This window comes from Cyprinus carpio, chromosome B14 (genome assembly GCF_018340385.1).
Source record: "Cyprinus carpio isolate SPL01 chromosome B14, ASM1834038v1, whole genome shotgun sequence".
NCBI classification, from domain to species: domain Eukaryota; kingdom Metazoa; phylum Chordata; class Actinopteri; order Cypriniformes; family Cyprinidae; genus Cyprinus; species Cyprinus carpio.
Window position 1 is genome coordinate 17681877 of NC_056610.1, and position 123724 is coordinate 17805600.

Below are 123724 nucleotides of genomic sequence, written 5' to 3' on the forward strand. Positions count from 1 at the left end.
ATACACTATTATACTTTTTATATTAGTACTTACTTATTTCAGTTATTTTGCAGTGCAACATTTCACATTTTTAAGACTATAAAGTTTTTTTTTTAATCAGATATTTATATTGTATTATATTTCAACTTATTTCAGTTGACAAAATGTTAAACAGTTATAGATGAGAGGTGTGTATTTGCAACTTTCATTATTATATATATTCACATTATGAAATACTGTTTCATTTTATTTAATATTTTTTTTTTTTTTGTTTTTTGTTTTTTCTGAACTTTGCCGCGCTAAATTTGGTTCTGTTGCACAAAATGATAATGTTTGACATTTGATTATATCACTCCTCCAAAAAAACAACCTCACACACATTTTAAAACATATTGTTCACAAACAAAAATAAATGCACCCCCTTTCCGTTGTGCTTCTGTTTTAGGTTTTTGAAGATCAGTGTCTGTGTGCACTGGATGCAGAAGGAACGTTTTAAACAATGGCAGTCAAGGCGAATGGTGAGTCACGCGTCATTTGAATCATTTACATTCACTGAATCATTTCCGTGGACTCATTTATGCCTGTATACTTGGGAAAAGCTTGTATGAGAGAATCTTTGATGATTAAACTGTTTATAGAGCCTTTGATGATCTGCCTTTGTATTGTGTGTAAATATACACGCTTTTCAGCTGAATTGTGGGTAACAGGTGAACTCTGGCTGGCCAGAACAGATTGTGAAAGGTTATAGGGTTTGGAATGAGTCTGGGGATCTGATGTGTGTGTGTGTGTGTGTGTGTGTCAGAGACAGACAGCGAGCTTGTCTTTGTGTGGTAGTGTCTTGTGTCCTTGTAAACACACAGCTTGCTTGGGCACCAGAGTTTGCTTATTGAGCGGTCTGTGACAGGGATTGGGTGTCACTGTCTTCATACCTTTTGAGAAGAGTTGGCTAATCCATCAAATCTGCCACTTGGGGCATAAGCGACACAAAAACGGCTATTGGAGACAACACTATACAGAAATGAGTGACCTTCATAAACCAAAGGATTCAGTTTAACTGGGTGTGAATAAGCGGTAAAATGAGTCAACCCAATAGGAAATGTGTTGCAGGGACTTGATTGTGCATAAATTTTGCGTTTGAGGGCAGTGTTAATCAGGAGCCGGGGCAGAACAGTATGGTGCATCGTGGATTAAACCAGAAAACAGAGACCATGGCTAATACGGGTGATCCAGGGAAGGTTTTTCCTCACTGCATTTGCATATCATTAGCATGCATTGCACTGAAACAACACAGTGGTGTTGGTGGCATCATCAGACCTTGCCTGGCTCGCTCATGCTTAGTAAATATGATGGCAAGTTCATTGTGTCTTTTAAATATATATATATATATATATATATATATATATATATATATATATATATTAGTGGATTCCATCATACGGGCCTTCATCCCAGCTTCAGTTAATTGGTTTGAGTATGGTGTTTTTGCTACGTGTCTCTCTAACTTTCCAGCAGAATATATTTTGCAGTCTTGGGATCCGCAGAAAGCTCGAGCTCCAAAGAGGGCTTTATGTAACGCCTCACTTTAAAAGTACAGCTGTGTTATGTAATCTCATGTTCTACTTTACTCTCTTGCTATAGAATTGATAAAGTTCCAGTTGCACGTATATGTATGGTTATTCACAATCATGTATTGGGTTCAGATGTCAATAATATGTAAAAATTTGTTAACTTAGCATTAAGGCATAGCTGCTGAATTCGTCTCTATTTCTCCTATATCTTTATGGAATAAAGGTTTATTACTACCTGAATGTATTCTAAAAAAGTAAGTCACTACTGCGTACAAAACAATTAGGCAACAACACAAAGCAAAATCTCACTTTAGTCCTCTGAGCTATTTTTTCCTACAATTAATAACTGAAGCACAAAATTCCACGAAAAGGGTGGATTGCTTTATGGCAGCAGCAGTCGTGTACAGCTAGTGCTATATTTACGGCAGTGAATTCTAATCGTCTGTAGGGGGCTCCAAACTCACAAAACAAACAAAACTACACACAGTTGCTTTAAATGTGTTCAGTTTACGTTGGAGCACTGTAATTTTGGTTTTTAGAAAATGTATTTAGAAATAATTCTATTGCTTTGTCTTGAATGATGCGTTATAAATTATGCATTATGTACCATCTAATGTACACATTTTAGAAGGTTTTACTAAGTAAAGTAACTTTCAACAGGTCTCGTTGAAATTTTCATTGTGAACAAACTACTCAGTATTTATACAAAATGGCACAGAATAGTGCTTAAGTACACAAATTGAGACACACCTAATGTTTTTGACATTGCACTTGGCAGTACCCAGTTAAAAATGTTGGAAGAGCTTAATTACGGAGCAGTAACTCTAGAATCTTTGTGATGTGGCAAGTAAATGTATGTAGAAAGAAATGAAGGTTATAGCACTAGATTTCTCTCTAGATAAGCAGAGCTGGTCTCTTTACAGGTACAAAGGTCAAAGATAATTCTGCTTGCTTTTTCAAAGCTGACTTTTTAGGAAAAGTAACATTTTATTGTCATTATTATGCTTAATAACTGTATATTTTTTAACAGAATATTGTTAACAAAACGACGTCTTACACATTCCCATAAACCTCATACACACATTTACAACCTAAATGAGGAAAGCCTCAATACAGCGTCTGTTGCTGTCTGAATATCCAGACACTTCCAATTTGCCTGATCATCAACATTATTAGTCTGAGAGCTTGAATAAATCATGAATGTGCAGCTGACCAAGTATTATGTTATCTGCAAGAAGACACTGTAATATCAGTTGTGATTATCGCTCAGTAGATGCATTGTGTCTGTTCATCCAAACAGAAAATCGGAATAAGAAAACATTTGTTTTATGGTCTTAGAATTGCCAGCAGTTAAATGCTGCAGTTACCACATCATGTATTGATATAGTTTTGTGATGCACTTGTGTGTTCATAAACCAATTTTAAATGGCTAGAAGGTTGTTGTAGAAATCACATGATAGATAGTGGGTTTACAAGTTGCAGTGACTTAAGCAAATTTTCAGGCTCTGTGATCCTGACTTTCTGCCTTTGATCACTCATTAATCAGATTTTACACAGAGAGCAATTATTAATTAAGTTAATATTTAGGGATTACCATTAATCGACCCACTATTGCAGAAGCAGATGAAAGTGAGTTTTACTCATGACTCAAGCAGTTTTGTCTTTGATTAAAATGAATTCACATAACCTCTCACATCTAACTTCAGACTTCCCCAGTGCAATTCTTAGTTCATCAATATAGAAAAAACAGTTTAGTGCTAGTGGACAAAACGGTTTTTCTAAAGTTATTGTTTTGCCAAGACCATGAAACTACTAGCGTGTATCATGCGCTTAATTTAATCTGTGCTCAAAGAAATAAAAGCTGTAAAAAGTAATTTTATCATTTATTTTCTTTTAAGTACAAACAATTTTCATAAATATTTCCCTTGGGACCTGTTACCAAATGATCAAATAATTGCTTTTAATTTTAAAAATATGCAGGTAAACACCATTTACATAAATACAGACATTTACATATTTTCTGTGCTGTGCTGCCATTTTATTCATTATTTGTACAGTTTTTTCAGTTAATGTATGATAGCTGCAAATCAAAGTGTCAAATGTCATTTATAAAACACAATCACCTAAAATCATTGCACATGACATGATTGCCAACAAAAGCATTTTTTTCTATTATGATATTCATGAAATGTACAGGAAAAAGAGGCAAATCTCAATAAATATAAAAATATTACAGTGTATAGCTGGCTACAATAACCCACCTGACATCACATGTGGTATTTTTGCAGTGGTACAGTGATATGCATATGTAAACATTTTCTTTTTCCAAAAGGTATGCCGTTTTTCTCTTTAGGGACTTATTTGAATAGTGCTTGTAAAAATGAATCATTAATAAATAGTTAAATAAAGATATCAACAGCTGTATGAATCTGGCCTGTCTCTGATGCTAAGTTCATAATTTCATTGTGCTCCACAACTGTAACCTTGTTAAGGCCTTAAATAGGTCTTGAGAATACACAATGTTTCACAACGCACAGCGTTGTTTTAATGCTCTTTTTCCCCCCTAGGTAGTACTCTTCTTATTAGACTAGGAGTAGTGTTTTTTTTTAAAAAACTCTGAGAATGTAATAAATGTGTTCGCTTAACTTATTCTTCCATTACAAATTGCTCAGAGTGGCTAATCATGGTCTGTTCACTACCTTTTGCCACTCATTTTGTCTGAGGAACTGAAGGTTGTAGACGCTGTCGGCTAGCTCAGGATATTGCTCCACCGACAGCACATAGTATCCATCGTAGCCTTGCACTCTTCCAGTGCTGAGAAGCTGCCTCTTCTCTCCCTCAGTCCATAGGCGGGATCCTTCCTCTCCATTTCGCACCCGCTGTTGCTCCTGTGCCCACAAGATAGCAAGAGCCCTCTGTCGGGCCAGCTCTAAAACACGCACTCGTTCCTCATCCAGAGACGCCCCGTAGCGCACATGCAGGGTGAGAGCCCCCCTCTGAAACTCCACATCTGCGAAGCGCCGGGTGCGGCCACCTAGCACAGCTGTGGACTGCGACACCGTCACGTTCACCGCGTTCTCAAGTTCTTTCCGTCCGCTAGTAAGCCGCAACGCTGCCAGGTCCGCTTCAGGAGAATTCATTTTAACAAAGAAGTGCGTGTCTCTGCCATCTATGATAAAGTGCAAGTCTTTCAAGTAAAGTGCGCCATTGAGGATGTTGGCAACCTTGACGCAATCCTCATTAGCTAGGCTTAGTGCGCGGGTTATCGCGATGCCCTTGTAAAGGGCTAGCATGATCCCGCGACCTATCAATGAATCGCTTGAGGCAAACCACAGCCAGGGTTTATCAACCCTTTGGCTATGGCCGAACTCAACCTGTGGCAGATCCCCAAATGTTAGAAATGCTTCAGCTTGTCGAATGACATGCTGCTGGACTGCAAAGCTAGCCTACAAAAGAAGAAAATAAACATTTTAGTGAAACGTTTGGACTCTAGTTCCATTCTAGTCTCATATGGTGAAAAAAAATCTTCAAAGGGATACTACAAGAAAAGAAAAGAGAGAGAGAGAAAAAAAAAGCAACAAAAAGGATTACAAAAAAATAATTATTTTTTACTTTACATTTGTTTTTGGACACAACACATTATTTTATAATAAATTATTATTATTATTATTATTTTTAATAAAAATCCTCATACCTGATATTAACTGAAGATGTTTAATTGAAGATGTAATGATAAGATTAATTGAAGATATAATGATACAAAAAATTACTGTCAGGTTATTAATAATATAATAGAATATAATAATTCAAAACAATTTTCTAATTCTGTTCAAGTATTCACACTCTACAAGTTTTTAGTAATATTTTGATACTAAGGTTTTTATGGTTTAATATTTTTTAACTTAATTTGACTTAGTTTTAGTATTTCTTTGTCATAGTTTTAGTCTATTTATTTATTGTTTCTATAGCTTGTATTATTATTATTTTTTTGTATTATTATTATTTTTGTAGTTATTTTTGTACATCAAGTTAAACTAAACAAATATTAAAAAAGTTGCCTTGGCATCTAGATGAAATAATTTTAACAGAGTGTCTATTCACACTAAGTGCAAATAGCCTATCTACACTAACTCCGCCCACCAACATGTGATTGGGATAGTCAACACTACAAAAGACAGCTGTCAAACATCAGCTCCAGTGGCATAAATGGTAAAGTGTGTACCACAGTTTTTTGATGTGATCTATCCGGGTTCAAAACCCCCCATTTTACCAAACGTTTTTCTCCTCCCTTTTCAAATCTCATATTACATTGGCAAAGGCATTTATTTTCTTTAAAAATAAAGGAAATAATCAAAAAGTTGAAAACAAATATTGGGTAGTATATATTATTTAGGGTAGGTGTAGGGAGGGCTTTATTGTCCCAATAAAGTGGCATCCATTTAATAATTTGAATTAAAATTATAATTTACACTCAATACGTTATATTGCATACTGTTTTATAATGTACTACAATACCGAGGTGCAGATAATTAATTTATTTGAGTTATTTTTGTATAAATAGCAGCATCTATCACTATTTGCTATATTCATTTAGTGTAAATATATACTAAATTAATTTAAATAAAATAAAGAAAATATAATATTTACACTTAGTGTAAGCATCTATTGCTATCTTTTGAGTTATTTTTAAGTTATTTTTAATTTTAGTTTTATTCAACCATAATAACACATTAAGCCAGAAAAAGTTATTTTTAATTTTAGTTTTGGTCAACTATAATAACCCTTTATGCTAGCATGTGAAGATATTCATCCAAAAATTAACTTACTGTCAGGTCATCCCACACTAGACTTTTGGCCAGTTCGTAGGAGGCTTGTGTCATCTCAGAAATAGGGACAGGGAAACCAGGGATACTATTATGGAGATGGAATCCAAATGTGACAAGCCAGCTGTTCACATCTGTAGCAAATATCAGTGAATAAATTTAAAATCATAATTTGCATGGGAGAAAATATGCAATTAATGATTACTTGCAGAACTTGTTTCAATATGCGGATACAGTAGATGCAGTGAATCCATGCCATACCTGTTAAGTAGTCTCTAACTTTCTGTACTTTACTTATAGGGTTGTTGTTTCGGAACATATAGAGATTAAAAGGGCCTGGATTCTTGCTGATTTTCTCCCACTGCATAAAGTCAGGTGCAGTCCAGCGACCCGACATGATGTCGTAATCCCGCACTCCAAAATGAAGCAGTTTTGTTAGAGGGTCATAAAGTCCTCCATGAAACCCAATCACCAACTGGATATCAGGATTGGAGTCTGAGTAGACTTCGCCATAAGCTGTATAATGAACCTGCTTGAGGAGGACACCATCACTGCCAAAGACAGCCAGTGGTGTTCCTATGTTATCACAGGCAATGTAGAACTCCGCTCCACTGCTGATCTCCATTGCAAACAAGTGCCCCTGCAGGTCATAATATAGAGAGGTAATCTGTGAGCTGGAATGGTTGTAGACATGCGTTATCCTGCTTGGGTAGCTCAGATCAGCATAAAAGAACTGCAGATGTTGTCCCATGCTGGACTTTGTGGAGACTCTTCTTCCCAAACCATCATAACGGTACTGGACTGACCAGCCACTGGATTTACTGTAGACACGTTCTAGATGGCCATTGGAGTTGTACTGGAAGATCTCAGAGCCTCTCTGGCGAAGAAACCCATCTTCGTCCAACTCATACTGCAGGTCTCCTAGACGTGTTATACGGTCTCGTAGGTCATAACGTAAGGGCATGATTCGTGCACTGTTTGCTGGACTCAGAAGGTGTATGTTCCCATTTAAGTCATAGCTGTATCGCCATGTCATTTTCTCATTGAGGTAGACGGTCTGCAACTGTCCGTCCACGTCATATTCATAGCTATACTTGGTGGCATTGGCGAACGGGCCAATCTTCATCTCCCGCTTGGTGACTCGGCCCATATCGTCATACTGGACCGTGATCCAGAAGAGCAGAGAACGGAAGAGCTCATACTGAATCTCTCGAACCCGACCATGGCCGTCAAGGTGTTTGGTGTAAGTCATGACAGAGGTAGAGATGATCTGGTTGATGTCATAATAGATGACGCCGAATTTGCCGAACTGCTCCACCTTCCCTGAGATGTCATCATACTGATAAAGGTCAATAGGCAGTGGGGTTTCATTGATGACCCCCTGAATACTCGTCACACGCAGATTACTGTCGTAAGCATAGTCGAAGCGAGCGTTTACCATCCCATCCTCGCTGAACCGGTAGATCTGCCGGTCTACCAGTGGGCCGAGCTGCCTGTATCTAATGGTGCATATAAAACCCTCACTCTGCAGATTGACCGTCTTCAGCACACCTGCCGTCTCGTCGTAAGTGAAGCTGACACGAGTGCTGTCGTACAGAACCTCAGAGAGTTTGTTGTGCCAGCGGTACCGGTAGAGGACTCTCCGTCCCGTGCCCAGCTGTGCCACTCTCAGGAGCCTCCCATCCTCACTGTAGTCTACAGTGACGGAAGCGTTGCTCTCAGGCATATGGTAAAGGTTGCGGTAGTAAGACACCGAGCGTATGGTCTCCATAGTGTATCGGGCCACACTAGGCATAGTGACTGCAGAAAGACCTCCCTGAGGGTCATATTCAAAGACATACTGCCGCTGACTCGCCAGTATCAGGACAGTGGACTAGAACGAGAAGAAAACAACTTGCATAAACCAGGGGGAATTAGAATCAACTAATTTTATGTAAATTATCACACTAGTTGGTTAATCTCGTTAGGATAAAAGAGTTTTTGCTAAATAAAAGGCATAATTCACCAAAAAATTGCAATTCTTCTTCATTTACTGGCCCTCATTTCACCTGTTGACAACCATCTTTTTTTCTTTCCTTTTATCCACCTTATTCCTAAACGCGGAAGTAAGAAACAGCTTGGGTGTAGATGCAAAATGTTTTCTTTTTTGTTCCATGGAAGAAAAAAACATCATGTGTAGGGTGTGTATTTTAAAGGATTCATTGAGCGAAAGTGATTGAGTTAAGTCAAAAAAAGCTTTACATTGGTGGTAAACTGTTTATATGTGGCAGAGTCTACTGACAAAACTCTTGATGGCTACTGCATATCGCATACATCACTAAAAGCAATTTCCACTGGCCTGTACCTTCTCCAGATAAGTGTAGCTCCAGGTCTTCCCATCAGGAAACGTTCTGGAAAGCAGACGGCCTTGTCCATCATACTCGGCCCTCTCTGAGACAGAGCCCCAGTGTATGGCACTCAACTGCCCATTGCTATTGCGGGTGAGGTTGACAGGCAGCAGCTTGCTACTTGGCATCCAGAGAGTAGGCTGACCTGCTGTGTCATAACCAATCTTCAGAAGGAATTTACGGTGATCATCATAGATCTTTTCAATCCTCAGCGCTCGGTCATAATCAACAGACAAAATGTTCCGTCCATTTACTTGAAGTGCAGGCGAAGGAGAGACACAAAATTGGTATGGCAACAGTAAAATGGCAGAAAATCGACTAGCAAATTGACATATTTTTTCATGTCAGAGTTGCCTTGGTTTCCGTCAGAAAGTTTGACTTGAATCTTTCTGTGAAAATGAGTCTCATGATTAATACCTTAACTTTATAAAACTAAATGGCTCAGTGGCACGTTCAGGTTATTAAATCATCTTCCAGTGTAAGCAACATCAATTTTAGAATAAATTTGTTTAACCACTGTAAAACTGATTAATTAAAAATTAATCACTTAATTTATTTAATTTGTAAGAATTTCTATCTAAATAAAAATATAGCAAGAAAGCTTGCATGATTTTTAAACTGCATATTATGCCAAGTGCCATTTTCATGCCAAATTTAATTAGCAAGAATTCACATCTACACAAAAGTATAGCAAGAAATCTTGTGTGATTTTTTTTTAATTGCCTGAGGTCATTTGAACCTCAAGCCAGATGTCAAGTTCTTTGTGTTACAATAAACCTAATAGATTTAAGAACAAAATTGTCCTGTGGTTTCTTTCAATAGGAAATATTTTTAAACCATTTCTTTGTCCTCTATAATTGGGCTTTATTACGTACTCGTAACTTGCGTCCAAACACTGTGACCTTCGTCCTCGTCTGCTCTTTGCGAAAGCGCCATTCCACCAAGTTTTGCCCGCTGTCATCGGGCAGGGTCATGTTTCTTCGTGCCAGCGTAGGGGAAGATGCGCCAGCCAGAATGTGTGGCTCAGTCTGGTAGTGAGTGTTCATCCCATTGGCATACAGAATCCACAAGGAATGGTCATAACCAATCACATAGTTGTTCTTCAGCTGATCTGCAAAATAAAAAAAAGACAACATAAATGACAAGCAGAAAGGCTAGAAAAAAAATAAATAAATAAATAACATGAGAACACGAGGCTTACCTTGGTGTAACGTGAGGACATTTTGAATTGCTGACTGGTTTGTAGTTATGGTTGCAGCTTCATCTCGTTCAAAACTTTCTCTGTCTACTGTAGAGACAGTATCCATGTCATAGGCCAGACTGGTCACCACTCCAGTAGGAAAAGTTACATTGGTCAGTCGTCCCTCTGTGTCATAGCTGAAAGAGATGTTAAAAAGCCTGCATTTAATACAAACCACATGAATATGCATTTTTCTACTGGTCTATCTGTCTTAAAGTCTAGATTACTTCTGTGTTGGTATGTTGTTCCCTAGAAATGGTTCAGATCCTCTTCCAAAAGGATTTTTGCCAATTTATTATCCACCAGCTGTCTGAGTACTTAGAAAAGTAACGGTACACCTATCCATAATAACCAGCATGATTTTAGATATAATTCATGTCTGTAGCCAGAGCTGGGCAGTAACTGATAACATGTAATCTGGATTACGTAATCAGATTCCAAAAATGAAGTACTATTAATTAGATAAAATTACATTTTAAAATACTCTTAATCAGACTACAGTTAAAGTTTTATTGATTACATGATTACATATTATTCACACAATAACAATAAATTCATAATTTATTGATTCTCCCTAATTCCTCTTTTTCATCTTTTAAATGTTTTGTGAACAGTCACAGAGAGGCCAGTCATTAATCAGGTGGCTACATAGCATTTGACCACTGGATTTATAAAAATAATTTCAGATTTAAGAAGTATTTCAACACTGGATCAACTACTGATGAACATATGTTTATGTAACCCTGTTTTATTATGTGTTCGGAAGGCTTTTGTCTTTCAAACATTAAAATGCACAAATACACATTATTTCTTATTTACATGTAATGCAGTAATTCCCAGACACTTTTGTCATCTAAAAATTTCTCCAAATATATTTACATGGAGTACCACTGAGATTTAATCATTTTAATGTTACACTTTTATGATTTAATTAATTAATAGCTTGTAATTAATGATGTAATTTAATGTTTAATGCACTTCATGTTGTTAATTATAGCGAATGGAATATATTTTCTTACTATTTGTGCTTTTACATTGATATGGTAGCAGATTATCCTACTTAAATCAATGTGATAAACGAGTTAGTTTAAAAGTAATCAAAACAGTAGTCAGATTATATTACTTAAATTGTGTAATGTAATGGATTACGTTACTAATCACAATTTTTGTCATGTAATTTGGAATCAGTAACAATTTGTAATTAATCTACCCAGCTCTGTCTGTAGCCCAAATGGTGCTGGATGAATTCGAGCCGATTTAATTCTTGTTCAGATCGCTGACCCTAAATTTGAGCAATAATAGCGATGTTTGCACTGGCAAGCAAAGAGTAGCAAGCACGCTCAAACACTCTTACTCATAGAATGTTGTCCATCCATTGGCAGTGCTCTTGGTTGCCAGGAGACCACTGTTGCCATGGTAAGTTAGCAGCACCTGTTCATGCCCCTGTGTGCCAAGGGTCCAGCCCACCACTCGAGCCTACAGTTAGCCAAATAACCTGGTTGTCAGGTGCAACGATGCGGACAGGAAGGCGGCTGGCGTCCCGGCGAATCCGTAGCGTGTTCCCATGACTGTCGGCCACCGAGGTCAGATCTCCCTCATTGCTATAGCTGAAGTTATATTTGAAGTCTCCAGTGATCAGGTTGGCCGTGTGCTGGTGCGTGCCATTACTGTCAAACATGTACACTTCCTGCTCCGCGGACGATGCCACTTCATACAAACCCATGCTGTTAAGTGCAGGCTTGTTTTTTCCAATCACTCGAATGCGAATGTTTCCCAGGTCGGCTACATACAGGGTTCCATCCGGAGCTGCCACGAGAGAGGACGGTCCGTTCAGCCGGGCATCTTTAGCGAAGCCATCTCCTGTTAGGTAACAATCACAGTTGACGTCGGTCTTGCAGTCGCAGTCTGAAGGCGCACCCGCCAGGTGAGTGATCTCACCATCTGCTGCCACGCTGCGTATGCGGCTCATCTTCCTCTCGTCTGTCTCCGCGATGTGCAGCTCTCCATTGAAGGAGATGGTGATGGCACTTGGGGATTCCAGATGGGTATGCGTGGCTTGCTGTGTTTCTGTCACCAGGATGTCTGTAGAAGGCATGGGGCAGTGAAGGGGTCTGCCCGCTGCCACGCTGACCTGCCCCTCCTCAGTGATCCGCAAAACCACACTGCCATCCAGCACAAACAATGAGTTATCCATCGGACTAACAGCCAGATCTGTTGGCCATTCTAAAGACACCTACAGGCAGATGAATAAGAGAAAAGTTTTGTTGCTGTCATAGTTTATATAACTCCACATCCATTTTGTGATAGACAGATATTAGTAAATGTTAGTTTTTAATCTTACCTGCATACATAATAGTTTTTTTTAATCCAATCTGGATTCAAGCTGTATAAATTATCAATAGATATTTTAACACTTTCCAGCAAGGTTTTATATGTTAATATTAATGCAAAAGCTTTAATGTTAACATTGAGAAACAACAATTAAGAATGTATTTACAGCATTTGAATTTAGATTAATAGTATCTTCTACATAATATTATTTTAATATATTAAAGATTTTTTTAAATAAATTAACATTAGTTAACTTGTCTTGAACAAAGATCACTGAACTATGTTAAATTCACCTGGAATAATAAATTATTTTTTGTTATTTAAAAGGGTCATATGACGTGGCTAAAAAGAACATTATTTTTGTATATTTGGTGTAATGAAGTGTGTTTATGTGGTTTAAGGTTAAAAAGCTAGAAGTGCCAAACTGTCCTTGCAAAGTTGGAATTGCCCCACTTTATAGAAACAGACACCGGTATTGTAGGCTACTGGTTCAAGAAACAGTCCTCGTCCTCCGTTAAATGGGCTGTAAATTTGGGTTGAACTGTTCTGGAACAGTGTAGTAAATACAATTTAACCACTGATTTCTAGTCGTGTCCTCTTTTGGAAGGCCGAACAAAGTAGTTTTGCTTTCACAACGAAAAACACAGCTCTTATTTTGTTAAAATTATTCACATTTTCACAGATTCTGCAAGGGGTTCCCAAACTTTTACATGCCACCGTGTGTGTGTGTGTGTGTGTGTGAGTGTGTGTGTATATATATATATATATATATATATATATATATATATATATATATATATATATATATATGAATATATATATGAATATATATATATGAGACCCTCTGTGAAATCCAGGCTAAAGTCTGAAAATCTAACTATGAAATAACAAGCATCAAAGTTTGATTATCAACCATTAATTTCACTTTAATTTCAATCTTTGACATGGCCTTACTCGGTTTCACTCAACCTTTAATTTTTTTTTCTTTTTTTTTTCCATTTTTACTCATTTCTAATTTTTAATTCCTGTTCATTGTTAGTTTATGATACTGATGCATTTGTGGTTTTGTGTTTACAAAGTTATCTTATTATAAACTGTTATCAGTACAGTATGTATTTTTGTAAATTTTGAGTAAAATATCTGATAAAATAATATATTGTGTATATTAGCATTATATCAACCATTGGCTTTCCCATTCTAGATTTGGACATTAGTATTGTATACTAAAACACACACAACAGCTAATCAGTGTGGCACTGCACTGTATAATTAAATTATAATTAAAAAAGAAATTAAATTTGAAATATGTACTACGACCAAAACTCATGTAGGTCTCTGAATGGGTCATGTTAATTGACTTGAGTGTGTTGATTTGAGCAATTTTCATTTTTCACCTGATGGACATCCATAACTGAGTCGCAGCTCAGGGGTCGAGCAGAGGCAAGGTCATTGGACCCCAGCAGGGTGGAGATGATGCCGTTCTGATCCACCTTCCGGATCACGGTCCCATCCACAAAGTAGATCAGTCCCATCTTGTCAACAGCGATCCCTGGAGAGAAGAGTGGAAGGAACGAAATGTGCGGGTCACACAGCTGTGCTCTTTGCTTGCCTGATCCAGGCAGCGGGTACATGTGTCGTGTTTGGCTTCCCATTATTCAGGTCACTGCAGAAAGCATCGCCCTCAATTATTCACATCTTTCCTCCCACTGCTGAATTATTTCTTAAGGAGAAAGTGGAATAGGATGTATTAGAACATCCCTCCCTCCCTCTAGCATTTCAGCCTGTGTTCGCTCTCTATCACTCCGTCTCAGTCGGTCCTTAAGTCTGCTCAGGGTATTTGACAAAAGCATGGAGTGGGAAAGCATCAAACCCACTTTTAAACCCAAATTATGAAAGTGTGGGTTGCTATAGTAACTGCCGCAAAAAAAATGCGTACCTAACTGATAGCACAGAGAGTAGAGTTTGTGTGCTTGACGAAAACACTGAAGTGGACTGACGTTATAGCAGAAATTTCAGTCCCAACCGAGGAAAATGCATGTATGCATCAATGCCTCTGACTTTTTTATAGTTGCGACAGCCAGAATGTAGATCTCTGTGCACATCCCATCAATTCAACACTTTACGTACCCATCTACACAGGAAATATGATACCTAATGTATCCATCATTCAGTGTGTGAATTCGTGTGTGAATGACATTTCATTGAAAAACAATGAAAACATCTCTTTTTCTGCATGACGAGATTATATCCTGAAATAGGTTGTCTATATTCACCAGACAAGTGTGACGTTTTATAATTTATGTCGGTGAAGTCACAAATCGTTCAAAGCAGCTTCATCAATCCGTTGTGTCTGGCTCAGTCAAATAATTTAGTACCTATCCCGGGGCTGTCAGTTCCCATTTCCCTTGTTGAAGCGCCAATCAAAAACCTCACTACATAATACAGTGTTAAAAGCTCACAGAGCTTTGGGATGAACTTTCATGTCAATCAAAGTGTGTCGTACGCCTCAGAAGATTCATAGCAGCCATTCCAGAAGTTTGAAGAACCCATGTTTCTCAACTCTTTCCTTGAGAAGAATGCATAACCCTTTTGATTGTCAGTTTTAATGATCCTTTAATAATACCTTTGGGTCCTGTGAGGAGAGCCTCAGTGGCTGGTCCTCCGTCTCCACACTGAGTTTCGTCAAAAGGCAGACAGTGATCTCCTGTTCCCACCACCACCTCCACGTTCTGCTGGGACTCCGAGCCGGTCAGGAGCGCCTGTGGGCTGTAGATGCGTCTGGAGTTGGTATCGGACACGTAGAGCCGCCCCGTGACGGGATCCGTGGTCAGGTAGTAGCGGTGAGCGGGATTGTTTTGGGGAAAGACATATAAACAGTGGGAGTTATGTGCGAAGACATTAGTCTGCTGTCAAGCCGAGCCAGTGCGACTCATAAATTATTGTTCTGACATTGCAATTGGAGATGGCAGATGAAATGAGAGACTGATTAGAATATTAATATCATTAAAGACGTTGAGAGAATCGCAGCATGTTTTTTCGCATCTATCAAAAGGGTGTGAGCTCCTGACAGATGGGAAAAAGAAAAAAAGAATGTGTGAAAGGGAAGTAAATGTGATGTGACTGGAACGTATTTGCGGAGGCTGTGATGACGACTTCAAGACTGCCAGATCATTTCAATCATTCCCGTTCCCTTGCGGGGAAAGGTTCTCTGCGATGCAGTGATGATATGCATATCTTAATGACTGTCAACAACTGATGGCTTTTCAGAATGCTACGCTTATTTGCATTCATTAATTCTGTCTCCCAATCAGCCTGCTCCTTTCTGAATGAGTTAGTGTGGCCCCTCCAGACGTGCCATTAGTGGTTAAATGACCAGTCGAGTCGAGACTTTGTGCATGATGGTGTGGAGATCTGTGACCTTCTCCACAGGGATCAGGCAAATCTTTTCACGTTTTATCAAAAGCGGTTTTAGGGCAATTCTTGCACGCTGAGCGTACTCTATTCGATCGATATCCTGCATTCACACCCAGAGGCGCGCTGGCCTGTGTAAAGTGAAAATGTGAAACCGTGGTACTTCTTTCAGCTAAAGGCCCAGAGTGTCTCCCACTGCATCATAATCCAAAGTCATCTTACATAGCTTCAGTAAGTCTTTTAGACAGTCAAAAAAAAAAAAGGTGCTGTGCAAAAATCTCTCATAAAATGTGCCTTGACATCTGGGATTAGTTTTCTATAGACACCCTGTCACAACGAGTGATGTTTGTTAAAAGTTACCTACCTAAAATTTTGTACACAATACATGCATGTCTTTTAAAACACCAGCAGTGTGTGAAATTTATTAAATGTAACTTACCTGTGCCTGAAATCCTTATTTCTTTGGGTAGTTTGAAAAAGGAGGGAAACATATAGTAAGAACATACAGTATGACAAGTTTAGGTAAAATAGTATACACTTATTCTATTTACTTCACACAACCACTTGTCCACCATGTTCTGGTGACTACTGTATGTATTCTCCACAATCCTATAGAGTTTACAATACCTCTAAAATTAGTCCTTAACAGTGTTTTCATTTAATTTATATAGTATTTTAGTATTTATTAATATTTGTAATTGTTTTTAATTAACTATTAGATTAATTATTCATATTTTAATATTTTGAGCTTTGATTATGAGTTTTTATTTAAATTTGATTTTAAGTTTTAGTAATCTTTTATATATATGCATATATTTTTTTTCTATTTACCTTTTTATTTTAGTTTTCATTTGGGATATTTTAGAACTTCAGTTTAAACAAATATTTCAGTTAACTGCCGAAGTGTTTCTTCTGATATATCTTTTTTATTTTATTTCACCTATACTTCAATTAATGAAATGTTTTTACTAAGTGCAACAACATTGATTCTTAACACTGTATCAACTGTAACAACATGCTGAAATAAAATTTGGTAACACTTTATTTTAAGGTGTCCTTGTTACACATTGCATGTACTTACTATTATAATAACAATTAATTATGCATAATTATATGCAAGTAACCCTAAGCCAAACCCTAATCCTAACCCTAACCATATAGTCCACGTAGTTAAGTAATATTACTCTGTACTTAAATGCATAATAACACTGTAACAATGACACATTAAAATAAAGTGTAACCTAAAATATCCTGTGTATTTCAAAGAGAGTAGATTTTAAAAAAAATAACGTCTTTGACAAGAGTTTACCTTTCTAACACTCATCGCCTTTCAACCACTGCTGCTACAGCTATCAAAGCTCTGTTTACAGATTCACAGCATTCAACAATAACTTTCAAGACAATTACTGTCGGACTTCAAAAATCGCATGCTGTGAGAATTGGTGTCGCTATTATGCAGAATTTCATGGCCTTCTTTTTATGAGGACTATAAAGTTTTGTGGATTAAAAATAGTTATGCTTTTAAATGTTTTGTAGAAAGACAATGTCTAGACGCTGCCTCTCAGCATGCTCTGATTTGTCCCAAAATCTTTCCTCAGGTATTCTGCCAGATTTCTGTGCAGCTGAATCACCCATCCAGTTGTGCTCACTCACCTGAGCTCCATGACACTGGTGACATTGCCTGATGGATAGATGCGTCTGATGTAATTGAAGTCGCCAACAAACAGGCTCCCGTCGATACCCCATGCGAGAGCAACAGGAGCCAGCAGTTTGTTTCCCTCCGCCTGCCCATTACAGCTCGGACAGGAGATGCTTCTGCGTCTGCCATTCCCCATTATGGTGCTGATGATGGGAGGAAGCTGGGAGAGGAAGACGTTCTCACCATTTCCCTTATACAGGATCCCTGAGACACCAGAGAGAGTGGGAGAAAAAAAAATATTCTCAAAAATGATTTTCACAAAAACCAAAGTCACATAGACCCAAGAAGAGAAAATTAGTACTACTCCTACTACTCTCTGAAATAATACAACTAATAAAAATAAGGCTAAAATGAAAAATGCTATTGCAATTAAAAAAAAAAAAAAAACATTATACATGAACTTGATTCATTTGTTTTACAGACAAGCAGAGAAATGCTATTCTTATATGACTTCACAACCTCAAATGCTCTTGTAATCTATAAGAGGGATGGAAAAAAATAATAGAGGTTTTTTTTTTTTTTTTCTCTGGCTGTAATGGAAAGGCCTGAGCATATAACTCAACTAAAGATGAAAGTTCCTACCCTGGACATCACTATGAAAAGGGGGCACTTAGCGCTGTGATCTTCCCGAACTTCCGTTAGAAACTCCATTAATGTGGACATTGAAGTAGCACTTTGATGAGGAAGCACCAAAAAGAATTAAGCTGCTAAAGGCATCTGAGCGACCATAATGAACATTTTCATTAATATGGATGATTAGACTTCAACTTTTGAAATAAATTGAGCACTTCTTGAGCAGTAAGTCTAGTTTTAAGCAGAATTTTATCTTTTTTATTTTTATTTTATGTTGTTCTTTATTATTTTGGTTTAACATTGTTTTCATTTCAGTGCAATTTGAAATGGAAATGAGCAGAAGGATAAATATATTTAATCTGGAAAATACAAGGTATATGCTATAGTTTGTGTCAATTCAATAAAAAATTTATTTTCTACATTTAAAATAATCTACTTATTAGTTATATTTTCTTAATTATTTTAGCACATAAATGTATTTGTCTCATTATTGCTCACATCGTTTTCCAGCAACTATTTTATAACATGTTCAGAGAAAAGCTCAATAGCAGTTCTGCTGGCAAAAGTATGACTGAATTTTTTAAGGATTACGTGTTGTTTGTGCTGTTGAATCAGAGAAAATCTGTCTCAAATGTACAATATCCAAAAAAATAAAATAAAAAAGAATACGGTCCTCAGGCATTAAATGTACCAACTGGAGACATTTCGATCACCTGAGAGGTGATTGTATACTCAGCTGTGTGCTATACTTTCCAGTCCCTATAGATCTCAGCTTCTAAAACCTTTGATCGTTTCAATCATTTTAACACCACTTTCAGTCCAAGACTGAGCGAAGAGCTTGGGTCATTACAGATAAATATTTCAGTCCTGTGAAAATTTAACTTGTTTCTTTTTGGGGTTGGCTTCAAAGAGGAACTTCAAAGGGAAGTGCCATGCCCAGGGCCATAAATTATTCATACTGAGCAACATGTTAGACTTCCAACACTTGCTTTGGCCTATTAATCACATCAATAACACTACACTGAACTATACTCCCATTGGCTGGCCACTACAACTCAAGTTCAGTAACTAGCTACCTCAGTGGCTACACACCATTGCCTCTGCTTTGTAATTGGTTCAGAGGCCGAGATTCATTAAGACTATAGGAGTCTGAAAATGTTCCGTTTCAAATGTTTTGTCAAGGCTAAAGCTCTTCGGCCCAGTTTCTTTGAGATTTCTTTAATTTGTTTTGTTTTTTCTTTCTTGTGCAAGACAAACCAAAGTGTCAGAAGCAGAGCAGAGAGACCTTTTTGACTGTCTTCTAATGGAGGGTGGTCTACTCCACGCCGATCATGGAAATACAGAAAAGTTTTCTTTTTGTTTGTTTTTTCTAGGTAGTTGTGACATTTTTAGCAGAGGAGCTTTAATTATCAAACATTCAGCATAGTGTGCTTTAGCTGTTGGTCAGATTTATTTGTATAGCACTTCATACATTCATACTTTTATGTACTGTATATAATTCCTTAACATAGAGTGGTTTTAGGGCTGGGCGATATATAACAAAGGTATAAATTATCTCAGCATTTAGATCTAGCCATAGTGTATTTATTTTGTGAAGCAGATATATCAGGCAACTGAATGCAATTAAAGTCACAAAACTGAAATAGCATCCATTATTTCCACTGAAAGATCGAGGTGTGGCATTTTAATTAAACAATATGAGACTGAATAAAAAATAAGAATAAAAAAGTTGCATCTTCAGCTACATCCCCTGTTAAAGCACCAGCCATTAAAAAACAGTCATACACATTCAGACAGAAATCTTCTGCTGTTGCATTGCATCTTGCGCTGTTTTGAGCGCCCTGCCACGAGCACTGTGTTTATAAAATGGTGTCATGCTAAAAAAAGTCTTTGAAAAACATGTCAAAAGCATATAATTCAGCTGCACTCTGTATAGCAGGTTTTGAACAAAAGAAAGCTGAAGAAATGTGAACCTGAAAACAGCCTAATAATACAAGCCAACTAGCTGATTTTCAAAATATGTAGATTTGTGCCTATCCTGAATGCACTGTCAACGAGGAGACAAATCAAGTGCATCCAGTGCCAAGTCTCATCGGGCATTCCTCTTTAGTGTGATGACTGTCACTTCAGCAGCAAGCGTGGTAAACTGTCATTGGCTGATATCAGCTGTTAATTCACAGAGTGCTTAAATGACCCAAAACCCTCTGCAATTCTGAACTGCATGCGAATCATGGCTAATGTCTTCCCATGTGCAGCTAAGCAGGGTGCATAGCAATTTGTTCCTGCTTGATTAGGCCCTGCCATTGATTAATTGATTGAGAGGAGGACTGGAATGAAGACACAGTCAGAGGGGATCTCGAGAACACCCGGCCCAATAGAAGCTGCTGTTCTTATTCAGAGGTCTCCAATGTACCATTAAGTAAGATGAATTGGTCTGGGTGGCTGCTTTTAAGTGTGACTCAACAAAGTCACTGACCTTGACAGCAAGACAAACCAATGACACTTCTCACTTACTCAAACTGTGCGATTGCTGCATTGCATTGCCCTAATCTTATTATGCACTGCTCACACAACTTATGAACCACTGTTCAAATTCTAGGAAGAAAATAATGAACTACTATATCTACAAAGATCTGACTGTAAGTCCTGTGCAAACTCTGTGCTACAAGAACAACATTAACAATATACTGATTGTAATAATCGACATCGCTGCCACGAAGGCATTGTGGGTGGTTGCCAGGACACAGTGTTCTGTATGGTTTCTTACTAACAATGTTCAATATCTTTATGATACTTTATTTCAAGGTTGTGGTTCAATAGATGTGGTTCAGCTCAGCTCCCTCAGCACAGGTCTATGCTATTTTTATTTTATTTTTTATTTTTTTGCTTTTCCATCATCCTCAAGGAACAATAAAACCAGCTGCTGTCCTCAACAAGCCACACAATTTAAGATATCCATAGCACAAATTGTGTCCAAGCATTGCAAGAACTTCTAATTACATTCTAAAAATATGCTTGGTTAAATATGGACAAACCCAGCGATTGGGTTGTTTTCAACCAACAGTTGGGTTTAATGTTTAACCCAATCTTCTGGGCAGTAACCCAACCGCTGGGTTTGTCCATATTTAACCCAGCATTTTTTAGAGTATACATGCAGCATCACAAAATAATTACATTTAAAGTGCATGTTTTTCATTAGTGTTTGTCATTAGCATGCAGCATGGAGACTGTAAATTGTGTCCTGCTTAACTTGTGACTTTATGGCTAGACCTTCAGGTGAAAAGCAGTCGATTTGTTTTGGCCACTCTCAGCTACATGTTAATGTCTATGAAGTACAACAAACTCTATAAATGAAAATTTCATTCAATGTCATCTACAGTAATGCAATGCTTATGCTTATTGATTATTCACTGAGCAAATATGCTGATCAAATAGCAATGGGATAAATAAAACTATGCTGTAAATGTCAAGCAAACAAGATGAATATCAAATATTCTAGGTGTTCTGCAGCATTCATAAAGAGGCGTCAGACTAAGCAGTCTGCCATATCGGAAAAATTCACCAAAAAGGTTAAGGATTGACACCTATAGTGGGGTCCAAAAGTCTGAGACAACAATTTAACACGAAAACGAAAAAAAAAAAAAACGAAAAAAAAAAAAAAAAGTATATATATAATATATATATATATACAGTCAGGTCCATAATATTGGGACATCGACACAATTCTAATCTTTTTGCCGCTATACACCACCACAATGGATTTAAAATGAAACGAACAAGATGTGCTTTAACTGCAGACTTTCAGCTTTAATTTGAGGGGTATTTACATCCAAATCAGGTGAACGGTGTAGGAATTACAACAGTTTGTACATGTGCCTCCCACTTTTTAAGGGACCAAAAGTAATGGGACAATTGGCTCCTCAGCTGTTCCAATGCCAGGTGTGTGTTATTCCCCTCATTATCCCATTTACAAGGAGCAGGTAAAAGGTCCAGAGTTCATTTCAAATGTGCTATTTGCATTTGGAATCTGTTGCTGTCAACTCTCAATATGAGATCCAAAGAGCTGTTACTATCAGTGAAGCAAGCCATCATTAGGCTGAAAAAACAAAAAATAAACCCATCAGAGAGATAGCAAAAACATTAGGTGTGGCCAAATCAACTGTTTGGAAACATTCTTAAAAAGAAAGAACGCACCGGTGAGCTCAGCAACACCAAAAGATCCGGAAGACCACGGAAAACAACTGTGGTGGATGACCGAAGAATTCTTTCCCTGGTGAAGAAAACACCCTTCACAAACAGTTGGCCAGATCAAGAACACTCTCCAGGAGGTAGGTGTATGTGTGGTCAAAGTCAACAATCAGGAGAAGACTTCACAAGAGTGAATACAGAGGGTTCACCACAAGATGTAAAACAAAAAAACAGGAAGGCCAGATTAGAGTTTGCCAAACAACATCTAAAAAAGCCTTCAGAGTTCTGGAACAACATATATGGACAGATGAGACAAAGATCATTGTACCAGAGTGATGGAAAGAGAAGAGTATATATATCCAAAGCATACCATATATATGGTGGTGGTAGTGTCATATATATATATCTATGTATTTATATATATTATATGCTTCAGAACTCATTGGACGGCGCTTCACATGCATATATTCCCGAATATAAAGCAACCAAAGAGTTTTTTAAGGGATAAGAAGTGGATATATATCACCTGACCTATATATATATATATATATCACCAGGGATGATCTGGTGATATGATATATATATATTTGCAACCAAGTATTAAAAAGTGATATATACTATATCCCTTAAAAAGTGGGAGGCACATATTGTAATTCCTATTCACCACCTGATTTGGATGTAAATATATATATTGTTATTTCATATTGTGGTGGTGTATATAGAATTGTGTCAATATATATACGTATATATATATATATATATATAGCCTATATATATATATATTTCTAAGGAACAAATACAATGACAAAATTTTAAACGTTTTTTATTTTTCTTCTTCACTAAACATATTACTATCTAAAACTAGTTAAATCATTAGAAATGTTAAAATATTTATAATGAAGTTGAGACAAAAAGAAGAATCAATTGCATAAGCAACTTAGTAACACTGATCATGTGAACTCATTTGTACTGATGGTTAGTTATTCTTGCTTTGTTAAAAAGTACAATATGCTCTTTGGCTCATTCTCAAATCATGCTGCATGATCAGGTTTTACACAAACTAACAAAATATTTATTTCTCAATTTCAACAAAATGTTTCAGTTCAACATTTTCATTTAAACTGTTTTACTTTTGTAATATGTTTTGTTTGGATTCAAAATAGCTTTTTGAACGATGTGATACATTTTGAAGATAAAGATTGTGATTAAATATTTAAAATTAACAAGAGTATGCTTGTGTTATAAGGAAAAGCTCAGCAATGGGATGTAACTCTTGCTCAAACACATACACATATGCCCAGGCACCCAGTTTGCACAGCCGCTGACTGCTGATCAGACCTGTAAGCCATAGATATGAGAGGCTCTGCATTATCAATCAGTGAGACAAATGGGACTGTCAAAGAGAAGATCTCCCTTTGGCAAATTGATTACATTTGTGACATGTACTTCAGGACAAAATGTTTTCCCATTTCCATCACTTCTGATGTACAGAAACTCACTAATCGAAAAGATTGTAAAGGTGACATGCCCAAATGTTCAAAGCTTTCATCTAATTTACAAAACTCAGATTAAACAGGGTGAGTCAGATTTATGTGTTAAGCTCTTTTAAGCACTATTCTTCTCAGAGTTAACTTATAAGTCGATGCCTAAGAAGATTATGAGTGTGTAGATAAATAATGAGTAACCCCGTGTAAAACTCATCTAACCACAAACCTGCTAACCGAGTTATGAAGAACAGGTGATCATGTTATGGATTTATATATAACAGAGCTGAGAGCTCTAGGACAGATGCTCTATGCCTCAGCGCTTTCCATCAGAATATGCAGTTCCCAGGCTTTTTGTTCCATTGCTTTCAACTGTGTCTGTGAGGTTTTTGACAGATTTAGTTCACAAAAACAGCAAAAACAATGCAGTTAATCTTCAATTCAAAGTCTATGAACTTCAGCAGCTAGCAAAAAATAAAAAATAAATCTAAGCGGTATAAAAATCTCCTAATATTTCCCATAACAGATAAAAATATGCCATGATATCATCTGCATGCATTGAGAATAATTATAAAAAGGCAAATCAATTAAATGCACTATTAACTAATCAGTGTTAACTATGAAATGATAAAATTCGAACACCAAAGCATTTCTATAATAATGGTCTAATCTAAATAAGATAATGATATAAGCTATCTCCGAAAATCTGCAATTGCTTTAATCCACTCTGGCGCTTGAGGTGTAAAATGAGAATTTAAGACTTATTGGCAGAAAGACTGCTTAAACTAGATAAACTGTGTAGAGGTGCAAAAATAAGGCTTGAGCGGACGGCCATGACCATTTGTTCGGCAGGTCGTCGGATTAAAGGATGTGGAAATCCCAAGGCCAACTGGGCATTTAGCCAGCAATCAAAAAGTGGCTTAAAATCTTTGGTTCAAGCGAGGAACAATCAGATGTTGTCACATTAACTAACTCTAGAGAAACAACCTGAGACAACCGCACCTGAAAAGTGTCAGTCTAATCTTGTTTTCATTTAGGGCATCGGGATGTGCTGCACAGCTGACTTCTTCCAAAATGCGCCATTAAATACGACTGCTGGATCTGGTTCAAACTGTGCACACATCGTCATTTACAAAGAACAAAAAGATGCCATTATGTGTGTGAATATGGAGATTTAAGCTGACAGAATGAGCTTCCCTGTCACCCTGTTTCATTATGAAGACAAAGGAACAGGGAATGTCTGGTGGAATAATGCCACATTTCCATATTCACGCTTGTGTTTTAATGGCACTTTTATTGAATTAAGCTATAAGTATGCATTCTGCGCCTGAAAACTGGATAAAGTTCATTCAGCCAAATCATGTCCCCCATAATGTTGGAGAGCACTGTTCTGACTTGGCACGCTGTGTTAATGATTCCGATTTAATCTGTCATCACTGTGAGCGATTAGCCCTTTCAAACTCTGCTTTATTATGTGCAAATGAGGCAATGAACCATATTTCATGTTAAGATGAATATTTATGACAATGAGTCCAGGTAGAGGCACTGACCCCTGAATTGGTGAGGGGACATATCCCGTGAGGTGGTTCCGGTGACGTTTAATAAGCGATTCCTACCGTTTGGCACATCCAAGATGTGATGCTTATCCAGGGTCCATCCGCCCATGCTGGAGGCTTCCAGCTCATATCCTTGCAGCGTGGCTGTCCGCTTTTCCCATAGGATCACATTCAGGCATGATTCATACTCAAAGCCCACGGATACTAAAGTATAGAGGAGGAAACAGGGCAAAAGAAATCTATTAATCCTTACATTTTTTTCTACCTAATTTAATATAGGTTAGATTAATCAATTGAAGCTAATATTTTGCATGCAAATATTTTAGGTATATATAATTTTAAGCATTTTTTGTTCTGTAGGTGACTCACTTGTGTATTGAATGTAATACCAGCAAAATATGTGGTATTGACAATTTACTTTTTATGCACTTGGAAAACTGGTACAGTAACTACAGGTGCATCTCTATATAAATCAGAATCTCGTGGAAAAGTTCGTTTATTTCAGTAATTCAACTCAAATTTTGAAACTCGTGTATTAAATAAATTCAGTGCACACAGACTGAAGTAGTTTAAGTCTTTGGTTATTTTAATTGTGATGATTTTGGCTCACATTTAACAAAAACCCACCAATTCACTATCTCAACAAGTTAGAATATGGTGACATGCCAATCAGCTAATCAACTCAAAACACCTGCAAAGGTTTCCTAAGCCTTCAAAATGGTCTCTCAGTTTGGATCACTAGGCTACACAATCATGGGGAAGACTGCTGATCTGACAGTTGTCCAGAAGACAATCATTGACACCCTTCACAAGGAGGGTAAGCCACAAACATTCATTGCCAAAGAAGCTGGCTGTTCACAGAGTGCTGTATCCAAGCATGTTAACAGAAAGTTGAGTGAAAGGAAAAAGCATGGAAGAAAAAGATGCACAACCAACCAAGAAAACCGCAGTCTTATGAGGATTGTCAAGCAAAAAACGATTCAAGAATTTGAGTGAACTTTACAAAGAATGGACTGAGCCTGGGGTCAAGGCATCAAGAGCCACCACACACACGTGTCAAGGAATATGGCTACAGTTGTCATATTCCTTTTGCTAAGCCACTCCTGAGGCGTCTTATCTGGGCTAAGGAGAAGAAGAACTGGGCTGTTGCCCAGTGGTCCAAAGTCCTAGAGTCTGGAGGAAGGGTGGAGAAGCTCATAGCCCAAGTTATTTGAAGTCCAGTGTTAAGTTTCCACAGTCTGTGATGATTTGGGGTGCAAGGTCATCTGCTGGTGTTGGTCCATTGTGTTTTTTGAAAACCAAAGTCACTGCCCCCGTTTACAAAGAAATTTTGAAGCACTTCATGCTTCCTTCTGCTGACGAGCTTTTTGAAGATGCTGATTTCATTTTCCAGCAGGATTTGGCACTTGCCCACACTGCCAAAAGCACCAAAAGTTGGTTAAATGACCATGGTGTTGGTGTGCTTGGCTGGCCAGCAAACTCACCAGACCTGAACTCCATAGAGAATCTATGGGGTATTGGCAAGAGGAAAATGAGAAACAAGAGACCAAAAAAATGCAGATGAGCTGAAGGCCACTGTCAAAGAAACCTGAGCTTCCATACCACCTCAGCAGTGCCACAAACTGATCACCTCCATGCAGCGCCGAATTGAGGCAGTAATTAAAGTGAAAGCCCCTACCAAGTATTGAGAACATGTACAGTAAAAGAACATACTTTCCAGAAGGCCAACAATTCACTAAAAATGTTTTTTATTGGTCTTATGAAGTATTCTAATTTGTTGAGTTTTTGTTAAATGTGAGCCAAAATCATCACAATTAAAAGAACCAAAGACTTAAACTACTTCAGTCTGTGTGTAATGAATTTATTTAAAACACAAGTTTCACAATTTGAGTTGAATTACTGAAATAAATGAGCTTTTCCATGACATTCTAATTTATTGAGATGCACCTGTATTTCAGAGCAGCTACAACCTTGTTAAGGAAAAAATACTTCAGCAAATAGCATGATTACAACGAGTCCAGTCATAGCAACATTTTCCAAATGGGCCTGTGACCTTCTGAAAGCTGGTGTTTCTCAGTCCGCTTCATTTGCAGACTAATTATACATGCAAAGAGAAAGTCAGCAATATATAGATGGGCTAGAAAAATGCAGCTGCTTATACCTTTTATTTATTGCTAGAACACAACCCAGTGTCAGTTTAGCAAAAGATGGTTAGGATAACGATTAAGCATGTGCTGCAAATTCAACAAAATGAGATTGGCTTTTGAACTGTGTATTTTCAGCAAGGTTTAAATCATACATTTTGTGCCGGCATTAGAATGAAACCATATTATTGTCCTGTATTCTCTGTCCTAAATCACTTTAACAACCATTCGTTTAGGTTTCAGAGAATATTAAGTTCAACCTTCTGGTCTGTTTAATAATCAGTTTGACTTGTACTATCAGTTTAGGGAGATTCATCTCACCACTGAAATATCTGGGTGAAAAAAGATTAATTTGCTCTTGGTTTAAATCAGTTCAAGTTAATAATATATTCATACACAGAGGGCTTTATATAGATCTGTTTCCTCCCATTGTTCCACTACCTACCTACAGCTTCTGCGAGTCCATAGACTCTTTGGCTGTACGCATCTGTCTTGTCCCAGATAAAGCTGTAAGAGAGCCGGGGTGAAGCTGGAAACTGCTTCTGAAACATTCTGCCCTCCACAGCCACCATGAGGTGGACCCGAGCCAAGCCGAAGGGCACGCTGGACTGGGTCAAGATGACCTTCAGAACAGGTTTGTAGGCTGAAGCACGTGAACTCAAGTAAATCAAGCCTAAATCACTCCCGGGAATGGCCGTGTGCTCGTGAAGAACCTGTGATTAAAAATGTGCATGAGAGAGGAAGTTAATTGCCTGGAGTGTAAATTTCCTTGTGGCCTGTTATCATTTATATTAAAATTGTCAGATATTTCAAACAAAATACACTGCTTCATAAATTCACACTATGAATTCATTCCTCGTGAACATGGGAGTGTTTGGTGTCAGTAAGATTTTTTTGGAAAATATATTTTTTAGATCAAATAAAGGCAGCCTTGGTGAGCATAAGAGACTTATTTTAAAAATATAAAAAAAATCTTACTGACCCAAAAACTTTGAACGGTAGTGTATGACAACCCTGATGTCAAGATAAAAAAAATAAAAATGAAGACGCTTTATACACGTTCAGATTGAAGCTTTTTGAAGGGTTAAAAAGAAAACCTAAGCAATTTTTAAGCTGTATCATATGAACATCTTCAGAATGACAGTCATATAAAATAATGCATTCCCACAAAAAATATCTATTTCAATTATGTCTGATCCCTGCTGACTTCCACTTATAGGCTTAAAATTGATTTATGTTACAAGCATAAAATGTGAAAAATTTCTGTCACAGGAACAAGATATAGTACACCACTGTCATTATTAATTCAGTAGCAATATCTGCGTGCCGATCTTAAGAATATCTGGTTTTCCTGACCGTACAGTATGTTCTGTAAGTAAAAATCACCTGGTTCTCTCATATTTTGTAGTGTCATTAAATCATACAGCTCAGATGAGCTTGAGGCACATAGACAAATGTATTTAGATTTTAAGGAAAAATGAACTGAGACTCATTTTACTCCCAGATGTGATGCGGTATGACTCACCTGTGTCTCAGGAATGATGGGGCTGGCCTCGGGGCTGGAGCGGTAGAAGGTGGAGAGTGGTGACGCCGTGATTCGGGGCGAGGGTCTGTCAAGGCCACTAAATTCACACGTTGGCGTGTCTCTTTCCTCTTTTCTCATCACCAGTGTGTCCATCACATGGAAAACTCTCCATGACAACCACACCGTGCGATACACAGCGGAGAATGGAGCACGCACAAATCGCAACGTCAATGCTGTGCCTCCGTTCACCAATAAATCAAACCTGCAGGTGGATAAACAACACAGTCTTCAGAACAGTGATCATGCATGCTTGACAAATTTGACTCTCCTGAGAAAGTACTATGGTGGTACCATGGTACACTGATATTAAGACAGTAAAAAATAATAATATTAATAATATGGTATTGCTACAGTACATGTACGAAAACATGGTATTCCCATGGTTCATGTCATTATCATTATTAACCATGGCAATACAAGACTGTACTTTTTTGTGAAACTGAAGACCGGAGTAATGGCTGCTAAAATTCAGCTTTGTCATCACAGAAATAAATTACATTTTAAATTACATTAACATTTAAATTGTAATAATATTTCACAATATTACTATTTTACAGTTTTGTTTGATCAAGTACAGAATGTAGCCCTGGTGAGCATAAGAGACTCATTTCAGAAACATCTCCAAACTGTTGAACAGTAGTGTATATTTATATAATATTTCACTATACAGTTTGTGCCAGAATCTCGCATTGTTTTTGTGGGGGCAGAGGGCATATGAAGGCTAAGTGTGATTCATAATTTCCTGTTATCAAACTCATAAGTACATGGGTCCTCTCCAAATTACATGGTTTGTTAGCCTCATCAAAGCGCTTAGTTATTGATGTCTTCCACGTTTCATATCCTCGTCTAAAAATGAATCTGATTCATAAATCCAATGAAAACAGCTAAATAACATGGCAGACTTCACTGTCTTTTATCAGTAGTTCACTGGCACGCTTAAAATGTTCTATTAGTTGATGAGAGTAGGGGTAGAGATGTGATGTAACTTTTTTTCATTTTTTTGGGGATTTGGATGAGAGATCTGGAGGTAGCAGTTAGAGCAGGACCTATTTTAATTAGCGTGCTATAGCGAGGAGGTAGGCGCAGATTTGGAAATGAAGGGGCGTCTCTTTGAAGTCGTGCTCTATATGAGCTGCTGACTCCCCTGCCCGGAAGGGGAGAGATGAACGGTGCGGTGACTTTACACAAAAACATACACATCCTTGCAGTGTCACTGCCCTGAAATTCCCCCTAACTGCTCCTGTCCCTTTTTTCAGTCCTGGCATGGCTGGGCCACTGTTCCAGACCATCGGCCTTTAAAGCTCTTTCTTTGCCTCTGTTTCCCTTTGGACACGCTTGCTAACCAAGAGCAGACACCAGCACTGAACAAGCATGATTATCTAATGCCCGTTCCCCTGTGTGCAGGTTTTTAGGAGGGATCTGGATATATCGGATAATCCCCAACATCAGCCTTCCTTTTTTAGAGACGACGATCCATCCCTTGAGTATTTTTTCTTTCATTAAACTCTATTGAAGAGAAATAAAGTTTTTAATGCATTGCGGTCATGCCTCAGTTAAAGGCATGCGGTCGCCACAAATACACATGCAAACTCCCACGCATATGACCCTTGAGTAGATGACTCACATTAACTGCTGTTCTGAGTGATTCTTGATAATGATGGATAATGACTAAAGGGATTATTATAAAGGTACAAGAAGGTCAGATAGCCCCAGAATCAGCTCAGAACTGAAAGTTAAACTCTGCAGACTGCTTTAATCTCGTATAACTACAGTTAAAATAGGGCTTGACGCAATGTTTCAAATATTTCTTATTTAAATCATGAAGGCAAGCCAATGGATATCACTCAAGCAATGTGCAAACTTTGCGCAAGATTTATGCCGGTGAACGTCTTAATCTCAATCAATTCACTATGCAGAAAGTGAAAGTAAAAACAGAATGATGGAGTAATGATGGAGCGTTCGGCATCTGACACCGCATATCTCTCAGAGATGATGAGAGACGAACCTACTTTAGCATAATTATGTGGATAACGGTATATAGCTAACACTCAAAATCTATTCACATTGTTGATATTGCAAGACTATCTACTTTCAACACAACACAACCGTAAAGGACAACACACCCTGAGGCCTAAACAAAGTTATTGCCCTGCATTCCACACTGCTACGCCACTGTAACGCAGTATGCTACGCAAATATGCATTACGTTGCCTGTTACGTTGTTTGGGCTGTATATATATATATATATATATATATATATATATATATATATATATATATATATACCCACACAGTTTATGTATATATAGGTTATATATATATATATATAAAAATTAGTGTTAAAAATAGCTTTTCTTGTAAATTTAGTGTGTTAATGCAGGCAATTAATTTTTTCAGTTTAACGCGTTAAAAATATTTAACGCAGTTAGCGTAGGGGTAGGGCTACAGTTGGCCACCCCACTCAAAACTGCTGTTTCTATCTCATTTTTCTTCACATGAACCATTGTTTATTTAAATGCAGAACGTCTTTATGACCACACCTGTGCTCCAACCTTACCTCAAACAAGTCAAACGAGTGCAAAAAACGGTACTGAGCTCAGAGCACGTGCTCTTCAATTGCCAGCGCACATTTCAGCCAGTATCATTTTATATCAAATCAGGAAAGAAACTGCGAGCATGCAATGGCGTATTGGTATGTCATCAGTTAAGCCATGAAGTCACCAAAAAGGCAAATAAAGCTGCCTTAAACTGTGCGTGTATGTATTTGTTATATGAGTCACATTTAAGAACATGTCTCTGAAATGCAGTGGTTTTTTTGAAACTGTCCTGGAACAGCTCAGCACTGTCTCTCTCATCTAACACACCCAATTAAACTCATTATTAGAGACTTTAAGATCTGATGTGGGTCAGAATAGGCAAAGAGATGCATTGTGTCATGTTCTGCAGCGGCAGCTCTTAAAGGGATAGCAGCCAAAAAAAAAAAAAAAAAAAAGTAATAACCAGTTGCTGTATTGTCTATTAATCAAAGATCAAAAGTAGCTTTAAGGATTAATCTATATTTAATTTAGAATTTAGAGTTTGATAACTTCAAAATTAAATTTTTGTATGTTTCCTACTTGCTGAAGGTCACATAAATATGTCATTTATTTTAATGGGTTTATGTGAAAATTGTTTTAAGTTTGCTTAAATTCTAAGTTAATTTAAGTACTCTAATAAATGTTAAAATTGATAGCTCTTGTAATGTTGAATGGCTAGTCAATGGTTAAATATTAGGGGGGAAATGTCCTAGAGACATCAGTGGTATCAGTGATACTCTTTAAGTTGTTTCTACATTAATTTGAAGATGGAATGTGAAATTATTGCAACGTAAAAGTATTTTAAAATACTTTAATGTTAGGTGGGATTAATTGCGATTAATTTCAGAAAAAAAAGTGTGATTAATTAGTGATTTTTATGCTATATATGCTATATATATATAAAATATTATAATTTTAATAATTTGTTTAATTATACAACTCTAATTTGTGGAGATTTTGTGTTATGCAAAAAACAATATATGCAAATGTGATCTGTAAATTGAACTTTCTGGTTCATAAAAGGATCATAGAAGGACATTCATGGGTCAAATTGTAATGTGTGGCCTTTGAATGACAGTATCACTGACATAGGGTTGGGAATGTGCCTGTTTGTGTTGATTTGACTTGACTTGTGTGGGAAGCAGCGAGATGTAAATATGAATTTGCATAAAAATATGCAAAATGGTTTTTCACCGACTATCTTAAGGATAGGTATTAGCATAATTATGTGTTTATGAATATGCTTGTCTGTATCTGAGTAAAACATATTTGTACGTACATGCCGTCCTGTCTGGTGATGGTATAACCCTGCTGGGGGTAATGCAGAAGGGACACATTCACCCCAATCAGTGGAGTGCCATCACTGGTCACCACCTGTCCTCTCACGACGGACACCGGGCTATTAAATAAACACACGTGATATGGCTCTGAGTGAAAACAAAGGTAAATTAACCAGCTGTTCACAGCGTCGAAATTCAAGGTCAGCAGGCTGTTAAAAAACAAGCAGCATTAAAAAGCAGCATTCAATTTGGTATTGTATATATATACAATTCATAGATTTTATTAATAAAATGTCCATATCTACTATAAAATGTCTCAATCCATTGCACCTGACCTTCCTCTGCCATTCTGTTTTGATAATCTTAGCAGACGTAATTACTGCACAAATTATTTTACCAAGCACCATTTAGTGGCTGACCTGCAATCTCGCATCTTCACACTAATTGTGTGATAATTTCTCACTGCGCGAACAAAAGAAACCTCAGGGCAGATGGGCGGGATGAGAACTTTCCTCATCAAGGCATAATCAAAAGCTTGATCAGCCAAATATCAAGTTTTTCTTGACTGCTCCTATTTTAAGGCAGTGAAGACAAGCAGCAATGTTCATATTGTTAACTTTGTCCAAAAACACCAAAGGGCAAATAACATATTCGCTCAAGTTTCTAAATTGAAGAGGTGCAAAGGTGAGGCACTCAATTTTTTCACTGGAAAAAGTAATCATTTCCTAATGTACATGGTACGTTAGCTTATGGTACAAATCATACCAACGGTGGATAGCTTTTCTATCTGCAATATGAAAGCAGCAGAAATTAGATATGACAACATGGAGGCTCAAAAAAGGGAAACTGAAGTTATGAATTCCTATCAAAAAGGAAAACCCTTTTGTTTATTCTGTATGAGTGTGGCTTGCTCTATTTTCCCATGCTGTTAGATCTACAACCGCAAAACATTACAAACACTTTAAGATTGTGGGAAATTTTGTGCAACACATCAAACGGCATCACAATTACTTGAATAGCCAGAAGGACTTTCTATGCATATACATTTTAATATGTTATGCCACTGATAAATAAAACATAAAATAGAGGTGTTATTGGAATAATAAGCCATGTGTCAGTGAGAATCTTAGAATAATATATATATATGTTATAACATTATTAAAAAAGTCATAAAATACAGCTTTCTAAGCTAGATTGTAAGTATTTAAGGGATAATCCAATCACAAATGGAAATTCTGAGATCATTTACTCAAACCTCTTTTGAAACATAAAAGAAGATATTTTGAAGATACATGATTTTTCCTATAATAAAAGTCCAACAAGAAAAAAAAAAAATTATTTTGTGGTAATATCCATTTTTGGGTGAAGTATCCCTTCAAGCAACATAGTTCACTGTAGAATAGGCCCCAATACTCTTACTAAATCCAAACCTAGTTGGCTGTTCTTCAGCAGTTCAAGATCTCCTAACCTGCTGTTGAATGTGTTTTCCCCTGGTAGGGTATGTGTGCCCCCCGGAGCTACCAGAAAGCTGACGCGCTGATAGAAGCCCTGAGCGTCTGGAGAAGGTGAGCTGAGGTGTTGCATTGTGCTGGGATCTGGAGCCCCGCGGCAATACATCTGACCCTGACAGGTGCTATGAATGCAACAGTCTGGGTCCATACAGTCCACCAAACCATCTAAAATAACAGCAAAGGACTACATATTAGACTACATATTCAGTGCTTTTAAAGTTATGTAGACATTTTTAGTACAGAAGTGGGAGCACCAATTGTTTAGCCCCCAACTTCTCATCCTTTTCTCACCTCCCTCGTTGTCCTTGCTGTCAGAGCAAAGGGTTTCCATGGCGACATCGCACCCCACCCCTCTCCATCCCGACTGGCAGAGGCAGTGCCATCCGTTCTGGTCCAAAATGCACCTGCCGTTGTTGTTACACAGCCCTGGACAACTATCTACCGGGACAAATTCATCAGTTATACATACCAACCAATCAGCAGCCTACGATGTGTCAAAGGGGTGAAGAACTCACCATAAAGAACTGCATAAACATACAGGGGAAAACACGGTGAATGTGTTTTAGTCAGTCAAACGTTTGGAACTTGACATTTTCAAGACATCGGACAGTACTCAGGGACAGCTGTAATTTCACATGAAACAGCTGGACAAAATATGTGCTGCTTTAGTACTGTAGAAAATCAAAAAGGATTTTTATTACTTATTATTTTCTGTTCTCCATGTCTAGGAGACTAGATTAATAAATTCAGCTAAATACCAGCTAGGCAAAATGATTTGCCAAAAAAAAAAAAAAAGGAAAAAATACATAACATATTTTTTATGAGAAATCTGAGCAGCTTATAAAGTTAAAATTACACATCTAGCAGTGTCCATGTGAATTAACAGCATGCTGAGCTGAACAGCACAAGTGCAGAGATACTTTATCAGACAGTATACTGAAGTGCTCCATCATATCCTTTGTCACAGAAAAGTGTGAAGTCAAAGGAAATTACAGAGGAAATGCTAAATTAAGGAGCTTAGCAGCTGCTAAATATTACATTAAGAGACAGTGAGATGTACAACAATGGGGATTTGGGTAATGCAAATGTGTATATGTGCATGGACTGACTGATGATTGTGTGTGTGTCTTTGTATGCCTACAGTTACACTGTATAAAACAGGGAACCTGAAACCGAACACATGTGGGGACACATTAATACACGGTACATAGACATAATGAAAGTCATGCTTGAGAGACAGAGGGGTCAGAGCCACATGCTCTCTTCAGGGCAGCATGACCTTTACCTCTATATCCTATCCAGTCTGCTATCATGAAGAGACATTCAGGGAAAAGAATTAAACATGGGGTGTTATACTGCGGTATGCAGTGATTTAGTGTCATTTCTACAGACAGCCCAGGCAGCTTCCGCTGGTTACACACACCTAATATGCTGCGGCTTACCCTCTCCTCAGTAAATATGACATTTCATGATATTTGCATTGTACTGTTGAAGAGCTCGATTAGAGGAAGACTTGAATGCTTTTGAAATTTGCTTTTTTTCCTTTTTCTTTTTTTTATGAAGCAAGGTCTACATCTGTGAATCTGCTTTTCGATTTCATAAACGTTTGCATTCAAAGAAAATATGAGGAATTAAAGAAAACAATAATTTAAAAAGAGATACATATTTATTCCGGACTTCACACAGAAAGCAGAACGTGGTTGATGAAAGAAAGCACTGTACCTTTTATTTTGCTGTCCAAAAAGTGAGCTGCAGTGATAAAATGAATAAAAGGGAAAGAGTGAAAAAAGTAATTCAGATGCAAAATATACATTTTTGTGCAATGCAAACTATGCTATAAATGTACCTATTCAGCCAACTGGCAAACTGTAATCTCTCATAAGTAGAATTTGAATATGCTACAGTATACTGATGTGCTGACAATGTTTTTGATTTTTACTCTCAAGAACTGCATGAATAATTTGTAATTTTTCAATACGCTGGGCTACTGCACTCCAAACAATACATTTCCATGACCTTATCAGTCACTTTTGATTCCTGAATAAGGATGCTTTCAAAATCAAATGAATTTTTCAGATTTATGAACCAGTTGTTAAAAAATATCTGACTAAAAATATGTTTTTGTTCACAAAATGAACTTGTGAGCTTTTGTTCTACACAATTTGTAACCAAGAGCAACATTTAGCTTTTGAAATATTTTAGTGCAAAAAAAAAAAATCATACTACCATCCAAAAGTTTGAGATGGGTAAGATTTCTTAATGTTCTTGAAAAAAGCCTCACAAAGACTGCATTTATTGGATCAAAAATATAGTAAAAAAAAAAGTACTGTGAGTACTTGTGAATATTAATAGAATTTAAAATAGATGTTATTTTACAATTTAATTTATTCCTATGATTGCAAAGCTGTATTTTCAGTCTTCAATGTTCCATGATCCTTCAGAAACCATTCTAATATGTTGATTTGCTAATCAAGAAACATTTCACGTTATCAATGATGAAAATATTTTTGTGGAAACCGTAATACATTTAGATCCTGAATGAAAAGATTTAATGCATTCTTGCTGAATAATAATAATAAAAAAATCATTTAAAAGAGAAAAAATTCTTACTGGCCCCAGATTTTTGAACACTACTGTATATTCAGTATAGAAATCTGGACTTTTCCATTTTACTTATTTCCATTACTTTTTACTGACCTGTAAAACACAATTTTATTTGTGATATTTCTAAGTTTTTACTGTGGGAACACTGAATAGGATACTTTTTCAAGCTAATATAACAAAATATAAGGTTCACTACATGGTGAACTCACCGATATTGCAGTTTTCTCCTGTCCAACCTTGGTGACACTCACAATTCCCCTTTCGACACACGCCGTGCTCCCCACAGTGTGCCTGACACTCCTCCTGTTCACACCCTGCCCCCGACCAGCCGTCCGCACACCGACACACACCTCCAACACACACTCCGTGAGGAGTGCAAGCCGTTGCACACATTTCTGAAACAAACAGCATTGTGTTTGAGTCATGAAATACAAGCAATACAAGAATACAAAGTCATAAAAATGCAGTTTCTAAAAACAACTATAAAAATTAAGCATATTTTTGTATAAAGTCACATAGCTTGCATTAATGTAATAATGTATGCCATTAAAATAACCATTATGCATATACAGTGTCAGATACTTGTACATTTTAATTTTACTGTGGGACCGACAATGAATCATTTATTTGAATTTTAGCTTCTTAAAAGGATAGTTCATCCAAAAATAAAAATTCTGTCATCAGTTACTCACCCTTAACCTGTATAAGTTTCTTTCTTCTGTTGAACAAGTAAGAACATATTTTGAAGGGCATTGGTAACCCAACAATTGCCGGTAGCCATTGTATTTTCCCCATACTATGGAAGTCAATGGTCATCAGCGACTGTTTGGATCTCAAAAATCTTTAAAATATATTATTTTATGTTCAACAGAAGAAAGAAATACATACATGTTTGGAAAAACGTAAGGGTAAGTAATGACAGAATATTCTGGGTGAACTATCCCTTTAACTTGAGCTTTAGTTGAATTTAACTTAAATTTTGTTTAACATATTTATTTATTTATTTTCAACCAAAATTATTTTGAGATCAATAATTTGGGGGATCCCCTGTTGAAGAACCCTGATCTACAGGTTGTCTCATCTGCTTTGGCAAAACAAATAAGAAATTTCATCTCCTTTACAACAGCACCATGCTGAATTATAACTGCTATGACTGAATGCATCTTTGGCACTCTTAATTCTCACTGCTGGATTGTATTTGAATGTTGGGGAACAAAATTGGAAGTAATCCTTTGATAGTTTTGTGCTAAAGCCAATGCACAATGGCTCTGAACTTGTCATCCTGCAAGCTGTGACTGCTAACATTTCTGGAGCTCTCCAGAGCATCCATCAACAAATACATTCACACACGCATACATTCACACAAGACTGTCTTATGCACATTTTCAAGGACAAATGTCTCTTTTAAAGAACAACACTGTTGTGTTTCTGTGTTTATTGTAACATTTTAGTGCCTTTGAAAACAAAATCCACCATTACATTACTGTATATATAATAGAATTATGTCTATTTTATCTAGAAGAAAATGTAGCCAAAAAAAGTGATTTGGTTTAAAGGTTAAAGTTCAAGGCAACATGGGATTTTTTTTATTTTTTTTATATAATTTGAATTTAAAAATATGGCTACATGCCAAAGCCACTTTTTGGGGGGTATATTTAATAGATAATTACTTCCATAAGGCATAACCATATTCTGCAAGTGTCAGCAAACATTGCGCACTGTTATTCTAGGGAGACATCTCAAATTAGTAAGACTTGGGTCCAATGATGGTGCTATAGCAACTTCATTACTCAGTTTATATTATACATTCAATTTACCGTCACCTTAAAATTTCCCAGTGGGCTGTAAACTATTAATCTAAATGAATTAATATGCACACTGCAGAATTACATCTGCATGTCTGTTTCCAGCCCAACACTAATGTGCATGTATTAAAACAACCTACAAGATCGTAAGATTACATCCGTATGCGTCAGACAGCACAAGGCATTTAAATTTTCAGTATGTATTTTCTATCCAAAAATTTTCTGCATATAAATCAGGCATTGTCAGCATTAAGCTAGAGTTTCAGATATAAAAGTATTCAGGCCAGAGACTCGGTTTTCAGATGTGCTGCAACCAGACAGCAATGTGTAAGACAATATAAATGTGTCTGATGATAGATAATGAGAGAAGCTTAGACTTGGATTGCCCCCATCCACCTTCATTTCAACTAATCATTATGTTCTAATGTCGATACAGTAAAGTGAAGTAAAATACGGGCAATAGCTTGAAATCTCAAGTTTTTCTTCACCTCCATTTCAAATGCATTAACATTTTTAGTACGCATGTTAACTCAATTCAGATGTTGTCTGTCTTGAGTTAGAGATCCAGCTATTGAAAGAGAATTCAAGGCTGAAACCAGGCAGCACTGTGCATCTAAACACCCCGATGCTAAATAACAAGGTCAACTTAGACCTGGCTTGGCCCCATCCACCTTCATTTCAACTAATCATTATGTCCTTAGAATTATCACCTCAACGACTCCAAAAAACCCACCGAATAATACCGCCATGGGCAATTTTGATTTTATAAGGCCATGCTAGAGCCAATTTATCATTGCAGAGAAATTACACCGGTGACTTTTTCAAAGTTCTCCAACGCTGCCCAAGGCAACCACTCAGGCAAGTGCAGAATTGGTCTTCCATTAAGCCATTACTTTGTCAAGCAACTTTTAGAGTGGGAAGAAAGTCCACCTGACAAATAAATAACACATAAAACCTAAAATTGAGTGTAACGTAAGTAAAGTCTCTCTGATGTTTGTACAGGGAAGCCCTTTTGCTGTCCCTCTCAAGAGTTTTTTCTTCAAGCGGAAGACCTTGGAGGGTCTGATTAGGTCGTGCTGGCTCTCTGGAATATTAAATTGCTCTAAAAAGGTGAAGGGTTGGTTGATTCATTCAATCTTTTTTTTTAGCCTTCTTTTCCACACCAGTCGATGTAATCAATTTTTCATTAGCGGCAAGGTGTTTATCTGTTTTTAGCACTTCCAGGTTCCTGCGGGAGGCGGGTCGATCCACGCCACACACCCGTTAATTAAAGTTTATTTAATTGAGGTGGAACAGTGGAGGTAATGAAGAGACAAAACCCCAACTGTGCAAGCAAGTGGACTCCCATTGCTCCCATGGTCAGAGCTGCAGCTAGAAGTGGCCTGACGTTAAGCTTATAAACACTCATATGAAAGTAATGGTTTAGTGGATTTACTACATCTACAAATTTCTAAAATCCTACAATTTGTACAGGAATATATAATCTAAAGTATAGAATAAAAGTACACAAATATACACTAGCATTTAAAAGTTTGGGTCAGTATTTTAACCTTATTTCATTTATTTAGAAATAAATTAATATTTTTATTCAGCAGCAACATATTACTGTATATTGGTCAAAATTGACAGTAAAGACACTGATAATGTCACAAAAGATTTCTACTTCAAATAAGTACTGTTCTTTTGAACTATTATTCAAAGAATCCTGAAAAAAAAAATGATCACAGTTTCCACAAAAGTAATAAATAACTATTTTCAACATTGAGAATAATGCGAAATGTTTTTTAAGCACCAAATCAGCATATTAGAATGATTTATGAATGACCGTATGGTACTGAAGGAGTAATGAAAATTCAGCTTTGACGTCACAGGAATAAATTATGTTTTAAAATATATTAAAATAAAAAAGCTATTTAAAACTGTAACAATATGTCACTGTCACATCATTATTGATTTGATTTAAAAAAAAAAATACTCTTGGTAAGCATAAAACATTCAAAAATCCCCAAATATTTGAAAAGTAGTCTAAGTGTTAATCTAACTTTAGTTCACATATGAACAGAATATTTTTTCATTCATATTGTAACAGAGCACATAAAAATGAATCTGGGGTGATCTCAGTTTTACTATAACACTTTTTGATAACTGCAGCAGCACATTTATTGTTTTTTTTTATCACATTTACATTTCAAAAATTCCCTTATTACAAAAACACAGGCACTTATGATGGCATAATTCCCACAACATTCTCTAAAGAAACAGCCTGACAGCTAGATTTCTCTTTCCTTTCACCAATTATTTACAGGCATCACAAGGGGAAAGTAAGGTATAGCTACATACGCAGTATGTGCGTCATGGCCACAGGAAATACTGACGTGATCAAAAGGTTACTCACAACAGGCTAATCAAACTAGAAACATAAACATTAGTGTACCTAACAGCACCCAGTGTGGGCAGCATGTCAGAGCACAGACCATTTCCTAAAGTAATGATTCAGTTACCTACAGTGGGGTGCAAAAGTCAGAGACCACACTGATAATTTCAAAATTGAATATAAACCTGGAAAGAAAATTTTTTTGGGGGTTTTCATATAAGCCTCCCAATGCCAAATCAAGCCATATACTGCATCACATAATCAGTGAATAAGTAGTACCTGTAGAGCAGTCCGGACCGGTCCAGTTTTCGTCACAAATGCAGGAGCTGGTCTCACTCTGGAATGTACCGTGGCCAGAGCAGTGTTCTGGACACAGAGAGACCTGTGTCTCACAGTTTGATCCGGTCCAGCCTGAGGTACAGCGGCACTGACCATGGAGACAGGTGCCATGGCTTGAACAGGATGGGTCCACACAGTCCACTGTGGAAAACAGACAATTGTTTCCAGACAATTTTCATAGAATTACATTAAAATTTTTTCAATGTGGCTGTATAAATTCAATTACCCAGTTCCCCTCAAAGGCTGGTAAGATTTTTTACAAATATTTTGTTCACCAAGGCTTCTTTAATCAAAAACGGTGATATTGTGAAATGCTATTACAGTTTAAAATTTGAAAAGTTTTCAATTTGAAAATATTTTAAAATGTAATTTATTCCTGTGATGGCGAAGCTGAAATTTCATCAGCCAGTACTCCAGTCTTCAATGTCACATGATCCTTAAGAAATCATTATATATGCTGATTTGTCGCTTATTATTATCAATGTTGAAAGCAATTGTGCTGCTTAGTATTTTTGTGCAAACCGTGATAAATTTTTTTGTATCAATCACAATGGATTTTATTACTTTAATGCATCCTTGCTGAATAAAATTATTAATTTCTTCAAAAAAAAAAAACTGACCACAATCTTTGGATTGATATTTTACTTATTATATATATATATATATATATATATATATATATATATATATATATATATATTATACAGTTTTATATATAATACAGGCCACTGTGTCATCAATTCATATGCCTTCTTTACAGTTTTTTTTCCCCTCAAACAATCCTTCTGATAATGATATCACACCTTAACATTTTTTAAAAGAAAAGTCTATTTCTTTGACAATTACAAGACTGCACTCCAGAACATCCTACTGTATAAAGATTCAATGATGCTTAGATATGCTATTTTAGTTTCCTGCGGCTATTCAAAAAATCACTCTTGAATTTGAGGTATTACCATCATGGAATATAAAAACATCATGAGGGAACAATGTCTGCACCATGGAATATGTCTGATCTAGTAAAATGGCTTTTATATTCATGCCATGCAGTTCTATTATCATGCAACACAATCTCTGAACCAAATGATGCACATGAGAAGGAAGCACATACCATGACAAATCCATCATCATGTTTTACAGCAACAGACAATGTGGGTTTAAGGTATAATTTGGCTTTCCCAAAACGTAAACCCATGCAGGTATCAGAAAAAGGTTTAACAAGTTGACTTCTCTGATCCCATGAGTTTTTTTGTTTTTTTCTCAAGGCTCTGTGCACTGACCATAAATTACTGCAGAAGGAAGCATGATGTACAGTTCTTGTTGAGACTGGGACAGAGGTACTAATTTAATTCTGCGCTACTTCTTGAGGTTGCAGTTTTGGGGAATTTGACAGCTATCTAGTCTGTGTGTCACAGAAGGTGTCAAATTGGAAACGCTGATGCTAAAGTCTGAAAATTTGGTCATCATTTACTCAATGTCATTTCAAATCTTTTTGATTGCAAAACAAGATATTTCAAAGATTTTTTTTTTAACTATCTCTTTAATCTCTGACAAAAGTCATCAGTTCATATAAAAGTTTCAAGCTGTTTTGAAAAACACATATCAAAAGGGTAACAAAGGGCAAATCTCAGATCTCTTTGTAGGTTTTAATTGGCAATCAACTTAATGTGACCACTGCCGCTATTATTAATTGTAATTTGGTTCGTTCCAGAGTCAAGCATTTTATCAAAAGGTGTTTATTGTTTTGTGCAACTTCATAAAAAACTGTAGCATAAAACAAATGTGTTTGCATTTGATTTTTAAACAATCTATTGCTAGCAAGTCTCTCTTTTTAGGCTTCTCACTAGATCCCTCTCTTCTTGACCTCAAGGTGAGTTACTCATTCAATTCATTGACAATTATAACATTGTTCAAGTGACCCGAACATAGACATCTAAAGAGTTCATTCCCAAGCCTATTGAATGTGGATCAATAGACTCAATTGGTTTTACCCAGAGAGAACAGGAGGAAAAAAAAAATCAAAAGACAGGAAATATTTTGTGTGCAAGTAAGGGGTATTTTCTTGGCTCTCTGCCTTATCTCAATCCCATATGTGGAATCCATTTCAGTCAGTGGATGCTGCTAAATGGTGTGGCTAATTTATCACAACAAAAACCAGTCTTTAAGTCAGTACACTCATCCATGTAATTAGCTACTCGGTGGTGTTGAAAAAGTGCTCTCCTCCACTACAATGAGCTACATGTGTTGTGTTTTCTTTGCATAGCTGCTGAAATCCATCCAGTTACCTTGGTCACAGTTGTCACCTTTGAAGCCAGGGTTACATATGCAGGAGCCTGTAACACACAGGCCACGACCCCCACACTGGGCATCCACACACTGACCACTGGGCACGTCACATTCAATCCCTTTCCATCCGCTGTAGCACTGACAGCGCCCACCGTTGTACTGCCCATTGCCGCTGCACAGCACTGGACACGCCGCTAAAAGAAGGAAATAAATTAAAGCTAGGAGGATAAAGGTGGACCACAGATGGGAGAATCTCACAAAACATGTCCAGGTTGTTATCATTAGATTGTCATGACTGCAATATAGTACTAAAAGTCATCCTTTTTAAAACAGTTATTTTTCCAGACACAGGCCCACAAATTAAATACATGGTTCATATATAGTGTGGACAGGTTCTTCACATGTGTTTTGTGAGATTCATCCTGACAGCGAAAACTATATCATTAGAACACCACACACACCTCTCGAGCAATATGGTCCAAGGAATCCTGGGAAGCAATTACATGTGCCTGAGACACATTCTCCATTGCCATAGCAATTGTGTGGGCATTCCATCACCGACTCTGCACAAAGAAGGTCAGATAATGAAATAATTTTTTTTTGTGGCATATTAACTGCATTTTTACACTGCTTCATATTTGTGGCCTAACGAGGCATAAAACAAAGAAAGAGGGTTAAAAACACTACTAGAGTGTCTTTACATTAAAAATTATAAGGAGTCCCTATGGAAACTATGGCAAATACTGAATTCCCACTTCATAAATAAATGCATAAATAATTGAAAAAGCAAGTAGTTTTCTTTTTTGCTCTAAATAAAAGCAGATCCTCCTCATGGTCGCATAAAAATCATATTTGAAAATAAAAACAAACAGCTCAGCAGCTCAAGGCTTAGAGATTTAGTCTTTTGGCCTCCATATTCCCTGGCCTGACAGAAGGAGATAGCGGCAGAATCAAACTTATTGATTAGCCAACAACTCAGGGCATGCTTCTGCACGCCTCATTATCACTGCTGAGCTATCTCAGGCACTTGGGTGCAAGACAGAAATATAAAAAGGCCATCTGAAGGCACGTATAAAAGCTTGTTACAACAGCCCAGTTGCTCTGTCAAGCGTCACATTACCTAATGTTGGGTATGAAATTACATTTTCATCTTTGATGCATAAATAAGCAAGAAACACAAAATAAACAAAGACAAACGCGTATCCACTCAATCAAATGACGTTACATGGTTGTATTACATGTGCTAGCTCACCTAGTACTATGGTGCTGTATGAGACAGGCTCTACAGTGCGGCCATCATTGTAAAAGGCCAGATGCCACACACCGGTGTGCAGGTACTGGATGAAGCCTGCCTGCTGAACGCTGACCGGATTCTCCAGTCGGTCCCTGAGCTCCGGATCCAACTGAACGCGCTCTCGTGAGATGAGCCTACTGCCATCTAGAAGCTCCACAAAGTCATACTGAAACACACACAATTACATTGACCGCTATTACTCAGCTGTTGTCAAATGTGTCACAACAAAATAAAAGGCAAATTTAATATCCAGACACTATGACATTTAGGCTGCCATTACCCTGTCTGGTCCCAAAATATCATGCCAAGAAATCTTTTACAGCACAAAGGAAAACATCACACAGAGTGTGTTATTCACTAGAACTTCCCCTTCTTCAAGCAGAACATTAAAATAAATAGATAGACCCACTAACTGAAGACTCTAAATTAAAGTTTCTCCAATTGATTTCCTCCTGGTCAGCTACGAAAAGCAATAAGAAGACACATGGCAAATTGGAAGCAGCACTCAATAAGCTTGCTTTAGTTTATTGTGATGGCTTTGGGGACACATTGATTGAACATCTACAATAAGTTGGACAGTTTTCCTCAGCACTTACGAAAGATGCTACTTTTATTGACAGCTGTGAGTGTTAAAAACTCAGCCAATCACTGAGACAGAGAGAAGATGTCTTTCTGTTGGAGCAGTTTGTTTTGTTTTGTTATGATTAAAGAAGGATTTGTTCTTTCTGGTGAATAACCTTGGACGTCTGATTCCTTCAACTCTTTGTTTTTTTTATATTGAATAGCTTCTGTCAACAGGAGTATCGGATACTAGACAGACAACAGTTTTATCCATGGTTTAAGAAATGCAAAATAATGCAGCGAATCTTCTTTTCAAACAACTTAATGATTAACTCATTTTAGCCACTTATGAATTATTTGAGACAATTAAACTAGAAGACTTTGATATTGTATTACCTGGGTGTGTGAGGGTGGAAGTCCCCTTCTCCCATAGACTCCAATCAGGGCATTTTTCTGAATGGAAATATTAAACTTGAGAAAGTGGGGTTGTTCAATGAGAAGTCTAGACCTCCAGAAAACTCCTGGTGGAACGGCATGTGCTGTCTGCTGACCCAAATCCACCTGTCCTGTGTCCAGCGTGGAGTTATACTGCAGCATCACCCCTACCCTTCCTGTGAGCAGACACGTATTAAAATAATATTATTCCATAACTGAATCCATAAGCCCAGAAAACTGTCACAGTTGCATTGTTATAACATTTGAAGTTTATTCACAATTCACATACAATACTTAAATTTACAGTGTGATATTAAATAAGGGTCTTTATTGTTGGGCACTCATGCTTACTTCATTTTCTTTGTATTATTTGTTTGCCCAAAGTTTATTCACTGTAGTAAACCCAGTCAAATACTAATTGGTATCAATCCAGTCAAGACAGCTTAATTTTTGGATAAATCTAAGGGTTTGGTCTTATTTCAAGCTTTAAATTTCAAAAGAGAATTAAATTAAAAGATTTTTTTTATATTTCTCTACAGTATGCTCAGAGATAAATGGTCTCTTCAATCATTTTCCTGATGAGAGCCTCTAAATGTTAAACATTACCCTAAAACTTGCAGTAGGCATTTGCCATGCTCTTTCATACTCTCCAAAGGCTATCATTCAGATGACAGATGACACAGGCAAACATCTTTATATTGCACTTCAGAAAGAGGCAGTAAGTCAATTAAAAGAAAACAAGGTCCGCACTCAGAATGAGGAAATCATCTTTTATTGACTTGCTTCAAAATGATGCTTTCTAAACATAGGAAATAGGAATTGTTGCCACATTTCTTGTTAACATCTTTAATTTATCGCTGTCTCGTTTGTATCTGGCCAGTTTGGAGAAAGCCTCACCAAACCTGACCAGCCAGGCGTTTGCGATCACGGGAACTTGAAGACACGTGTACAAATGAATGGAGACATGAATGGAGATGGCTCAAGATCGGCGATGTATTATTTGGTTTCCCAACAAGGTCCATGGCCCAACCCAAAATCAATTTGCTGAATCCATAAACTGTATTTTCCTGCGCTCAAACCTGCCAATCTAAAGGAAACAAATTAAACCTATTTCAACTCAAACTATAAACAAACATATACACAAAACCTACAAAAAAATGCTTGCAATTATTGCTGTTATTACACTTGTATACAAAACAAGTGTGCGTAGATTGCGTGACGTCACGTGTACTACTGCCGGTGGCAGTAGACAACCGCGGTGGTGACGCGGTTCTCACGGCGACCGTCACAGCCCTACTCCATAGAGAAATATACTATCACTAATGTTTCTCTGTAGTACTTTAGCAGTCTTTAAAGTCAACAAGAAATGACATTCAGGACTCATTTCACTTATTTTTTTAATTGGGAATTGACTGGATTGAGAAAAATTACTGTTGCATACCAGAATATACCAATGTGGTTAGCTGTCCTTTATATCTCACAATACAACCTTCCATCTCTCCATTGCAGCATTGTTTCTTTGTTCCTTGTGACTTTATATGTTACAAAGTGACTATGTCTTTAAATTACAACAGTTTCTTGTAATCTTTTTGCAATTGGGTACTATACTGCACTAAGAACAAGAAAGAAACTGAAAACACTGCTCTACAAATGAATATGCAGCTTGACAGAAATTACTGCAATCTATATAAAATAACGTATCTAAAATATCTCATTGAGATATGAAAATGCAGTCCTCTGTGACTGAAAGGTCATTGATTTCGGCCTTGAAATGTTACCATCTGCAGAAATTGCAGTCACAGTGTTGGTCGGGAACGTCACTGGTTTGGCTCCTCCATTCTCAAAGGCATGATTATCCACATCCTTCAGTTTCCAGTTCAGGCCAAGTACATGCATGGCTGCGAGAGAAGGCAATTAAGATCATGAAACGGAACAGCAAGCACATATCATGTCATGAGACATTCTCATTTGCAAAAGGATATAGTTTAAAAGCTGTTGAAAGCCACTCTGGAAGGTGATTTGCAGTCTCCTTTATGCATGTGTTGGACACAAGCGCAGTGCATATAAAAAGAAAACCTCTCCCTCATTAGACTCTCTAAATAGTGCACAAATGTCTTCTTTTTTTATTATTTGAAAACATGTTCTTTCAATTATCGCTGCATGGGGCCTTGACACAAACTGTTTTGAATATACTACAGATTAGTCTGAAAACATTTATGGCAGAGAAAATGGAATTAGATTCCAGTGATTAAAAAGAAAAAAGCGAAAAAGGAAAATGCGAAAATCAAAAGCCTGAAGATCAAAACATGTCTGTGTTATATAATACAGGAGTTTCTCCCATTCTCTCTTCCCCCTTGCTGTCTCTCCTCTTTCCCCATTCTCTCTTCAAAACATTCTCTTCTTCATGCACTGCCGTTAAATCTTAGGCAAACACTTTCTAGTTGTTTTTTTTACCGTTCGATCTGTGTAAAAACAGCTTGGGAAAAGTCTCCTTCAAAGTTCACAGCGAGGGAGCTTGCTGAGGAGGCTGCGCTTCACACACCTCTCTTCCTCTCGGTTTGATCTTTGGAGGGATGAATGTTTCTAACAGGCCTTCAGCAGGGGAGGAGGAGTCTCCAACTGCGGCAAATAACTCACAGTGGGGAAACAATGTTCAAAAATCGGAGAGAATAAAAAAAGGAGGTTATAATGTTTTTGTGGGCTAACGGAGTGAATATAGATTGCTGCGGACAATAGGATCATGCAGCTTTTGATTCGCTCCAGATATTAATCACTAAACTGATGTCTTTTTTCCAGTATATCTGTGTGTATGTGACTTCCTAGAGATAGGGCGACTGTTTAGAGCAGAGCACCAGGTGTTTTGGCCACAGATGAAGGCAGAGGAAAGAAAAACTCCACCTGATGAGCTATTTCGCTATCTCTTGTGGGGGCAGACTGGATAAAACAGCTCGCACCTGAGTATCTCATGGTCACATAAGGACCCACAAACACACACATACACACACACACACACACACTCACACAAAGAGTTACCTATACAGTAGCAGAGCAGAACTGACAGCAGGGTGGCCACGCCTACAGCACTAAGAGCGGTGCATTTCCACGAACACCGCTTAGGCGACTTGTTAAATTTGAATGCACCTCTTGATAGCGTGTTGCGGGTTAAGGGACGAGCTGGTGGAGAGTAGACAGCTCCAGTCGCCATAGTATAACCGGGATTAGGAGTTGTGAAGAGAGATGTGGTGCCGGTTCCAGTCTTAAGCAGGAAGTGCCTAGGGAAAGGGAGATAAGATATGAGATGATGAAATATAAAAACAATAACCTTACTGAAAACTTTCCTAGTGAGCTGTGAACAAAACCTCAGGTTAAAAAAAAGAAAGAAAAGAAATGTAGCAATGTCTTTGTTAAAAGTTATTAAAATTTCTGACCTATTGAGAATTTTAAAGTTTCACCTTTTTCATTGATGCATTACTATTTTAATAACCATGGAAAATGCAATTATAGTTTTGCTATTTCTTTGTTGTAGATACAAGATTTTGTACTGTATGTAACAAAAGCTGTAATTTAATAAGCTGCCATTAAAATCCTAATAGCTTCATTGATTTAGAGGGCTGTCATTGGATCAGTGCCTGTACTTGTATGAAATGAATGTCTATAACGATGGACTATGATGGAAAGAACTACACAATGTCAAGTCAAAGTGAACTGCGGTTAACTGAACTCTAGGCTTTATGATGACAAACATAACCCATAATGATGTGTATGCATCAGCATCTGATGGCAGTGTTTTCTGCTCTGCTTTTCATCAGTGGCGCTCCAACGCTGCCGAAACTTCAACGCCACAGCAAGATAAATTTTACCTGAGTTGTTAATGTTAAGTTTGCTGTCTGATTTAAATGTGATGAGAAAAACACGAACCACAAAATAATAACAAGAAAAGTTTTGAGCTCATAAAAGCTTACTATCTTTACAGTTTGAATCAGTCTGATGTATCCCACACTAAATGAACACTGAATGACTTTTGCTGATTTCCTTCCAACAATAGCCACATTTTGTGAAGTGGAAAGTTCAAAAGTCTGGAGTCAGAGATTTTTTTTTTCTTTTAATACTTCTAAAACAAAAAGCAGCACAAGTGTTTTTAACACTGATAATAATAAAAAATGTTTATTGGGCACATGATTATTAGAATGATTTTTTTACGAATCATGTGACAATGAAGACTGGAGTAACGGCTGCTGAGAATTCAAAGTTTGCCATAACAGGAATAGATTACAATTTAAAATATATTAAGATAGAAAGCAGCTGCAATATTTTACATGTTTTCAGTGCATTTTTGATCATATAAATGAATCCTTGGTGAGTCTTCTTTCAAAAACTGCCCCCAAAATGTTGAATGTAGTTTTTATATACATAAAATAAACATTTTATTAAAATATCACTTTATTTTTATTTTTTGGCAAATTCTAATTTAATCACAGTAATGTGCCTATTAATGTATTATAAACACAAACACACCACATATGTGCATATATGTATATAAAACACGTTACAGTATACAGAAAATGAGGAGCTTCTAAAACAACATTTTAAAATTGAATTTAGGATATTTTGTTTGTTTTGCTGGCTGTGATTCTGCTTCAAAACAGGGCAGTTTGCTTATATTTTGATTTGTTCCCTTTTGTTGTTTATCTGATTCATTCGTACTACACGCATCAATAAAACAATAAAGACATTCTCAGATTCATTTCCAGCAAATTTCCATGTGTTGTTGGTGGTTCTTGTTCACTCTGGCTGGCTGTTACATTGCCGTTCTGCTGCAAGCTCTCTCCCTGCCTGCCTCACACTGGCTGCTGCGTACAGTCTTGTGTCCTGGAGGCATTTTAAAGTTGGTGTGCCGTCAGTCCTCCTCATGGCTCTGGATGTAGGGCTTGTTTACTTGGCCATTTTATTTTTTCATTTAAGTTTACTGTCTGATTTAAATGTGATTAGGAAAAGAAAAATGAAATGAAAAAAAAAGACAAAAAAAATGGTTTGAGCTCATAAACTGCACAAATTATAATCAATTATTTGCTCCTTGGCAGATCAATTTGAATGAGGGTTCAAATTAAGTTTCATTATTTTATTTATTTATCTATTTATGTTTTCTTTTTCGCTGGACTAGAGTGCTGCCTTTCTATTTTTGACCAAATTGCTTGCTTGTCTTTTTTCCAGTTGTACAAAAATATATGCTGCACACACACACAAACATACTGTTTAGATACACTTATACTTTATTTTATTTTTTTGGAAAGTAACAACATAAAAATTATTTTATTTTTTTGGAAAGTAACACTAGAAAAAGCATTATAACATACTGTTTAGATACACTTATACTTTATTTTATTTTTTTGGAAAGTAACACTAGAAAAAGCATTATACAAAACAAAAATTTTCAAACACAACTGATGTCTCGTGGTGGCCCCTACGATAATAAAACAGTTATTATTAGACTAGTCTGCATCTCATCGGTACGTTATTTTATCATGTTTGTCAAACATGCCATTCATTTTTTATGTGATTTTTTTTTAGAAGAAGAAGAAGAAAGTTACTTGATTCCACCTTCTACACAAACAATCCTTGACTGTGTAAAATTTCAGATGAGGAAACATTTAAAACTTGCCAGCTACCAAAAGCATTACTCTTTAAAAGTTCAAACTTCAACGGTCAAGCAGCACTCAGACACTTGTTCTTTTGTGCAAATTTCAATACAGGCCTGGTTTAAGATGCCTGCTTTTCATTCAGAAGGACTCCATTGTAAAACTTCTGCTTTATAATCTGCACAGTTATGAGCTGCTGCCACGACTCCAAACACACAGACACACACACATTTTTCACAAGGGCTCAGATAGGTTCCGGGCCACTGCGCACTGAATGAGGCACATTTAAAAGACTTCACAAACGATTAACAAATACACTGACAGTGTGCCGTTTTGAGGCCAAACAATCCATAATTGATTAGCGGGAGTGTGACGCCAGGCAGAGAAAATGACTAAGCTAATCCTCATTGCCCCTTTTTGTAGGGTGTGAGAGTGTTGTTAGCATTAGGACGACTAAGAAGTAACTTCACCCCAAAGAGGTTTTTTTTTTTTTTTTTTGCTCTTGTATAATGTGATTCTCTGTCAGCGTCCCACCTTTCCTTGTCATTGGCTTGACGCTTGGAATGCTGCGGTGCGAAAGAAGAGGCCCTACAGAAGAAAAAAGGAGGATTTGGAGGTTGAAAGAGAAATTGCAAACAAAGGAATAAAAGTCCTTTCCTGGCATAATCTGATATATAATGACTACCGCATTAGCTAGGCTAAAGAAAAGAGTGGGCTTTTCAAAGGACTACTTGTTGACTTAAAGAGTTAAAACGATGGAGTCTGTATGCGAAAAGAGTATGAGACTGGTGACGCGAGTTTAACACGAAGACAAGGCCTCTTTCCGACAAATGCACACGTGAGACTTAAGTTAAATGAGAGGGGGGAAAAACTGTGAAAAACAAGGAGGACTTGCACGTATCCTCTCAACTCCAGCTAGGATTCAAGCATCCTCTTTGAGGCGGAAGCATCTGCCACCTCAGTAGGGGTCTCGGAGCAGCAGGTGCCTCTCCAGCACTCGGCAGAGTGGCGGTATTTTAAGACGCTCCCTGGAGGTTTCTGCGCCACTGCCATTTTAGGACAGTCCCTTTCTGTTGACATGTAAAGATCAGAGTCTTTGTGACAGACAGCGGAGTGGAAAGTTTTCAAGATAAAGCTCTTAGAAAGGAAGAGTAGTGCGAAAAGGAGATGGTGATGGATTGGTGTACTGTGAGGAGGAAAGCGAGGAAGCTGAAGAGAGAGAGAGTTAGTAGAGGAATTCTACTGGGATCATTAATAACAGGAAAAGCCTGTGTTATCTGCCTAGATCTAGACACACAACAAAGATTCTTCACTTGATGTGATTACAAAACATCTTCCCTTCTCATATCCATAAGAAGTACGCTCTCACTAGAGTCCTTTGTTTTCTTTCTTTTTGTTGGTTTTTCCTCTCCACAATGGAGCACAACAGCTGTGGCCCGCAAAAGATCAAAAACCTGACGCGCAGCATTGGCAACACTTCTGTTGATAATGAATGTGTACAGTGCGACTGCAGGGTGGATTATACATTAAATGGCATTTCATGAAAAAAAAAAAAAAACAAGACGAAAAAAAAAAACAATTTAGTGACCAGTTTACCAAGATTTACGAAATATTAAAATGTACAATCCCTCCTATTCTACATATATTCTTGTACTGATAAAAAAAAATAGACAGTAGGCTATTTCATGTTTAGTAGTCTTTTCCAGATTTTTTTTTTTAAGTTGATGAAAAGCGTAAAAGAAAAAAAAAAAACATGGGCATTATGTTGAAATATCAAGGAAAGAAAAGCCACACTAAATTGCAGGCCAGGCTGATTGTTGACTGAAATTAAATTTGATTCATTCAAGATGATCCACTCCACACATTTTTTTATAATGGCATCCCATTCCTCTGTATATGCTAAACACACACACACGGCTACTTTATTCATAGGTTATAACTTAATGGATTAATTCTGTGTATTCTACCTTACACTCATTGCAATCTTTATATGACAGAAATTAACAGTGAATACATTGCTTTAGATACAATGGTGGATATGGCAATTTGAAATAATGTTTGAAATTGCTTTATGATTGTTGGAAATATTTCAGCTGCACAGATAACTGTTAGTATTAAGACTTTTTCTTCCTTCAGGTGGCATAACATCTAGCCTTCAACCGTTTTTAAATGTTATATAAATATAAAAAAAAGTTTCAATATATCATCCATCATGATTTACATTTAAATTAGATTTAATGGAACCTGTATTATTTCACAACGCATACAGCTTTTTGTTCATGTCAAAGATAAAATAACACATTGTTTTTTCTTTTGGTTGAAAAGTGAAAATGACATTTTTGGACAAAAATGACGGCAATCTAGTAGCTATTTTTCAGTACATTAAGTCACAATCTTGAGATGAGCATTTAATGGCACACATGTTTTTTTGTTGTGGAATGATACTGTGAACAGTTTAAATCTGTTATTCATCTTGTTTAACCTTTTGAGTGGGTGGCAGCTCAGGTTCCTCAGGGTACATGCAGCAATTCAGGGTTATATAAACTGTGCCATTTTATGACATTGTGTGCAATGTATCATCCAGGAAGAATTTAACTCCTTCATGCTGTAAAAAAAAAAAAAAAAAAAGTTGGCAGATTCCAGCTTCACTCTCTCTAAATATATACACTATATATGAGTAACACTGAACAGGCATCTGATGTGTGACCCTAAAGCACAAAACCAGTCTTAAGTCGCTGGGGTATATTTGTAGAAATAGCCAAAAATACATTGGATGGTTCAAAATTATTGATTTTTCTTTTATGCCAAAAAAGCATTAGGATATTAAGCAAAGATCATGTTCCATGAAGATATTTTGTACATTTCCTACTGTAAATATATCAAAACTTAATTTTTGATTAGTAATATGCATTGCTAAGAACTTTATATTCAAAAATTTAAAATTTTCTCAATATTTTGATGTTTTTGCACCCTCAGATTCCAGATTTTCAAATAGTTGTATCTCAGCCAAATATTGTCCTATCACAACAAACCATACATCAATGGAAAGCTTATTTATTCATTCTTTCAGATTATTTATGAAAATGGACACTTAAGACTGGTTTTGTGATCCAAGGGACACATATATCAATCATGTGCTTTTTTGGGGTTTCTATGTCAAAAATCCAATTATTTTTAAATGAGCCATTTTTCCATCTTAGTTTCAGTAAGATCTTTTTTCTTTTCTGTGAAAGAAGTTTTCAGATCTGAAACTGACAGTATGTTTTTACAATTCAAAAAGTCTTTTATTTCAAAAGATCAAGGAAAATTTGTTATGATCCCTTTAAGCTAAAAATAAGCATATTCTTTTTGATGTTTCATCCACTTAGTCTAAATATAGGCCAAACGAATTTCATGAACTGATTGATTTCAATTCAGCTACTAATATTATCTTATGAGGAACAGCATCTTTCTTTGCTCTCTGTGTCCACTACTTGGTCATTTAATTATGTGTTTGCATAAAATTGCACATATACATAATAGAAATGTTTGTTTGCACATGGTGACTTCTGTTTTGGTTAATTTACTCTATTTCCAATGCTTTGCATTCATATTCATCCTCTGCAGGACCCAGTCTACCGGGACCCTTCCCTTCAGCCTTTTGAAGTGAAAATGCTGATTGTAGTGTTTAGAAATCTGCATATGGGTGTGGAAAATCTATGATGCAGTACATTACTATTTACTCTGTGAGTCTGTTATGAACAAAGGCTGAATTTTGTAAAGCAAGAGATCCTTTTATAAAGACTTGTATTGCACTTTTATTCTTTAATTCAAAAACGCTGTCTTATAATTAAACAATAAATAGGTTAAGGGACAGTGTGCACTATTACAATATATATATATTTTTTTGTATTATTATAATAAGAAAAAATGTGTTTATACAAATGCTTTTGGGATCCAAATAATATGTGTATATGAAGAGGGCGAGACTAACATGACGTGTATTTATTTATGCTTGATATGATACTCATGTGATGCATTCATAAATTCATTCTGTCAGGTGGATGCTGGGTAGGCAGCCCTCAGCTTGAGTAGCACACTTCAAGATATCTGTAGTGACAGCAAGGTGCATTTTTTAAAGGCTTGTCTTTGTGGCTTTTACCACAATATTTGCTCAAAAATGAGTAGTGATAAATAACTGATGGAAACTCAATGGGAAAAGAATGACTATATAGAGTATGATTTTTGACACAAAACAAACTGATTAAGTGGAATTTTATTATGTATACAGAAAACAGCGATTCATGATACACAATGTTCATACAATGTTCAAAAGATTGTAAAAGTGACATAAGTGTACTATATCAGGTGTTAGCCATTTTGTAGTGTGTCTGAATCCCCATATAGTGAATTTCCTAGTTCACTCCTTTACCCATAATGCACTCTGATTTAACTGATGTACACTCACCAAATCTGACACAAACACAAACAAACACACACACACACACACACACACACACACACACACACACACACACACACACACACACACACACACACAAAGTCAAAACTAAAGTTGATTGTATTTCTATAATATTGCCTTGGTACATCTCTTTTAATTTTTTGATAAGTCATAATTTGACTTTAAAAATTATTTTAAAGAATGGTAGCAAATAATTCAGTTTACCAACAATTATGAAAACAAACATTGTATGTTTCTTCACTTCTTACACTCAGAAGACAATACAGAGAGGAACTGAAAATTTGGTGGATGATTTAAATATACTCATATAACCAAAATAAAACAAAATAAAATAAAAAAAAAAAAAAAAAAATAAAATAAAATAAAATAAATAAAATAAAATAAAATAAAATAATCTTTATAAATTTAATCAATCTTTTTGTCCTCTTTTTTCACTGTGCAAAACCCCCTAGTTTTATACAATTGTGAACACTGTTATCATGTTTATTTTCAATAACTACTCTGTAAAACCAAAAAAGTTAAAACCATAAAGAAAATAATTAAAATAGACTTAAGATAAAATGCATACAGTATAATGTTTTTTGTTTTTAAATCAGCATTAGGATTCACTCGCTTATTTTCTTTCACTCCTTCTCCATATAGTCATTGACTACATAAAGAACACTTAAAACAGTAAGTGAATGAGTGAGCAAATTTATGACTGTAAATAAAACATGTACCTGTTCTCCAAGCCCACGTTGCCACCCAGTACCCAGTTTTCTTGCAGCTGCACGCATTCAGATGTGCTCTGAAGCTCTGTCGGCTGATTGGCCAGTGACTGGTTGAGGGAGGTGACTGACGGATGCTGCTTGTGTTGATGTGGAGCAGGTGGCAGAGGAGGCGGTCCTGCTTGGCTGGGAAGCTGGTCTATTGGAAGAGGAGAGGCAGAGGTATTAGTGGAGCTTGTTACAGAATTCTGCTTTACACAAAGCGCAGGCGGATTGTTTGCCTGTTCCAGATTGCTTTGATTTAAATGGGATTCTTTACAGGATGATTTGGTCCTAAGAACCCCTTCAAATCTTCACTTCACTCCGTCCAGCTACATTTAAGAGACAGGAGAAGCTAAACACTACATTATGAGAATCACACGGTTTATTGCAATGTGATTTCATTTGTGAATTAAAATTAGTGTTGGCCGATATGGTCTTTTTTCAAATCGTCATATTGGCAGCCCATGAGATTGACAATACACGATACAATCATACATAGATCAAGAAAGAGACACACTTCACTTTACATATCATAACAATACAATTTATTAAATCAAACCGCGCAGGAGTGCGAGAGTGAGCCCATGGAATCACCAATAATCGAAAAAATATACTTTCAAACATACTGATAGACTAACGTTAAATATAAAAATACCATATTTAAAACAGCTAGTTCATATATAGTCAGACACAACTATCATACCGCGTGTCCTGTGACAAATTTGCTGCATTTGCTATTTACATAAACTTTAATGTATTTAAGAGAAGTTTAACAGAAGTTTAGGGGAAAAAATCTTAAATTACAAAATGTAGAAAATGCATTTACAGTTTATTAAAATTTTATAAATAATTAACAATAGAAAAGCATATATAACATATATATATATATATATATATATATATATATATATATATATATATATATGAATGCTCTACATCATAGCTCTGCATCATTTTTCATCCATGTTTTTGGATATATCAGTATTATTAACAAAGAATTAGTGGTAGTATTTGCCTAGTCAAAAGACAGCAGATATGGCCAGAAAAGGTGAACATGACTCGAAGAATGATTCGCAAAAATGTGTAACTGTACAACTTACAAAGACTTGAAATTGAGTAGCAATAGTGACATGGTGCTCACCGACTTTTACGACTGAGCAAACGTAAGTCTCCGCAGGCCGTTGCTGGGGAGCAGATGTTTTATAATGGGCTCTTAAACTGAACGCTTCACGTTTGATTACAGCCAGAGACAGACTCTCGTTTAACTAATGACCGGAACTTCCATTAGGACAGCAGGAAAAAAACAGGTTTTCTCATTTCACTCCAAGCTGGGTAATTGCCCCCCAAAATGACACTGTGTGATTATCTCACTGCCCCATCCTGCCGCCGTGCTGACAGGTCTGTTTCCATCTGACTACGGGTGTCCAAACATATGCTGTCACACACTAGACTGTGACAGGGACGTACTGCGTAGCCAAGCCACAAAAATTCAATATTTGCCTTTATTCTCACACGAAAGCACCACGACGAATAAAGTGTGCATGGTGGAATAATTTGTTATGAGCTTTGCCTTAGGTCTCTTTTTTTCTCTTCTTTTAAGTTCAGTCATTTAAATGTCAAAATGCTCAAATCGTACTTTATAACCTATTATTAACATTTCAAATGCATCAGTTACAAAATGATAAGGCAGGTTTCTTTTTTCCACATAGTTTTTTATGTATCATACAGAATGTTGTAATATACAGTGGCTTCAAAAATATTAGGACACTTAAGCCACCTTTAAAATGTATAATTTATTAGCCTAGATAAAAACGTAATAAATATCAAAATAACTATGGACATTGCTGATCAGATCACAATCAGATAGTAACTGGTCATGATAAAATTACTTTTATTATAAAGTGTGATTCGATGCAAGGACATTCTGAGCACATTCAATGAAGTGTGAACACTAATGTGTTTTCATGATCAACTATACAAGTGATTTGTGATACAGATGCTGCATAATTTTCCATCATGCTTTACTTTATCCATAAATAAAATATTATAACTCTTGGCATTTTTAATGTGACATTTATATCTCAAGAGCTTCTGTAAAAAGAGCTTCTTTAGTCTTACCAAGTGCTCTGTACTTGGGGATAGATTGTGCAGGTTCTTCTTTTATTCTCTCTCTCGTTTATCTCCCCAGATCCTCACTCACGTGTCTCTCCTAGGCTGTTTTCACGGGGCCTTTTAAAACTTTATTTTCTTCCCTTTTTTTGCTTCTAATCCTTATTAGCATCCTTTACTGTGGGAATGTTTATAAAGTAGGGAAACGCAGTAGACCAGACATATTATTTTTATCTGTCAAAAGGACGGAAAGCATTTGGAATTACCCCTTAATGTTTTTCAAATTCAGTAAATAATGGAAAATGTTTGATTAACACAACCTCAGTTGCAATGTAAGTGGCCTTTTCCGTTTTGTGCAGATGACAGTGATCTCTATACAGTCACACTGGAGAATGCAAAGTGCAAATGCAATTCAGCTAAAGAATATCAAAATACTATCCTGATACAAAATGCAGGTTAATGGCAAGGGAATAGCAACCATGACTAGACAGTGTCCGTTTTTTCTTCCTTTTTTGTCTTCAATTAATAGGGATGCGTTAATTAGGACATTTTGTTTCTTTTATTATTTATTTACAAGCAGGAAGCCATATGCTTTAGCAAAATGCACCATTCTGTACAGACAGCAATTTGGCTATTCATTTTCTCAAATGTCAACCTTTATGGGAATATTAATTTAAACAGTTCTGTTGTCAGTGTCAAAGATGTAAAAATAATACACAGCGACACACTGTGAGATTTCAGCATCACACACACCAAGGATGTGTTTAAAAACAAGACATTTTGAGTACTAAAACTACTCAAGTAAATAATCATTAGAGTCACCTATTTTACTACATTATTTTACGTTTTGTTCAGGTTGAGTAACACAAATAACTAATAACTAAGCATTTGCGAGAAGCAACTCAGTACAGTTACTGCAGGATAAACTGTTATTGCTGTTATTATGGCGATCATACATCTCTGGCGAGCTCTTAAAATGGGCCTGTCACAGACTAGCACTGTGACAAGTGACTCTGAAGTCAGTGAGTGCGACTGAGAACGTGCATGTGTGCACAAACTACTGTAACAAAACACGTGCAGTATGACTGCTGGTGCCCATGTCACATCAATTATACTCAGCTTTGAATCTGCATCTATGTTCGTTGTTTAAATAACTGCTGTTTATTATTGCAACAAAGCGATGTTTTAAATCATACACATTTAATATTTCATTTTACAACAATTGCATGCAGTAATACTGACTCTGATGTAAAGCATGATCATTCAGTTGCGGATAATAACAATAACTCTAAACAAATAAACTAAAAACAAAAGTTCATATGCGCCACTGGAGCACCAGTCATGTCAAGAACTATGAAACACCAACTAATTCCAAACGGACAGAGGCTGAAGTGAGGAAAGAACAGGAATCTTTATGACAGGTGTCTTGCCACATTCATGACAGGGTTAAAATAGGCCTCTGTGACATTGTGCATTAGACAAAGTGTTGGAGAGGAAATACGGTACACACTCCACTCTGTGCGCCTGACACAAAGAGGTCACCCGGTGTAAAGGCGGTGATGTTGTGTCATGCCCAGACATGGCGAACACCATTACACTTTCATGTTGTTTGCATTCACAAATACATCAAACGGCCCAAGACAGTGGTTGGAAATGAAACAGCCAGCAATCTTAAGAGACAGTGAACTTCTGGGGAGGCACAATTTGCCTTAAATGTGCCCTTAAGGTAACTCATGCCTTTTTGAATGCGACTTAATGGAAAATTGTAACAAATTATTTCCTTCAATCTAGATAAGGAGGCGGCGCTCTGATTCAATCTGAGCACTGCTAGACTCCACATACTAACAAATGATTACACACAGCATGAGCAGAATGTTAAGGCATTCAGAAGGCTTTCCATCCAGATCTGAGGCAATCAGCTTCTTTTAATCAAACTCCCTGAGCAATAAAATACAATTCTCTCTCTCTTGATTGGACGTACACATGCTGTACACAGATTTCTATTGAATGTGCATTTCTGTCCTTTGAACGTTTATGTTTACCTTTAGGTTGTCTTCCTCTGGCACATCCTGAAAAAAAAATGAAGTGGCTAAGAAAGGAAATTCCTTTATGTTTTTTTTTATATGTTGTTTTTTTTCATATAAGTTTTCATTTGCTATCTGGGAAAGACAGATACAGCTGGCAAGAAATTTCTCAAAGTCAAGTTGTTCTATTATGATTTAACAAGATGCTTTAGTGGGCCGTTTTGATTAATATTGGATGGAGCGACTGAAATGACATCCCATTTTACTGTTAATGCTACTGCTAATGTCTGCATAAAACACTGCTGAGGGGTCATCTACATTTTCCTCTCTCATGACGGAGAGCTAAGGAAGACACAAACATGAAAATATTTCATGAACCTGCACTGATACAAATACATGCTGACAAACATAAATATATTCTTTAGTTTGGACAAATAAAACAGATCAAAACAAACCATTACCTTTCCTGGTTGCCAGATATCAAACTATGTTTTCCATTAATAGTAAGACAAATAAATAATTTATGTAGGCTATTGTTTTCTTTCAACAGAGAATGCAAACAATTAGTGTTTTCAAAACCCTTTGCGTAAATAGCTGTTCTCAAAACAACATCTATCATTTATCAAAAAAGAAATAAAAAATACATCCCCCTGCCTATGACAAGAGTATAACATAAACTGTCATATTTGATAAATGAGACTAAATAGTACCAGAAAAGGGGGTTTGGTATTGCATTTCTGTAAATAATGAAAAGAAAATTGCATTCATGAATTCTGTGGTAAACAGAGGGCCATTTGAGACACCATGAGCATGTTAAGGTAACAGATGAATGTCAGATACACATAATAAGTCTGTGCATGCCTGAAAGGAGCTATTAAAATATTATTCAATCTCAACACAAAAAAACAGAACATAAAATATCTTTAAAACAAACTCTGAACTTTTTCCTTTAAGTAGTAAGAACAAAGGCACATTTGAAGGCAATGAAAATGCTGCATTAACATTGAATACACATTATTTGAGCATGTAATTTTTGCTGAATAATTTTGCTGTCTTGAAGAGCTTTTGCACTTACTTCCGCTCCCGCTCCTAAAACAGATTATAACACCATTCTTGATTATTCTGTGCCGAGCACTACCCTATATTTAGACATCCCTCCTTAGCTCTCCTTCCATTGACTTTGCCAGTCGGTATCACATCCAATCACTTGAGAGAAAATGTCACAGTTGGAATAACCCTCCGGAGCATGGAATAACCCAGCAGTTACCAGTGGACTATAATTGTATTTCACTTCAAGTTCAGTCTTCATGAGCCACTGCTACATCCTCCAAAACAACCCTAAAATTTTATGTAAAATATTAAAGAATTTCTTAAACCTCTAATTTTCAAAATCAAACTTAATAGAAACGTTTAAACAAGCTCTCCAATCAAAATAAGAAAGATAAACACACGTGTGTTTGTTCGTTATTCAGTTTTAGTATGAAATACTACCTTCATGCCTTATTTACCCCCCAAAAGGGTGCATATTAGTATCTAAAAGCTACATATTACCTAAAGTGTACATATTAACAACTAAATGGTACACCTTTAAAATGGGCACCGCCCCAGACACAGCCTTGTGCATTTTTTTCTAAGAGTGCATCAGGCATCTCTAAACTGAATTACCATATAGGTTGCGATCAAAAAAACAAAAAAAACAAAAACAAATGGTTATCCATGCCTTCCAAGCTTTTAGTCTGAGCTCACTTTATAGGAAGTATTGAAGAGATGTAGCAGTGGGGCAGAGCCCACCCATGATGAGAGTAAGAGTTGTGGAGGAGTTGGCAGTATAAGACTATAAATCTAGCATAATAGTGAAACTTGTCTACCTGGCATGACAGGCTATTCAGGAGGCATTCAGAGTCCAGCTTAAAGCAGAGCACAAGCATTTAATCAAAGTCACACCGCCGCAGAGCTGAAAGTGTTCCCTGGGACTAAAACCTAACAGAGAAAGATTTCAGTCCCTCTTGGTGTTTTTCCTTCAGTCTGATTTCTATTTCTTAATATCTGAATATGTTCTATAGGTAGAATTCTCTCAGATTTGAATGGTAGTTATTTGTCATTAACATGGTGACATAACTTTGTCAGAATTTTCTGTCAGACAGGAACTTTTGACTAAAAGGAGATACGTTTCCTGTGACACGATCACCCTCAAGCCACTCTATCTGAAACTGACATCTGCAATCTGTTTTCAAATGTAAAGCTTCACCAAGACCCCAGTAAAGACAAATCATACCTACACCACATCCGTCACGATGCTACCGAGAGCTAGAGTTCAGCTTTTGTCAATCATCGATTTTTATTTTCTTCTTCAAAGAGAACAATCACCAAAATCATTCACAATATGTAATTCAATTTTAATGTTAAATAATGTGAAGGTATTTCTTTATTTTATCTGTCGCATGGCAACTGCACTACATTGCATCTTGCACTGAGCAAATATCATTAACCTTCTTCCAAACAATACTGCCAAAAAAATGTCCACATATATTTGTAGGGTTATGGCAAAGGAAAAAAAGTGTGCTGATATCGTTGTGCAACATCTGTTGAGTGATTTTTAATTTCCTCTAACTCAATTTAAAAAAATGATCTAAATTCATGCCTGGTTGAATAATGATTAAGGAAAAATTGGCATTCAACAAGAAATATATATATATATATATATATATATATATATATATATATATATATATATATATATATATATATATATATATATATATATATATAATAATAATTTTTATTCAGATTTAATTATTATTATATGAATTTAGAATTAAATATACAAAAAAAAAAAAAAAAAAAAAAAAAAAAAAACAAACAAAAATACCAAGCACAATAATCAATACATCCCAGGATTTAATAAAAAAAAAAATTATGAATTAATAAAACATGCTATCTTATTAAGCTGAATCCTTAATTCTTGTCCGCAATATATTTTTCCTGCATGTCACGGGCAGGGTTCCATGCATAATATTATATAAATAATAATTTGTTTTATTTATAACTCAAAATTAAACAATCACTACAAAGGTCTTAAAAAATGGTATGTGGAAACTTTCCTCTAGATCTCTCTCTTTTTTTTTTTTTTTGAATTTCACTGATAGATCTGTGGTGAGGTTTTATTTTTGTGTAAAAATAATTTGTGATGTTTCGTCACACTAAGTATCAAAGTTTTACAAAACAGTATAAACGAAAGAAGAATGTCAGCAAAAACAAGCTCTTCAGACACTGTCTGCTATTCAGGCGGGGAAAGGTCATGCATTTGAACGTTACCTTTGATTTTTCATCAGCATGATGATTCAAAAACAGCTGTGGTAAAATGTGCTTGGATCAACCAATTTAAATGCTAAACTTCTCCGGGAGAGATTGAAGCTTCTTCTTAAATACACACTGAAAACAAATCACTTGGCCCACTTTGAAGAGCGGAGTGGGAAATTGAATGACCCTAATGTTAAGGTGTATTGTGTCTGGGCTGGAGTAATGGAGATTCTGCTGTCTGTCTGGCCTTAAGAAACAGTTTCATCCTTAAACGTTGTTAGCCCATTTAGTTTTACTGACTCAGAGTCTTTAAATTGAGTTAGTATTGATAGAGCTTTTTGCACTCCAATGGACCTAATTCATTATTCTCTTTGCTTCATAAGGTATGCATTCATCCATCTAATATTCCTGTTCAAACAAATTAAGATGCCACAAATAAAACCCAATAAAATAAATGCAGTGTTTACTGCACTTATCACATTCGCTGACATCTATATTAACCTGTAAGGAAATAAAAAGGCATGCTTTTGCCGTATGAGGAAACGGCAGATAAATGTGGCCACAGGCCCACAGTCACAAGACCCAGCTTCAACATGCATGCCTTAAAAGATCATCTGATCCTTTTTTAATGTAAAACATACCCAACATTCTCTACGATCACTTGTAATCTAAGCCTGCGCTCGGTGTTCTCGCACTTTACAACTCCTCAGACTACCTGATAACTTTCAGACGGCCTGTACAACCCTACTTTCAGTCAGGTTGGTTTCACGCCTCGGGGTAGAGACTCAAACCTTAAGCTCTCCTCGCATGTCGGAGGAATGCACAAAGGTAATCTTGGCCTGACAGACTGTGCCGCTGTGTACTACTCCGCTGCCTTCTGAATAATGAATCCAGTGCTTCTTCTAGTCATCCTCCAGCAGAGCAGTCTGGAAATAGCTCCACAGCCGTCCAATCTAAAAAACCTCACTGCTGAGCTAGCCTTTAACCCTCTCTCTAATCCCAGAAAACACACAAGCACTGCGCCACACTCCAACAAGCATGCAGATTTCCACTCAATCGCGTCAGCCATCAGGTTATATGCAGAAGGTTTTAGGTGTTCTTATCCTTAAAGAAAGAGAAAAAACAGGATCAAAGTAGGGTAGCAGACTTTCTTTGAATGCTGTCGTGCAAAGCGAGCAGACATAGTAATGACCAATGGCAGCTCTGAGCGCTGAATGATGGATGACAGTAAAAGAAGGAAGCAGGACGGAGGAGGAGACTGAGATTTTGAAAAGTAAGGCCTAATTATTCAAACTGCTTCCCCCTATTCCAGGAATTCCTTGGTGAGAGCTCACAGACACACCAAAGTGAGCAGACAACCTCAGAACAGAAATATCGGGATGAGTGTCCCTTCATTAGAAGATCAAAGCGGCTCTTTTTTCCCCCAACTATAGCTGGGATTAATTCAAAGGAAATGGGTCAGGGTGAGCAAACATTCAGTCACTGCAGAGGCTGACACATCCTAGATTAGCCTGATCGTGTTGAGTGGCTAATCATTCAAAGTATTACCCTCAAAACACTTCAATTATACACGAGTTATTTAACAGATTAAGAAAATTCCACTGTTAGAGCAATAAATTGATTTTATTCATTCTTTGTCAGCTACGAAAAACCTCATATTGAAAGACAGAGAATTTTCATTATTGAAACATCATTTTCATAATAGTTTAGCTTTCTTGAACAGATAGACAAACCTTCTGATTTGCATTGATGTATAAATGTATGCTAAAGGTTTATAAGTAATTGCAGTGATATTAGCAGAATCAAACAACATTGCAAAAACACTGTGCTCTAAACAGGTGAACTCATGCCAGCCTTAACTTGTTATCAGTAAATTCTTGAATGTAATGGAGTAACGGCTGCTGAAAATCCAGGTTTGCTGTTATAAGAATAAATTATACTCTAACAATATATTAAAACAGAAAAAAAGATATTTAAAATTATTTTAAAATAACCATTGTAAATGTACAATGTACTGTGTTTATAATAAATCGCAAAACACTTTTGCAATAAGTGGGATACAGGTAAGGTTAAGGACAGGTTTGATGGTATGGGTAGGTTTAAGGTTGGGTTAAGGTGTAAGGATAGGGTCAAGAGTGTAACTATAAATGTAATTACAGAAATCAATTAGATGTAATTACATGAAGGAAATATAAGTACAACGTATGCACAGAATAAGTGCATTGTATCAAATGATTAATTTAAATACCACATATTATAAAGTGGGTCTTTTTTTCCACTTGTAGTTAGCATTGTTTTAGCACTTAGTGCAGTAATGCACCCAAAAATGTGCTCATTTTTTTTACCACTTTCAACTAGTGAATAAAGCTAAAATCAATAATAACCCTAATTTACATTGTAAGGAGGCATTTTAGACTAAAAAAAAATTAAATATTCAAACATCGCTATTTAAGTGCATTTAGTGCCAGGTTAGGATGGATTGCAGATGGTTCTCAAATATGGTGAATATATGACACTAAAATATTCAGTGAATTCACCCCATTGTTTATACTCAGTCTACCAACAAATGGCTTGTCTTTGCACATTAAACTAAAATAGGAGAAGGTATTCACGTTCATGCTTCACTTTGAAAAACCAAGTTAACATTTTCCAAACTACACTACAAAGTTGTGTAATGGCTCTTTAGTTATTACTTGGCAGCCTCATTCATACTTTAGCATTCTGTAGCTTTACGGGACGCTTCAAACTCATTGGTGCTGTTGTAGTGAAAACACCATAAACAACATTATAGGCTTTCAAGATGAGGACTTCTGTCTCTCCCCCCTCTCTCCGCATTAATGTGCCATCCATTTTGATGCAACTTGAGCATTGTCTGAAAAGCACAAAAAATCAGTTGGATGCACTAAAAAAAATTGTCAAAAGCTGGGAGCCATGCCCAACTCTCCTTTTCTCCCCATCACATCTTGTCCTCTCCCTAGTGCCTAGAAATAAAAGTGCAAATCAGCGTATAATAAATGAGCTGAGATATTAAAGGAGCACAATAGAAATGCCTACTTAAGGAAATCATGCAAATTACAATGCTTTAACATGCAATAAATTAATGAACACAATTGTGCAAACAGGTGCAGACTGTACATACATGTAGTCATCGTATCCTACAAAAAACAATGCTGCACACCTCACCTTGTGGTCCGAGCCATAAATCAAATAATAGCCCTGTGCAGGCAACAGAACATTATATAACACTTGGAGCAAGACGATTATGTTACCTTTGTGTTATTGCTTGAGTATGGAGACCTCTGTCATCTGTAAATATATGTGGATTTGCGTGCACGTGACCCCGCTCGACTCTGCTGTGCATTCGGCTTGATGTATCTGTTCTGCTTACTCTGGCCAGCTCTCTGTACACACCAATTACTCTCTGTCCTGGCTGCTAGTGCTCTACTAAGCACTTCAATCCATCATTGCCACACCTGCCCTGATGCAGCCCCCTTGTTAAATCATAGTCTTCCATACCTAGACCTACAGGACAGGGCAGGGCAGGGCAGCTGCAAACTACAGCAGTGCAATGCTGCATTTACCAGTTCCTAGAGTGTGAGGGCTGGATGCTATATGAAAATGTGTCAGTTGGAACTGATCCTGCTATATCATTTATACCATGCTATACGAGTGGCATCAAGCATTAAATCCGACACTAATAGGGTGAATTCAGGTAAAGTGGGACACTTTTGGCTATTGGGATGACTGGGGAAAAAACAGCTTCATTATGCAAACTGTGTTGTGGCATGAACAGCTCCAACGTTTACAATGGAAACGGATTAGGTTTGATGCACCGTACCGCTCAAAGTGTAAAAGCAGTTTGTTTATGGTTACCAAATAACGTCATTGCTTAGAATTCAACTTATGTATCAGGGCTTCAGACTGCTACCAAATGGTTGCATTTTGCGACAATTTTTTCTGCCTGTGCGCGACCACCACGATGTTCAATTTATAAGCGCTGCCATTTCTGTTGCATATGTGAAACATCAAATGGCAAACTAAACTGAAAGCATAACAAAACCATGCTACTTGTTTGAGCTGTGCAGCGCTTTGAGTGTAGAACCTGGTTTATACTCGCCACGTCAGCAGGAGCGCTAAGGTACGCGCAGCAAAAATGACACAAATACTGAGGAAACGATTGATGGTTTTCATGCTAAAGTAAAGTAAAAGACCGCTTCTTAAAACAGAGAAGGTGAACATGTCGGTATTCTTGTGGAGAAAAAACATGCAAGCACTGTCACTGACAAGTTTAGTTTAACTTTTCTTTTTCTTTTCATTTTGAAAACTTGTTATCTTTGCTGTTTACCTCAAGTTACACTATAGAGGCTCTCTTTTATTTAGGCCTATTTTTTTTTTTATTTTTTTTTTGGATTCCTCAGTGTTTGCTAAACATTCTGTAATTTATTAATTGGTATAAAATACAGCATGTGGTGTATGTATGCCATGCCTCATCTTACTCGTTTGTGTTAATAAACATTTGGTAAGCTAGTTTGTCATTGTATCTTACCGTTTTATTGTTGTTGTGCTTTAATTAAGAATAACAATGAATCCATCTTTTGTTTTAGTCTTAAAAAGTGAAATGTTGTACATGTAAGCAAAACAGAAAATTATCTTTTCTTCTAAAACGGGACAACAAGATTGCAAATTTGAAAGTGAAAGCATCCATAACCCAACTTATAACATAGCAAAAGGGGAAGTCCCGTTCACAAAATTCAAATCACAAATAATGCTACTGATGAAAAAGAACTGGTTGAATGTCAACCACTTTAATTTCCATAAACCATGATAAAAATTAATCAGCATGCATTGATTAATCCCATGTTGTAGTGCAAAAAAAAAAAAAAATTTAGTTGCAAAAAGCGACCAGTGGGAAGAATGAGTCTGGAGTGCTATGTATGGTCCCAGGTGTTCATATATTTTACAAGGGCTGCAAATGAGGCTTATTCAATCTTTCTAATGTAATATTGTTTTGAGCCTTTTGATTTTAACTCAAATGTTATACAAGGTGAAGCACCTGCTGCTGAAGTTTTGATTTGGTTGTTAGTTTTGGTTGTTAATCTCATATTTTGTTTGTGTCCATCAGGTTACAATTAAAAAAGAAGTTAATCGAATACAGTGGGGTTTTTTATTTATTTATTTATTTTTTATTAAGTATTAATAGAAAATTGATACTTTTATTCAGCAAAGATGCATTAAATTGGTCAAAAGCAACAGTGAAGTTGTTTACAAAAAAAAAATTAATAAATGTTTTTTTTCTATTCATCAAGGAATTCTGTAAAATAATCAAATTATCATTTATCAAATATAAAACAGTTTACACATAAATATAAAACATACATACAAACCATTATTTTAAATTAGAATAAAATGTCATATTTATGATCAAATCAGTGCAGCCGTAGTGAGCATAAGAGACTTATTTCAGAAACATTAAAACACATTGAAAAAAAAAGGGAATAAAATAAACCTAAAAACAAAAGAACAAAAAAATTGCATGACCACAAACTTTGAACAGTAGTGTACACTGAATTAAAGAAAAAAAATTGTAGACATGACTACACTGTGTGTGTATATACTGTATGTATATATATATATATATATATATATATATATATATATATATATATATATATATATATACCTAAATAAAAACACATATTGGTGCCATGATACAAAGATTTAAATCAGATTGCCTAGCCTGTATGTTTGGTATATCCCTATATGTGTAACACAAATAAAGACATATACTGATAATTATCATATAATCTGAATCTGTAACATTAAAAATTTCATTGCATTTCAATTGTTAAGCACATATATAGACATAACCTCAATGTGTCAAGCTGCAAAAACTGTGAATATCTAACAGCAGGAATTCTGCAATACACATTTCCCTCCCGCCGTCTACCCTTAGATATTCGTGCTTAATGTGAGGGTGTCACATTTAATTTGGCTCTCAGCTAATGCAAACACAGCGACGCCTAATTGAAATCTATTGGAGTTATAACCACTGATTTACTGTGCAGTGTTGGTCATTTAATACAGCACTGTGATCTATAAAAGCATGTATTAGATATGCAGGGACATTTATTTGACATTAAGTAGTGGGTAATCTGAAGTACATTTTTCTTTCCGGTGCTATGAAATAAAATCTTATAAAACATCCTAGCATTAACATTTTTTAAATAATGCAGCATGCTTTTGAAAGTACTGAGCAATTCTCCCTACCACTGGGAATTTCACAATATAAACTGAACAGTGTGTTTCGTTCTTTGCTGAATTTCACCTTTTAATGGCAAATGTGCATTGAAAATCCTATTCATGTGCGCATGCGCATGTGTGTGTGTGTGTGTGTGTGTGTGTGTGTGTGCACCCTTGGCTAATCTATAACCAGGAAAACTGCTGATGTGTTACAACCAAGAACTACAAAATATTTACTTCATAATAGTTTTATAAGACCACTGTAGTTATACATGCAGCTTTCATTTAACACACTTTCCTCTCAGTTTAGCAGCACCTCTTTTTAAGATTCAAAATGAAATAAATAATAAAATTTGACCTTTTGGTGGAAAAATAACAAGTGCTCTCTGGCAAATATTATGTTTTATGATAACAGAAATGCTTTGTAATACAAAATCACATCAGGTTGTTTGTCATTAGCTTGCAAAATTGTAAACTGAATGTGCTGTTTGTTAATACTGATTTAAAAATATAAAGCTAAAATATTATTAATGTAATAAAGGATTAAATATTAATAGCAACACAAATAAGGCTTTCCATTGGGCTTCATGCAAAATGAACCAACAATGAATAATTATAATAACCAATTATGTATCTCAAAGCAACCATCTGACTACAGAGCACTGAAAAAAAAATTAAGCAAAGAAATAAATTCATAATGATAATCCCAGTGCTTCAAAGAGTGTGTCTAGCGACAATGCACACTTGAGACGAACAAGACTGAAATGGGTGCTTTTTTTAACGTTAAGAACTGAGCACTGGAGAAAAGATCTGACATTATCACTCTCGAGTGCCAAGTATCTAGGGCATAGTTGCCATTTGAATATGATAAATGCCTTGCTAAGAACTCTCCTATCGTAACAATCCAGAGATGAATTGGGAATACAATAAACAAAGCGGACATATGTTTCATAGCACACGAACCCCAGGAGACAGTCTATATGGCATTAATCACTCCACTGAAGAGCACTAAAAACTCTCAAAGCACAACATTACAAACAGCCCTGTTTTTATATAGCATTAAGATGTTCCAAAAGTTACTGCATCAATCAAACAATGCATGAGCGCTGCATGTCCAGAGGTCTGTAATTGGAGCTGCGGTCCTGGAGATGGATTGGGGTCGGGCTGTCAGGCGGATAAGCATCAGATCAGAGGCATGGTCCGGCAGCATGATGTCTTTGCCTCCGCTGATCCTCTCTCAGCCAGGTCAGGCTTTTCCTGAAAGCCCACTGTGACAGCCAACCACACACATATCGACACACACCTCATTACAAGCACAGTTGATTTAAGCGAAGGGAATTGTGTGGTGAAAGACAGACGTTGGGAATTTTGCATCTACTTCATGTTGTTAGAGTAAACAAACATCTTTATAGGGCTTTTGTGGATATACTTATAGTGTAGCTCAGAGGCAGGGTGGATCTTTGGCTAGTGTACATTGATCTATCTGCAATAAAACAAACCAAACAAGGGCCGTTCACACGGGACATGTTCTTGCATTATAAAAAAAGCAAAGCTTAGTGTGAGATCAGTGTTCATTTCAATTAAATGACTTTAATTAAAGTAGACTGACTATGTAAATATGACAAGATAAAAATGCAAGCAGTTAACTATTCTTTTTTTTAATATATTGGGGACGATTTTGTCTTTCTTAAAGGTGCTTTGAAATAAATTCCATTGTAGAAAAACCACATATGAATTAAACTGACTTGGCTTGACTTGACTTGACAATGCAAAACAGTGTTATTTTAAGAAGAAAAATGCAGAACTATTAAGATTTTCAAATAATCCAATTATAGTAGACAATACTGGGGACTGACACGCTGTAGTATTTTACATATTACAATCATGTAGTCATTCCTGATTATTTTATTTATTTATTTATTTATTCTCATTAGATTCTTTACTTCAAGGTACACTACTGTTTAAAGTTTCGGGTCAGTAAGATGTTTTTAATGTTTTTTTTTTAAATATATTCACCAAGATTGCATTTATTAGATCAAAAATACAGTAAAAATACTAATATTGTAAAATATTATTATTATTACAATTTATATAAAAAAGTCTGTTTTATATTTAAATATTATAAAATATACTCATGAACTTTCAGCAGCCATTATGCCAGTCTTCAGTGTTACGTGAGCCATCAGAAATCATTATAATATGCTGATTTGCTGCAAAAAAGAGAAAATGTTAAAAACAGCTCAGAAATACTGAATACATTTAAAGTATATTTTAAAATATATAATAATAACAAACTCTGTATATCATAATAATAACAACAAAGAAATACATTTAAAAAAAAACACTGAAAAGACACATCACAAGCGTCTATCTGTTTATGTCTACTTAGAAAACTATTTTAAAAAGTGCAGGAACGTGTCCTGTGTGAACTGCCCCTTGAAGGTGTCTCCTCATCCTCACATTCCCTTATTCAGCGTTCACATTTTAGGCATGTTTGTCCTTGCCTCTTTTCTGAGGGCGCACGTAATCAAATCTGCAAGATGCCTTCCCGCCATTAAAGGAGGCAGTTGTTTTGAGAGATGCACATATAATGAAGGGAGCTCAAGATGAGCTATGCTGTTTGAGATGCAACAACTTCAGGGTGGATGTCAGGATGAAGGGTTTGCATTTAGGTTTGGCAGGGAGGAATATAGCCTCAGTTAGAAGCACAGGCGCATTATGCATCCATTAACTTTAGAAAGAACAGCATATAGCTCGGAACCAGAGTGCAACGTACATCTATATTAAATGCAAGGAAGAACACAAGTGTCGATTTGGGCTCTTTTTCAAGTGCCTTGCACACCTGTGTGCCAGTATCGGTGTTTGAGGGACCGAGTCTGTCTTGTTGATCTGATCTACATTATAAGTCACAGCAGGCGTTCCTGTGCAAGAATAATCCGGATTGAAGCAAGTAGTTGACAAGGATGGGAACGGCAGAGATGAAACCCCCTGCAGCGAGGCATGTCAGAATCTACCCAGGGGGTCTTTTACATTGCACCTGGTTTTCACGCCCACCGAAGCAACTGCAACTGGACATATGTAATGGAAAAGAAGGGGGGCTGCCATTTTGGTCCGAGCACCACCTGCATCTATACATGACAAAAATGACATGTTTAAGAAGTCAGAATGATTTTGAATAAATGCCACCTGTAGAGCAACATGTTTCACAACACAGTCCACAAATTATCGTCACAGCAGTGGGGAGTTTAGGTCTAGCTGACTCATTATTCAGCACCTGTTAGACTCAGACACAGTGCAGCTATGGGACCGACTTTCATCGGTGGCAAAATGGATCTTTTCAAATATAGATGAGGCTGCGATTGCAATTTATTACACATCTTGTGATTTATTTTCTGGGTGCTCTCTCAGGAAAACCAATTCAAGCTGGCAGGGGGATACAAGCAAAACCAAATCACAAGCAGTAATTCTATCGTTCAAATTGAATGTTACATTCTCTAATAAACAGGTCATGGCCAGGAAATAAAGCCTGGGCACAACAAATATCTCTCCTCAAGTTGTGGAACATGACAAAGAATCTAGGGAACAATCTATAGCTACAAATTACATAGAGAGCATTTTAAGCACCCTCAATTTCTTCTATTATAGATTCATCCAGAAGCAGACTCATCTGAAACTAGTCAAACAACAAAATCACTAGGTTATCTGTCTGTGGCGAGATTTTGAGCTAAGATTAAGGGTTTTATCTGATACAGGTGGCAGCTATTAATGCACTTTTACTTAACAACATGGCAAAAAAAGAAAGAAATGCTTTCCACATGTTTGTTAGACCTTGAGAATGAATGTAAACATAAATTGTTCACAATGAAACCTTTTAATTTAGGGCCCCGTGAAATCCATTTTATTTTTCAGCAGTTTTCAGTTTTTTTGATGTAATGCAAATTTATCATTTAAAAGTCTGTGTAATGAAAATAATTAATACAACTTTACCAATTTAATCAATCTTTTATCAAATATAACAATTAATTTACAACAAAACTTTACATAAAGTTTACATTTTATTTTTTGCCAAATAAGATGCTGCACAACAGAACTGTATAAATTAAAACAATCTTGGTTTAAATTAAAACAATATCTTGGTTGTATGATATTCCTTCAAAATAATAATATTATTATGATTACATTAAGAAGTACATTTTAGTATACAGTACAATAGTGATATACTGTATTTCTGTGAAGTTAAACCATACTTTTATTTTGGCGGTTTGTCGTAAAGCTATTTTTTCAGTTTTTTTTTTTTTTTTTTTTGTTTTGTTTTTTCAAATTAAACTCTTGTGGAGTGACTCAGAGCAGCTCTAGAGTCTTGTGACTGTCCCATAGACTGCCAAGTAAATTGCACTGTCAAGGTCCAGAAAAGTATGAAAGACATCGTCAGAGTACTCCATCTGCCATCAGTGGTTCAATCTGAATTTTATGAAGCGACGAGAATACTTTTTGTATGCAAATAAAACAAAAATAACAACTTTATTCAACAATTCATCTTCTCTGTGTCTCTCTGCATTACCGTAGCCCCATTGTGGAGAACATCTGCTGAAGACAAGCAGCATATGCTCTTCTGTGTCAGCCACACCACACGGATGCACTGTTTTTGTTCAAATCAAAGCGTAAATACACGTAGAAAACATATCCTTGTGTCGCGGCTGACACAGAATAGCGTATGCAGTTTGCTTTCAGCGGATGTTCTCCAAAATGGAGGAGACAAATTGATAAAGTCGTTATTTTTGTTTTTTCCACATACAAAAAGTATTCTCGTCATCGTCGACTACTCTGATGAGGTCTTTCATACGTTTCTGGACCTTGACAGTGTAATTTACTTGGCAGTCAATGGGACAGTCACAAGTCTCCCAGTTTTCATCCAAAATATCTTAAATTGTGTTCTGAAGATGAACAAAGCTTGTACGGGTTTGGAACGACATGGGGGTAAGTGATTAATGAAATTTTTTTCACTTTGGGGTGGAGTATCCCCTAATTTGTTCATGTCCTCATCCAGCAAGACAGCAGACGCTAAAAAAGTATCCTTTCAAATATAATAATAATAATAATAATAATAATAATAATAACATTGAGAGTAGACATGTGCCGGTATTCAGTAATGCGATATATCACGGTAATGAATATGCACAATATTGTTATAGTGGGCACTTCTAAATCCCGTGAATAATTACATATAACAAATTATTCTGAATTTTTAATGCATTTTAACAATACTTTCCCATCAACTGGTCAAAATGCACAACACTGCTGTATGCTGCGTGAAAGATGCGTGCACACTCTGATGTAAACAAGCACGCATGAGAAGCACATGGTGGAGCGCGTGAGAGACACGCTGAATGAAAGCATATTCACTATCTGACAGAAGATGCCACTAAACTGCAGAAATGCAGCCATTACCCCGGAAACAAAGCAGCTGCACTACTTTCCATTTAGATTTTTGTATTTAATACTAAAATAATCAAACCAAAAAATACATAAATATTTAAACCTAATATTACATTTAAATCTTTAACCACTACATTACATTATAATCCGGACAAACACAAGAACATTCATTAATCTTAGATATCCCATTCTTTATTGTTCGGTCACACTTTACATCAGGGCTTCATTGGTTAACATTAGTTAATTAATTAGTTAACATAAACTTCCAATGAAAAATTCTTCTGAACATTCATTAATATTTATTAGGTATCCCAATATTTATTAACACGTTGTTAAAATCAAAAGTTGCAACTGTGTTATTTAATGAGCTAACATGAACTAAGATTTTTTAACAGATTTTTTTTAACAAAGATTAATAACTTCTGTAGCAAATGAAGCTATTGCTCATTGTGAATGTTAATGCATTAACTAAGGTTAACTAAAGTGATACCTATTGGTTTTTATACTTCTCTTGCACTTTAATCTGTGCAAAACTTTTTTTTTCTGTATTGCTTTGTTGTATTTAAATGTTCAGTTATTTTTGTTATAAGAAAAAAGTTATTAAAACCGTAATACTGTATTATGACAACACTTTTTTGCAACTAAATTTCAATACCCTGATAATACCATATACCGTGATAAAAGCATTAGCAATTAATCGCAACATGAAAATTTGATACCGGCATATCCTTAATTGAGAGCATTGGAATCACCTCCAATTTCTTCTGTCAAAGATTCATCCAGAACCAGACTCATCTGAAACCATTTAAACAGAAATATAAACCTAAATATAAGTCTAAATCACCGCATCACTAAATTAGCTGATGCAGGTGACAGCTATTGTTGCACATTTCAAATATTCCTTTCTTCGTTTGCGCAGTGTGGTCGATCTCAGTATGCAGAGATGTGAAGCCATTACATGTTGACTTCTAAGCCCTTGCCATTTTCGTGATCGACCTATGTTCAATATCCTGATTGAGGCTAATCATTACACCAGCTTGCTGAGACAATAACTTTCTCTCAGACAGCGGGCTTTGCCAAGGACTCTGGGGATCTAACGTTTTTCCTGTGGCACATGGCCTCATGGCTTAAGGCATTAAGAGATTTCACTACACGCTACAATCTGCACCTTGGAGATATCGATATCAGAGGACGCAGAAATATTTTTACGTGCAAACCAGTGTTTTTCTATTTTTAAATGCTCATTTTGAAACCACTACAAGCACAGTGCTTGAATTGTTGGGACTAGTCAAAAGCCATATCACATTTTACCTAATTTATTGGTTCGGTTGAATTCCAGAACATTTTCATTTTAGCAGGGGGCCGTGAAATGAGAATATTCCCACATTGTCATAATAACATTGTGCAGCAGAGGTAGACAGTGTAAAGAAAGGACATTGAGAGAGCAGAAGATAGTGAATAATGGTTTGTCCCACTCAGCACTTAAAGGTTGGATCTCTATTACCAGCTGAGATAAAATGTCATTCGCGTCCCCAGGAAGAGTGGATTGTGATATTTAATGGTGGGTCCTGGGACTTGACTTTCTTTCCCAGAGCTCTCTATCTTCCTGCTACATTATTCACAGGGCTGTCAGCAAGCACCTGGCCAACATACAGCAGCACCTACGTCTACAGATGCACTGAAGGGTAGAAAATGGACTCATCCCCAGCAAAGCAAAGCTTTTATTGAGAATGATGGTTCTGCCATGATGGCTTCACAGATGCATAGCACTGTCTTCAAAACACCAGTGCCATAAAAAGATTTGCAAGATTCTTCTTCCATTTTGGATACTTTTTTCCTGTTTTTATTGATTGCCATTGCAAGTTTTCTCCACATGATCTCAAGAAGGCTTGTTGGACTGTTGAGCAACATAATTGGGCGAATGCTGACAAAATACCCATAATCTGTACGGATGTTATGGCTGCACACTGTCTAAAACTGATGTTCTCTAATGTATCAAAACTTTTGCACAACATCTGTTTATCAGGCTGTTTTAGAGTATGCATCTAACAGCATGCTAGTTTCTAAATAAGAACATCACCTGTGCATTCTCCCTACTAATAAGTGAACAATCATATAGTATGGTTTAAAAATCAAAACATCTCTATATGATATACAAAAGAACACTGATGCAGAAAAAAAATATATTTCCAGATGCTCCAGAAAACTTTGATGACTTATTTTGGTTTTGTGTTTGTCTGAAAATAGCTTCTATATTTAATGTTCAAAGGTTTATTCCCCATCAACCATTTGCCACATGTAGTGGATGAAATGCACTAAAAGTAGTACACAAGAATAAAAGCACCCCCTTTAAGTGGCTGATGGACTATGCCATATAATTACAGTTATTTCACCCCATGGAAACCTGTTCAATATCTATTTTTAACTGATTCATTGTAACCAGAAAACAGCGGCTTTTAAAGCCTTTAAGAAGCTAGACGTGTTAGACAATCTGTCAGTATTTGAAAGTCCTGCTTTTTGACAGTTTTGTTTTGGTGCACTGTTTGTTTATTGTGAATTTGCATAGTCTATAAAACAGAAAAACTCATCACTTGCTGAAATAGATTAACGTAGTGTGCTCCTATATTTGTGAACAAAGCTTAGCCATGGCAAAATCTGTATGTCACACAACAGAGAGAGGAAAACAAATCCACCTTAAAGCAAATTTAATGAAGTCCCAAACGGCAATAGCACTGAGTATATCTCTCTGGTTTAAAGACAAGAAACATCCCACAACACCACAAACTGTCCTTCACGTGTTTCTAAAGTAATGCAGAAAGTGAACAGTCCAACTAGCAGTAGGGGTGCGTGGTATACCATTCATTCTGCACAGTTTGGTACATGACCCGGACAGCAATGTTCCAAAATCAGTCAAAACAAAAATTACAAAATTTAATAAATTAATAATAAATTCACTCCAATTGAACCAACTGTTTTCAACATTAATAATATTAAGAAATGTTTCTTGAGCATATTAAAGTGATTTCCCTTTAAGCTGGGGAGAGAAAACTACATTGACATTGACTAAATGACTTTTAAAATCTCTTTAGTCGAAAAGTTTCTGCTAAGAATATAAATGCAGATGCAAATGTAAATGAATATGGATTTTGATACATGGCCTTGTTATACTTCAGACTGTTGATATTTTGCTGCATTTGTTCAAAACCATCTGTTATATTATGGTGGCAGAATTCTGAAGAGATTCGTGCTTCAGAATAGAGCGTGCCACCAAGCAAAACAAAAGCATGTCACTCTGAATGTTGCTCAACACAGCATCAAAAAAATGTGATTTGTGGTTTTCTGGTGTTTGCACTGCCAAGTTGGGCCTGAGCCCATCATTAGTGCCAAAGATCTGGCAGATACTGTTCCCAATTTCCAGACAACTGTACAGCTGCCTGATTGTTTAACAGACGAAAGAATTTATTTGAAGTCTCTAAACAAAGTTGCAAGACCATCTTCACGGAATTAGACTGACACAATTTGGAAAGAAACCAAAGGCACCTGCTCTAATATCCATTTTACACAGGATTAACCTTATTTGCTTCAAAGCATCAACTACTTTTAACAGTCTGAAGGATAAGTGAAGAAATAATTAGTTTGGGTAAATGAAACAGCTCTGGGTAAAATTAAACTTAAAGTGAACCTTTCTTAAACAAGAAGCGTAGCCATATCCAATCAGGCGGCACTGAAAGCCACATTGCAATCAAACAACATCCAGATGGCATTGTGAGCCACACGCTGGCAAGGATCAAGAATAGGCTGCGGCTAGAGCAGGAAGATAACACCACCATCATTAGTTTGTTATCCAACAGTGTCGTCTCGAGATAATGGACATTTATGGATTCGAAATGATGGATGAAAAGAGCCTTTTCTGAGAGTCGCCTTGCTGCAGTGAACCCAAATTACATTGTGAATGACGTGAAAATAATGTAATGCTGGTGCCTTCAACATTTAATGTGATTTAAGGGACTGTTCTGAAGTCGATTCGCTGTAGAGTCTTGAAATTGTCTTGCTTTTTTAATCCAGGATGAAAGATCCAATGGCCTGAGTCCGAGACGGGTGACGAGTGCCACCAAAGACCTATGACCTCTATATCCAATTCCACTATGAGGGGCGCAATAAAAGGATATGGAGAGGGTGAATGAGTTGTGACCCCCAACTTCCTCAATTTATCTCGGCGTCCTATGAAGTGGGCAGCAGAGGTCCTGACCTGCATACGTTCACCTCACACACAGAGTCACAAATCAATACCTTACAGGAAGAAAAGTGCCCAATAGACCGAAACATGGTTGGGTAGGGACATTTTTAAAGTCTGCTGTGTTGTTGGTGGTTTAAAATAAATAAATAAATAAAAAAATAGAAAGGAGACCAAGTCTCAAAAGAATGGAAAAGTGGATGAATATTATAATTAGCATGCAATCAAATATGAATAAATAAACTCTGGCCCTACTATAACATAGAAGGTTATTAATAGATCTAGACTGTTTATACAAAGGAATAAACAAATTCCTCTCCCCATAAATGAGAGTTTGGATGATTGGTATTGGCAGGCTGGTTTGTACACTCTACGTATTCAAGTGGTGAGTGCCAGATTTCACAAACCCGAGTGAGAGTGGGAAGCTTTTATTCGTAAGACAAAAGAGAAAAAATGATAGATTTTGTATAACACCATCAGACGAGTCCGAATTCTTTTTCTCACAACTTTGACTGTGATGGGAGATTTAAAACTTGAGTCTTGACTTTTTTGGTGAGGAAGAATGTTTGCACTTGGCAAGTGAGAGACGATTATTGACATGCTGGATAGAGAGTGATGTAGTGGGCTACCAAAATATTAATCTGCCCTAAGAACAAAGCTGATGTTCTCACTCTGCAATCACATGCAATCTCATGCAATTCTTAAGGGGGAAAATATATAGAATATATTAGACAAATAGGAATCACACAAGCAATTAGTGCGTGCTTGAGTAAAAGTGTGATTGACTGAGCATCTGAACATTCAGACATGTTTTTTAACTGACCTTGGCTGGGTTTTCCCAAACAGCAGCAGAACATTAACTGAATGTAAAGTGTACTTAATCTCAATGACATGTTTCCCAAAAGCATTGTTATCTAAGTCGTAAGTAAAAACGCTAAAGCTTCAGACTAACTTAAATGGATATTTCTGCTGGCTTTTACAGTTTATCAGAGACAACAGGCACAAAATAAAGAATATTAATGCACTTTGGTTATCACAAAGCCCTTGTAGACTACATTCAAGAACATAACATACAATCTCAACAACATTTTTCCATGTGTAGTATTTTGCCAAATGTATATGCTGTGGAGACTCGCCACTGAATAAAGTTTGGTCTTATTTCAGCACCTTTTGGGGCCCAATTCCTGTAATGATGCCCTTAAATTCTACTTCATATTGAGTGTGCTAATTTGAAGGGGGGGGGGTGCTGCTTCATCATAAAATAACATACAGTACACAGTAAGTTACAATTAGTTTAAAAGTATTAGTAACGTTATCAGGAAACAGTCTTTATACTTTACAATGATCTGAATTTTTTTTTCAATATCTGACTCCATGCTAACAGTGGGAGAGGAGAATTTATATTAAGGCTACAGTAAATATGCTATCTAATTTTGTTCCTATTCAAACTAATGCTCTTGAAGACAAATACAAATGCCAAAGCATGCTGTATGCAATTTTTATGCAATCACTCTGTATGCTTACTTGATTTATGTTCAAGCAAATGTAATGCAAAATTTATCTGAACATTATCCTTATTTGTGCCTGAAATTTGTGCAATTGTGCAATGGAACACAAGAAAATGTTGCTTGTGTTTTATAATACATGCCATTTTTGTTTTCTTTCCACTACCCCACCCCATTTCATCCTTATACTTTTTTTCTTTCTACAAACAAAACAAAAAAAAAAAAAAAAAAAATCTTTCATTTTCATGGCGACGTTTGAAGATTTTAACCCTCATCACAAAACACAGCCATCTAGGCTCACAGTTGGACAATTAGAAATACCAAAAAAGGTCCAAGTCAATTTCTCAAATTGATTCCAAAACAATATTGTATTTATAATTGAGAGCAACACTTTCCAAAAACCCTAAAGCCCAGATAAAGACACCCTCCATCTGTGCTGTGGGATACAGAAAAAGCCTTTTTAAGAATCGCACAAGCGCGTCATCTTTTTTAGGCCATCAAAACCTAATCCTGCTATAAGCCGATCAATTGCATTATATATAGCTATAGACTGTAACCTTTAAGGCGAAGCCCTCTTGCTGAACTGTAATAGAAAAAGCAGAACAGACAAAAAGACAATTTGACACATAGTAATTATCTCTATCAGTCCTCATGCTGCTTATGAAGCTAAAGCTGCACTGGCACTCCGTGTGACCTGTTTCGTTCATATCACTCTGTACTTAGACCATCAGACCAAACTCTTCTGCCACCCAGAGTAATGAGAATGCATCAAACACAGGGCTCATCAGCCTTTCCGTTTGAAGTTTGCCTACAGAAAAAAAAGAGAAAAAAAAGAAAGAAAAACCCTGTGAAAACTACACTTGAATGGTTTGCTGGCCATGTTTAGATTGTATCCAATTTTTTTTACATTGGGAGAGAGACTCACTCTCTTAGCTGCCACAGATGGTTGTACACTCCTGGACATTCTGGGCATTGTTGTGGAAAAGTGGAAATGCATATGGAAAACAAGCTGGCCTTGGTGTCTGCAATGATCAATGGAGCAAACACCTTGATGTCATAAAGAAAGGCGGGGAAATTTTCGCAGACGTGACAGATGGTTGGTTAAGCATCCTGCTGACGGATGAGGGACGGCCTACATGGACGCACATACCCAAACCTGCTTCTGGCTGCCCCTCTGGGAGAGCGAAGAAGTTTTTCCTGGTAGTCTGTTATGATATGCATTTCAATAGAGCGATTTCCCACCATTCCAAATCGCTATAGTTGATATAGATAACGTGCATTAGCAACGGGTTTTCCATCAGTGTGCTAAATGGAAATGTGGAGCAGATATTACTGTGCACAAGGGAAATGCGGTCTCAGTTCTTAAACATCATTATGAGATCAGAGATTCCTCTCTGATCTTAAAATGATGTTTAAGAACTGAGACCGCATCCCTCATTGGCCTTAGGGGTGTGAGAACGTATACACACACGGAGCCTATATATACACTCCTCTCATGTGAAAACAGTGCAAACAGCCACATGCACAAGTGAGAGAGAAAGAAAGACAGAGAGAAAGCTTCACAGGCACTGAAGATCCTGATAGGGGTCATTTATCCTCTGATAATAGCGACCAGGCCAGACAAAAGCAGGGGGCAGCTGGGTTTCCAGGCTATTTCCTGGCCAAACGAAGAGCTTCTCTAACTTTTGTTCACAGTGATGACTTTTGTCACGATGTCTTTCTTGGCCAGACTGTAGAGGTTTCTAACATGCCTTACAGGAATACAAATTAGCTAAAGTTCCTTTAAGGGAAAAAAGTTCTTCTAACTTTGAAACCAAAGCTGGCTCATATGTTGGATCTGTTGTTTTGACGACTATTTTTTGTATGTGGGAGGTCTTGATTGAAGGTTCACTTAATAAGTAAGTCTCCAACCTTAATTAATTCCCTTTATAGCTCCCTTAAATATGCACACATGTTCACTTAGTCATGAATATAATCTTTCAACTCACTGACTGGCCTTGTCTGATAATAAAGTGTTTTATTCAGAACAAGAACTTCTTACTTTTTCACTTTATGTTCCTAAATGAAAATATAATTTTTCCTCTGTCATAAGAGTTTGTATGAAGTAGAAGATCCAAATGAATATCAGAGAGAAACACTTTCACATGAACATCCAGTTGAAGCTTAGAGAAAGCAAACATTTTTACGTATTTACAGCAGCAGCACAGCTGAAATATTGTTTTATTGCCTATTTTGAAAGAAGCCTTGTTTGGATGTTCCCTGGGCCACTAGATCTCAGACTGTGCAATATATCTTCAAGCGCTTCATTAAAAATGGATCATCTTAAATGATACCAGCAATGAATATGGTTTATAGCTAAAACAGATTCTGATATATGACGCTCTACAGGGGTTATATTTATGTCGAAAGAGAGGTGGATTTCCTACTTAAAGGGATAATTCACCCAAAAATGAAAATTCTCAGTATTTACACACCCTCAAGTCATTCCAAACCTGTGCATTGAATGTGCATTGTTCAAAATATCTTCTTCTGCTATAAAGATCTGACTGAAGATACAGTTTCTGAGAAAAAGAGAGATTTTTCAAAATACCTTCTTTTATGTTCTTCAGAGGAAATAAAGTCATACAGGTTTGGAACAACATGAGGGGAGTAAATGATAACGCTTTTCATTTTAGGGTGAGTTATCCATTTAAATGGCTAATATAAGGATGGATTTGTTCACTGTTAACAGGAGAAGTACCCATAAGGGAGTATTTATACTTGGTCACTTCATGCGTCTTGATCAATTAATATCCAATTGGGCATGTGCACATTTCACTTATATACTAGCAACATACTTATGTGCAAATCAGATCTAAATCCAAACTACTATTCTTCTGCTATATGCAATGATAATGTGGGGCAGCAAAATTCTGTTAAATGCTCTCTTGTTCAATGCATGGATTACAAGGCTCCCAAATCTCAAAATAAAAAATATAAAATTCAATAAATTGATATATTGAAGTTTACATACAAACTGCCAAAATGCATTTAGTTTTCATAATTAGATCTGTAAATAAATAATTTATAATACAGAATAATTTATAATAAATATGTTAATATGCAATAAAAGCTGTCTTACATTTATATATTTGACCCTGTATATACAAATTGACTTTTAATAATTGCTTACACAGGTAGTAAAGGGCAATCAAAATGTCAGAAGCTGACAGAATGCACTGAAAATCATAGCAGATAAATAAATCTGAGAAAGGGGTCATTGCTGCTAAATGAGTTATCTAGATAGATAATGACTGATCACATATGAATCTGTATATGGCCTATTTATTTAACTTATACCAAACAAAGGCAGAACTACTGGATACACAAGACAGAGAAATATGATTAAATATTATTTTAGAGAGAGATGGAGATGGAAGTCTAACAGTTGTGCTATAAGGATGATGTTTTAAGCAGTGCTTTTCACCCTGCAGCTGAGCAGCTCTGAGAGCATTAACCACAGCATTTTTACTGCTGCTGCGTTCTTTTCAAAGGTACCATGCAACACAGTGTATACACCGCAAGCAAACGGTGCAATGCAATGCAACAAAACCGAAAGAAAACCAAAGAAAACCGGCATGCAGTGCAGTCAACGTTGTTGAGGCACAATCAGTTTTGTTATATATTATAATGACAGTGACTGGTTTTATGTTGTCAAGGGGAAAACCCAAGAATGTGGTATTGTTGATTCATCCACAGTGATTCTATAATTACAGTATGACAGATTTTAATCTGAAATTGCTCATCTATGTGGATAAATCTGCTAATTTTCACTTCTATGTTAGTGCATAATTTGCACAAACAAACAAAGAAACTGCTTCAATAGGAAAAGATATACGCTGAAATTCAGACCTTGCTTTATATGGGTTGCCAAAGATCCGTCTCAGAACAATTTACAGTCACCCTCGATGAGGTCTCTGTGGAAACTCATCCCACACCTTTAAAAGTGCAGCTTAATGGTTACAATAAATCGCACAGTGTGTCACATTTGCATGAATTCATCACAGAGAGAGTCCTACTGTAAGAGATTCTGGAATACAGACAAATAAATCTGTTTGCATCATATTTATAAAGCCATTTTTATCATTTCATTTATATTAAAATATTTGTAGCATTATGTACCACTAAAATTTTAAAGAGTTGCTCTACCCTAAGACCACATACTGTGAAACCCTAAAAAATACATCAAACATTGACTGTACAAAATGTAGACTAATCATTGATGAAAAATGCCCTTTTTACATTTTAACACCCGACAGACTAACAAATAAGCATAGTCAATCTCCAGAGTCGTTTATAACTTTATATAATAATGACTAGTCCCTCTGGAGGAGACTGGATACATAGAGCACAGTGCTATAATACAGCTTTAGCGTATTTTGCATAGCAGACTGGAGAGATTTCGGGAAAGATGGGGAGAGATACAGAAGCTGAACGACTGTGCAGAGAAATTTGACCTCATTCTCTTAATGGAGTGCTGTGAAGCAGACAGCCCGCTCTCAGCTACATCATTATATTTTGACTCAAACGGACCAAGTCCCAGACCTAATCCACAGCAAAGAAAAAGAAGAAAAATGGCTTTGAATATGCTGGTCAAATACTACTGTTCACCTGCATGTCTGAATCAAACAACATTTCAACTTTTGCCATGGTATTTTTGAAAAAAACACAAGGCTATTTTTTTAGCCTTATATACAAGGAACACATTTCACACACAGTGGGTTCCAGTGAGACTACCAGTGACATTTTTTTGTCATTTTTATAATAATTTTTTTTTTTTCCCCATTGCAAAGTATACATATAATAACATATAATTTCCACTGTTCCATTTTATATCCCAGATTTTTAAAGTGTACTCAGACTTTTGCATCCCTCTGCTTAAATCTAAATATTAAATGTTAGTGAACTTAGCGCTTTATTACTTGGTTTATTCTTTAGTGTACATATTCTAAACTATAATCTGACAAGAGCTTCTCAAGAGTGAATTACTGCATTATATTAAACATTATATCACACCAAACGAGGAGGCAGCAGCAGTAAATAGTGTCTAATGTGACATGTAAATTGAGCGTGTGCATTTCAGATGTGGTTTCCTTTGATCAATGCAGTGAACGCTAAACATGAGACACTACAGATCCTCCATTAGAAATGTTTAGCCTACAATGAGCAGGATTACATTCCCCTATTTTTCCCTTTTCTCTTTTAAAACAACATTTCTGCAACAAATGCCCATATTGTCAAAAATATCCACTGCATGGCAGAACAAACAATTTTAAAATCTTTACTTTCTTTTTTTCCCCTACTTATCTTGCATATGCTGCAATAACTCAGTAGTGAACGTATGAATGTGAATAATAAAAAAAGAGCTTGGCACAGACTATTCTGTTTTTTCCTTTGAAAGAAAAACCAACTAGACACATCACAACAACAGCAAATAAACTTCGTCCAAAACAGTCCGCCATGCTCACTGCAGGAAAAAAGCTATTTATGCTTCCTCAGAAAAAAAAATCAAATTAAAATACAGATGTATGTGCTTTGACATGCATGTATTTCATATATAGACAATTTGTTTTTTTAAACGCACTCCCTAGGAAAAAAATTAGGCATTAAGGATTCCAACGCACACCAATTTGCACTTCAAACCAGTGGGTCCCTCTTCATCCACCGTAGCGTTTGTTCGCAGGCCCAGCAACACCCTGTGGATCTGCACACGAATATGAGTGACTTTAACAAAGCCATCTACGATTCGGCACAGACCCAGAGGAAGTGTCTAGCAGTTCCCTGCATCGTTTGCTCATATGCTTCAGGAAATTATGTTATTTTCTCTGCAATGCCTATAACTCCCACCATCCCCCTTGGGCTGCAAACGTAACCAGTCGATCCATTACTGTCACCTCAACCAGTCATTGGCTACCGATTGTTAGCTCTAACCAATTACATCCTTGCCCTTTAGTGACTCAAGGTGACTTTGTCTTGATTTGCTCAGGGTTATTTTCCCATTTTTGCAGTTTTTACATCACCAATATTTACTATCGGGGAATTTCGCTCAATGTGAATGTTACTATTGAGAATAAAACACAGGTGGACTTACCATTCTCCTGATCCGATTTGTTGTCCTGCTCTGTGTCTGTGAGTGTTAAAACAGAGTTGGACCGGCTGGACAGCTGCGAGTCCCGTCCGTGTGCCTTAACCCATAGCATGGCGCAGTCGGGAGAAATGCCCCCTGTGTTCTGGATATGGTCTGCTCCGCTGAGCTGTGTATGATGACTGAGTCCGGTCTCAGCGCAGAAGCTCAGACCACGGCGAGGAGCAGGGCCGCATATCCCAAGCTGCCTCAGTGACAGACTCTGGCCTGCAAGATTCAAAGTGCATACTTAATACAGAGAGTGTATGCATAAAAAGTAGTAAACAAAGTAACTGTGAACTCCCTGAAAACACTTGCATGCACTATTTAATTATTTAAATTTGCATTCAAACTCTTGCAGTATATCCACTTTTATATTAAAATATTTAAAGCATTTAAATAAAGACAACAGCAGTTTTATGTTCCCAAGTTCACGTTTGTCATTTCTGTGGTGACTATTCTTTCTAACCAGGGAATGAATATATATAATTTTTTAATTTAAATATAAGATCTTTACATTACATTTTTTTTTCTCCCCACCAAACCAAAGAAAAAATTGATTTCAAAAACAAAACAATAAAACAAAAAACAAAAAAACTAAAAAAAAAAAAATAAAAAAATGAAAAGTGGAAAAGAGAAAACTATTAAAAGAACCTTTTTTGCGTGTTGCACATTTTCTTTGATATTTTTTATTGCTACCTTTTCATAGAGAAAAAATTAATTTAGATAACAGTGAATACTCAATTCAAAGTGGCCTTTGTTTAAAAGAATAATGTCACATAAACAGAATAAACCTTATCAATACATTTTAACTCAGTATACAAAATGACAAACCAAGCGAAACTAATAAGTAACAGTAACATTCAGACAGTTTTGGCAGAACAAAATATAATATTGATTAACTAATTATGGGCACATTTTGAGATTAAAAATAATGTTTAGTTGGACTCGGGGAGTCTCTTTTACGTGTTTGTTTTTACACACCATCAGAAATATACTATAATTTTTTTCATTAACATTTCTGTTATACTACTTTCATGTTTTCATTTACGTTCATTAAAAAATATTTAGAAATAAAATCATACCTACTAAAATAAAAAAGTCTAGGATTTTATAATTCATTTATATTTTATTCTTAACATTGTGCATTATTTGTTGTAAAGGTTTATTTCACTTTTTATGATTTACCGGTTCTTTTCTGTTTCAGCAGGTGAATATCTGTTCAGCTGAATCTGAATGAGTGTAAGCTCTACCTCTTTCAACACAAGAAAATCTGAGGATTTACTACACAGTACAAAATAGAAACTGTTCCACTTCAGATTGAAATTCACCTTGAGACTCACCACCCCTCTACTTCCTTCAGCTCTGCTTTTAAAACCATATTCCTGTACCTGCTAGCATATGCTGAGTGCTTTATGACTAAAAGCCCACAGAGTAGGTGACACATGAAAATTAATACACCAGAATTTAAATTATGAGTACACTCATAGATACGAAACAAAATAACTCAACACTAGTGCTGACATTAATTACCACATGAGGGCATTATCCGAAATACACATTTTGAAATACTGCAAACTGTGGAAGCCAATGCAGGGCAAACTGCCACGATTTAACCAGGCTGTGATTATTAAAATAAAATGATGGAACATTTGTATCATGAATACAGGCAAGATCTCTCTCCTCCGGCTTTTGTGCCGATCAGGCACAAACACGGCTGCTAATTAAAGACGTCCCCCTAAGTGTAACAGCCTAAGGTTTTGGAGTGCACTATAAAGCACAATTAACCAACTAAGTGTATTTCTAATGAAATTAAATTTGAATGAGCAGTATCCTATCCTTCCACTTAAAAGTGTTTTATCATGATAAACCATCAAATATTCATAAAATAGTTTGAATAGTTTGTGAATAATCAGCAAATGAGTGTCTGGTGGGCTTTATAAAATATCAAAATGAAATGAAAAATGAAGGTGACCAACCTGAATACAGCTACATCTAACAAAAGTGTTTTGACTAACGGTTCTGTACTGATTGAATATACTTTCACTTAGACTGCCTCAGTGACAGGCTGAAATAATACATGTAACTTAGTCAATTAATCTAATTAAAATTTCATTAAAGTGATTACATTCTAGACATTCAGTTCTTTGCAAGAAAAAAAAAACTTCTACTGCTTTTTGTGGCTTGGGTAACAGTATATAAAAGGTATTCAAGATATTGAAGAAATAAAAAGTAGGTGTTGGATCACAGTGCAGTCACAGCTGTTAAATTGCTGTTTGCAACCCATATGAGCAGACGTTTATTGATTTGGAAAAAGGTGTTCATTGAACAGTAAATGGTCTGCAATGTAGTTTTTTTAAGAGTTATAAAGAATTAGCTGCCCATGTTATATTGTATGTAGTTGCTGTTAATAAGAAAATTAGAGGGAGAATACAAAAAACAAATCTAAAAAAAGAATAATAAAAAAATTATATCCAGGACTGAAAGCATACATATCTGGTAACAATTTTGCAACCATCATGATATTAAACATTTATTTTGTTCTTTTTTTTTTATTATTTGTTTTATTGTATAAATAATGCATGTATGTTATTGTATGTGTTTTATTGATCAGCGAAACAATAAAATACAAAATAAATAAATTAAATAAAAATATTTGTTCATTATTATTATAATTATTATTATTATTATTATAATGGCTGTTTTTCTGTGTGGATTTTATTGCATATCCAATTAAGGCGAACTTTATGAAATGACCTAAAATGTACTTAAAAAAATAATGCCTTCTCTTGGTCTAGAATGTTTTGTCAAGGACATGGAATTTATTTCTGGATAAAATTGAATTAAATCTGAAGATTTAGCTCCTGTTTGGGTTAGAGGTCAAGGTGAAGTTAGGTCACGTTACTGACCGGTCATGTATCCCAGTACGCTATAATGGACTTATTTGATTTAGAAAGATATAGTTTGATCCTTATTACAATATTACATTGTGCAAGCTGAAAAATTTGGTGCAAAATCATTTTTATATAACATAAAATATTTTTGAGTGAATATGTGTCTATAGATACATGTTTATTCAGTTTAGTGCTGTATACTGCATTTCTTATTTTTTGTTTTTAGCATTTCAAACGCCTGTTTTTCTTTTTCTTGTTGGTTTTAAAACATCACATTTGCAAGCCTGAAGGACTCCAGAGTCTCCTGTCCATATGGTGAATGTTAAAGAGCACTTACCTGGAGCTCTGTATTCCTCAGTGTCCCTTGGCACCATGTCTGGCATGCGATGCCCATAAAGCCCCTGGGTGGATGGGTGTTGATCAAAGGCCTTCAGCGTCTCACTGGAGCTATAGGACTTCTGGGTAAGGACGGAGGATGAGCCGGTGTGACGGCGGTTGCTGGGACCCTCCCTGTAGCCCTCCCCCTCTTCTCTGTCTCCTTCCCTCTCCCAGTCTCTCCCTCGTTCTCTCCTGCTCCGAGAGAGAGAGCAGTAAGGCCGACGCTCCTTCACCTCCATGCTACATTCATGCTGTGTTCCTCCTCTTCTACTCCTCTCTCACACCTCTCTCTTCTATATTTCTCCTCTCCACATCTCTCTCTCTCTCCGCACCTCTTTCCCCACTCTAAGTTCCACTCCCACCTGCTTAGAGACACAAAAAAAACATTGCTTAGAGAGAGAAAGATATGGGTAAAGTAGGCAGCAAAATAACAAAGAGAAGACAAGTAGGATGCTGAAACAAAGCCCTAGTGAGATGTCGCTCCTGCTTAGTTCATCGTGTTCCTTATACAGCCTTTAAAGAACAATTAGTCACTAAGATAAAGTAAGAGGGCGCGCAGTGACTAGTATTTTTCTGATAACACTGTTAAACCATATAATTAATCTCTTGAGGTTTGTAAGCAACTACTTTTTTTGCATTTACATTCTCAATATTTATCTATTAAGCACAATATAAAAAAGGAAACTTTAATAAATGTTTTTCTCCCAAAATAGATTATAAAATTATTATTATATTATATTATATTATATTATATTATATATATTATATTATATTATATAAACACTGTATAATATTCATAAAATATCGAAAAAAAGAACTGTGTGATACAGTAAAGGTCAATAGGGTCCAAAATTTATTTGCATTGTTATATTGTTACTTAATTATAAAAAAAAAAGACTTATAAAACAAAAATCTTCAGTTATCTTCTATTGTGTTCCACAGAAGAAAGTCAAAATTTTAATGACGAACTATTTCTTTCATTCAAGCACGTTGAAACAGAATTCACCTCAATCCTCCACAGAAAGAAAAAGTCTGTGTTTTCCAGCAAAGGCAAAGTCAAACGAAGTGATACTAAAAATGCTCGCTTTCATTGCACTGGCTTTGTCATGAGAGATCCTCACATACTTGTAAGCCTTTAGTAGGTTTCCTGGGAGGTTTGTGCCAAAACCGTTTCGACAAAGCTCTGGAGAATTGGTTGAGTTTCACTGGTGTGTGAGTTTAAGGATATTCTAGTCCTTTTTCTCGAGTGTCGTCTATCTTATCTAGTGGAACAGTTGACACACAGACACAAGTGCAGAACCCATTTGCCTAGAGACCCCACTGTCAGTTTAAAGCAGTATAAAGAGGACAAGAGAAACAATGAGGATAATAAAACACTGTAGGAGGAAACAGAGGAGACTAGGTCAGCATTACTGCATATGGCCACAGTAATGGGATACGATTGGGGTAAAATAAATGATGCGCCAGTATCAAAATGTTCCTGTCAGAAAGAGAGATTGAGCTATAGTTTATTAGACAGTATTTCAGCCAGATAAATTAAATGTAGCTCTCTTTATAGCACTGGTCATTTGATTCTCTTGTGTGAGTGCGATGTTGCGCAAAGGCGCAGTAGGCCGACTGAACACACCAGCAGAAACCCTCTATCCTTCATTGCATTGGACAGCACCCACTGAGTTATCCTCGGGTAACACGGCCCCCGTATTCGGATCAATTTAGATTAGCCAGGGGCAAGGGAGGCTCAGACATACTGGTCTAGCCTTAAACGCCCTTAAAACTGTTCTCAGAGTCTGTAAGATTATCATCGGATTAATTTCCAAAACAAAAAGAACGACGACTGATTAGTGAGCAATCAAGTGCACTGAAATAAATTACTAATAAAATTGCGCTCCTAAATTTCCTTCAATCATCCAGAGCTCGGTTAGAAATATTAAACCTTTCCATCAAGGAAAATGTTGTTGGAATGAGTTTTAGCAAATATAGGCTAGGAATCACCCACTTACAAAAGTTTAGAAGTAATGAGAAGCAGAGATATAAATCACAGTAGAGCTCTGGCGGTCATATCGTGCTCAGATGGGCACTGACCCATGGGGCCATTGAAAAGCAAAGACTCAGCAGTGAGCAGAGGGGCCAATGGGAACGATACTGTAGCAAGATCCAACCAGGCAAGAAGATGTCACTTGACTATACCTCACTTACGATGATCTAATGGCAACGGTTTCACTAAATCAGATGCCCGACCATCTGGCGTAACTGAAGAAAGGTTCAGGATCATGACCACGGGCTCTACGGATGACCAAACAAAACAGAAAAAAAAATAGACTACAGTCATAAATGATCTGCCAAATAAAAATAAAACATTTTACTTTTAAGGTAACGTTAAGACATTTAAATGTTAAGACATTTAAGAATACAAAATGTAAAAAAATCTCAAATACATTCATGATATTTTTAAAAGCAACACTTAGACATCTCTGAATAAAAATGTTGCCTATTTACATTAAAATCAGTGCTGTCCAGTAAAACAGAATATGATATGATCATTAGAGTTTGACAAGAAAGGGTGATGGTGATTCTACACCTTTCAATAAATAACCATGTGTAAATCATTAATCACCTAAACAGCACCTAGTAAAAACATCTTGATCAAACGATTTGTGTAAGAAAATATTCTTATACTATATTCTTACATTTAGCCTAATGTTTGACATAACAGCCTGTTAATAATAATAAAGTAGTCAGAATTATTGTGGAATCACTTTGCAACCTCTCTGAAATCCATTTGTTGTTGTTGTTTTTCAAACTTTCCGATGTCAATCAAAAAATATCTGAATTATTCTGAATGATCTGTCTGGGTTTATCCTGTTCTGGAAAGCTGTATGTGATGTTTGACCACACGTAATGGATTCACAATAACTGAGAGCACCGCCAGGGAAGGCACCATGACTTTCAACCAATGCAGTCACCCATAGTTAAATAAATTGGTGGCAACCTTCATGACCCATCTTTCTTACCTGAAGCACATTGTGTATTCTGCAGATGGTGTGAGAACGTGGGTCTGATGGCTGAAAGTGCACATCTACAGCAAGTCTCTTTGTTCGGTAATTACATTTCATTGGGACTAGCTGCGGATATCGGATTCCACCTCTGACCCCAAACTCCATAAATAATGATCATCATAGCAATGTCAGCCTCCAAGCCTAGTACTACCATCCAGATGTTGTGTGCCCGCCTTCCTATCTTCATCTCACTTCGTTAACCCCAGATCCATCTTATCAACCTTTTCACACCCAAGCAGTAGATTTCTCATGTATTTTCATAATCTGATACCACAGCATTTTTATGGGCATGCTATGGTTCAGCCTTATTATTTTCTTTTCATTGTTGCATCATATTTAGCACCAAAAGCAATTTATGTGCATCCTTGAAAATCTTCTTCTAAAATAACTAATTTACGGTATTTATACAATATGCATTCATATGCTTAACTTCCATCATTTCTCGCCATCATTCCTCTAAACTTCTTTAACATCAGCTTCCACATCCTTAACATCAGTTTAATTTTGTTTAATTTTGTTAACTAATTTTGTTCCTATATAAACTGTAACCTAGGGTTAATTAATAATTCATGACATAAATATGAAAAGTAAATATAAGAAATAATGATGTATCCTACCTAATAAGCAAACTTCCAGGCAAATGGGTTAGTCATCACAGCACTATGAATCTTCTGCTTGTTTAGACTATTTTAGAATGGAAACATATTGCTGGAAATAGATAAAATATAGGCTTTTTGAAGAGACTACAGACTTTAACAGTATCCAGTTACTTCTCTGGAGTATATAAATTTGCTTTAAAGCTGCTCATCCAGTGAGACATGGGATGGTAGCTTGGTGAGAGAAGGCCAAGGGGGAGATGGTCTGGCTGTAAAAACTCCAGCTCAGAGTGCCAGCAGATAGGATAACTAACAAGCTTTTCAACCGGAACATTGCACACAATCATCCTTAGTAAAAAGTAACTTTAAGTAAACTTCTAAGAGGCTGATATATGTATCTTCAGAAGCATGCTGCAATGCAGTGTAACTGTATGCATAAACCTTTCTCAAAAACAATGACAAATAGGCCAAAGAGACGTGAATAAAAAGATCAGACAATTTAAATACAAAGAAAAAGGGCTTCATCTACAGAAAACTTATATTTTTATAAGGTTTTTTTATTGCCATTGCTGGTTCTATTAAGAATCTTTAACATTATTTACAGTTGGCAAAGGTTCTTTAGAGTCTTTAAAATGTTCTTCACACTAAGACAAAAAAATGGTCCTTTTAAGAACTGTTCACTGAAAGGTTCTTTGTTCTACAACTTTGCTGTGAAAATTCTCTTTTTAAACCTTTTATTTTTAAGAGTGTAAAGTAATCTTTTTTGGGGCACACTGCTTACTATTGAAGACTCTATTTTATACAAATATATTGTCGTATTTAATTGTAACAGAGTTATAGACTCATTTCTTATTTTATTACAAACAGTAAAAATGTGAAAATTAAAAAGATTAAACTCAACCTAAAAACTTAGAAATAGGACCAAAAAGAGTGGAAAAAATCTGATGCTCTCAATATATGTTTATAGTCTCACATATAATCTCATCAAATAATCTTTGCTGTATTTTCTCTTTTTGTAGCACTCACTATAACAAAACACAGTGTCTCGCAGGTCCAAATAGGCTTAGCATCTCAGTCAGACAGAAACCTGAGACTGGAACAAACATCCATAGTTAAATCTGCAATTCCCTGATTTATATATTTACCTGATGCAACTTAAGAATGGGTCAAATCATACATCACTCCAAATGGGTTGCCCCTTGGGAGAGAGTTGCTGCTAACAAAATGCACGAAATAAAATAACCTGATACAGTAAGTTGCTACTTCGCTCTCCAATTTCTAGAAAATGCTCTAGTGGTCATTAATGGCATGGTTTCACCATACAGACAATGAGTAATCCTGCTCATTATTTAGTACGGTGTACATAATAAATTCTTGGTGGTAGTCTGTAAGATCTCTCTCTGTGACAGAGTACCCAGATGGCACCGCACTGTTGTTAACATCCATGGCGGCTGCATTGTTTATTTATGCCTATGATTATATAGAACTGCACAAGCATAAATTTTATAACTCCCCACATTAAGATTAAGGTTAAGAATTCATTTAACACCCACCATTCCGCAAACAGTAAAGGTGAATATATAAGTCGGTTTCTCCAGCGTTAGCATCTCATTAGGATGCATTACACTTTAATTGAATCAAAATCATTTTTATGTCTGCATCAGCAGCATCCTCCTCCATCATTTCACTGCCTTACTCTCCTGTCTGGAAGCCTTTCTTTAATCCTCCTGCCCAAATCTTTCAAATCAGCCTCCACAGTCCGCGACCAGCCACTAAAGTTCGCTCCAGGATACTAAGTGCACATAGCCCAAAGAAATACAGAACCCCTCCCCTCCACCGCCCCCCACTCAGCCTGTTCTGAGCTTTAGTGTGGCCGCCACCACCGACAATAGCTTGCTTTGACAGCTTTGCATAATTCATGCGCTGCACTGCTCTCCCTGAGCCCAGCCCAGCCACTCGCTCACTGTGAGACAACGGGAAGAAAAAATACAGACGGGAAACAAGGGCACGCTTCCATTAGCCGGTGCCTGTTCCCACACTACACTGCTGCTCCTTGGGATAGTGCCACTATTGTCTGGGGGTCGTCATTTTCACCACCCCCGCATCACGGTGGAGATGCGATGCAGAAGACACAGATGTGCACAGGCCTGGAGGAAGACACATCGACTTGTGTTCCTCTTTTTCAGTATTCATGACCTCAAGGCTGTGCTTTTCTTGGACACGTTTGGAGTATGCTTGTTAAGATTTAATTTAGAGCATTAATGGTTATGTCTGATATTCTGACTAAAAACATTGACTAGGATGTGCAGCTTCTTTAGAGATGAGTAAATGGTTTGAGTGATCCCAAATTATTGCTTTAAGACCAATAAGACACCCAGTATTTTCTTAAATTAGCCTACATAATAATGCACAAAAGTCCTCTTGCAAGATGACAATGTCCTCAATGGCTGTTTTGAAGAACTGTTTTAATTACTGCACTTCCAATTAAATGGGCAATTTTTACATGAAAACGTGTTTCGGCATGGGCCTTATAATGATCAAGCAAAACTTTTACAATTCTCCTCATGTCAGCATTTGAAGAGGTGGGTGCTGAGGTTATATGTGACCCTGGACCACAAAACCAGTCTTAAGTCGCTGGGGTATATTTGTAGCAATAGCCAAAAATACAATGCATGGGTCAAAATAATTGATTTTTCTTTTATGCCAAAAATCATTAGGATATTAAATAAAGATCATGTTTCATGTAGATATTTTGTAAATTTCCTACTGTAAATATATTAAAACTTTATTTTTGATTAGTAATATGCATTGCTAAGAACTTAATTTAGACAAATTTAAAGGCGATTTTCTCAATATTTTGATTTTTTTGCACCCTCAGATTCCAGATTTTCAAAAAGTTGTATCTCTGCCAAATATTGTCTTATCCTAACAAACAAAACATCAATGGAAAGCTAAAAATGGACCCTTATGACTGGTTTTGTAGTCCAGGGTCACATACAGGTCATGATACCACACTCAATATCAAAATACAGAGATCACAGGTTCGTATTAAAAAAAAAACAAAAAAACATTTTACTGAAATGTCTCACACGGCACTGCCATGGGCTTTTTTTTTTCTTACACCCTCAGTTCTGCAGATAACTTCTGCAGCTTTATGATTCATAAGAGTTTCATCATAGGAGGGAGAAAATCATATTTGTGCATGTTTATGAATATATGCATGCATTCAGTACACATGCATTTAAGTCAACCCGGACAAAAATGCATTGTTGACAGAAAAAAATAGATCAGTTGCATTTGTGTATAAGTCACATTATTACATTCAGAAATAATCTAGAATATGTCAAATTTACAATTTACAGAAAATTTACCATTCACAAACAATATAAACACTGCATGTATTTTAGTTCCCCTCACTCCACAACAAATCTATTCAGCACTGAACAGTGATGAAAAAATCTAAATTATAAAGCAAATATAAATTGTAGTGGCAAGCCTTAAATCATTTTTTTAAAGCAAAAAACTAAAACTACCAGCGTGTAGAAAATGTGTTGTACAAATAAACTTGGGCTCACATATCTCCCACATTCAGCTCAAATCTAAATGTGTGCACTTTGAGCACGGCATAAGTCACTTTGGAATATAAGGAAATATAATGGATAAAAGTACCGTTTTCTGTTTGTGTATGTTTCTGGATGTATAATATGCATCAGTATATCCAGAAACATGCAGAAACAGAAAACAGTACTTTTATCCATACTTTAACAAATATCCACATACATTCAATGCATATACATTCAATATATAGGGCCTTGTGAAATGTGTTTTATTTTTTTCCAAATTCCAGAGGCAGAGGCGGAAAACACTGTGAGTGCCACGCACACTTCAGTATGTGTGTAGTAAACGAAACCATGCATCTGCGCCATTCATTCACACAGAGACACGCAGAACATGCAGGATTCATATTTAAATATGCAGCTTAATATTCACAGACACTAGATTTATTCATCCAAAATTTGGCAAAATTCTGTGACATTCAGCGTTATACAGTAAATTAAATTTTATGACCAGATTCTATGATTCCGTCCACGTTTTCTGTATCACAGAAATCATAGGGCCCTAAATATAGATCAACAATGTTTACAAGAATGTAAACATCCTGACTGCTAGCATTATGGCCGACAGTGTTCCCTTGAGAGGTGACGGACGTTTTTAGATAAACACAGTGTCTTGTAAATCTGAATAGACTGTACAGAATGTGCAACATTTTGTGGTTACATAAACTTAAAGATGACCTACCAAGTTTTCATTGACTTGATAAGTTAAATGAAAAGAGAGAACTGACAGGGGAAAGCTCAGGTGAAAACATTCAGCAGTACTGAGCAAATGCGGTGACAGCAGAGGAAAGCAAATGAAAAGACCAATTTGCCTTGACTTGATATCAAGATGAAGATTGAAGGGAAAATAACTTTGATTTCAACATGGCGGATTTTGATTACTTTGGAAAAAATACTATCAGTAATCACCTGAAATAGTTTTCACCTCAAATTATAAAATGACATTGGCTTTTCCTCTTAGCTGTTTTTCAAGTATTCAGCAGCAAACAAAACTAATCACACCACACTAGACATCCTAATCCAAATGAATGCACTCCATCCTAAACTGAATTTTTAAAAAATCATCACTGTAATTTCATTACAGAATATGATTTGTACCACATGCATCTCCTAACTCATTTCTCATATTATACCCGTTCCCATTTTCTCTTAATTTTTTTGTTCTCATATATAGCATTAGCTTTTGACTGTCATCTCTGCAGGACATTAATGTAAATCCCTTGGTTCCAGAGCTGAGGCAGTTTGGAAGAAGGATACTGGCGAGTTTCATTGCCTGGTCAGCGCACTTCCTGCCTGTGGCAAATCATAGGCTGCCTCCAACACAGCAGGAGGCAGGCAAGAGAGCTCCACAGCAAATTGGAGAGTGGTGCGGGGGGTGTGGGAGGGCTGGTAAAGATGGGGGAAGTGAGAAAAAAAGAACGAGAGAGAATTTAAGACTGATAGGAAAAGAAACAAGGATGTTATGGAGGTTGGAAAAGTGTACTGCAGGCAGCCAAGTCTGTCATGGACTTTAGGACATCTATAGCACAAAGAGAGTGTCTCTGACTTGTAGCAGCTCGCACACACACACACACACACACACACACACACACAAGCACAATACACAATGTTCTTATCCCTTAGGGTGAAACAAAATGTATGACCAGAAATGCACAGACACTTTCTGGATGCTACAAAGAGACAGAAAGTTCAGAGATACAACTGCAATAGTAATACATCACACCACTGGCTCTTGTAAAATCATGTAAAGTGTCATGTAAAGACAGATGCTGCAGGTAGCAATCCGTCACAATTCAGTGCTAATAAGCACACAGAAGCACAATGCGCAAGAGACCTTGGCTGACATTTATTTCACCTTGTCTCACATTGAAATATGCCTGGTTTTTAGCAAATAAAAGCAGATTTGATATACAACAATACAAGCAAAAAGAAAAGAAAAAAAATTCTCCAGGATTACAAATACATAGATTCTATTTCAAGCATGCTTTAACAACAAACCAAATGCCTAATTTAAAACATTACATGCCAACTTCACTGCAACACCTTATTCATTAAAGGACCTGTATTTGGCCCATATATCCATCAAAAGCACTTGTTCTTGCTGAAACAGTCCAGTCCTTTGAGACTTACTTTGCATGTGTTTGTCGCTGCATTTTTTTATATTCTGATTTGTCCCCCACTCCAGCTTTAGTGGCAAGCCAATTCTAAATGACACCAGTTTAAAGAGTAATCAATATGTGTAAAGTCTTGTTGACGTGCTGGAGTTCACGAGGGAAATCATATGTCAATTTAGCCGTAGGATCCTGTAACTGCAACTACTGGCAAACAGTACATCTCTGATTTTCCAAGAGTGACTTTAAATTGATTAGCCTTTAATTCTCTGAGGTATTAAACTTTGTAGCTTTAAGCAAATATTGAGAAAGATGTATTTGTGCCTGCTTTTTGGCTTACTTGTTTGGTATAGCATTTATTTGTGTGCTTGTTAGTCGAAGCATGTAATGGCTAAAAACGGATAAATCTTATGCAAATGCCAGAAATGGATTTCAGCCAAAGACAATTTTCAGATCCTCCACATTTTAAAAATATGGCATATGGGGACGATAAATGTGCGCAGACTATATAAATCTGATTAATCCTTTACAGGCTGTGATAACCTGGACAATGTTAAGCCGACAGAGATTGGGTCTGTCCACTGTGATTATGCAGAATAAATATAGTGTAAATGTGATACGCAAAGGCTGGCGTGCTGGCAGTGTGTGTTTGTCAGGGTACATTAACCTGCGCCTGTTTGCTTAGCACTGTTGAAATAGGCACTGATGGCTGAACTACTTTCATAGACACACACACACAGTCTTATTCACTCTATCTCTCTCTGCGCTGGACTAAAAAAGCACCTTCACCAGGAGTGCACAAGCAAATAAACAAATATTGAAAGAAGTGACCAGGAATTTTGTACTCAATAAACTGCCAAAAATGTCACTGTAGGATTGACTAGTTCTTCAGAGCATTTTTCAAACAAGCAGAATGCATAAAATTATAATTTACAGATGGAAAGATTGGAGAAATACCAAGGAAAGAATAGACTGACTACAGTACCATTATATAAGAGGTCTGTCATGAAGATTAAGTTCTGCAAACATTTGTTTTTATTTTAAGATGTCATAAATGGTCCTTGATGGTGCAGCATATTAAAGCACTAACTTCAAGTTTTTTACTCTGCAGTAAACACACTAAATAAGAGGGCCACACGATTTATGAAGCATGCAGCAGGGCTGAATGCAACCTTTCACTTCATTGAAGCTTGACTTCTGCTCTCTTCTTTTTTAGATGCCCTGGGTGTTATCTGAACTGTTTGATATAAGGTAAAAGGCTATGACACTCTCGTCCTGCCTAAATATATGATACATGAGAGAGACAATATCTTCTAAATAAGCAACTGACATGGGTGACCTTTCATTTTGTTTTATCTCTTGCTTTGATTTTTTCCCTTACTCTCTTCCCTTTTTCAGCCCCCAACCAGGCAATGTGTGAGCTCTTCCCTAATCAGGGGAGGATGCGGCCATGTGTTTTCTCTGCAATCAAGGGTCTATGCTCACAATGTGACCTCTATTTTCAACGTGCCACAAAAACTGTAAAATCATAACATGAATGGGCTGAGAATTTGTTGGGTTACAATGCGTCATTGTCTTATTCTCAAGATGTCAAAAGAGTATGAATCTATGGATCTAGAGAATGTGAATGTAAGAATCAACTACACACTGCTTCTGTATCATGATCGAGATAATCAGAGCACAAAACAAAATGGCAGGCCTCTACTGTGAGTACATTTTCGGGTATAACAAATCCTGATGTGGTGCTTCTTTCATTCCGCCATGTTGTATCACAATGAGTTCTAGCGTTTCATACCATGCAAAAGCCTTTTGGGATTAAATATGGATGTGGAATTATATATGGAAACTAAGGTTTCGATCACAATATGTATTTTATGAGATGGAGTTGTCAGCGTTACAAAAGAACTGAAAAGGAATAGGTTTGAATAAATCAATGCTAATGAAAAAGCTTTGAAAATCAATTTTAGTCATACCTTACTTGGTAACTGTTCAATAATCTGTATCTGAGTCTATAATGAGTGTCCATTAATATAAGCTTTGTTGAACTGATTTGATGATGAATTGTCTTGTAAATCGCTTTGTGCCACTAGTGCCCTTGATGACAAATGAGCTCAATTAGTGATATGCTCATCTCCATTTATAAGTAATCTGAGACAATAATGTAACTGTGACCGCGTTTAATCGGACTCGCAAATGATAGGTTCAGTCACTCATATGGACTGGCTCCTTTAAGGAGCCTAAGAACCAAGGATCAGATTAACTAGACCAGTGCAATCTGGATTTGAAGATAATTTCTCAATTATCCATGTCTCGTACACAAAGCGAACATTAAAACGATGGTTGTAATGCTCATGTCTTGTAATTGTAATTGAGATCTCGTTATCATGTTTCATTGATGATTCTAAGGGCTCTTGAGCCTAGGCAAGTCCAGCATCGGGTCAGCGAGGTGAAACTGTGCGATAGGAATGACAGATTTAAATAAATATGATAACCTACTGTGGAAGTAACACATAAGTAGTCTTTTTTACAACATAGTCACATTTTCTTTAATGTGCTAATTATATCTACAATTACTTTTTAAACAGATGGTTATTTAAAGGAAATATTGTAATATTATATATAAAATTATATAAAATTACCCAAAAGGGAATATATGAACCTCAGTCTGTGGAAACTGCCTCGCGATGGAATTCGTTACTTGATGTTTAGCTAACTGTGTTAGTAGCACCAATCAGAGAGAGAGAGAGAGAAAAAAAAAACTTTTTAAACACAACACCAAATGTTTTGTGACGTATTTGTAATATGTATCTTAAAGAAAGTAAAAAATTTTAATTAAAAATTATTTAGCCTATCAACCTACCGCCAAAAACTAAGCGCAATAGGATATCGAATGCGAGTTTTGTTCACTACAGTTGGCAAAATATGTGTGTATTGTACTTGTACCATGTCTAACTTTGTATCATTAGGCTACTAAAAACTCTACTGTGATCTTTGTTTGTATGGAAAAAAAATGGCTAACTTCTCCTAAGACAACCCCCCCATCCACCCCACACCCTTTGACTTCCTTTGGGGGAGTTCAAGCCCTAAAACACCTCCATAATCCGGACCATGGTTTTATGCACTGAAGATAAATTATTAACTACCTGTTTGTGCTCGATTACATTTGCAAATATTTTTATGGCATGTCGAGTAAAGAAATAGGCTGTGGGACGTAGGACAGCTCCTCAGTCCACTCCGAAACTATCCTATTCACGATTTCCAATATAATGCATATCCCAAGGTTGCAAAATGTTGTAAATTTGTGTCTGGCTATTTCTTGTACAGCCGGGCGGAATTCAATGCCATTAAAGTGTATGAGGACGCTGAGTATTTCAACTTGCAAATTACAGCTGCAAACGGATCAATAAAATACGCTCTAGCCTACTTGAAAGGCTATACGTTTATTTATTAAAGAGAAATAATAATAAAATAACAGTAGTTTCTCTGTATAACTCCCCTACATACACGTTGACCGACTGCAAGTAAAGACAGCATTAAACAAAAGTAACCTGACTCAAATGTTTCTCATATAATTTCTTACCTCGTAAAATTCGGCTTAGATCCCCATTGAAGTGGAACGAGATGAATAAAAACTTTACAGTAGATATCCAAACTTATTAAAAGCAGCAGCTGTAAGGTGAGTTAAAATAACGGTTACAACGATAAATTTCCCGCAGTCACACCTTCCCGCGTCTCCCACAAACTGAGTGCTCTCGAGCGCGGGGAAATTCCTCCGCAAACGACCTGCCACACACACTGTCTAAATTACGAGACAACGACCTGGACCAGGCGAACCCAGAGGCACAAAGTCCAGAAGCGTTAGTTCTAGCTGTGTCGGAAACACATGTGATAGAGCCAAGGACTGTACCACTCCTCTGTTCTCCCTGTGTGTGTGTGCGCGCGCTGCGGTGCTGATGAGAGGACGGGTCGTTTGCGCGGGATCCGCGCGATACTAGTGAGGCAGTGTCATCAACAGCACGAGGACCCAGGGCATCGCGAAATGCGACAAGAACTGAACAAACCTTGTTTTCTCTTTCATTCTTATTTATATTTAAGTGTGCATTTTGCACAAGAACCAAAATCTTCTAATGACAATTACATACTTGTTTTATTAACCTTCATATTCTGTTTTGGGTTTTATTGGTTTATGCTTATAAATATAATTAACCATTTAAATATAATTAAGATTTTTCCATTTTATGTTATGCTCCTCTGCCTTTTCATAAACTTATAGGCCCTATACAAAATCAGTCCTCGTTGCTATTTCAGTAGCCTAACCTTATTGCAACAAAAACATAGAAATATAAAATAAAAAAATAAATACTACAGTAAGTGCCTGTTTACACTATATACACAGTCAAAGAATCTTATGTGAAAACTCACCGCATTCATATTTTATATGGTTCTCTAAAACCCCAGACATAAGTAAGGAAACATTTTTCATGAAGACCCATTGCAGCAAGTTGAAGTTTCTTTATTACCAGTTCTTACGGGAAAATATTACGCGGTCTGATGCTTGAATGATAAGTATATTTTTCATGCTATAGCAAAATGGCCTTGGGCGTCTGTCAGAAACCAAATTGAGCATGAGGGTTAAAGTATTTCCCATTAAGACCCAACATACATTCAACAATCTACTAAAAACCCACTGTTTTGAGATGGAGAGTGTGATATTGCATGTGAGATGGAGATTGTGATATTGCATGTGAGATGGAGATTGTGATATTGCACGTGATTTGGCCATAACTAAAACAATCATTGTGAATTTGCACTTGCCTAATGGCAATTGACCGGATTCCCTTAAAATGAAAGCTAATTTTGCTTTAGTTAATCAGTTAATTAGCAGTACAGATGGTAACGTTTCTATGTGGTATCGTCTCCCCAAAGACTTTTTCATGTAGTTGTCCCTGCTTAGAGGACATTAGAGGGCCTTTTGGCTTTCATCAAAGAGCTGATGTGAAAAGCACATGGCATATGAATCGCACTTTGACGGCTGTGAAATGACAGCTCTCACAGAAGCTGTGTGTGAAGAATGAAGATCATTAATTACAAAAGCCCCAGCTACTTAATCCCACTCGAAAGAGAGCTTGAGGCGCCTGTCATTCCCTTTGCCCTCCTCTGTTTTTCGCTTTCCGATATCTCTTGTTTTCCCTTAAGTCGCCCCCAATTCTCCTCCCCCACACCCGTCTAGCCATCTTATTCTCAGATTCATTCTTCTTTCTCCTCATATTCTTTTCAGCTCTTTTCTTTTCCATTACAAACTGCACTTTTATCTCCTCATTCTTTCTCTGAATTACTCTTTTATCTTCACTCGCCCTTTGCATGTCATGGAGTCCAGCTAGAACAGAATCAAGAGTTCGAGTCCAGAGGTTTTGGACTCAGCAGGGGGAGCAGTACTTCTCTCCTCACCCTCCTCCTGCGTCCCAGCCTCAGACCTCATGCTGAGATGGAGTTATCTCTCAAGGCAAGCTGTTCCACTCACCAGAGCTTTGTTTCCAAGTCTCCACGCCAAACATCAAACTCTCTCCCAACAGGAAGTGCCATTATCTGCATGAAAGCCAGCTTGATCAGTTCTCTGCCTTATACTGCAACTGAAAGACAACAACAGAAAAGTGATACGTTTCTATGTGCAGAGGAGCCGAGCTGGTCCATAATTGATCAGTTTACTCATTATGTAAGTATGTCATTCTTCACCATGTCAATGAAACTTTTTTGCTCAAAGATGTTATTAAGAATTATATACTCTGAATTTTGAAATATACCTTGTTGAAGGACATTTCATGTGATTGCAATGTTCCTCATATAAAACAATATACTAATATTTGGAATTGATGGAAATTTGACTGCTTAAAATACACTTTGCTTCTTACTGGCAGTAAACATGTCACAATAACATATTTGTCACCAATTTAGATGTCAAACTGTTTTTCATATGAAACTAAATAACAAGCATTGTAAACAGTGGTTGCTCCCATCAAACTGTAATTCTTTAACAGACCTTCTGCAAACATTGCTCTGTATACAGTCTGCCCAAATCCTCGAAACACAATTTCTGGGACAGTACTAAATGTCTCTTTTTCCAGCTAATCCATCACTTTACCACTGCTGGACTCATTTGTACCCTCTAGTGGGGATGAGTAACAGTGTAATTTCTCATATTGGATGAGGGCACATCTGTCTGTTTGAAAACAAACGATTTGGACATGGAATCTGAGGGTGGTACATGCACATACAGTATTCAAACAAAATACAATTGCCATTGATCACAATATAAGGGTTATCCTCTAGACATACAGTACAGTAGCTGTTCTTTGATATAGCGGAAAAAAAAAGTGAGGATATACATAATAATCTCTCTTTTTCTGCCGTAACAAAGGTGATGTACAAGATACGGAGATGAAGTTTACTGAATGACTATTCACTGATCCAAATACTAAAATTGCCCACCTTTATAAGCATTCGATCAAAATATATGCGTCATCACATTTCGCTCTGAATAACAGCGTTATCAACATCCTGGCTGGATCCATGTGAATGGAGGGCCACCAGTTATCTTAACTGAACTTGACAATGAATCTTACTATGTATGTCACCTTCTGTTTCAATGTACAACAGTATCTGAGGTGGTAAATAGCAAAGCGATTTTAAGAGCAAAGAGTTACGGTCCATGAGGGAAAATAAGGAGCTGCACTCTGTTCAGGTTACTCTCAGAGGAGGAATATACCAAATTTAACTGCTAAAAGAGAAGAGCTGATTTTACTCTTACTTTTGTATTCGCTGTTGCTGTGGTTGTATTTCAAGCCTAATTAGATCTCATTAGACCAGGTCATCCAAATTTAACATCTGCAATTTATGTAAGTCTTTTATACTCACCAGGCTCTATTTATTTGATCCTAATTTAGTACAGGTTTAAACATAAATAATATTATTAAAAATTTTTAAAACAAGTTTAATTAATAAAAATATAAAGTATAAAATATAAAAAACTTAATATACTAAAAAGTATTCTTTAGTACTGAACAGAATTTATTTGAAATATAATCTTTTGTAACATTATAAATGTCTCCCAGGTGAAAAAAAAAAAAACTTAATATACTAAAAAGTATTCTTTAGTACTTCTTAAGATAATCTTAAAACTTAATATACTAAAAAGTATTCTTTAGTACTTCTTAAGATAATCTTAAGAACATCTAAGTGCACTCAGCTGTGCTATTTTGAGACACCTTGAATATGAACTAAAATGAGCTTTTAACATGCTATCTCTGTATTAAAAAATAAATAAATTAGTTACCACTTGTGGCACACTTCAACCCATCTTTCATACACTCTCATACATGGTAACTTAATATTTTTATTTTATTTATTTATTTATTTTTTAACACAGAGAGAGTATATTAAAAGCACATTTTAGATCATATACATGGTGGGGTTTTTTTACTGGGCACTTTTGATCAATTTAATGTGTCTGCGGAATAAAAGTATTAATTAAAAAAGTAGAAAAAGCAGTTTGGTGAATGCATGGATTGATGGGAATAAAGTTGTATACACGTATACAGTATGTACTTCCCTTGTTTGTTAATGTAGTTTAGGTAATTCTTTACATCAAACAACAACAGTTCTGCCACTACATTTATAGTATTTGAACATTCACTTCACAACCATAAAAGAAGTGTGACAAAAGCCTTTGTTTGATAAGCAGAATGGTGGTCTATTTAAAGACCACAAAAGTATGGGAGAAAAACTATTAGAATAAGCGACACACAGTCATACACAGTGGCACATCAGTGAACAATTTACATGTTGGAAAATATTGATGCATTTTACAGTGACCTTGAAGTGGCATTTCACACAATCAGTTTCCTAATTAAGTCTGATGTCTCTATATGACTTCCAAAGAATCACCATGGCACAGAGTAACCTTCCAAATACATTGTGGTTAACAAGAGGAATTGCTTCATCTGAGGTGACAGTGTTTCCAAAAACTTGGCCACTGATGAGCTACTTACTGTTGAGACTTATTCTGTTCACTGTGAAACTGCATATTCTAATTAGATGAAGCTGCAAGTCTATTAAACGTCCAAGTTTGGGGAATTCAAAGAATTATCCCCAAACCTTCGGATTTAAGACTGCTAAAATCAATTATACTGTAGAGAAAAGTCACCTATGTCAAAACTTTGTAATGTGCAACCACCTAACATCATTCAACCAGGACACTCGTAAGAACAGCTTGCAGGAATAAAAGCAGAGAATGCTTGTGTCTATTCCACGATCTCCAAGCATGAATCTGAAAGCCATGGAGATGAATGACCAGTCAATAGTGATCTCCATAATCGTTAGTCTTCTGGTGATTCATCAAGCCAATGACACTCGTGTCCCTAATACCACGTTTATGCAGGTTTGAGCAGAGGAGATTGCGTGCTGTGATTTTCTCCAAAATGATTGATTATATCCAGCCTCTTTTGCCCAGTGTGTGTATGTGTGTGTATATGAGTAACTGAACGAATGAGTGGGTAAGTGAGTGAGTGAGTGAGTGAGTGAGTGAATGAATAAGAGATCAAGTGTGTGAAAGAGCACGAAAAACTGAGACGCAAACCAGACAGAAATGATTTTGAGAGTAAGTGTGAGTGAATAATCTAACTCTTTGGTTAAACACTAAAGGGAAATCATATTTTCACACACGTGCACCTCGCATATGCCGGCTGTACGCTGTGCAATTTTGAAAAGTTTTTTTTGGCCATCAGAGATTAATTTCAGGAATTTTTGGTTGTAGTCTTGCAGTGTGACTACACAATGACTATCTAATGGAGAGCCAAGAGCAGCACAGCAATTGATAATACATGTGCATCTGTATGTAGAGAAAAAAAGAGCGAGTGAGAGAGAGATGAAAAAGTTCAGCTATAGAGAATATCTCATTATTTGTTTCCTTAACACTTTAATAATGCACAAATTATCTAAATTGACCAAATCTTAAAATTAGTGCTGTCAGAAGATTAATCGCTATAATTTGTTTACATGATATATGTATGTGTACTGTGTTTATTTATTAGGTATATATAAATACACACACAGTATATATTTTGCATGTGTTTGTATTTATATATATACATAATAAATACACACAGTACACACTCATATATTATGTAAATGAAAAAGTTTATTTTGGATGTGATTAATCACGATTAATCGTTTGACAGAACTACTTAAAATATATCTAAATAAATATTATACAAAGTTTGAGGGTTGGTAAAAATTCTTATGATTTCGAAATTGTCTTATGCTCACCATATACAGTATATGCTCAAAATACAGTAAAATCAGCAATACCCTGACATTTTATTGCAATTTAAAATACCTGTTCAAATGTAATTTATTCCTGTGATGGTAAAGCTGAATTTTCAGCAGCCATTATTACAGTTTTTAGTGTCTCATGATCCTTTAGAAATCATTCTGATATACTGATTTGGTGCTCGAGAAACATTTTTTCATTATCAGTGTTGAAAAGAGTTGTGCTGCTTATTATTTTTGTGGAAACCATGATACTTTTTAAGGATTCTTTGATATATATATTATAATTTTTTTTTTATAGTATACCTTGGCTTTTACTCAAGTTCTTAGGCTGACACTGTACAAACTACAATCTGACAAGCAACAACTGTAAAGGTCAGAGGAGAGTGTAAGAAAAATAAAACGCACAGTAAACCCCTGACTTTGGTCTGTAAAATCGAACAAAACAAAACAACAAACTAAAAACTAAATAAGCCAATACACGCTCAATAAAACAAACATAACTACACAGTGCAATGAGTTCGTTGCCTTGTACCTTACATGTGCAGTGACAATAAAGTACAGAACGACCCACATACATTTTCAATTAAGCAACAGAACTGTTCAGTGCAATGAGACACTCTAACCATCAATGGCAAAAGAGCAAAAGAGTGACAGAACGACCCATCTACAGTGTGCCATTCAATTACTCCTGATATGTTTAATTAAAGAACAAGTCAGGCTCATTCCACTGCCATCTCTCTTATCATGTAATCCTTCTTTAAACAGAGCTTGATCAATACTTAATAAAGGCTTGGGATAATACTGCAGACTAGGGAAACAAAGCAGAGAGAGAGCTAGCATAACCTGGGTATTTGTTTTCCGACTGTATAAATACACATATCAGACTTCTACTCCATGTCTGTGTTATTTTTATAAATTAAGTGTACATATGAGGATTCCACATGCAGGCACTTTCATTTAATTGAGTGGTGAATTATAACAATGCCGTATTGAATCCCCCTCATCCGAAACGTGCACACATAGTGCTCCAGATGTGCCTCTCACATCCTGTGACAGCTTTACACGTGTGATATAGATTCTCATCTTGAAAATACAAGACAAGCTGCCAATAGAGGAACTACCTGTGGATGTCTGATGCCTCTGTGCATGTGTCAGTCTGAAGGAAGGTTTTCTCTTCCTCTTCCATACAATCCAGTATCCCCCATCATCCTCCAGCAGTGGAAACTAACAACCGTGTCGCTTAAAAATTCTCAAGATGGCCGTTCAGTCTGAGGCAAAAGTGAAGTTTGCAATTAAGGAAATAATTATGTCCATATCTGCTTTGAGATGTGAGGACAGGGGCCTTCTGGAGCCCTGTGATAGAGCAATACTGAGGACCTTAACAGCAGGGAGTTGATTTAATTGAGTCCAAATTACACTCTCATGGCAGTGGCACTTTCCTCTGAGCTGTAATGGCTCACTGTGCGGTTGTCAGGGCTGCACGCTACGTTTTAGCTTTTAAAGGCTGGAGGTAATATCTGCAGACTTAAGGTAGAGTAGATCTCTTCCTTCTAAATAATGTAAGAACCATTTTGATTTGTATTAGTTTGGTGCTGTAGCATTAAACCCTCTTTGAATTTTTTATTACACACTGTAAACTGATGGCAATGATTTCAGAGTCTTACTATTAGTTCAATTCATTTTTTCATCCGAATAGCATTCATAAATCATTTTTAACGCAAGCTGACACATTCTTGTATAGGTGGTTATCACAGACCAAAAGCTGACAAATGAGTACACTGGTAAGGTACTGTTGGTATTCAAGTATACTAAGCATTCTTATGCAAATATTGGAAAATCACATTAAAAATAATGTTAATGTACTAATCTAGATATATAATTTACTGTTCAAACATTTGGGATCATTCAGTAATTACACAATAAATGAATCAAAAGTGACAGAAATATTTTGTAACATTATAAAGGTATTTATTGTTTCAAATAAATTCAGTTCTTTTGAACTTGCTATTCATCAAAAATAAATAAATAAAAAAATGTAAATTATCACTAAATATTAATCAACAGAACTGTTTTTTTTTAACACTGATAATAATTAGAAATGTTTCTTGAACACTAAATCAGCATATTAGAATGATTTCTGAAGGATCATGTGACATTAAAGACTGGAATAATGGCTGCTGAAAATTCAGCTTTACCATCACAGGATGTTTTATTATATATTTTAATAAAAGAGTCACAGTGGCTTCCTTTTCCATTTCTTTCTTTCTTTTCTTCCCTCGAAGTGATTATTTTGTTCTTTCCAAAACATGGGCTGAAAAAGCTGCTTTGTTCTCAAATTGTTTTTGCAATATTATTATCTTTTGCATCAGTTAAATTCATAGCTTGGACAGTAACATAGCTAATGGCTTCAGTGTGGACTCAATAATTATGCAGCAGTCTATAGTGTAGTGAACGGTGAGGAAGATTTAAGTGTGGTTCAGTCAAGACTTCCTGCTGGGCACAACCTTAATGATTAACTGCCTGATTGTAACTCTCTCTTTTGGTTTCTCCCTCTGTCATTTTGTCTTTTTTTTCTGACCAAGCAACTGTGAGTCACGGTAGCTGGCACCCACCATCCACACCCCCAATATTATAATTCCCTCTGCAGTGTCTAAGGAGATACACACACCATCTATCACAATACTTGCATTCTCCCTGCATAGATTCATTCTCAGCCCAATTAAACTCGTTCTTTTCCTCCTCCTTTTGTGAATAATTAGGCTTTCATCTCACATGGATGCATCGTCAAGATTCTGCTCTTTCTTCGAGCAAGGCAACATAAAAAAAAAAAAAAAACCTAGAGCGTCTTCTGCCTTATTTCATTTCTGTTTCTTTAAGCCTAGTCAATTACTGAAATTGCTTGGGTTACAACTGAACTGGCTGGTAAAAAATAAAAAGTACAGTGTATTTTTATTTAGATTCCATAAAATGAGAATCAGCATAACTGAGTATTACAGTTCAGAATCAAGTCATACTGTATAGATGCACGGATGAATGTTTGCAAGATTGGATTTCAAAATTGTGTTCAAATGAGAATTTGAGGCCACTTTTGCACCATTAACTGATTTGCATAGTTCCTTTAGTGAACCACACACTAAATCAGCACAAACAGTGTGTGCATATAAACTCTAACAGTGCACACAGAGTTCACAACATTCATTCTTAGAGAATTCTCTCCATCCCTGTCTTTTCTGCCTAAAGGGTTAGTTCACTGAAAATTTTTAATTCATTATTCAAGGATAAAGTCATCACTTTATTCACCCTCATCTCATTCCAAACCTTTATGACTTACTTTCTGCTGCAAAAAAACAAAAGAAGGTTATTTTAAAAATGTTTCAGTGAAAGACAATGTTGAAATTACAAAATAAATTAATTTTATTATATTAATACTACCACTGTCTGTTAATAACACTGCTTGAAAACAAATGGCTTTAATTAAAATTTAAAATATATATCCCCCCTGAATAACTGTTGTTTTTAAGTAGTTCTTGAAACTTCGGAAATCACAAGATGAATCATTGTTAATTACTTTAATATATTAACACTCACAGTGTATGTGAATAAAAAAAGTTTGAAAACAAGCAGCTTTAATTACAATAATTACAGCTTTTTAAAAAAAGGAGAGAGGGAGGGAGGGAGCCTTTGAATATCGTGTTGGATATTGTGTTGGCCTTCGAGTCAAAAAGGTTTAGAACCACTGCTTTAAGCAATTACAAATCAGTTTCATTCTGCCTATATAGAATTATAGACACCTCACACAAGTAAAAGAAATGTGCATTTGCATGTGTATCATATTATATGATTTGACAATGCATCCATCTAGGGAAAGAGTAGGGAGAGAAATGCCAAATTATAAAGCCATTACTTTAATGCAGAGCAGACACTAGTGCAAGGCACCTGGAAAACAACCTTAGGGATCAATACTCCACACACATTTCATTACATAAGTGGAATTCAGATTCATCTTTGCCTGCCCCGTTCTCTCCTTGCCAATAATTTCCCCAGCACAGAAATTAAATTGGTTTAGTAATGATTACCTGACTCAGGTAAAACTAATAGTCCTGTGGCTTATTAACAAATGCAGCGACAAGGGCATGACGAGGGGCCGGTATTCAGTAGCCATTAGCTTTTAGCACACCAGATAAGAATCACATCTCTAACCTCAGGGTGCAGATACATTCATATAAAATTGCCATGCAAAATATGCATTCTTCCTTTTGAACAAATGTACAAAAAAATTGGAAAGTTGGAGAAAAGAAAAACAAAATCTTCCTTTTGTGTTTTATACCTTGTTTTGTAGCCTCTGCTAGTGCAGACAGTTTAAGGAGGAGGAGGCAAACCACTCAAAGAAAAATAAATGGGAGAAATCAAAACGCTCAATACAGTGGCTGTAGAAATGTAAGTCCCATGCACCTTGTTCACAGTAGCCTACTTTAGAATGTGGATGTAGATTGTTGGAAGCTCACCTTAAAAATGTTGTTTTAGCATTATTTCTGCTGAAGAAGCTAAATGTAGCATACTAGTGTTGTCTGATTTTGTTTCTGATATGGCACATGAAACATAATCTTAACAAACAGTTTTCCATTCAAGTAGACACTATACTAGCTGCCTGGAGGCGTTAAAAAGAAGACCCGCTGAGTGAACTTGGCTTAAAGGGAGTTTGCTACTTGTGGGTCTGTATTTATCTCTTTGTGTACTACATAAATCACAGGTTTAAATCAGATGAATGAATGTTTGAAATGTCACTTATAGAAATTTAGTTTATTATTTTTTACATATTATATAAAATAAACTTAAATTGAGATAATTCATAGGTCTATAATCTTTAGATTTTTAACAAGAAAAGCAGTTTATTTAGAAAAAAGGACGGACGAATGGATGGATTTTATATAATATACTCTATAACATGAACTGAAATTCTGAGAAATACAAATATAAGCTTTTCATTTTGAAATAGAAAAACAAAGTTTGTTTAAAGGATTCAAAAAGATGGATGGATGGATGGACGGACGGACGGTCTTAGGGATGGATTGACAGACTGATGAATGGATGGATGGATGGATGGATGGATGGATGAACAGACAGATAAGTGTATGCATGAATGGATGGAGGATTGACGGATTGGCGGATTGACGGATTGATGGATAAATAGATGGACTTATGGATGGATGGATTGATGGATGGATAGAGGGATGAATGGACTTATGGATGGATGGACGGATGGACGGATGGATGGATGGACAGATAGATGTATGCATGAATGGACAGAGGATTAACGGAATGATGGATTGATGGATGGACGGATAGATGGATGGATGGATGAATTGATGGATGGATGGATGGATGGATGGATGGATTTATGGATGTGATAGGATGGACGGATGGATGGATGGATGGATGACGGATGGATGGATGGACTTATGGATGGATGGATTGAGGATTGATGGATGGACAGATAGATAGATGTATGCATGAATGGACAGAGGATTAACGGATTGATGGATTGATGGATGGACGGATAGATGGATGAATCGATGGATGGATGGATGGATGGACTTATGGATGTGATAGGATGGACGGATGGATGGATGGATGGATTGATGGATGGATGGACTTATGGATGGATGGATGGATGGACACATAGATGTATGCATGAATGGACAGAGGATTAACGGATTGATGGATTGATGGATGGATGAATCGATGGATGGACTTTTGGATGTGATAAGATGGACGGATGGAGGGATGGATGGATGACGGACGGATGGATGGATGGATGCATGAAGGATGGACGGATGGATGGATGAAGGATGGATGGATGGATGGATGATGGACGGATGGATGGATGATGGATCAAGGACAGATGGATAGATGACAGATGGATGGATTGATGGATGGATGGACTGATGAATGAACAGATGGATCGATATGAATGGATTGACGGATTGATGGATGGATGGAGGGATTGATGGATTGACAGAATGATGGATGGATGGATGGATGATGGATGGGTGGGTGGATTGATGGATGGATGGATGATGGATGGATGGATGGATGGATGGATCAAGGACAGATGGATAGATGACAGATGGATGGATTGATGGATGGATGACGGATGGATGGATGACAGATGGATGGATGGATAGATAGATGGATGGATTTATGGATGGATGGACTGATGAATGAACAGATGGATCGATGTATGGATGAATGGATTGACGGATTGATGGATGGATGGAGGGATTGATGGATTGACAGAATGATGGATGGATGGATGGATGATGGATGGGTGGGTGGATTGATGGATGGATGGATGGATGGATGATGGATGACGGATGGATGATGGATGGATAGATGGATGGACTTATGGATGATGGATTGATGGATGAACAGATGGATGGATGGAGGGATGGATTTATAGGAGGGATGGATTTATGTGTATGGATGAATGGATTGACGGATTGATGGATTGATGGATGGAGGGATTGATGGATTGACAGAATGATGGATGGATGGATAATGGATGGGTGGGTGGATTGATGGAAGGATGGATGGATAGATGGATGGACTTATGGATGATGGATTGATGGATGAACAGATGGATGGATGGAGGGATGAATGGATTGACGGATTGATGGATGGATGGATGGATGGATGGATGGATGGACACATAGATGTATGCATGAATGGACAGAGGATTAACGATTGATGGATGGATGAATCAGTGGATAGATGGATGGACTTATGGATGTGATAGGATGGACTGATGGAGGGATGGATGGACGGATGGATGGATGGATGCATGAAGGATGGACGGATGGATGGATGATGGATGAAGGACAGATGGATGGATGGATGAAGGATGGATGGATGGATGATGGACGGATGGATGGATGATGGATGAATGACGGATGGATGGATGGATGGATAGATGGATGGACTTATGGATGGATGGATTGATGAATGAACAGATGGATGGATGGAGGGACTGATGGATTGACAGAATGATGGATGGATGGATGATGGATGGGTGGGTGGATTGATGGATGGATGATTGATGGATGGATGGATGGATGGATGGATGACGGATTGATGGATGGATGGATGGATGGATGGATGATGGATAGATAGATGGATGGACTTATGGATGATGGATTGATGGATGAACAGATGGATGGATAAATGGATTGATGGATGAACAGATGGATGGAAGGAGGGATGGACTTATGGATGGATTGATGGATTGACAGAATGATGGATGGATGGATGGATGGGTGGATGGATGGGTGGATGGACGGATGGATGTTTGAAATGTTACCTAAAGTATTAGTACATTAGGCCAGTGTTGGTTTGACAGTATGTCTTGCAGTACGCGGCAGATTTAAATGTGACGTATGAATAGAAATTATTTTAATACATTTTACATTGTTACTTTTCATGCAGTTAACGTCTCTGAAGTTATTTGACATTTTATTTTTTGTATATTTTTAAGGACTGGTCAGAATAATTTTTAATAATTTGTTTAGTAATTCATAATATTTGGCAGGCCAAAGGGCTGCAGTCCACATTTCAAAGCGCAATGTCGCCATTGTCTGTAAGGGACATTAAAGAGCCATTAATGGGGAAAAAAGTGTGTTGGTACAGATGCATTGGAGTGTATTAGGAATATACTAAAATAAACCCTCTGATCAAATGTGAATGTCTTTCACCATTTTAACCTAACTAGCTATATGTTCTTTACATCTTTACTTTTGTAACTACTTTCTGTATGTATGTAAAGCTACCTTGCAACCATGCAAAACTGTGAAAAGCACTAAATGTGAAGTGTGGTTAAATTATTAAAAAAGGTAAAGGTCATAATTATAAAAAAGTACTGCATGATTATGAATTATTATTATTATTATTTGCAACTCAAAACATTTATTTTTATCTATACTATTTTTATACTCAACAAGCAGAGCTCAAATACAGTGTATTAATCATAACAGGTCAACAGAGGATTCAATAAAAATAAATTACTAAAGTATTACTTCAATATTTAACTAATTAAATTGTTTTATTTGCAAATTGCTTATTGTTACATGTTTGATTTAGGCAAAAGTTGTATTTGGAAATTCTGCCCTTACAGCACCTAGCAGAAACATACGAGATGTTTCTCTCATTTTTTTTAATTTGCCCAAAAAGAAAGTCTCATTAAAATAAAATTACACAGCATCATCTTAAAATAATTTCATTATTCTCAGATTTGAAATACATAATGAGACTTGTGTCTTTAGCTAGAATGAGTTTCTAGACTAAAGGTTTCTTCAGAAAAATGTCCCAAGTCTGCAACACAGATTTCCATAGTGTGCACCCTAGTAGTTCAGATGTTTAGTGAAAGTACAGCAAAACTGAATGTTGGTTAATTTCACAGCTTATGAAAGTTAGGTGAGGAGAAACTGGCCTATCAAGCCCCCTTTACTGAACATACTGGGCGAAGGAACAAACAAATATCAATACACATAATGTGATATTGTCTTTTGTGTTATTGTCTTAGGTGAGAACTTATACAGCAGCCTTAATGATATGACAACATACAGTACAAACAATCCCCACAGACATACATAAAAATGGCCTTTATGCATCTACAGGATCATAGGATGAGTTGCTTCATTCAACCCTTAACGAGACTAATTTTTTGCCTGAGTGAGCATGGACATGTCATTGGGGTTATGAAGTAAGCATCCTCTTTCAAAGGTTTCATCTAGTTGGTTTATATGGGGGTGTGTGTGTGTAGGTCATATTTTAAGTTTTTTGTGTGTGTGTGTGTGTGTGTGTGTGTGTGTGCTCAGAGAACACCATTATGAAAATCACTTTTTTAAACATGTTGTAGATGGAATTAAGAACCTAGCCAGTGTACTTTCTTAAGGATGAATATATATATATATATATTTAATTCTTCCCCAAATGCATTTGTAAAAAGTATAGTATTTTAGAAATTAATTTGTAGTGCACTAAGTTTGTGCTAGATGAAAGCATGAAATAACTACATTTAGTGTGTATTTTCAGGTAGTATAGACATGTCAGTCTATTTTTAGTATACTTATGATGAAATAAATATATTTTAAATACAATTAAGTATATTTATTTTTCACTAGGGACATTAGACTGATGAATTGTATCAGAGTAGTATGACGTATGTTGCTTCATACGATGTTCTCCAAAATCATGTCAAAAACTATAGCTGGAGCATCTGCAGCCTCAGAGAGAGCAGCACAGTCTCTGAACAATTCAGGATTGGCTTCCAGAATCAGACAGAGAAGACTATGAAGCATCCTAGAGGCATTACTAAAGTATGGAACAGATGTCAGCTACTTTGAACAAACGAACAGCATGCTGAATCAAACACCAAATGCTTTTTATGAACCAATGAAACATAAGCCAATCTATTTACTAAACCATAATGCAACTAGTTACAGAGGCATAAAGCAAATGATTGCATATGGCCATTTGAAATGTTTTGCAACTACAGTCACAATGACAAAAATTTTGTCGCAAACAGGTTCCCCCCATGGCGACTGAAGTTTTTTGCAAAGGTCTGGTAAATTCTAAACAGATTGACTTGACAGATGGTTTCAGGGAATCGGAAAGAAAGTAAAATTGGTAGATTTCAATGGAAGCACAAAGGCCACGCAACACATTTTCTTCAGATATAGGCTACCTCATACCCAGTGGTGTGAAAAATCTGCTGTCATCACATATGCATTCACATCGTTCTGAAAATTACACCTTTGGCAATATTTATTTAAAGACTTTGATCACAAAATAACATGTTTATATTTTAACACGGCAAATCCTCTTTGATGGACAAAACTGTCCCTTATCTACCTGAATGCGCAGTTGTTTTACCCTATTTAAGCGTGTCCATCATAAATTTTGCATGCCTCAGCTTAATGCTAATTAATCACCTTGAGAATATGACGAGAAGAGGGAACATATTTGTTGCACAGCAGGAAACGTTTTTTTTTTTTTAAAGGGTGCATGATTGTCTTCACACGTCTAATGGCAGCATTTGTGCTGTTAATAGACAACACCAAATGAGTTCACATATACAGTTTTCTTGTTATATATTTCCAGCTTGATTTCACCACACTTACAAGTCGATTTATACACTACTGTTCAAAAGCTTGGGATCAGTAAATTATTTTTATTTAGTCAGTATCCATTGTATTGCTCAAAAGTGACAATAAAGCCAAAGACACTTATAATGTTACAAAAGATTTCTATGTTAAATAAATGTTGTTCAGTTGTATGCTCAAATAATACTGGAAAAAAAATTGTGTTTCTTGAGCATCAAATAAGCATATTAGAATGATTTCTGAAGGATCATGTGACACTGAAAACTGGAGTAATGGCTGCTAAAAAAATCAGCTTTGCCAAGAATGACATTTTAAATATATTAAAATAGAAATTGCTGCTTTTAATTAAATAAATGCAATCTTTGTGAGCATAAGAAATGCTTTTCAACAATATTTAAAAATCAAGATGGAAACTACAATTTTATAATATAATATAATATAATATAATATAATATAATATAATATAATATAATATAATATAATATAATATAATATAATATAATATAATTCCAGTGTGACAACATCTCATTTTAGAACTCAATTTTATCTTCATCTATTCACGTATGGAGCTACGTGTTCTGACTATGATTGGCTACTATAGCAGCAAAGGGCTTTTGTGTTTCAGAGTTCACCTTGCTGAGGTTACAGTTTGATTTACATTGTAGCTTTAGATGAGGAATGTTCAAAGTCAGCGGCGCTCAAAGACGGCGCGGATCTCACAGGCCCCCCGCTGCTCACACACAAATGAGAAAATTTCACCTGCGCTCATGCTACAAGTCTAATCGCTACACTTCCAACAACGGAAACCTTATCCAGAGACAATCTGTACCATATCAAAGACAAAAGCTGTCTGTCATATAAACTCATTCTGTTGTTCACTCTTGATGAACGTGCTACAAATATTAAAAGAGTGAGGGAGAGGAAGGAGAAGGGGATGAGGAGAGATGAAAGTTGTTTATGACCTTTCACTTGTGTGTGTGCGTGCTTGTGTGTCACCCATTTCAAATACTAAAGATGGTGTGTGTAATTTGTTTCATGTTATAATACTTGTCCTATCTCAGTGATTCAAAGACTACAGTAAGCAAGTCATTTGTTGGCTGATCTTTTAAAAAAAAAAACTGTGGTGCTCTCAAAACATTTCTCTGTTAGTCCCAGCCCAGAAGGTCAAGGTTTTACTGTTACACTGTAACTTATTCATTATTACAGCATGTTTTTTCATCAAATCATTCAAATGTACATTTAAACTACTGTTCAAAAATTTTAGGGTCAGTAGGTTTCTTTCTTTCTTTTTTTTTTCTTTTTTTTTTTTTTTTTTGTTAAAGCAATTATTAATTATTTTTATTTTTGGTGATGCTAACATTGCAAAAATTATTTTTTTTTTTTTACATATAAAGCAAGCAATTTTAACACTACAAAACCAACTCAATAAATAAAACCAATTAAATAACTAAATCTTTGTGACCTAAACATCTAACTCAGTCAGTGAAGTGTTTAGACCTTCAGGATGGCAAAAAACTAAAGAAAATAGAAAAGCACTGATGGACTGCAAAAAGCATTCAAGAGCTTCTTCAATGATTTCTCTCTAAAAAAACAACAACATTGATCAATGCAGCAATATGCAGCATGTATCAGCTGTTGTGTGATTGAAATTCTCGTCAGACACACCAAGACTGTCTTCACTGAACCCCCCACAGCTTGAAAGGTTCACTGTAAAATGTGATATTGGACTATAAGCCCAAAGGGGAAATACTGAATGGACGAAAAATGAATACCTCACTGAGGAGAGCCATTTTAATATCAGACACCCTTGGGGTTTCACCATCAACTATTATTAACTAAATCTTCTTTAACTAATTAAAGATATGAGGACGAGCTTTTCATGAGGAAATTAACACCCACCAGAAGCACAATTCTCACAGATGGCTTTTGACCATCCCATGCAGTACGCAACACCGTCATCACATGGGATTTTGCCATTTATTTCTGCCTCTGAGCTATAATGATCTGAACACTGTTCATATCACAGTGGGGTGCAGAAAAACACTGCTATTTTGGTTGAGTAAGGGAGGCTTGTTCTTAGAGATGGAGAAGCATTAAATTACACTGCACAAGAGATGCCAGCTTGGCAAAATTCACAAGAGGACTGAGAGGATGCGGCCAGTGAGCCACAGATGCATATAATCCTGTTGATTTCTAGGCAGCACCTCACTCACTACATGCTAATGTGATATGCAGCACCGAGAACAAGTCATGACGATAATGCTTTGTATGGTGACAAAAGAACTTCATTTAGACAAATCAGTTGAGCTGAGAAAAAAGAAAAAAAAAGAAAAAAAAAGAAGGATGCTAAAGTAAAAGACAAAGATTAATATATAGATTAATCCTTGAAGTAATGGTTTTCATTTAATTTTCTTTATCAGGAAGTTTCCATTGGGATCTACTGTACAATTCTTAAAGGGATGCCTGGTCTCACAAAAATGAAATATGCCTAATATGTGAAATTGAGATTTATACATCATCTGAAAGCTGGATAAATAAGCTTTCCATTGATGTATGGTGGATATACAACTATTTGAAAATCTGGAATCTGAGGGTGCAAAAAAATCTACAGTAAATATTGAGAAAATCGCCTTTGAAGTTGTCCAAATGAAGTTCTTAGCAATGCATATTACTAATCAAAAATTAAGTTTTAATATATTTATAGTAGGAAATTAACAAAATATTTTAATGGAACATTATCTTTACTTAATATCCTAATGATTTTTGGCATAAATATATATATTATAAATTTTTTTATTTTATTATATTATTCCCCAAATAAACAAATACACTACTTTTGACTTATGGTTTTGTAGTCCAGTGTCACATATGTTTGTAATACACAAATGCATTTTTTAGATGTTTAAAACTTCAAACCCATGCATAATATTGCTTTCTCCTGTGAAAAGTTCAAACATACAACACCAAATCACTCCAAATCGGTCCTGAAAAGAAACAAACTCATGTACATCTTAGATGGTCTGAGGGTGACTACATTTATATCAAATTCAAATGTATGATACACACAACAAAAATATTAAATTTTTTTTTTTTCAATTAGGCCTATTTTAGAATGAAATGTCTCCCCCCCCCACCCCCGATATTCAAGGGCAACTGCAGTTGGTTGATAAACTGTAGAAAAATATCACATTGCAAATCGCAAATAAACAACGAAACATGCATCTTTGATTTAATTTGTCATTGTAATGCTACTCGTTACTCATTTTAAATGGCAAGTAGCCTCTAGAAGTACGACAACAAGAGAATGACAAGAATAATACAGCTTTTTAAAGCCTCTGGAGGATTATTTGTACGATATCTAACCTTAACCTCAGATACAACATATTACAGCCCTTACAACACAAGCCTTATCTGCACTGAGCAGACAGAAGGTGGAAGAGAGTGTAGCAGCGGGGAATAAGTCAACCATTCAAGTACGATCACAAACACCGCAGGCCCTTGTGTTTTCTTCTGTTTGAGATAGATTACACCTTAAAATATACAAACACCACTGCAGCAGATTACTTACAATTACAAATTATCCTGTTTGCCAGCAATATATAGTTCAAAGGAAGCAATGAACGAACATTCCTGGACCCCTCTCTATTATTTACAGCATTATTTCATTTTTAACTCCCTGCCCAAGTAATGTAATCCT

General features: G+C 36.4%; 1 protein-coding gene across 1 annotated transcript; it reads right to left on the bottom strand.

Moving 5' to 3' along the window:
- Positions 1 to 3568: 3568 nt before the first annotated feature.
- LOC109051969 (teneurin-3-like) lies at positions 3569 to 91433 on the bottom strand. Its single transcript, XM_042738286.1, is given in 31 exon segments — positions 3569 to 4993; positions 6374 to 6504; positions 6632 to 8243; positions 8715 to 9011; positions 9633 to 9868; positions 9959 to 10134; positions 11352 to 11456; positions 11458 to 12230; positions 13723 to 13877; positions 14952 to 15184; positions 16179 to 16199; positions 17393 to 17642; positions 25300 to 25443; positions 27829 to 28096; positions 28909 to 29170; positions 32824 to 32943; positions 34293 to 34500; positions 34627 to 34773; positions 35621 to 35641; positions 36058 to 36084; positions 37149 to 37334; positions 41398 to 41598; positions 43743 to 43937; positions 44205 to 44306; positions 44996 to 45203; positions 45995 to 46209; positions 47812 to 47931; positions 49067 to 49305; positions 56851 to 57037; positions 87859 to 88119; positions 91123 to 91433. Coding segments are annotated over 31 exon segments (8145 nt in total). The 5' UTR covers positions 91403 to 91433; the 3' UTR covers positions 3569 to 4228.
- Positions 91434 to 123724: the final 32291 nt, after the last annotated feature.